General features: G+C 43.3%; 1 protein-coding gene and 1 pseudogene across 1 annotated transcript; both read left to right on the top strand.

Moving 5' to 3' along the window:
• Nucleotides 1-45,260: 45,260 nt before the first annotated feature.
• Nucleotides 45,261-139,103, top strand: PARM1 (prostate androgen-regulated mucin-like protein 1). The gene is made up of 4 exons (XM_087827037.1): nucleotides 45,261-45,398; nucleotides 106,621-107,436; nucleotides 128,150-128,228; nucleotides 138,914-139,103. Exons 1-4 carry the CDS (start codon nucleotides 45,356-45,358, stop codon nucleotides 138,996-138,998), a joined length of 1,023 nt encoding a protein of 340 aa, XP_087683163.1. The 5' UTR covers nucleotides 45,261-45,355; the 3' UTR covers nucleotides 138,999-139,103.
• LOC107534482 (histone chaperone ASF1 pseudogene) lies at nucleotides 111,720-121,567 on the top strand (annotated as a pseudogene).
• Nucleotides 139,104-144,179: the final 5,076 nt, after the last annotated feature.

Genomic DNA, 144,179 nt, shown 5'->3' with positions numbered 1-144,179 from the left:
TATAGGGAGAAGTTACGACAGCTTCAAGGAAATTAGTGTTCACATAATTGCTTTGCCTTACAAAATCATATAGGTTTTTATTCCAGTGACTTTTTAACTATATTTCTCCAATTTTGGATTCAATTCCCTCCTCCGTAAAAAGAAAGCAATACCTACCTCAGATGCATTTTATGAGGATTCAGTGAGATCATGTTTGTCAGCAACTTATAAATGTAAGGCTTTGTTATTATCATTGTTATTGTTGCCCGTTTGTTCAGAGCACATACTCACTTTATGCTTCAAAACCAAGTAATCACGGGGCCCTTTCCACAGCCCATGAAGCAATGTGCTTGGGAGCCACTGAGCAGACAGGTTAAGTCAGACATCTCCGTGCCCCTTCTGACTCCTTGAGCCCCCCGCCACGGGCCAAATGGGAACAGTGTATGTGAATGTTCCATTCATAAGGTTCTACAAGGATTTTTAAATGAAAGAGACCGTGTGATGATAGAAGGACATTTCATCTACTTTACTTATTTTATTTTACTAATCCTTGGAATCCCTGGGAGGCATAAAATCTGAATTGATTGCACATGCCACCCCCATTTCCATGGTGTGTTACTCAGAAGTACAGTAACAAAAATTAGCTATGTATATAGTTCATTGTATATAAATCAAGGCCATTATGGATAATTCAGAAAACAAAGTCATGAGCCCTTTGGGGTTGGGATTCTATGACAGATTTGTATGGACTTTTTGTTTGTCTGTTTGGTTTTTACCTTATTTTGTTTTTTTTTAAAGAATTCTTGAAGGGTTTCCCTGCTTTTGCCTTCAAGGTAGAGTTGTCAGATTTGAGAAATAAAAATACAGGGCACGTAGATAAATTTGAATTTCAGATAAACAATAAAGGTTTTTGAAGAGTTGATCACTGATTTTTTTAACCCAGAGCAAATAATTTTCTAAAGCTGTTTTTGGGGAAGAGGAATGACATAATTTAAGGCAGTAGCAAACCTAACCTTCTACATTGATTTTTTTTTTTTTCTTAATATATTCTATAACTAAAAGAAACTGAATGTTTTTAGATTAATCTTGGAGTCATATCTTTAGGATGAGAGTTCTAGCATATAATCCGTACAGCAGATAGGGGTCATCAAAACCAGTTAAGATCTTGTTGTCCAGGGAAGGAGAGAGGCTTGAAACTCAGAGACAGAAACACAAGTAAAAAAGAAGGAAACAGTATGTGAGAGACATTGGGTGGCAAGTCTACATACCCAGGCATAATTAAATGAGAAGGAAAAAAAACCTAAATGTCAACATATATTCTTCTAAATTGAGAAGAAGAAAATAAGTCTCACTTGAGGAAAAGGGAAATGAGGAGAAAAGGCTGATTTTTGAGGATAAGTGTTCTAAAATATCTTTAGGACTTACAGAATTATAAATGTTCTGTTAATTAAGCATACCAAAGGCAAAGTCATCTAAGTTTGTACAGGAAGTTAGAATGCATTAAAGTCACCTTCCAATAAAAGTAGAAAATAAATGCAGATGCAGATGCACACACACACACACACAAACACAGCTTCAAACATTAAAAAAAATCCAACTATATAATCTCCCTAGCATGACAAGTTCTGATTGTAATTTTACCCATTCAATTAATCTTCCTTCCAAGAAGAAAAAGGCAATTATTATTAATATTTTTTCATTTGCTTAGTCCGACCAATATTTACTAGCACTGACTCCAGGTCCTGCACTGTTCCACATGCTGGGGAGGAGATCAACAGCACTCCTGCCCTCACAGACAATAGCAGGTACACCAAAGAAACGAGTACTTGCATGAATATAGTACATCACTCAAGGGGGAGTTGAGTGCTAAGATGAAAAATAAAGCAGGCTAAGAATTAGAGAATGACTGGGTTTCTGGGACTCTTGGTGTGAGTTTTGTGTTTGACCCACTGGTATAGGAGTCGGTGTAATAAAATTACATATGTCCAGAAGTTTTTAATGTTCTTTTGTGTTTTGGCTTGGTCTCTAGTGTTCCTGCCTTCTGTCATCAAAAAAACAAACAAACATGCCCTGAGTGGTTGTCCCTCCAGAACGAGAGTTTCGCAGGGCACATCTGAACCTGAACCACAGTCTGAAGCAGAGCTGCCCCCATCCAACCCATAAAGCCATGAGTAAGAAAAATGTTTTCATTTTAAGCCACTGAGATTTGGGGAGGTGGAGATTACACAGCATTAATGCAGCAGAAACGTGACTGATACAACAGAAACGAGCTTGAACTCTTGTGGGATAAGAAAAGGCCAGCGTGGCTGGAGCAGAATGCGGGGCAGGAAGAGAACACTTAGACACCAGGTCAGAGAGCGAAGGCACAGGCCTCGGGGGCCACCCGAAGCAGTCAAGTTGCAAAGTCTTCCTAATGTGACTGGTAGAGTTTAAGGTTGTGTTTTTAAAAGATCCCTCTGGATGCTCTGTGAATAGAATTAAAGGAGACAAGAGCTGGAAAGGCTGCCATTAAGAGATATTTAGAGTTGTCTAGGCAAGAGGTGGTGAGTTGATCTAGGGTGTGTCTGTGGAGAGGGTGAGAAGTGATTCCATTTGACACATATTTGAAGGTTGAGCTGGCAGGTCTTGTTGATGTTTTGGAGGTGGAGTTGCAGGTCAATAAACATCGAGAGTGACTGCCTAGGGTTTGGACCTGAATAACTCCCTAGAATATTTCCAGCACTTGCTACTTGTTCTTCAGGAGACAAAAGAAACACAAGACATGCTTCCCATATACTGAAACCTTATAAATAACACATGAATTTTTAATTAAAAGGGCCAAATTTAAATCTTATAGTAAATATTAAAGATTTCAAGAAACATCTTACATAAGAAATAGCACTGTTCATATATATAGTACATGCACAGATCTGTTTACCAATTCTCTCGCGCGTGCACGCACACATACACACGCACACACGATTTCAACCGTGATTTATATCTACCGTAAAGAGTACAGACACCCTGAGTCTGTGTGAGCCCCTGGGGACTCTAATTTGCATTAGGATGTTAGTAGCAGGAACTAAAATAAGGGACAAGTGGGAAAGACTTTACATAGAATTAGCCGATGTCGTCAGGAGAATGAGAAGTTAAGCATGCCTTTAGGGTTTTGTAAGGCTAACTGGGGAAAGTTGCACTGTAAGGAGGAGAGAGAGAGGCCAGTTTGGGAAGGGAGGTAATGCTGGGTTTTAGAAGTGTGTGTTCAAGGTGACAGCATAGTATTCTGTGCAAATGAGCAGCAGTGCCTGGAGAGAAAAGACTGCAGCAACAACAACAACAACGATAATCACCAGCAAAGAGTTTCTGAGCACTTACTACTTGCTTGGCACTATGTAAGTAATTTGCATGTATTATCTTATTTGACCCACGTAAAACCCCTGAAAACCAGATCCCAGGGAGGAAACTGGCTGGGAGAGTCGTGGCAGAGCCAGGTTGGTGGAGCCGACTGTGTGATGGGGGCCGGAGGGAGGGGCAGGTGTGGAGCTTTATGAGTTAGATATGCCCTTGGCCTCTTCAGCCACACTGAGGCTGGTTTTCACTAGCACGCTGCAGGGTATCTGCTTCCCGTTTGCCTTTCCCCTCCATCCAGGCTTCAAACTCCTGGAGAGCCTCACATTCATGTTCCTCCCCCTCGGTACTAAGTGCAGTGTTGGACATATTCATTCATTCACACATCAAATTTTTCTTTTTTTATATATTTTTTCCATTGCTTTTCAGAGAGAGTGGAAGGGGGAGAGAGAGAAACATCGATGTGAGAGAGACACATGGATTGGTTGCCTTCTGCAAGAGCCCTGACCAGGGCCGGGGATCGAGCCTTCAGCTGAGGCATGTGCCCTTAGCTGGAATCGAACCCAGGACCCTTCAGTTCCCAGGTCGACACTCTAACCACTGAGCCAAACTGGCCAGGGCCAACATATCCAATTTTTATCAGGCACCACTAATGGACTAGGCACTGCTCCAGGAGAGGGCGCAGATCCAAAGGACATCCCAGGCTTTCCACCCTTGAGGAGACAGACGCCCTGGAGGAGAAAAGCGGGAGAGGAGAGCTTGTCGTCACAGTGCAGTGTGGTGACAGCTGTAATAACCGGTGAAGTGCCGTGACCTTCATTAGGTTCTCAGAAAAGCAAGAGATGCTTTTCTTCTCTTTGACCAGGTACTAGAAAAGTGTATTAATTTCTGACAACTATCCTCATACAGTCTGGGTGACTACAAACTGAATGGCTTAAAACAACAGAAATTTATTTTCTCACAGTGCAGGAGGCCAGAAGTCTGAAACCAAGGTGTCAGCCTGCCTCCAAAGGTGCTAATCGCAGGTCCTTCCTTCCTTCTTCCATCTTCTGGCGGCTTTGGGGTTTCTCAGCTTGTGGCAGCATAACCCGAATCTCTGCCTCCATCTTCACCTCTCTGCATCCTCTGAGGAGGGGGCATCTTACAAGGACAACTCTCATTGGATTTTGGGCCCATCCTAAAGCCAGGATGATTTCATCCAGAGGTCCTTCACTAATTACATCTGCAAAGACCCTATTTCCACATAAGGTCAGGGGTTCTGAGTTTCTAAGGTTCACATCCTGAGAAAAATGAATGGCCTTCCTAATAAAAAAAACAGCTCTGACTGCAAGTGTCAAGAACTCAACCTGAGCTAACCTGGACGAAAGGGGGAATTTGGAGCCCACATACTCAGAAAGGGAAGCAGTGGGATGAAGCAGAACCCCAGTACTGCCAGCTCATTTCTTCCTCTTGGTTTCTCATTCATTCTGGTCTGCCTTTATGTCAGCTTCATTTTCTACACCCATAGAATGGCCTCTCCAGAAGGCTGGACACAGGGCCACCAATAGCACCAGCACTCAGACCTTTATATCTTCATGGTCAGGAAAGGAAGAGGCATCTTGCCCCACTGCAGCACAGAAAATCCCAGGGAAGAACTGATTGTGCTGGCTTTTCCCAGGAAAAGTGAGCTGTGCTATATAAAGTATAAAAAAAAAATAAAAAAATGTTCTCCTCAGATGGCCAAAAAGGAATAGAAAAGGCTGAGGCCATTGCAATCTAAAAAGTCAAACAAAGTTTTGTCTTAGAATTGTTGATAACTATTTATAAAAATGACTGTCCAATAAAATGATAATTTAATGTTATTTAAAGCACTAATAAAAAAAAAACAAAGGGAACAATTAATTTAACTCATGGGAAAATATAAGCTGATCATCTCTCTTGAAGAGCAGGGTGGAGTAGAACCTCTGTTTGTTAACTAAAGATCATCACACGCATTTCTCTTTCAACTTCCTATGTAGGATGTGAATATTACAAGAGTTGCCAAACTTTTACTGTCATGGGCCAGTTAGTAAGTACAGGGTGAGCAAAAGGTTTACAGTTTTAAATCTACTTTTTCATGTGTTATATTTATTATTATATTATTTACTTGTTTTACAACTGTAAATCTACTTTTGCCCACCCTTATATTTTAGGTTTTGCAACCAAGAGGCAAAATTAAGAATATTATGTAGATACTTATATAACCATTTAGAATACAATCATTTAAAGTTGTGAAAAAATTCTTAGCTTCCAGATCACATTGATACAGGTAACAATTCAAATTTGCTCTTCAGGCAATAACTTGCCAACCCCTGGTGTAGGCCTTCAGGCAGTAGTCCTTCAAAGTCTACCATTTATACTTAATCTTCTTGTTGTTTTTTAAACTCATAATAAAATACCTTTAGAGACAGTTAGGATGATAGCAGCCCTCTAGTTTGATCTTTACATTTACCCAGAAGAAAATGGCCCAGAGCTATGAAGCAACATGCTCATGGACCTTCAGCAGAACCCAAACAAGAACCCTGTCCTTTTAACTCCTGACCTGCAACCTTTTCCTTTATGCCAGGTTCATCTTACAGATTAATTCTTCTCAAATAACCGAAACCAAACTACTCAAGTTTAAATGCACAAGCATACCTGCCAAAGTTGCGCCTGATCACACAGTTGGTCCCAATTCAAAGACCGATGGGAATGACATGGTAAACTTGAGCAAAGAGATGTGACAGCTGTGGGGAGGAGGCTCCTCCAATTTTGAAGAGCACTCTGTCAAGTCTCCATGGCACTGAGTGCTACCCCAGGCCACCCAACCTCCCCAACACCCCAGGAAGGCAACAATAATACTGGGAACAGTGACAACAATGAACACTTTTGAACATTTAATCTGAGTCAAGCACTCTTGTTAGATTTTGTAAGCTTTCATTCATTATTTTAAGATTCCAAAAAGGAAAGTAAAAACTTCTTCGTAGGTTTTTTGTTTTTTAATCGCACATCATCAGGAGACATATACAAGCTGAACATGTTAATGCACATTGCATGACCCAATTCATCTGTCATTATTGAGGCTGATTTCTAAAGGTTATAATTTACGGCTCTGACATGCCACTGTAAATTAAAACAGGGTGGGTGTCCAATATAGCTCACAGGAATGACGCTCCACTCATGCAGCACAAATTCCCAAAGGTGGAAAGCAGCCAGCACAACAAGTAAAACTTTATGTATGATAACTTCTTGTGTTCCTTGGCATGTGATACCTTTTTTTTTTCACAACACAGACACCTCTCCCACCCTCACCAGTGGGTAATTCACTCTCGTCTGTTCATCAAAATCCCACATCTGGCAACAGAGATGCTTACAGTGAGACCACCATGGAAACAGAAAGTGTTGCTAAACCAATTTTGAAAATTGGAACCAATTTATTGCCAGAAAGCAGAAGAACTGAAAAAGTGTATTTTAAACCATGAATAGAGGAAAGGCCAGTTTACAGTGTCTAAAGAAACAGACAGGAGCACTCTAATGACAACAAAAGAGGCATATGAAATGCCTCTCCGGCCTGCCCGCAGACGGCAGAAACACAGAGCAGGCGGGAAGGTCAGTGCAGGCAGGCAGGCTGGCGCAGAGGCTGCTCTGCAAAGCGCAGTTGGTGTGAGCCGGCCCTGTGCAGAAAGGGCTGCGAGGCTCCTAGTTATTTAGTTAGTTAGTTAATTTGAGCCCAGTTAGCCACCAGGAGCCCTTCTGAGCCCTCAAGTTTTGGAGAATCATTATTCCATGCCACTGGCTCTCACTCTAAGATCTGATGCCCAGGCCCAACCCTAGATCAATTAAATCAGAATATCTGGAGGTAGTACAAGGGCACTGCTCAGTTTAAAAATTCCACAGGTGATTCTATCAGTTTTGAGAACCGCTGGCATAAATTCTAAGTTCTACCCTATCCCCTAAGACCTCACCTTTCTTAAATCACCAGGCACAACATCAATAAATGCCGCTCTACGTTTTCTCTCTGAAGCCTATCTCGGATGAGTTTCAGAATTCAGAAATTCGAAGGGATATCCTGTGTGCGTATGTGTGTGTGTGTTAAAATATGTAACACCCCCAGAAGAGTCTGGAGAAACACCCCATAATTAAACACGCTGACATTCAGAAGTGAAACAAACACCCATACAAAGTTACATAGATAAATTATAAATAGCCTCATCTTAGTCAAAGTCAGAGTTTGTTCCCAAATGAGTTAAGAGACATTTTTCCATTTTCAGAGTTTTGAGATTTGGGAATGACAGAATTATAGGCCTGGGTTAGTCAAGCAGCTCCCTTTCCTGAAGTGCACACGCTAATCACAGAGGTGAAGGAGACTTGGACGCCCCTTGCCAAGCTCCGGGTCTCCTGGGCCATAAGGTAGGAGGCATGTGGCCAGCGCGCACAGCGGGCCGGCTCCCGGAGCGTGCTCAGCGGAGCGGCCCCCGGCCCGGCTGCACACAAAACCCGGCAACTTGCAGCAATGTTGTCACGGCCGCACTCCAGAAGTAATTAAATCAAAATTGGGAGCATATGCTTAGTTTAAGCATGAGTGGTAAGTTTAAACATAATTACGAAGAAGGAAATACCATCAGAAGAAAGCAACCTTACTGACTAAATATGAGTAAAAGTGGTTTTGAAATGTGTGCTCTTGAGGCAGCGTCTCGCATAGTTGGGAAAAGACCCAGAAATAGGAGGAGGCCATGAGAGATACGAAGCAATGATGAGACACGATTCAAAAGGAGAAATTTGGTTTTGCTTATGGGGGGTGGAAGTGGGCAAAGGAGGGATAAATGGGGACGAAAAGAGGCTTGATTTGGGAGGTGAGCACATGATGCAGTGAGCAGATGATGTTTTATTGAGTTGTACACTTGAAAAGTATATGGTTTTATTAACCAATATCACCTCGATAAATTCAATTAAAAATAAATAAAGTGAAAAAAGATTTGATGTACTTTTCTTTCGGCCAGTTATTCCCAGTTAGGTTGGGGAAATGGGCTGGTGGCTGAAGATTCTGAAAGAAGCTTCTCAACTATTCCCCTCTTTCGCCCCCATCCCAACTCCGGGGAAGACAACTCTCTAAATCTTCTACTGTAATGTGATAATTCATTACATGCTAATTTGTGACAATTTATCAATTTTTTGAGCTGTAACTTAAGTCTTTTGTTATGAATTAGATTATTACATATTTATGCCTACCTACCTAATTGCACTATAAACTAGAAAACAGAGATTATTTCTTATAATTCCTTATATTTTCCCACAGTTCCTACTACTATACCTTGCATAATTTAGATTTTCGGTAATTTGATTTTATTTTGCACCCAAACCATGCACCTCCACGGAGACAGACAAAACTGGAAACAATATAAATCAAAGAAAGTAAGAAACATGTGAATGACTGATTTTTCCTGGTCTAAAATTATGAATGCTCACCCATGACCTAAAAAGTAGAACAGGAAATGTAAAACCTGGGGTGAACAGGAGTACTATAAATCACTAAGCAAAAAGAGAAGGCTGACGGATGAGTTTTTCGAATGCTCGTTCTAAATCCACATGACCTGTGCTATTCAGTGATTATAAAGGAAACTGCATAAACAATTCTCAAATAGAGGAGGAAAAACTTTAAGTTACTAGCAGAAAACCTTAATTAGACTGTTAACAAAAAAGAGGAACAGCCACTGTTAGCTGAGCACACCAAACTGAGAAATGTAAGTACATCTTGATATCAATGAAATGGTGCTTCAAAAGAGAAAGCGCACAGTCTGAGCCTCCTTTCTCCCCCCTAAATCACATGAAAGTGCCTGGTACAGAGAGACATGGTGCTGTGTTCTGTGATATTTAGATGTGAGCACATAAAAAAAATCTAGATCAAAGCACATTAGTAACAATGGGTATCTCTGGAGAAAGGCTTAGAATAAATAGGTCAAGGAATCAGGGCTCAATCAGAGAAGCAGACCACTAGAAAAAGTTACGCACATTATAATTATATATATAATTATGTATATACACATTCCACCAAAAATGTGAATCAGCAGATAGCAACACTGAGAGTGAGCTCCAAAGTGCCCCTGCCCCTGCCCCGCCCCCCAGCCCCAGCACATCACAAGACCCCCTCTGTGGCCCACCCTAAGCAGAAGCATAAAGGAAAGCAAATTCTGGAAAACATACGTCAGCCAGTCAAGATGGCACATTACAAAGCCCCCAAAAGGTCTTCAGTTTACACTGTTTAAATTGGGGAGTGGGGCAAGAAGAATGGATTTTATTTAAAATTATTCTTTTTAATTTTTAAAAGCAACCAAACCTAAACCATTAAACTATGTCACAGGAACAATAAATCAATTATTTATTTTTAAGGCTGTCATGACACTGATAACATTCAAGCCAATGATTTAGATAAACAATCAAAAAAAAAGACGTGAAGTCTGGATAGTTGGAAACAGCTCGAGGATCGAGTAAATTCCCTCAGCCGAGGGGTTGGTGTAATAACGACACGCCCTGATAGCTTTCCAAGTTTTTACGTACTCGAAGGTGAGGTCCTGTGCACCTTCCACAGATGCAGAAGTCCTAAAGTTTAATGTCTGGCATAACATCTCATTTCCCTTAATTCACCACAAAGACTTTTGTCTCCAGCAAACTGCTCCTCCTATTTTCACGATCCCTTTCCAACGAATTCTGCCCTTTTAAGTCGGGAACTGCAGAAAACAAATGGAAGCAAAAAATGGCACTCACCCAAAAGGAGAGACCGTATGTCTTCACAAGTCATTTTTTAAATAAAAATCAGACGTTTTATGAAAGTTGAAACAAAATATTGGCATTTCTAAAGGGCTTCCCTAAGTTGTAACCTCGACAATATGGTGTTAGTATTGTTTTTGTGCAGCTCAAATGAATATGAAGACTGCATTAGGGTGGGGCAGTAGGAAATACAGGTCCAATGATGAGAGGTTATTGTATCCTTAGCAATCGTAAGTATTTTATATCTTATACATTTTCATAGCCCTGGCATATTAGCAAGAAGAACTTTGAAAATCCGGTTTTCCAAGCTGTAGATCAACATAAAAGTTGGCCTTTGCCAAAGTTCTAAATGTTGATCTAATCTTTTACTTTAAAGCGCATTCGCCCTATGGCAGACAGCCAATGAAATCAGGCCACAGGCCCTGCATTTATGAAGCCTTAACCCTGTAACAAGCCACAGAGTTTTAAAATATGCCATTTAACTTCATCTTCACAGCAAACCAATGAGGTAATTATTGTCTCTGTTTTACTAATGAAGAGAGGGGTCAGTAACTTGTCCAAGGCTTATCTGATTCCAAAGTACACGTGTTACCACTACAGTAACCTACCTTCATTGAGCTCTGTTCATGATCAGAGCCCAGGGCCTTCTTGCCTTAATAATAACAGCAATCTTTATAGAGCACTGATCTGTAACAGATGTTGGTCTAAATTAGCAATTTTCAACCTTTTATCATCTCATGGCACACAGAAACTACTAAAATTCTATGGCACACCGAAAGATATATTTTTTGCCAATCTGATAAAAAAAAAAGGTATAATTTTGATTAAATTACAAAAATAATAATAGTAATTGCCTACCATTTTTGCTCCAATGTGAAGTTTTTAAAAATCAAGTGCTTATACTTGTATATAAGGGTTTATAGTACCAAGAATTAACCAATCAGACACAACCTTATGCAACATGAACAATAAGATGCAACAATATTGTATGACCTATATATTTATGGTTCAAGACAGGGCATTTACACTGGAGGGCTATTGTTGTGTGGGCTGTTGTCATTTTTTTATTTGATAATCTAATGGAAAGAGGTCAGTGGCCCTGACTAAGTAGTCAGGTATTGCATGTTAAAAAGTTCTTGCTGCATACCAGTGTGACTCAGCACACCATTGAAAATCACTCGTCTAAATAGTTTATGGCATTATAATCACTTAATCCTTAAGAGTTGTCCCATAACATAAAGACTACTATTATCAACATTACATACAAAAAGAAAGCAAACCTCAAAGAGGTTCCTTTGTGAGAAAAGGAGAAGGAATTAAACCATGTAGTGATAAGAGGAGGAAGAACTGGAGTTGGTTCAATTCCCAATACTGCCACCTTCTACATTTTTAAGTTAAAATAAAACACTCCAAGTCCATACACTTACCCAGCTTTATTTTTAACCTTAGTCTCATTACACTGAATTGCCTCATTCTTTTGGCTCTCTCCACTTTAGGGGTTTGCTCTTACCTTTGACCTTATCAAATGCAGTTTTTCTTGCTTGGCCTATTGTGCACTACAAGAACTTTGACAGTCAGCCTCTAGCTGTAAAGACACTCCTGATGACCTTGGGCACCATATACCACTTCAGAACCCAAGGACCTGGATGTGGTCCCTGCTGCCTCTTAGTATGGGGCATGGGCCAGAATAAACTTCCCTCTGTATCCCTCCCACAGGTGCCCACATGCTGTCCCCTTAGCATTCCAGATCCCCACTGGGAAATGCCACCAAGACCTGCCCCCCCTAATCCGTACTTGCTAGTTAATTTTCTCTGGTTCTCAGTCCAAACAGACTTACCTTGGTTGGCAGAGCCTTGCTCCTTGATAAAAGAAAGCTAGCCAAAATACTAAGGTGGGTTGCTGAATTACTCGGCATTAAGTATCTAAATCAAATTTCCCTATTAAACATTTTAATACTCTTAATGCACTGACAAAACACCAAAAGGAGCTTGTAAGATATAAAAAGGGTGCACGCTAAGATTTAAAAAGGGTGGCAAAAATGTTCAAAGATATTCATTACTTGAATCCTCAAGAAATGAGCAAAATGAGTTCTTGTGCATTTCTTTGTACTTTATAACAGAACAAAAAATCAATTAAATATATTAAATTTTTAAAAATTAAACTTATATTTACATTAAACTTGTATTATTTATTTAACTTATATTAAATATGCTAAATATACTAGATGATATTGATTCTTTTAACAAAAAAGACTATATATATGTATGTCAAGTTGAAACATCATTAATTTTATATTTTTGTTATTTTTTAAATGCATAGAGTATTTTGTGTCAGTTATATATTGCTAAATATCAGAAATGCTGTTGTCATATCTGATCATGTATGAGACCTATTCCTCTATTTTATATTACAACATTCCATGAAAATCTTGTTTTGTATACTGCAGCAAAGAGAAGAACATAAAACAGGTTTCCCAGTGATCAGGTAGTCTTCATTTCACCTTGTAAAGCATACTTCTCAATGTTTAAGAAAACAGAGGCTACAATTGTTTACTTCTTCTTTGAAGAACTTGTTTATAAATCAGTTTAAATGTTCTGTATCTAAAGCTTCTCTCTTTTAGGCACAAATATATAAAATATGCATTTGTGTAGTATGAATGTTTGACAAAAATGAAATATGAAATATCTTTCACAAATGTGTTGTAAGTTTACCACATCAGACAACACAGACAAGTATGTGTAAATAAATAGTTTGTACATTACTCTGAAGATTCATTTGTAAGTCCTTAATGTGGGCCAACTTCAGGGTTCCTACATTTGGCTTCTCAGGAATTTTGACTTATTTTTTTCTTAAGTAGATTATCTCAAAATCATAAGCACAGCCGAGAAAATGTATTTTATTTATTCCTGACACATATATTGTGTGTACATTTTCGGAAAAAATATTTCCAGAATCTTCCCTTCTGCGCCCCACCTCACCCCTACCAGCAGAGCATTTCATAATATCTCAGAGAACACTAGAATTCTTAGGTGTTATAAACAGTCTGGGAAATTCTAGGTTAAAATATCATTTCTCAATAGTAACATATGTACATTCAACCTTCTGGAACAGTTGCCTTAACCCAAAGGCATGAAAGATTTCTGACCAGAATGCCAGCAACCAAAGCAGATCAGAGACTACTCAGCTTTTGGTGTTAATCCAACCAAAACAGTTTCCATCCTTGGGGCTTGGCTCTCAGGAATCTGAAGTGAATCTGTAAATGCAGTTACGGCCAATTGGTAAAGGGGAAGGATTCTGAGCTTGAGTCAGACAGCCCAGGGTTCAAATTCCTGTCCCCTTTGGCAAGATACGTTCCCTCTTTGCTACTGATCATCTGTAGAACACGCATAATAATAACAACCTTGTGTATTTTAATAAATAATTTGAGTACCTACTATGCACCAAGCTCTGATCTAGGTAATAAAGACATGGCTTAGGAAAAATAGACCAGGTCTCCTTATGGAGCTTACAACCTAGTACTGAGAAGATAGACAGTTAACAAGGAGATTAAAAAGATAATTGTTACAGTTCATGTTAAGTGCTATGAGGCTAATAAAGCCAGTTGATGGAATAAAGTCGTGCTATTAGCTATAGCAACCACTAGCCCCATGTGGCTAAGTTGAAGTTGAACGAAATTAAATAAAACTAAAATTTAGCTCCTCAGTTGCAGTAACCACATTTCAAGTCCACCATGGCCACATGTGACTAGTGGCTGCCATACTGGACAGCTCAGATATAGAGTTTCTCCTTCATACAGAGTTCTCTTAGATAGCACTGTCTACTAGAGTGACAAAGAGAAGCTGGCACTAAGGACTATTTTAGACATATTAATATACATGAACAACTGTGCATTGAGAAAATAACACTGTAGCAGGTACTCAATAAATTGGAACTATTATTATGGTAGAATATCTCTTATGAGTGTATATTATTTTCTTTTTTCTCACTTTATCCCTCAATTTACAGAGCCTGGGAATAGAGCCATTTAAATGCAGCTTGTTTTTTCCTTCTAAATCATGGACTACTAATACCTGAATTTTTTGGCTTCAACACATTTAAGTAAAAGATGATTTTTTTTCTACATAGTTTCCTTGATAAAAAAAAAAAAAAGAAAAATTTCTTCCTAAATTTTTGATAAATGATAAACTTCAGCAAGTAGCCAAGTGCCTTAGGCAGAAAGGAGAGTGGGAGCAATTTCTTAACAGTTCATTTGAAGTCAGAACACATGAGACTTAAGAAAGGTCTAACTGTGAAAAGCAAATTCTTCTGTTCTTGCTTTTTTGTAACTCTGGCCCTGGTATACTTCATCCACCGTGTCTTAGAGATCTTTATGATAACAGAACTTGACCTTGTGTTATATTCCCCAAAGGCAATGTGTAAAGCGAATCATATCTCTTAGTGAATGTTATTTTGAGAATGTTTTACTTAGATAAAGAAAATAGCACCTACACATAAAACAGCCATTTAATATTTATTGAATTCCTAAAACATGACCAGCATAAGAACTAGTCAATAACTGAAAATATTTAGTAGTCCTTTAACCACAGTCTGCTTTGCACATTCATTTTAAAAGTCTGGAAAGATAATAGTCAGACGAATGATTAAGTCAATTTATCGTTGCACATCTATTTGAGAAGCGCACACGGGTGAATGCACACCAGCCAGGTTTCCTTCTGTTTCTTCGGAAATGAACAGGCAGTAACACTGGCTATGCCCCAGCCAGGCCTCCGCGGAGTGAACGCAGTGAAAGGCCCGTAAGGAGCTATGGCCCCAGCTAGGGCTGGAGGATAAGTTGAATTACTATTTGTCAATCTCCCTGCAATGGTGTTAATACCTCTAAGAGTGAAAATTATAAAGTACTCCTGTAGCAACCATCAAAGTTTTGTTGACCAAAAGGCTAAATGAAAAAGAGGTTAACCATCTCATTAGGAGAACTGAGAAGTGTTAATTGACCCAGCAGGGAGCTCTAAAAAGGATTTTCTTCTCTTTGGATTTGCCATCTGGTGCCCGTAGGGTAGATAAAAGCACATGTTAACCATGTATGTGGAAATCATGCCTAAATGTATTAAGCAAACAAATATGAGATGTGAAGTCCCATGAGAACACCTAGGTAGGTTAGCTAGCCGCACAGCTGCTCCCAGGACCCAAGGTGGCTGCTCCGAACTCCATTTAAGAAACCCTGTGAGATCCCTTCAACCTTCTCTTTCTGGGGTAATCACCCAATGAAGCAAGCAAAGTAGTCTATTGATGCCTTTTCATTGTATAAAGAAAAATCTCAAAGTTAGACATCTCAAAAACTTGTTAAGAAATGCTCTGTGTGCAAATAGAGCTCTGGTTATTGCCGCACATGCTGCACAGTGACTTGAAGTTAATCTCCTTCCACATCTCACCAACAACTCTTGAAAACAAAATCTAAGCCCTAGAAGGAATTAATGAGTCTTTAGGGTCATGCAAGAAATAACAAGCTTTTTGTCTCAGCCACAAAACCCATTTGCAAACTTAAAGTGGCAGCTGCATGCTGGCCCCTCCTGGATTACTCCTGATCTCCACAGTGAAGCAGTTGCTCTAGGCCTTCTGCGCCCATGCTCTATAGAAGCACGTTTACTTGACAAAGGTTCAGGGGAGATACCTTAAAGAGCTTGTTACTTTGACAATAGTTGGTGCTGCTACTCTACCATGCTGATAACCACACATCTAGGATGTCCCCCAACATATACACACACACTTTGAATAATTATAAAATCAGTGTTTATTTAAATACATTTCATTTTCAAAATTGAGCTGTCAGCTGTTAAAGTGTGTTTACATTTTGGGGGATGCGCTGTATATAGTATTTGCAATGATTTTTTTCTTTCTGGTTCCAAAAATATTACATGTCCATGATTTTGAAAGGAGAAAACATACAGAAAAGCAAAACCAGAATCATGAGGTTTTAGTTGTTTTTTAAGAGGTTCTGTTCACTTTGCAATATATCATAAACAATTTCCCATGTCATTAAATGTTCCTCTAAAGTGCACAGTCAAATGGAACAGTCTAATTTTAACAATTCTTATTTTTGAACATTTGGGTTAGTTCCAAATTTGCTATTATAAATTACACTTTGAGGAACATATCTATACATAAATCTGTCTGTATGTGTTTCTTTGAGATACATTTTTTTAAATGGTAGTGCTGGGTCAAACTACTTTAAGTATTTTTAAAGACTTTGATAAGTGTGGTCAAAGTCAGACCACCATTCTGAGTTATGTACAACAGAAAATGAAAATAAACAGTTCTGTGGAGTATTTACTGGCAAGAGCTTAGCACAAACTGGCCACGCCTTTGCTCTGATAGAATTCTCCTCTGCAAGGGCAATTGGTTGGTCCTCTTGACCACCAGGTGTCAGTCTAAAGCAGAGCAAACTGAGTGAGACCTAGGCAGTGAAAGCCAAATCCACACTTAGCCTTGTGTACTTGGATACCCTGTGTTTTCTTCAGGTTGCTGGAGAGATTGGGCCTTATCAAACAAGCCAACAAACAAATTAATATTATTAATTAGATCAAGGACACTGGAGGATCAGATGTCTTTCAATAGATTCAGGTTTAGAGCCACCTAATCTATTTTGCTTTATATTTTTGTAAGATCTATACACACTAACCTCACAGCTGAATCTTTTTAATACCAAAGGCATTGGTTTCCTTGGAAGTAGCCAAACATTTTATGCCAATGAGTGTACTTGTTCAACTAGCTCATGATGAGACAAAGTCTCCTGGGATAAAATGAAATGCTTTAATTAGATGTTTCTGACTTTTTCTAGGTTTCAGCTAAACAGGGAGTGTCACTGAACAAGGAAGAGTGACCACCATGAGACGATCCTCCACACTGACTGGAGTCATCATTGTTCTGATGGGGATGCTTCCTCGCTTCCTTTGCTCCACACTCTAATGCATTTGGAATTACCAGAGATATGGCAGATGCTTCATACACCCAGAAACCTTTCCCATTGCTAAGTGATGCCACCGCTGGTGCCAGCCAAATGTAGTTGGAGATTCCAGTCAATGTACTAGTACAGCTACCTGAGCAAAAGGTGCAGAAAAAGGAAAGAAAACACACACACACACAAGAGAGCCTCACACTTGTGCCAATACTATAAAAATTAACTGAGGCTTTAACCTCAAATATGCTAAGGAAATCAAAAGGATGTGTTATCAGTATTGGTGCTTGTATCATAAAAACACCAAAAATATGCATAAAGAATGGGTGGCCTACTATTGGAGGAGAAAGATACTAATATCTCTTGAGTGATAAACCATTCATATAAGCAAAAGATGTGTTAAAAAATAGGGATAGAGGAAAAGTCCTGAATCTATATTCAACTAATTAAATTGTACAAAATGAGATCTGCATTAAGCTCATGTACTTTAGTTGATAATTGGGTAATGCACCTGGGAGGGAAAAAAGAAAATGCAGTGAGTGTCCTGTTAAAAACAATTCTCCCCCACTAACCAGAATACATGTACACTGTCTTGCTCAGTTCAGAGAGGAGATAACAAGCTCTTCCCCCCTCTTCCTCTTCTATGAGAAGCAAGGGAGTAAAAAAGAACTTAAAGCAGAATGTATTGGACCGGTGCTCACTGCTGGGAGGAGAAGCCGCCCTGGACCCGGCAGTGTATCACCCTGACATTTACCACCTGATGGGCACCAGCTGGCTGAATTTTGCAGAGGGCTAGACAGTGGGACAAACCTCTCTGGCTATTAGTCGGAGAGCTCATAAGCACAGGTATTCATTCGGTTGATTTCTCTCCAGTCCAGGGGTTTCTCCCTCCCTTACTCCCAGGTGGCATCTGGATTTAGGGAAGTTCATGGAACATCCCAGCAGCAGTTGGTGGGTAGGTGGGGTGCATTTGGTCTGTGTGCTCTCCTCTGTCTTGTTAAAGAAAAACTTATTCTGACACTTGTTAAATGTTAAGAAAGACTTTATTCAACACTATTGCGATAGGAGTTTGCAATAGGGAAGAGAGATTGGGCTCAACTCTGAACGGAGCAAGGATATGTGGGGACAGAGTGAAGGGGCCTGTGGATGGAAAATTACTAAGAGCAGACATCCAGAGTAGGGGGGTTCTTGTTGAATGGACCTAACAGGATTCTTACTAAAGGCAGGCCAAGACTTAGGCATCAAAGGTGGGAGATGAGGAACCCAGTCAGGTATCATGGGTAGGGGGATGACTTGGCAGGATTCTTTGCTAAGACTGTGCTGTGAAGGCCAAAAACAGTACAGGACCAAGGTCAAGGCCAAGTCAAAAAGAGGGCTCAGCTGAACATGACTCAAGTTTGGTCAAACAGAGTCTTTGTCAGGCCTCCAGAGGCCTAGGTCATCCTGACTGGTCGTGGGCCTCAGTCACCGTCCTCTTAGCACATGGTGTTGAGACCCGCAGCCCACTGGCCCCCCGCTTCTCAGTCCACTCATTCTCTTTCTTGCCAGTTCCACTGCGGAGATGGCGGCCTTTCCTTGCCAGCCACCTCTGCACCTCCTTGGGACTCAGGGACTCTAATCCACACTCCCACACCACAGTGCAGTGCCCAGGCCCCTGGGGGATGTTTCATATCATCCTCCCAGACATCTCCCACAGCTATTGTCACTTGAGCGTGCAAAAGTCTGGGGGCTTATCTTTAGGACTAGTGTTCTCTTTGACTACTTTTTGAAAAGCCAAAAGTTGTCCCTTTTATTTAACATCCCCCCCCCCCCATAATTTACCAAAGGCTTCCACTCATGTGGACTAATAATGAAGGAAGTAATTATTCCGAATCTGCCAAGTTTTACCCCAGATCTGAAGGGAACTACTGGGAAAGCCCATAATGTAATTGGAATAGAGAGAAGGAAGACAGGGGAAAGAGAACAAATATTTCCTTCTCTCGTGGAATTTTCTCAATCGACAAATTACTGTCTAGAACTGGCAGACATCCCACATGCATGGATCGTTCTGCATTAATTCTACGGACTTCTTTTTAATGTATCGAGTATATAATGGTACTTGATTCTCAACCAGGAAGTCATTTTCTGAACATTATATCTATATAATTTCAGTGTATCACGGGCTGGGAAAGACTGGCAGAAATCTGAAGTAGAAAGAGTATTTCTCAAGATGTCAGGAGGTCTGACATTTGTCTGAGTCCTGTCACTAAAGAGCCGGATGGTGTTGGCCAAATTATTTTACCTCTTTCAACCTTGGTTGCTACATCTGCCAAGTGATAGAGAGCTGAATATGTAAGCTTCTTTTTTGTTATGATACTTGATGACCCTGTTACTGGAAGCTGGGCTCCCAGCTTGAGGCCAAAGAATATGTGGGCACGTCTGGGCATGTTCAGCAGACTTCTGTGGCACAGCCTGCTGGCCTTGGCAGGGGGGCCCCAAGCTTCCCGGGAGAGCGTATCCCTGAAGAAGAAGGAGCCCAACTCCAGGAGCCCCATAGAAAGCATAGCCTCAGTTGAGAGAAAAGTAGTTATTTTGAATGGGTAACAGTGTTTATCATTCTTATTTGTCTCCTAACTCCTTGTCTCAGTTCAATGGAGAGCTAATGAATTGATTAATAAGTTATTAAACACTGAAAGACTGTATTCACTAAAAAAATTCTAAAAAAATATAGGGTCAAAACACAGTGTTATGTGACCCTTCTAACAAACTCTGTCACAAAAGGAGAGTGGGCATTTCTTTATTATGCCAGGGCCAGCACAGGATCCTGGCACTAACAGGCCTCAGTGTTTCTACACTGGTGCTCGGAGGAGGCACAGCTGCACACAGAGGGCAGGGTGCCCACAGAGCAACAGTTGTACCAGGATATCCTGACAATACTCAGTAAAGGGCCCCCAGCACTTGGCAGTTCCTGGCATGAGTGAGGTAGCCCATCAGCGGTTATATCTCCAAGGATTCCCATTAACCTCTGAAAGACTTTGACAGAGGTTGGGCGGCCTGAGTGAGCACAAGCATAGTGCACAAGTGTTGCTCTCAATTGCACAACATGCATTTGCCCTTCATCAAGTAAGAGAAGCCTAATGTTTCTTCAGAAAACCACCCCTGCTTGACTCTCAGTCTTTGTAGTTTGGAAGCAACTGAGCCATCTTCCAGCTCTGGGGGTGGGCATGAATGCCAGGAAGGTTAATTGATGTACTCCATCCTTTCGGCCACTGTGAGTGTGGTATGGACTGGCCCCTAGCCAGTCAGGCCATGAAATAAAAATATAGGACTTTGATGGAATATTTGGAAAAGTGACATTCTTTTTTACTAAGATTACAAACAATAATGAAAATGCAAGCCTAAGGCTGCCAGAAATTGGTAATGTCCAAAGCTTGCTTCAGAGAGAAATGAATATAGAGGGAAATAGAACCAAGAGTTGTGAAAAATTATGCAAATTTGGGAGTTAAGGCAAAGACTTAGTTACATATTCTGTCAGGGCTGAAGGCCTCCCAAGAATTATCAGGGAAATGACCTTAGGTGACTCACCCTTCACCATTGATTAAAGATCCAGAGGTAGTGAAGCCCCATGTTAGCTTGCAGACATTTGTCTGGTAGAGATGCAAATAACCCCTGTCCAATGGAACAGATCATCCCAAAGGTTCCAGTCCATTGCTCTCTTGGATAGTAACCGGCTTACGTATCCATTCAGCAATCTTATTTTAATATGCTTTTATTGAATTGCCTATAAATGCCTAGCTTCTCAAATGATTTTTGGACCAGTTTTAATATCTTTATGGTTCTCTCATAAAATCTTTGACATAGGTTCATTTAATATTTGCCTAAACGTCATGATTTTACTTCTAAAATTTTTTTACTTTAACATAAGATATTGGGGGGGAAGGGAAACAGAGAACACGGCCTGACTCCTTCACCTCAGAACCTGGGTCCTGCTACTCCTACTTGTGCACTGCACAGTCCTTTGACTTAATACGCCCCATATTGTGGCTAGCCAATGTGAGCTGGGTTTCTATCTTTCGTATCTAAGGTTCTAACACTCATTCCAATGTGTGGGGGTTTTTCCCTCATACCACCAAACAGTTCTCTGACATTAGCTGGGCGTCCTACAATTCAACTCAATTCTGATACGATGTACCCAGAGATAGTGTCAGGTTCCACGGGCTACCTGCTCAGTCCCACAGACTGCCCTCCTCTTCAGACGCCAACTGCAAGCCCGGGTTGTTACATGGGCCTCTGACCAGCAGGCTATAAATCAGAGATTCCAACAACCCACTCCTTGGGTTTGATTAATTTGCTAGGTCAGCTCACAGAAAGCAGAGAAACATATTACTTACTAGATTACCAGTTTTTCATAAAAGGGTATATCTCAGGAATAGCTGGGTGGAAAAGATGTGCAGGGCAAGGCATGGGGAAAGGGCTCAGAGCTTTATGCCCTCTCCAAGCTCACCCAAAACTCTGTGTTCACCAACCCCCAGGCTCTGCAAGCCCCATTCTTTTGGGGTTTTGTAGAGGTTTCATTACATAAGTATGATTGATAGAACTAATTGGCCACTGGCAATCATTTCAACTCCTTCTTGGGGGTGAGACTGAAAGTTACAGACCTTTAATCATACGGCTGGTTCTCCTGGCAACCATCCTCCATCCTTAGGTGAATTCTAAAAGTCCCCTCAGTAACAAAACAAAGATTCCCTTATAGCTCATTACTTAGGAACCAGGATGAAGACCAAAAATATGCTTCTTATTATAAATTACAATATCGCAGCATCCACAACAGGGGCGATAAATACTGGTGATCTCTATAACCAAGAATAGGTAGTTTGATACCAATTTGAATATACAGCCTGTGAGATCTGAGAAACATGGAATTACATGTTAACAGGATTATTTAGTCTTCATTTCAGCTGAGGTCTCCCAAACTATAAATATATGTACCACTACCACAGTGTACCAGCACTGAAGCTGAAAAGGCAATTCTGAAAACCAGTTTTATAACCTTTAGCTGACTATTAGCTCTAGCTTACAAAAAGAAGTTGAGAAAAGTATGGGATATTGGAAGGCTGTGCTAGGTGGGATATTGTTTTGTGAGTTCCCATCTCATGGGAGATGTGTAAAAACTCCCTTCTCCTGACCTCAAGTCAGGAACCACTCTGAGCGAGCTAAGTGGACAGCTCTCGGAATCACAGCTGACAACATCAGGGACCTGAGACCGTAGCTGTCACTGCTCTGATGGAGAGGTGAAGGTAGAGTGGCTGCATGGGGAACGGCCTGCGTTCCCAGGGTTCGTTAGGGTGAAAAAAGCAGCAACATTTTCTATAGATGAGATGTGGCTCATGCACAAGAAAGCTAATGTGAAATTTCTTAGATCTTGTCTACGAAAACTATCTGAAGGTCCAAGGGGACCTCAGCAGAAAGAATCTAGAAGGGTCCCACTGGCTCCATAGGGGAAGGGAAGGAGTCATAGCAATAAAAGGAAATAACTGCCTTCCCTTGTGCTAAATGGATTTAAGGCAAGAGATTCTAGTTAATGGGACCACCTAATTCCTCAGTCTCCTCTCTTGGTTTGGACATTCTAAGACCTGAACTTAGACTGCATTTTTGGGACAAAAGAGTAACCCGAAAATTCATGGGCCTTCATTTAAGTTTCATTTTTCATTAAGTGGATGGGAGTCATTCCTAAATTCTTTGAAGTAGGCTTGAATGCATTGGACAGGTCAATTCAGTTTTCTCGTCACATTCCGTGAGTCCTACCTGGCTAAAGAAATCACTACACACCTATGAAGTCTTTTGTATTATAGATTTTTTTATTGATTGATTTTAGAGAGAGGAAGAGAAAAATAGAGAGAGATTTGTTGTTCCATTATTTATGCATTTGTTGGCTGACTCCTGTATGTGCTGACCAAGGTATCAAACCCGCAACCTTGGCGCATCAGGACAACACTCCGACCAACTGAGCTACTGGCCAGGGCCCCTAGAAAGTCTTTATATTGCCTTAATTATTGAAAGAAATTTTTACTATCAGTTAAGTGCTTCTGAAATCAGGATATACCTTGTAATCAATATGTGCATTTAATGTTATGGAAACTGTAATTTTTTTCTATGTAAAAATACGTTATTAGCTTGATAGTAAGCTTTAGAATAAGAGAAAGATGGTAATACAAAAAAAACCCCTATAGTCCCTCAGTACCCTATTCCCCCTACCACGTCAGAAACTGCATAGATCATATTTCCATAATAAAATCTGACAGCCTGACCAAAGGACATTGGCCTTTTCAACTTATATTTGGGTAACAATCACTTTTCTAAAATCCCCAAAATTCCATTAGCAGGTACCAGTCATCAGATGAGGTGACAAACTTGTGATTGGTCAAGCTGCCCAGCAGAAAAGGCCAGAGAGCCTGGCAGGTTCCCTAAGCCCCACTGCTGATTTTGGCAGCATCGCTCTCAGGCAACCCAAATGTCAGTGCCAGCCTAGTGTCCCCAGGCTCGGGGCAGGGGGGGGGAGGGGGAGCAGGACAGGACAGGACAGGACAGCAGAGATTGCCTGGGCTACAAAGATTTCTTCATGCCAGAGAATGGAGTGATAGTGACAGATGGCCAGAAAGCTACTTAAACAGAACAATTCAGTTATATCAGGTGTTGGGGACAACAAATGATTAAATTTCATTTCACAGGTATTTAGACCCCTGCAGAAACTCTTTCTGGGTGAGGTAAACAGTGACAGCAAAGCAAGCTCTTTTATGTCCTCTTACCCTAGGCCTGTCTTCACCCCTGAGTTGAGCGCTATGTCTCTTCTCTCCTGTACTGAGCATCTGTGAGAAACTAATGAGCCATAGGCCAAGGTCGTGCAGTTAGTTCCCGGACCATCTCTGTCTCTCCCTGCTCCACCAGGTAAGATGCACAAATGTGCTCATTCTGCTCCAGGTGACCTGGCACCTTGAGACCTTCACTTGTTCCTGTCTGTCTGCCCCTTCCACATCTCTGCACCAATGCCAGCCATGCACTATGTCTGTCCGTTCAATTCAATTCATTTTAAAACTTGTGAGCACCTACTGTGCAGTAGACACAATGTAGACCACACTGGATACCTAAAGGTGGCTCAGACAGAATCTGCCCTCAAAGGACTTATGGCCTCAGAGGAGAGACAGTCATCAACATAAATACATAGTAAAATTAAAGAAATGTTATATGAGAGGTGCAGAACACCATAGAAGCACACAGCTCATGAATTATTAGTATTAGGAAAAACTAGAAAAAAATGAATTTGATGAGGCATGAGAACAGAGGTCTACATGTGGGGGCATCTTTGGGGGGAGGCAAAGAGAGTGGTCAAGAGTATTTGAAGGAAACGGTACATGGGAAGAGGCAATACTGCAGAGATGCAATGTGTGTTGAGCCTGGGAAATGAGCTGTGCTCTGATCATGGAATGTCCTGACTAACACTGAGAAAGTTGGATCTTATTACATTTTATAATGGGCAGTAAAGATGAATGCAGGCTCCTTCCTATGCCTTGGGAAGATAACTCCTTTGACATTGTGGATATTGGGTCACAAAGGCAAAACTTTAGAGCCAGAGACCAGTTCTGTGGCCACTGCAATGACAGAGCTGGAGAACGGTAAGGACTAAACTGGGCAGCAGGGACAGTAAATACAGGTACATTTGATCATCACTGAGTCAGGGAAAGCGAGAGGCCTTGGTGAGTCACTGTGCAACTGAAATGACCTGTTTCACCAGCTGCAAACACAAAATATTCTTACACCATTTATGTGCAGTTAAATACTTCAAACAATCATCTCACCCTTAAGGAACATATCTTTGTCTCCTTCCTTGGTAATCCCCAGAAATTTCTAGGGACTTTCTTATGTCCAAGAAGCCAATCTTGTTTGCCCCCATGTGGGAACCAAAACCAGAAATTAGAAATATCCCAAGACACAGTTATTTTAGAATGGAACCCTCAGCCTCCAAATTGGGGAACCAGCATTTGAGCAGATGGGAAGTCAGGAAATCAAGAAATCCTCTGCCTCCTGTCTCAGGCACAGTCACAAGGGCCGACCCATGTCACAGGGAAGCTTGCAGGTGTGAGGGAGGATGGTGTCACCCTTTTCCTACCATGATAAAATGGGCCTCAGACTCCCAGGCATTATTGCTTCCCTGAGCACCGGCAAGCCCAGAAGCCTGGGCTGGGACCTGTCCGGGCTCTTGCCTCTCAGTCCCAGTCCACATCTATCTTCAGCCACAGACCATGGTAAAGAACCAGCTTCTTTTTCTCCACTGGCACCACCTCTGTTCTGATTGCCTTTCTCTGCCACTAAGTCTTGGTCAGAAACATTACTTCTACCCTTACAAACATCAGTAACTTTGAATTTGGGCTGAAAGAATTGGCCTCAATCCTTTTACTGTTAGAATACCCCAGGATCCTTTTGTAAATGTGTCACTCCCCTGCCCAGAAAAGGTGCATATATTGACAAGGGTTCTTGCTTAACCTGAAATTTCTCCCAGGCCCACCTGTGTACCTCCTTAACAAGAATCCTGCTAAAGTCAGATTATCCAGGACCCTCCACCCTCCAGGCCTGATCAGGTTCTCATTCTCTACCGTCCCCAGGTGATGTGTGGCCTGTCTTCAGCAAGAATCCAATCAGCTTGGTTTAATCAGCACCAAACACCCCTGGCCTCGACTTCCCTACCCCTGATGTGTCTCTTAGTCATTTTCCATCCACTATAACTCCTTGGCTTTAAATTCCTATGCCATGCTATATTCAGAGTTGAACCCAATCTGTCTCTTCCATTGTAAAAACCCATTACAGGGGTCTCTATGCCTACTGTGGTGTCCGGAATAAAGTCTGCCTTACCGCCTTAAACAAGTGTCAATGAATATATTTTTCTTTAACAATATCAATAACTTTTGTGGTAGCAGGGATAATACTCTGCATATATTGAGCTGATAGGATTTTGTTTCCCCCCTAAAGCATGCTTTCGAGTAACCATTCGGCCATTACCCCTCTGCGGAAGGGTGGGGAGGGTGCATTCCGCTTCGAAATGAATGCACATAGGCCTAAGGATGGCAGGGAGGTAGGAGAAAGCCCGTTCAGCCCCCATCCAGGGACACGTGAGGAGAATGCATGGAGGCAAGCGGGCGGCCCTGCAAGACCCCAGGCAGAAAACCTAGTAAAGTATATAATTTAATAGGGAAGGTAAGAGCCGAAGGATTCTTATGCCATGTTCTGTTTGGAATTCTGGAGAAGACCAGCTTAGTGTGGCCCCACGATACCAGTAACATGATACCAAGAGAGCAGAGTAAAAATGATAACACAGAGGACTTAAAGAGACCAGAAAAGGCCTAGGCCAGGCACTAGTCTTTGGTGCTCATGTAGCAGAAGCAACTAAGACAAAACTGAGCAACCCAGTTGCATGATACAGCTTCAGAGACATCGTTGAATTGAGATATAGCTCATCCCCACCCTCAACCTCCTCTTGCAAAAAACCAACCATATTAGCCTGCTAAACTGGCTTCCCTCCATGCCTAATTGATCTGTGCACGGGCTACCGCTTGTAGACACAAGACTAATTCCTAACTGACCTCATCCCTCCAACGGGAGATAGGGCAGTCAGCCGTCCTGGACAGTGTTATCATGACGCTAATCTACTGTGTCTCTCTTTCTGTGCTTCATCAGTAAGGAGACTGAGGAAGGGAAGGTGTCAGAAAAAGACATGTAGACATCTGTGATTTTGTCAAAAGGAGCAAGTCAGCTTTTAAACTTAGAGACATACATCTAAGTGCTCGCTCTCATTCTTTCTTATTCAAAATAGAAAATAAACTCTATTTTCTTTGCACACCTGAATGGTGGAGCAAGAAAATTTGTGACTCTATTTTACGTTTGCCAGGGGGAGAAATCTCTTTTTTATTTGTTTGTTTTCCTTGGCAGAGAATGGTCATTAGGAAGGTCATGAACTGAGATGGGAAATATAAGAGAAAGAGCAGATATGGGACAGGGAAGGATCATTAGTTATGCTGAAGCTGAGGTTCATTCTTGTCATAGTTTTATGTCTGAAGTTCACGTAAGAGGTTAGAGCTAGCAAAGCAGATTAGTAAAACTGTCTGCATAGAAATGACTGCCAAAGCTATGAAAGTGAACGAGACTGGCCTCAAAGAGGGTAAAAAGGAAAGACAACCTTGTGGAAGACTTTCACTTAAGGGGCAAATGGCAAAAGATGAGTAAGAGAGAATCAAGACGCAATGAGGTGGAGACCATGAAGGGTCTAGAACCAATGGAGATGGCAGTTCCACGAGACAGACCCATTGAAACTGGTCTTACAGTTCATTTCCTGTCTTCTTAAGGACAGAGAAGATGAAAGAGGTTATTTGCTGAAACTGAGGAGTATAGTGTTGCTGTTGGCATCTAGGGACAAAAATTTAAAGAGAGTAATCGATGAATGAAAGGGTCGCCGAACAGGGGAGAGGATGCAGTTGAAATTACAGCGTGAAGCTACAGGGCATCGAATATGAACGATTCTTGTTGACTCCCCTAAAAGCCACAGGAAAATGTCTTTATCAAGCTAAGCCTCTTAGGCTTCAGTAAGAGAGAAGAACACCTTGATAGAGTCTTAATGGCATCTTGGGAAAGGAAAGCCAGAGGAGCATGTTTACGGGATGTGGGACCGCTGGGTTATTTTAGGCAGGGGGGATCACGCAGTTAGGACGCAGTGACTTTGGAATGACGTGCACAGCGGGGCAAAGGTCTTGAAGCAAATCTTGACCCACTTGTCAGTCTTATTTCTCAGGAGTGACTATTTCCTGAAACACGAAGTACAGTTATTTGTGCTTATCCTCAGGATTCTATAACAGGGACAGGAAAGTATGCCCCGTTATTGTTTAGCACAGAAACCAGACGTTGTTTTGGATTCGGTTCTCATTTTATAATTTGCTCCGGGGGTAACAAGAAAGGAGCGGCAGTAACAGGGAAAATGTGGGATTATCCAGAGTTGAGAATTGGCAAGCTTTGTAAAATCCTGATGGAGATGACAACCGTCAAGCCTGCTAAAGAGAACATAGCTGAAAGAGCAAAGAAGAGGCTGGGAGGGCAGGTCAAGGCGGGAAAAGGTACAAAGACTGGAAGAAGCAGAAAAGGAGCAGAGGTTGAGACAAAAAATATTAGATTGAATGAGAGTAAGAATTTGAAATGGTTAAATGATAAGAGGGCAAGCTGAGAAAGGATAATAACATAGTTTTAAATATGAGGAATAAAAAAATAATATATTACATTTTAATAAATAATAGTTTCCCCTAATTACACCAGTATTTATGTAGTAGCCTGGAATAAATAATTTTCTGGTACTTACCCCCAGTGTGCTGACTGGTAAATTCATTCTCATGCTTTAAAACCAGTCTAATCTCATCTTTGTGATGCTTTTTTGCTTTCCCTGGTATCTCCTCTGACCAATCAGATCACAAGGCAGGACACAAGGAAAGCTCAAGCCATCACAGTCATGAGAAAATTGGAGAGAGGTGACCATAAGAATGTAAGCCCACGGAATCTAGAGCAACAGCGACAAAATCTTACCAAGGGTGATGGGCTCTCTGGGATGTGTAATAAGTATCTGAATAATTTTTCTTAAGCGTCCAAGGAAAAGGGATCCCAGCTGCCATCTGGGATATATGCATGGATATATATATGTCCCACTTACTATATGTCTGTGTATGTATGGAAAAAATTATTTAGGTATATGAAATACAAGTTGCTCTAGAGTATTTTAAAATCATAATCTGCTACTGCTATAGTGATTCTTAATATTCTACAGTGTATGACATATAGTAAGTGGTCAATAAGTATTTGTTAAATGGATGGGTAAAAATACATGCATTAAAAACAGTTCTGTTTTATTAGACAAGAAGATCAGACGGTTTCTTGATAGTGTGAGAAAATTTTCAAAAAGCAGGAGATCAAATCTTAAATTTCATGTTCAAAGACCTATAATAGGAAAGGGACTCATATATTCACACATCATTTTCTACTCTTGAAAAATATAAATAATAAATCTAGGATGGCAATACTGCAGTTATTGAGAGAAGGCAAACACAAGGGGGAACGAAATCCTTATGAAAAAATATAGGTCTTTGCAAAGAATATAGGAAAGAAATAATGACCAGGTTGACAAGCTTAGTCTCAACAGTACAGTGTTACTTAGGTAATTAATTCTTATGTCATCTCTGAGAGGCAGACAGCAGCAACACCCACGGCAAGCATAAACCAGAGACCAAAAAAAAAATTTTTTTAATCGGATTTAACTGTCCAAAGCCTAGTTTCCTATTCAAATACTGGCAGCAAGGAAACCAAGACTTCAAAGGAAAGACCACTTTTAAAAATCAGAAAATTTTCTATTAACCTCCTTGGAATTATAAAGCCTTGTCGGTATTTTATTTCACTACCCACCTCTCTGCTAAAAACAATGACAAAACAAAAACACTAGGCATACACTTGCTGTTATTTTTAACAGTATGCCCTTTAAAGAAATTTTCAGATAACACTGGAGGCATTCTAGAAAATTAAGAATCATTATATTAGCAGTAAATTGCGATCTAAAAATAATATATAGCAACCTGCATTTCAAACAACTAAATCACATTTTCCATGGAGTCTAAAGCAATAAACCTTGCTTCCAAGAATTAGATTTACAGGCCACAGTTATAATATTAAAGCACTCTTCCAGACGAAAGCAGAAAAATGAAGATTAAGGCAAGGTTTTCTTTTTCTTTATAGAATCAAGGCAAGGAGAGTAAATTCAAGATGATAGAAAGTGTTGTCGACAAAGTAGATCTGAGGTATGAGAATTACTTCAAGCCACAAAATCACTCCGGATAAATATGTAACCTCAGCACCAGCCTGCTGAACATAGTAGGAAGAAACAGACTAAATTTAAAAGTCAAAAACTGTTTATTGGGGTTCTTTTCATTGTGTGTGCAGAGTTCACATAGCATACACAATACATAAAAGCCTGCCATGCAGACTAGTTTATGGAAAATATGGTGCTGAAATAATTATTAGAATATTAATAAGAAAGGACAAAAATCTGTATTCTACTCTCCTGAAAAAAAGCAACAGTGCTCCCAGTTCTCATTTTTGAAAAAGGAATTTCTAATACTTGACACTAGATGATTTTTGCAAAGTGCTTTTAGAACCTGGGTAAGAAGATTACTCTCAGATACAAAGCACTAACAGGTTTTTTTCTTTCTCTTCTTATTGTAAAAAATGAGGACTGCATCCAGCCCTTCATGTCATTTTATAAAGCCAAATGAATTGCTTTTTCTTCTCCTTCGTATTTTCCAGAAGATTTCTAAGCAAATTTTTAGAAACCATTTGTCTTTTGTTTTAACAAAAGAACCTTCACTATCCTCAGAGTGACCTTAGGTCTGAGACTGACTTTATCACTTTACTACTTGTGTGCCTATTATTACAGATATCCTAAAACAAAAGTAAGTCATTGATCAGTAACTACAAGTAGACTGCTGAAATCAGAACAAACAAGGCTATCTACGTATTCACTGTTAAGTAGAGCAAGGAAGCCAGACACCATCGCTTGAATTTCACAGAGACTGAAAGATGGGCAGAGGAGTGAGAAAGCTTGATAGTGAAATAAAAAAGCTTCAGTTATGACCTGATTGGAAGTTGTTGGCATTGGGATACTGAAGGAGGGAAAACTAAAATAAAAGCAAGGCATCAACTGTAAGTGGTTTAGAGAGCATATTTCACTTTCTCTTGTTGGCCCTGAGTTGGAAGCACATGCAAAAGAAAGAGGAAAACTCACGATGACTGATCATGTCCTGCCCATTGTTCGAAAATTGCCAGAGAGGTTGTGGCTTGGTGTCCCAGGCTGTTTGCTGAGGATTGTGAGTCATAGTTCTATTGTCACATATGATATGGTCTGGCCACTGTCTGTATATTCAGTCTCTCATCTCCATTTTTGGTCAGTACCTTACTTGAGAGAGGTTAACTGGGTCATGAAAGACAAGAGATCCAACCATTGTTCATTGCTCAAGGATTGTTCAGTCACCTTCATAACCAACTGCCTAAGAAGATTGTCTTGGCCTTTTCCTTATATCATCCTGGTGATCATTTGATGAGAGAATGGCCATTCTGGGCAGAATACAATGGACCAACATAGTGAATTATAACCAAAACAAGAACAATGAATAGTTTCTATGAAATGCATGAAACCAGGAATTCCAATCGCCCAACACAGGCCAAGAATAGATTCTATAGATCAGGAGGATCAACCTTAGAGAGACAAGTAGATTTTTTTCATTATGGTTATGTATAACATGTTCTGCTATGTTCTACCACTGATACAAGTAGAAGCCACCATGACTAGCCAACAAGAAATCTAGGGCGATGCGGTTGCCCATCACTGCTCATGCTGCGCTACTCATGCCAGCGAGTTGACACTGATCTGCACTTCATCAAAAGCACAGGTGGTATCATTAATAACTTCTGCCAAAGTTAGTGATAAGTTTTTACAGTCTTTTCCATTTTTATGACTCCCACAGATGGGAACACTGCTCTGATTATTTGCATAAACAATGAGTCAGTAATCCCCCAGGTAGAATACCTGAATAACCAAGGGTGGCATTGTGTCGGAGATGTGCCTGAATCAGAATTTCCAGCCTTAGTGATTTATAGAATTAGGCTCTGTGCACAGACAAGTCTCAGGGTACTTTTTCTAAAGTGTATAACGTGCTAGTCTGAGGCAAACAGGACCAGATATTCTGGACAAAAAGGAAGTGGTATCCAGTAGGGGTACATGGAGAGCCAGGGGGGAAAAGTGGTTCATGGCAGAAGGTCAGAGTCAAGATCTTACATTAGTTGTGTTACATATTTGAATCTCTGATAGTCGCTTACAGGTGACAAGTATCTGATCATCACCTTAAAAAGGTTGGTTTTTATCAACAGATTGTAATAACTGGTCCTTCTTCTAGAAAAGAGGAACACAGCAAAGTTATAGGTTGATTTGTTTAAGGTCACTTGCCCATGTTTAAGGTGTAAGTGGAAATGTCATTAGTTATAATTCCCTATGATCACTTTTGATGAAACCACAATTTACCAGCTGTTTTATCATGAGGATCCAGTGATGGATGACATGTCCAGCAGCAAGACTGACATTGGGGGATCACATGGCAAGTCAGTAAGATTGAAGGCAGTGACTACTTTTTGAGATAATCTGATAGTGGCATTAGAATGACTCTGTTTTGATGTAACAGTTATCATAAAGAGGAAAGAAAAGAGAAAAGGAGCTATTATAAGTGGATGAAAACCAAGGATCTATAGAAAGTGAGGATGATTAGAAGGAAACAGTGGAAAGCAAAACAGAAATTATTTAGGGATCTGGTCCAACTTCTTGGGTGAACCTATTCTCTGAGATCATTGGCTTATTCCAGAGATCTTGGGTCAGTGATCTACATCTGAAGATCAGTAGCTTCTAGACAATCTCTGAGAATCTTCGGTTTCAGGTTGCCTGTTGGAGTAGCCTTTTATTGTGTAGAATTATGATTATTTCTCTAGTTGTAAAATGTGGAACCCAAAGATTGGCTTGTTGAGGCTTCATTGTCATATTTGTTGTTAACAGTGCTTGATATGGTTCTGCACAAAAAGTTTCAAGAGCAGTTTTCCTCTCATGCCTCTTCCAATAGACAAAATCACCTGGCTGAAAATCATGAAGAGGGTCCTTGGGAAGACTTTGTGGGGAGTGGCCTTAACCTTTTGGTGATAGAAATGAGTATAGTATCTGAGTTCCTTATAATATTTTACCATGCCTGTTTACAGCAGAATGAAGTCTAGTATCAGAGATGAAATTCTTAATGTATGGGCCTTCTAGTTACCGATTCATAGTGGGATCACCAATGTGTCCCCAAGGGGGTGCAAGGCCATAGAGCTATTAGGAATACCTTTGGCCATGGGTGTTGAAGGATTTATGAAAACTCTGTTAATTTTAGTTTACAAATAGCATTGGTTCTTTCAACTGTTCTAGAAGATTGTGGGTGATAAAGGCAGTGTAGTTTCTCAGTAAGGGGTAACATCTTACTGAGTTATTTTATAATAATTCCCATGAAATGTGTATATTGGTCACTTGATATAAAAGCTGGTATACCCTAGGTTGAAAACACCAAATCTAGCATCTTTTTAGCAACTATAAGGACCGTAACTTTTTACCAGGAAATGCTTCAACCCTTCCTGAAAATAGACATATTAAAAACTATAACATATTCAAATCCTAGGGAAGATGGAAGCTGGAAAAAATCCATCTGAAGGTGTTCAAGGGCCCTTAAGACTCAATTCCTGGCTGTGTCACATCTTTTCAGTCTTCCCAAGGTTATATTTGTGATAGGTACGTCATGAACTTCAGCTACCTTTTTAAAATTTCCCATCATAGGGAGCAGGAGACCAGCTAAGACAGTATACTGGGGCTGTGAAGCGAGAATGAGAGTCTTGGTTTCCAAGTTATGAGGTGAAGCCAGGCCACCCAGCTCACAAGGGGGTAATCCAAAGCCAAATCAAGTGAACAACACCATGGGTTCAAGAGCCAAGGAGCTCAGGAGAAAGCTGAGAAACCTAAAGAAGCAACAGATCTCTTCCTGTCACTGACCCACAGCCTAGGCCAGATCAGGCCACATCAAGAGTGCTGTAGAAACAACCTACTTTGTTGTAGAAAAGAGATTTAACAGGACCTGAAACGTAATAGGAATATAATCACTGGTAGCTATTATACCCATTGTTTCTGTTCTACACAAAGGACCACACTGAAGTAGAGGACATCTCTCTACTGAGTAATTCTCTCTTAGGCTGATAGGTAATCAACCTGTTTCTCCCAATGAACTTAACCTAATCCAAGTCCAACAAAGTTCATCTTGACTCTCTTTTAAGACACATCTTTCAGTTGCTTTGTGCTTTCAGAAGTTTCAAAATTATAGTATTATTCAGCATATATTTATGCTGAATTGATTTGCTTTCCCTTTGGATTCTATGCCTGTTTTATAGATAAGGAAATCAATTGGGGGATCTCAAGAAGGGAGTATTTTTGATATAATAAATATCACTAGTACAGTCATCCAAAGCTCCTGGACACTATATACTGGGTGATTTAGGGGTTTTCATGGTTCATTATTAACTGGTTTTTTGTTTGTTTTTCATTAGCTCCTACAGATGTACAATGCAGTTAATTCAATATATTTTTTGCCTATAGTAATTTTATCCAAAAAATTTAACTTGTCTTTCAGAAGGGACAGGAGGAGGAAATGGAGGGAAAGGGGAAAATAAAAAATAATAAAGTGAGATCGACATGACCTGACCAATTTTGGTACTGGAGATGCATATACGTGAAAAAACAGTACCACAAAATATTTAAAACAGATACTGCTGGGGTAGCAGAGGTGCGTCGTTGCCACACCAGTAAAGGACAGCTGCTAAATGTCTGCTCATAATGGCTGGCTTGTTCCTAACCTGACACAGCAGCAGCAGAGTTCGCAAAAGAAAGGCGTAACTCATCAGGCCACGCTGGCTGCTCTCATAGCTTCTCATTTCCGACAGCATGCAGACCAGTGTTCAACTCGAAAGGGCCATCACATCTAACACCTTTGAAAATGGTGGTGCTTTAATTTGTTTGTCTGCTAAGGAATATAAAAAAAAAAACACAAAATAAATATTAGCCATCATCTTCTCTTGGTTGCTAAATGCCATATACTTTCCTTAGTCTCAGGCTTTCACACATGGTGTTGTCTTGCTTAGAATGTTTCTCTCTCCGCTCCCCGCGTCCACTCCCAGCCCTCCCTTCCCAGCCTTTGTCAGATTCATTCCTGTGCAAATTTCTGACTTCAGCTTAAGGCTCACGTTCACAGAAAGGTAGGTGCTCCTGACTCCCTAGATTGGATGAGAGTCCCTGCACATATGCTCTTATAGAGGCCTATACTTCTTTCACTCATCACACTTAAAATTGACTCTAAAAAAAAAAAAAGATGTTATTGATTTCAGAGAGGAAGGGAAAGAGAGAGAGAAAGAAACATCAATGATGAGACAGAGTCATTAATTGGCTGCTTACTGCAGGCCCCCCCACTGGGTATCCAGCCAGCAACCCAGGCATTCAGCCACTGAGCCACACTGACTGGGCACAACTGACTTTTTAAATACCTATCTTCTCCTGCTCCTTCCCTTATTCATGCCAATGAATCCACCCCTTACCCAATAAACAACACAGGTTCCTGCTTATGTTTTCATTTCTGTACTAGCATAGCGCCTGGCACATAACAGACACTCAATGAATATTGTTGAATGGATGGATAAAAAGACAAATGGATGAGTGACAAACAGGGCAGATTAAAGGAGAGGACCACACAGGATCCTGCTAAAGATACTGTATTAATCAGGGTAACACTAGCTTTGATAACAAAAACACCAGAATTATAGTGCTTTAATACAGTAGAAGTTGGTCGCTTGCTCATACAATAACAGAGTGGAGGTGTTCCTGCTTGGTGGGAGGGGATCGTCTCCATGGGGAATCAGAGCCCAGGCTCCCTCTGTCCTCGGAAGGGAGGAGAAGGGGGCAGTAGAAAAGCCTCATCAACTTCTTAAAAGTCCCAGCCTCAGAGGGACACAGATCGCTTCTGGTCACACTCATACCTCGGGAGGCACGTAGGACGGCCTTGTCTGGGCACCCTCCTCGCAGTGACAATGCCACATGTGGAAAAGAGCGTCCACATTTTTAGTGGGCAGTTAACATATGACTAGCATAAACATGTAATTAGTCAATTCAGATAATTCAAGTTAAAACAACCCTCCAAAAACATAGGAACCCAAAATCTCTGGTCGGCCCATTGCTAGTTAATTACACAACCTTCTGCTTCATTTTGCATGTAAAATCATGGCCTTCCTCATACTGTATTTTAAATTATTAAGAGTAAGCCCACAAAGCTCTTTTTAGCTTCCTTAAAGCTATTGGGGCTTTACTGTTCTATTGTAATAGCTTTACTTAATGGTGTGTCGAAATTTTACATATAGTAAAAATGACCTAAGTGTATTCAATGTTGCCTTGGCTGCCAAAGCTTTCTTCTAATCACCAAGTTTACCCTATTAATTATCAGTATTATAGCCTAAGTATTATGACTGCATACCCAGAAATAGCTTTGCAATAATATTTTAAAGAATAAATAATTTAAAATAGAATGATGCTGAGCTTTAAACTATATAGCTCAGTATATTTTTATTAGCGTAAAAGAGAAGAAATAATACAAGGATCTCTAATTGATTTTAGTGAACTCTTGTCACATCTAAAAACAAGAATTACTAGTTAATCTTTTTTGATGATTTATAAGAACAAAATATTATTTAAGTAAAAGCAAGTGTATATATACCCACTGTCAAGTGGACTGAACAGAAAAAATATTGAAATTAATAGTCAGAAAAAGTATTGAAGATCATAATCTGCTTGGATGGACAATAGGAAAATGGATTCTTATTTTAATGTGAATGCCAATAGAATCATATGTTCAAAATATATATTATTATGAGGACACATTGATATAATATGCTGAATGTTTGATGCTGACCATCAAAAGTAGGTAATGCTGCCCTGGCTGGTTAGGCTCAGTGGTTAGAGTGTCGGCCCTCAGACTGAAGGATCTCGGGTTCGATTCCAGCCAAGGGCATGTACCTCGGTTGCAGGCTCTACCCTAGACCCGGCTGGGGCCAGTGCAGCAAGCAAACAATAGATGTCTCTCTCGAATCGATCTCTCACATGGATGTCTCTCTCTCTCTCTCTCTCTCTCTCCCTCTCTCTCTCTCTTCCCCCTCCCCCCCTCCTTTCCACTCTCTCTGAAAAAGTAATGGAAAAAATATCCTTGCGTGAGGATTAAAAAAAACCACAGTAGATAACGCTGATTCTATAAGGTAGCTACTATGAGGACTGATTCTGCTCTCCTGAATAGTCACTATGCCCCATCCAGTGGTTGCCAGGACAGAGAAGATACAGCTATTCATGTCACCACCAGTGACCTGTCACATCCTCTCTACCTCAGGGGCTTAATTTATTATGCTCTTCAGCCAAAGGCAGTTAGGTTGACCCTTTATTTTCCTTCCAGACAAGTAACTTGTTATTAATTTAAGGATTAAGAGATATGGGAGAAATTGTTAAGTAGAAAAGCTACACTGCTACAAGTTTGCTTTCAAGCATGAGTTCTGTTTAGGATGGCAATAACATCAAAATTGGTTAAATATTGACATTAGATTTTATAATACCGCTGGTATTCCAGTGATTACTCAGAAGGGTCTATTTGTATTGGCTTAAAAGGAATCAGAGCTATCCACACAATCTCCATGCCCGAAAGACTGTAAGGCCTTCTTCGTCAGTCTTTTCAGTTTCACCTTTTTACTTCTCACACAGGCAGCACCTGTTTTCCTTGGGGGAAGCACTTGACACAAATCAGACTTGTCCATTTAAGATTTTTAATCTTGTGTTGATAATCTTAACAACCAAAAATGGGTGGAGATCATTTGTTTTGATCCCCCTGAGAGGGCTTAATAAAGAAACAGTTCTTTAGTTCCTGCCACTTAGGAGGACCCCTGGTGCTTGAGGCCTGGTGTTTAACTTCCCTTCCCCTTTGAACTACTCCTATCCTTCAAATAAACTCATTTTTTGCATAAATTAGCTAGAATCAATTTGTGTGGCTTGAAACACAAGGACCTGACAATAAAAAGGCTCCAAAATTTGTGATCAAATAGTCACCCAAAGACACGAGATTTCCAGGATTCAACTGAATGTCATTTTTACAGTTTTAAGAGTTGAGCAGTTCTACCAAATAGAAGCATATGAAGAAAGGCCTGTCACATTCAAAGGATTTACAACTATGTTAAGAGCCAAGGAAATGCCAAATGCAGTTGAGCCACCTACATGGTAATAAAGATTTTCATGAGCAGAGCAGGGAAGTAAGCTAACTACATGGACTAGGAGGTTAAACACTTTACATTATGAAGTTCTTCTAATAATTGGTGTTGCAAACAAGAACTCAGTCATCACCTTGGCTAATAACTTTAGCCATTACATATGTGAGAAGGTATCCCTAAAATGTCTTAGGATTTTATAAATATTGCTATAATGAGAAAACATATCTTGAACCTGGGAAGATTTAGAATTAATTTTAAAAATATTTTGAAGGATTATATCAATAAGTCATAATAACATAATTGTGGTTTGGGAATCTACATATTTTGAATTTTATGAAACTTCTACTATTTCAGAGAATTTGGTTTATTATATAGTCATTTTATAGTTCTACTTCAAAATACATAAATATGTCATTTAGATTGGTGATTTTAAGTAGAAATTTTCTTAGATTATATGTTACCAGAATATTTAAAAGAACTTGAGTGTCAGTATTTGCAAATTTAATTTATTAGATTTAAAAGAATTATTCAAGAATTTAGAGAGGTTTTGTTCACTAAGCCTCACAACAGAAACACCTAAAAGAGAATTAAAAATATTAAATCTATAATTATACTTTAAAATGCCTTCAGATGCTCAATTTGCTTTGTGTAGGAGGCTATTATCCAAAAACTTGAAAAATTACATATGAAATTTGACTAATAAATAGGATAAAATGCGTAAGTTGAATATACAAATTTTGGCATTTGTAACCTTAATAAATAGAATAATATTTTTATGCTCAAAACAATCCCCCTAAAAAGTCACATTGACAGAATCCAGAAGGCTATATGATAGCAGGCTAGATAGTTCAAACCTGTGCCCCTGAATACGTTAAACTATCAATCTTTTTAAAATTATAATTAATTACTCCTTCCTTCCCCTGGCCCCATGCAAACAAATACTCCATCCAGTTTTCATTGCCAGCTTGACAGAGAGGAGGCAGGGAGGGAAGGCCTGTGGCAGAGCAAAAATCATAAGTAGTTTAGTAATTTCCCAGGCCTTTGATTCCAAAGACCTAATCCCAAAGCTGAGAGACGATTGGGGTATCTAGGCCAGAATCATGAAAGGAAAATGATTTCCCTAAAGCAGAACTTCCCAGGATTGTAAGGAAGAGGTTGAATCGTGAGACCAGAGAGGTCTGAGGTCTAAAAACAGAGGGGACTTCCTAGGCAAAGCTGCAGGGGGAGTGGAGCGACTTCAGTAATGAAATGCCTGCCTTTGTGAAAATCTAGGCAGCCTTGCAAAAATTCCCACATCCCCACCCTGACAGAGACACTCTGGATTTGAAGAGTTATGTGGGGGACAATGACAGATTCTCAATAGTAACCTGGATTTCAAAATAGACGACTCAGCCAGCAGATGCTCTCATCCCCACTTCACACTGTAGCCTTGCATACGATTCTGGAACTATGGCAAGAAAAAAAATCCAGAAAGTTAGGGGTAAATCATAATAACTAGGGCTAAAGTAGTCTACCAACTTATGAGATGGGAGGCTTAAAATAGACATTGAGTCAGACAAAGTATAGGGAAGGAAAAAGAAAAGGGGTAGTGGGTGGGGAGGGGAAGGAGACTAAGAAAACACAAGGGTCTTTCACATCAGTAAAATATATAGATCTAGTTATTCTAAAATACCACTTCCTGGTGCAAAATATCTTCAAAATACTGCATAAACTCATATAAACTTTTTATAAATATATACCAGACTTACAAGAAAGCAAAAGGAAGTCCCCAGTTCCCCTTTCCCCAAAAAAGAGAGAACCGAGCTGGAATTAGGGTGGTAGCAGTTCTTAGAGTTGTAGACGCCCTTGGTTTAATGGCCAAATGGGGAATGAGCCATAAGGTCTTGGCTGCATACATTGGAGTAATGGGATTAGATTTCTTGCATAAAGTGAGAAACACCGAACAGTGATTACAACTTAAATAAAAAGGTAGGCTAGAAAAAAAATACATCTAAGAATGGTAAAGGGAGACACGGAAGATAACTTATCTGCCAGCTGAGCTCCATGTGAAAAAGGAAAAAAATAATAAGGAAAATCGTTTCCCTGAGACATCAGAACCACGGCCCTACGCTCATGGATTTGGGGCCTGAGTGGACATTCAGGGTCCAGGAAGCCCAGGCCAGTAGCCTGACGCTGCCGCAGGTTTGCACCGCCCCAGGAACCCAGCAGAATCAGGGCGGCCCCTCCGTGGGGCAGAGGGGGCGGCCCCTCACTTGCTTGCACGCGGCCTGTGACAGCTGCGACAGGCACTGTATGCGGCACCCTCCTGGCTCCTCACGGCAAACCGCTGTGATCAAGGCACGGGTCCGCGGCGTTGAGCGTCCCACATACCAACACGCCACGTTTTTACCTTATTGTTCTTTACTATTGGATGCCCCTCATGTCGAAACAAATAAGAAAGAAAACGAAGCGTAGGCCCTGAGTATCACCCTTTTAAGGCACAAGCGAACGTGGAGTATGTTGTCTAATTAAACCCCAACCCTTACGCTGTTGCTGTAAGAATACAGTGGAGGTCAGTATCACCAGGCTAAATAACTGTCACACAATTGCCAATGCACAGTATCCCCAAACCAGTCAGAAAAATTAGAAAATGTAAAACAAATATCTCATTAGAGCAGAATTTTTCCACGAAGTTCAAAATCAAAATGAAGCTGCAATCGAAGAAACTTTCTAAGTGGCTCATTTGTTAGCCAGGAAATGAAAACTGTTTACCAAATGTGAGTTAATTAAACTGTATTTAATTGTAGCTGCCAAGAAACTGTGTCCAGAGAAAATAAACTTGTTTGGATTATTAGACTTTCTGTTGCTCAAAGAGCTAAGGACATTAGGAGCATCCTCGATAACGAACTGAAAAACATCAATAATCAACGTAAAGTGATTTCTAACAGTTTTCCTTGGCTCTGGATGAGTCAACAGATGTTACCAATACTGTTCAGTTGTAGTTATTTGAGGATTCAATCCTGAGATTGAAATAACTGGGACATTAGCCTCTATGAATGGTCTGAGGAAAACTATAGTCAAGTGTATTTTCAAAAGAAATGAAAAAAATGTGAATTCAGCACAACTTGAAGTGAAATCTACTAAGATATGTTACAACTGATAGTGGCAAAAATAGGTGTACACAGAAAAAGGAAAAAAAAAAGCTTAGTTGAATAAATTTACAAATATTGTGAAGATGTGTTCAAAGCCAAGGGCATTTAATGTATTTTACATTATTTGTGGAAATTATTAGAATTTGTCAAGTATTATTAAGCCCTTGGTGTCAACGGTGAACTTCATTTGCTTTCATGGATTTAACCATTTTCAGAAATAGGACAGAGAAACCTGACTCTCAGAGAGAGGAAGAAATGGGAGAAAAGAGACCCTGTGGCATTCTAGTCTCTAGTCACATTTGCTGTGGGGGCAACCACACCCTTGCCCTTTTCACCACCCCCTGAACATTTTGATAATTTCCCCCTCTTGGACAAGCTAGTTAAATTGGTTTCTGTCACATGCCACACAAGGACATTGACTAATGCAGAGGGCAGAAAAGCAAGTTTCCAACAGTGTTCAATAATAGCCATTGAGGACAGGTCTCATTCAGGAAAAATTCACTCTCAGACCTGAGCTTTAAAAAAATCACAATAAAACCACACCACTGCTAAGTTACTATACTAACGTGTGGAACAGCAAGTCAGGATATTCAGCTTCTATTTCCTAAAAAACAAAAAACAAAACCCAAATCCCCACTGGGACTGAAAATGTTTAACTTAAATATGCAACTTGTATGCTCGTTCTCTGGACAACACAGGTGTGCAGAATCATTAGGTGGATTACCTCCAAGAAGCCTGTTTCTTCCCTCTGGAAATATTTTAAGGGCTTTCTCCTTAATTAAAATAAAAATTAGCGGCCTGCAGTTTAGTGTCCTCAAAGAGCTCACGCAGCTCCAAACAACTTTGTTTAAGCAAGGGAAACAATCCGTTTCATCATGCCCTGTTAAAACCGCCCTTGCTCAAGCAAATATTTCTTGGCAAAGTTCCACATCTGCCCTTTTGCACATATTGCGTAGCTGCTTTTAATCTTTTTTGCTATTAATATTTTTAAAAGAGGGAATCAGAGTTAAGAAGAGAAAAGCAAAGTGATGTGAGGAAGTGTAGCAGAATCCATGAGACACTTTTGCAGCGTGGCCTGGGAAGAGGAGTGAAACCAAGGCGAGTAAACCAGGGCCTGGAGGCCGCTGCACTCCTGCCCGCGGGGGAGAGGGCGAGGTGGGGAGGAGCTGTCAGAGGGGGTTCGAGCTCTCCCCTGCAGCTCAGTTTTAGCAGGAGTGAAACTGCTGAGGCCAGAGCCCAAGTCACAGAACTGTGTGCATGAAGTAGCTATAGCAGGCACTAATGTTTTCTCCTTATATTTTAAATCCAGATTATTTTTAATGTACCCCAAAGTTTCTCCTCTAATAATAGCTGACATTTATTGGCAGTTAGAACATGCCAAGTTTTTCACATGCGTAATCCATTTAATCGTCCCAGTAATGCCAGGAGAAAACTGAGGAATAGAGGTGTCAAGTAATTAGAGTCAGTAGAGAGCAGAAGGCAGATGAGGAGCCAGCCTTCAGGGGCCATGGGCTGGACTTCAGAACTCTGCCTCTAACCACTGCGATAGTGCCCGCCCAGCTCCCTCAACCGCAGGATTCAGGCCTCGGTGAATCCCAGAGTCCAAAGCTAACGCTTCTATATTATCTAACATATATTACATGACATTACCTATAAATTATAATAAATTCAGGATGTCAAAAACTAAGTCAACCAAGGGCAATTTTTTGTAAGGTGTTGAATGTCTACAACACTAGAATTCATTTTAACAGTAGTAAAAAAAGTGGAAGTCAGAACAAGGCAGATTTATTTTAGATTTTATCCCAGTGGAGCATTATAAAAGGACAAGGAGATTCTATGAAGACACTAGCTTTTGCTGTAAGGGGTGACTAAAGGGCTGCATGCAAATTCCTACCTGACCCCATTGAGGCGTACAAGTCACCTGCTATAATATCTCATGGCATCTCTTGGTTTCCTTTATACTTAAACTTTCTTTAAGTATCTGGTCAGGACATATGCCCAGGTTGCAGGCTCGATCCCCAGTAGGAGGTGTGCAGGAGGCAGCTGATCAATGATTCTCATCATTGATGTTTCTCTCTCTCTCTCCCTCTCCCTTCCTCTCTCTGAAATCAATAAAAACATATAAAAAATACCCTTTAAAAAACGTTTAATCATTAATAAAAAATAAATGATTTTGTTAAAGGAGTTATTTCAACTCTATTCTGCATAAAATAAAAGACCTTGGACATTTTAACTGATTAGTATGTGGGTATCACCATCCTTTGGGTTCCAAACAATCATCATAGATATCAAAGTCAGAATCACATATGCTTTGCATTTCAGAGGCACTTCATTAAAGCTTTGTTGAATTTCAATTAAATAGTTTTTTCTGTGAAGTGTTTTTGAAAAACCTTTATTTCTATCATAGAGTCACTTACATGGCCCTTTTTAAAGGCACCAGTGCCTTATAGAACGACCCTGCAAAAATCCATCTGTGTGCGGTCCCTGCCTCCATGACAACCACAACCCAGATGTAGAAATTCTTCATAATCACGTAGATTACACCAGAAGCCAGAAAGACCTCAGGTCAAAAGCACTCAGAGAATGTGTTTAACAAATTAAACTTGCAATTTCTCTGGGCAGGAAGTAGGGAAGAGAGGGCAGTGGTTGTAGTAATATATTTTACTTCTCTTTCCAAAAGGAATCAATACATCTACCAAAACAAAAGAAAAACTATGAGCCCAGTTTTTCTTTGCGGTTGTAGAAGCATGACAAGCTCTACAAGTGATCATGGTCGACAGACAGGCAGAGGAATTGACCCTGTCACAGATACAGTGATGAGGCCCAAAAAAGTGAAAAGATAAAACCTGAGGCTCTGGCATACAAGAAAGAAGTCCCAGAAAAACAAAGCTGCTCTCCAGCACTACTAATGGTCCTGAACAAATCAATTTTTTAGGAAGGCTCATTAATTCCTGCAGCTTCCTAGTTCTAGTGACTAGGGGACCACCAGGCTCATAGTCACTTAGATATTAGGCAATGATCTGACATCTGGTCTGATGGAGGTGCGAGAAACAAGCAAGTCTAAGCTAGTGGGAGATTAAGTGAAAGGTCAGCTTTGATCTGTGTGAACACATAGAGCTTTGGGGCTTTGAAGAGGGAGCAGAGATCAGGGATGACCCAGGGTGCCTTGGCCATTAGCCAAGTTGTGTGATCTCGGACAAGTACTTAAACCTCTCTGTGCTTCCATTTCCTCCCCTGAAAGTGAAGCTATAGCAGTGCCCACCTCAAAGGACTGTTGTGAGAACCTGACTTGGTCAAAATCTATGCAGCACAATTGTCCAGCAGGCAGCAATTACCTGGGAAATGTGAGTCTTTGCTATATGGGCAGGTTGCACACAAACTGTTCAATTATGGGTCCAGCCCTTACCAGCGATACGACACTGAGCACATTACTTCTCTGTGCCTTGGTTTTCCCTTATGTAAAACGCAATAATAATAATTATTACATCATAGGGTTGTTAGAAGGAGCCAAGATGCAACACTAGTCTGACACCTTGCTCAGTAATCCCATGATCAGTGTTACCTGCCATTAGAACTATTTCTTCTAGTAAGAAGCTAAATAAAACAGCAGACATCCTGGCTCAGGCACCAGGGAGTGCGGTGGGGCTGAATGTGTGTGAGGGTTTAATATACAGGCACGAATGTTTAAAGAAATGATGAAAAATGTTCTCGTACTTGGAAAGAAATGTGTGTGCTCTTGGGGTGCATTTGGCTCCTAACATGGCACACGGTCACCTGCTTAAAGGCTGTAAACTCTTGTGTAAAAAAAAAAAAAGGCTGAGATAACTCCCTGAGGGCCGAGATTCGCGCACACCCCCTTGCATCCCCGTCCCGCACAGGCTGCGCGCCCCGAGCGGCTGACCCCGTCCGAGCGCCTCGCGCCCGACTGTCCAGCAGGGGCCGCCCTGGGCCGGGCTCCGAGCCGAGCCGGAGCGCGCGGCGGGAGGCGGCTCCGCCGGCCTGGGTGGGAGGGGTTTGGCCGCGCCGGCTCGGGAGGGCCCGGCTCCAGCAGCTGGGATGGAGCAGAGCGCGCGGGGCGCCGCCGGACACGCCGCCGCCTGAGCCCCCGCCCGCAGCCGTCCCGCCTGCGGCCCCCGGCCCCCGCGCTGCTGCGCCCGTCAGTCCCGCGAACCCTCCCGCCCGCGCTGCTGCGCCCGTCAGTCCCGCGAACCCTCCCGCCCGCGCCTCCCCGGGCGCCAGGCACCGGGGGACCATGGTCTGCAGGACTCTCTTCGCGCTCTGCATCTTCGCGGCAGGTACTCTGGGGCGCCCCCGGGCCGGGCGGGAATGGGCGCCAGCGGCCGGCGCTGGGGCGGGGCGGGGCGGGTCCCCTGGGAAGTGGGTCCCGCGGGCGAGCTCCGAGGCTGCGGCGGGCGGGTGCGCGGGCCGGGCGGTGCTGCGGGAGCCTGACCCGTCCCGACAGAGGGGCGCAGGCCCCTTCCCGCCGCGCGTCCCGACAGAGGGGCGCAGGCCCCTTCCCGCCGCCCCGTCCCGACAGAGGGGCGCAGGCCCCTTCCCGCCGCGCGTCCCGACAGAGGGGCGCAGGCCCCTTCCCGCCGCGCGTCCCGGCCGCCGAACTCCGCGAGTGGGTGAACAGGTGGCAGCGCTTCGCCTTCGGGCCCGGCGGGCGGCGCGGCTGCTGCTGGGGCGCCTGGGGTCGCGGCGGGACCCCGAGGGGGATGGACGGCGGGGGGGGGGTGCTCCCGGAAGGCTTCGAGCGGGGGCTGCGCACCCCGCGGGCTGGTTGGCGCTCCCCGGACTTGGGGGTCTCCGGCGCCCGGCGCCCTTCCTGGGCGCGAGGAGGCGGCGTTCAAGTCCCACGGACGCTGCCTCGACCCGGCTCATGGTCGCGATCACCGCTGCGGTTGCAATTTTATCCGGCGGGCCGGGGCCCCAAAAATGCGTGTCACGGCAGAAGCCGTCAGCCTGGCTGCAACTGGCGCGCTTCGCTTCACGCGCCCTCCCCGACTTGCCCCCGCCTCCCATGGCCGCGCGGCGAGCGCCGGGGTCTCGGGAGCGCCGGCCGCGGGGGCTGCGGGGCGGGGCCGGGAGACCCCGAACGGCGCTTTGGGTCCGGAGCCGGGGTTCCCGGTGTTAGCAGGAAACGCCCCGACGGGACGGGACGGGACGGCTGCGCGCGGGCGCAGGTGGGAACCGCGGCCCGGGCGCGGCGCTGAGACGGGCGGGCGGTCACAGGCGCGGGTCTGCGCCCTGCCGCGGCCGGGCCGGCCCCTCCCGACTGCCCGGCGGCCCTAACTGGGCGCACGAGTCGCCACCGCGCCTCGCAGAGCAGCTGGGGTTGCCCGCCGCGCCCGAAGGGAACCCGGCTTGGAGGACGTCCCCCAGCTGCGGGCGCGCCGGGCCCAGCGCCCAGGGGGCTCCTCTCCCGCCCGCCCGCCGTGTGGAGACGCCGCGGGCTCGGGCGCTGGGCCGCGCACCCCGAGCGCCGGGTCCCGGGAGCGACCGCCGCGCCCGGACGCCCGAGGGCAGTGCCAGCGACCCTCCCCGCCGGAGGCGGCCCCGGAGCCCCGCGACCGGCTCTGCAGAAGCCCCCCCGTGGGCTCCGTGGAGGGTCAGGGGGCCCTGAGCGAGACCTTGGAGCGAGCGGGGTAGGCGGCGCGCGTGTGTGCGTGTGTGCGTGTGTGTGTGTGTGTACGTGTGTGTGCGCGTGTGTGTGTGTGTACGTGTGTGTGTGCGCGTGTGTGTGTGTGTACGTGTGTGTGCGCGTGTGTGTGTGTACGTGTGTGCGCGCGCGTGTGTGTGTGTACGTGTGTGCGCGTGTGTGTGTACGTGTGTGTGCGTGTGTGTGTGTGTGCGTGTGTGTGTGCGCGTGAGTATGTGTGCGTGTGTGTGCGCGTGTGTGTGTGTGTGCGTGTGTGCGCGTGTGTGTGTGTGCGTGTGTGTGCGCGTGTGTGTGTGTACGTGTGTGCGTGTGTGTGTGTGCGTGTGTGCGTGTGTATGTGTGTACGTGTGTGTACATGAGTGTGAGTGTGTGCGTGTGTACATGTGTGTACATGTGTGTGCGTGTGTACGTGTGTGCGTGTGTGTGCGTGTGTACGTGTGTGTGCGTGTGTGAGTGTGTGTGCGTTAATAGCGCCGGCAGTTGGCAAAGCCAGGATCAGCCCCCCTGGGCACTGTCCCCTGACGTCCCCCTGAGGAGCTCAAGCTGCTTTCCTCAGCCCCTGTCCCTTGGCCCTCTTCCCGGCAGGCACGGCGCTCTTGCTCAGCGGCCAGCGCGGCCTCACCTCCACCCTGCCCCTTGCTGGGGTCGGAGCCAGCAGGTGTCAGCCCCCGCCTGGGGCTCCCCTGACCCGGAGGACAGTCAGGCCTCTGTGTCCGTCTCCCGAGGCGGGATGCCCGGCCTTCTCTCCCGGGCTCCGCGCCTCTGAAGGAGTGGCTTTAGGGCCAGCGTGCTGTTAGAGCTACTGGACATAAACGCCCCGTGAGCTGTCCCCATCCCAGAGTACAGTGTTTACAGGGACTAACGAAGTGCTTTTGAAAGAATAAATAGATGTGTTGGTAAAGGAAAGAGGGTTCTTGAAAGGAAGGCGGCAGGCGCGGTTCAGTGGCCCCCTGAGCTCCCTGGGCAGAGCCTAATGTGTCTCACCAGCCCCTGGCTTCTCTCCTGTTCCCCCCACACACTCCGCCCTCTCCAGCTTCAGAGGCTTCAGGACAATTTCTGTAAAAGTCCTAAGGTGATACTATCTTGAGCCAGGAATGGGGTTTGGCAGAGGACTTTTTTATAGCTTAATAAATCAATATATACATAGCATTTCCTCCACCCTGCATAATGGACACTTGCAAATATGTGTGCCCTGTCGGCCCAGCCAAAGTAGATCTCTATATTTACCCACTTGTGCTTTCAAAGAAGGAGGAGAGAAACCATGGGTTGTCTTCAGTTCTCGCAAAGTTAATTGCGGTAGAAAACTAGCACCGCTGCTGCGCAAGCCGCTCCCAGCACCTCTAGTGCCCGCGCAGGAGCCCTGCCTCCAAAGTAAAATAAAGCCGGAGCCCGAGGCTGGGCAGCAGAGCCGGAGCAAGGAAGGCCGCTGGCCGCCGGCCGCCGCCTCCCTGCGCCTCCCTCCCCTCCGGAGGCTCTTCCTGCCTCACCACCGCCGGCACTGCCGCCCTCCCATGTTCTAGGACCCAATTTATTGTTTTTAAAACTCCCACTGAGACATCTGAGATACACTAGAACTTTTCAAAGGCCTTTTCCAAACACTCAAGAAGGACAAAGGGGAAAGAAGCGTAAGTCAGAGAGGCGCAAACCCCGGGGCCGACCTCTCGTGCCTCGGGTCTGCCCTGCCTGCCCCTTGTCTCCCCTGCAGGGCGACAAGCCCACGAAACAGGTGGTAAGACCAGGAGCTGGACATCCTGTTTGTGTTCTGGGCCTGTCCCGGCTCCTCTCCAAGTGACTAACATCTACAATGTCCATCCCCACTAAGGAAGACCCCACCCACACAGGCACGGCCCTGTTCTTACCACAGGTCCTGACATATGTCAGGTCCTTATAAACATATTAAAGCCTTACCATAAATCTTATCATAAGCATGTTAAAAGTAAATAAAAAATATACACACACGTTTACAGGAACAGCAAGGCTGCCTGTGGTTGGCTAGGAGCAGAGGGGAAGGCTTGCTTACTTTCCTTCAGCCTGGTCACCTTCTGTCCCCCTGGCCTGTGTCGCAGTTCAAGAAGTGACACCTCCTTCGCCTGAGAAGGCGGGCGCTCTTCCTCACTATCTGATACGTTTGCTGAGGCCGAGTTGCAAAGTGGTAAGCCCAGAGATCCCGCCGCTAGATTGCCTGGGCACAAAGCTAAGTTTTACTGCTTACTAATCGTGTAATTTAGGGCAAGTAACTTAACCCCTCTGAGTTTCCTTATCTACAAAATTGGGGGGTTAAGCTTCACAAGGTTGTTGAAAGTGTTAAATGACTGAAGATACCTGCAGCACCTGGGACATAGTAAGCGCTCAATAATGGGAGCTAGTTTTGTTGCCATTGTTCTTACTAATAAAGTTACTGTGTTTGGCACCGATTAGGTCATCCTCTCCAAAAGCAAAGTCTATGTGTTTGCTCTTGGACAATGGAAATCAAAGATCCCAACGAATATCCCAGCACAGTGCCAGCTGTGCTGGCAAACCCTAATGTGCAAATTAAGAAAAGATTCAGCTCAGCCTACTAAATGCCTAATTTGAAAAGGTTAATAGCATGCCAGCTCAGATTTAGCACAACAGTCCCAAAAATGCTCAGTAAGACGTAGAAGTAAAGTCTCACCAAGGTCTTTATTTTTCCACAAAGTCTTTTGCAAACTGGTATGTTTCAAAAGCCCAACTCAGCTAAATCTTAAGGTCAGGTTCCCAGAGACACAGATGTTGGATAATTCAAACCTAACAGCTTAGGAAAAGGCAGTTCATGGTATCCGAATGATCCAGAATGGCTCTCTTCAGCACCCAAAATCGTATTGGCCAGATCACTAATTAACTTGATCATTTGGACCTGATCTAATTATGCTTGTGTTTTAATAAGAAAAATACTGACCAAGTTTTTTTATGGTTTGAGCAGACTTTTTTTTTTAAACAGACTTTTAAGCAATACTTTTTCCAAGGTGGGGGGGTGGGTTATAGCATCCACTGGAGAGAGACGTTTAAAAAATATTGATTGGCTGTCTTAACACCCAAATGAAAGGAATCCTGCCATATCATTTACAACAACTTGCTTTCCTTTGGAAATATCCATTACTGAAATTGGATATGTTAGTTTAGGAACCAAATATTTGTTTTGCTAGTAAGAGACTGAATGAAACAGTTGCTTGGAAAAATTAGAAGACAGGGGCAGTTCTAAAAAGAGGGGGCTGAGAACATATTCCTTATGCAATGACTACTTTCTACTTGGAAATGCAGGGCTAATAGGTTATCATCCAGTTAATGTGCAAGCAGGATGACTATAAAATAAGACTGATTTGTGTATGCAGTTCATGGCATTACTTTTTTAGTCACAGCTTAAATTATTTAAATGACAAAGATTGACATAACATCAGATTTTCTGATCTGTGGGTCTTTAAATGTCCATCATAATCCTTTACAACAGCACTGCCTATTTCTTTCACCTGTTTTAATGTCATTTATAAACCTTGAGACCTTTGCCATTTTATAAGTAATAGAAATCATTAAAATAAAAGAGACAATTACATAATTCATTTCAATTATATAATGTTTTTCTTTGGTACAGGGTGGTATAATGTTGATGGAAAATAAGTTGTTTTAATTTTCCTTTGGCTAGAGTTGCCAGATTTAGCAAATAAAAACAGGTTTCCCAATACAATTTGAATTTTCAAATAAACAGTGAATTCTAAATATATCCCTCCCACATAATACTTGGGACATGTTTAAACTAAATAATTCTTCATTGTTTACCTTAAATTCAAATTTCACTGGGCATCTGTGATTCATCAAGAAACCCTACCTTTGGCCTTTCATCTGCAGTTCATCTATGCAGTGTGTTTGATATTAATATTAGCTTTATTTTGAACCCTACCTCTTAGTGCTTTAGTTGCCCTGCACCATTTCAAAAATTTGTTCATGGGAAGGCTTGGAGATTTCAGGGCAGCCCTCTCTCGAAGAGCAACTACAAGGATTAGGACTCAGAGGCAGCCTTCCAATAAAATATTTGGAATCTGACTGCATATCCAGTAATAGTGCAGTGTTTTGTGTTTCCAATCAGTTGGTGGGGTTTCTGTGCCCCCCCCCTCTGAGGCTACATTACTGGACCCCCTCGTAACTCTTCCCTTTTACAAAACAGTCTATTTTAAAGGGTGACAACGTTCTTGCATAGGAGCTGGAACTAGAAGCCTTCTAGAATCCAGCTGGCAGCTGATTACAAAAGGAAGTTATAGAAGAGCTTTGGATTTCAATGAGCTCTTCTGTGCCAGGATCTTAGTACATCTCACAGATATTAATTAGATAAGGTTTACATAATTACTGTAGGATAGGTCTACTGGTATCATTTGAAAGCTGTGGCTATATAGAGCCTAAAGCAGCAGATTAGACAGAATTTCAAGGCAGATAAAAAATCATTTAAACTATTGGGCTGTGGTGGAAATTTGTACCTTTCATATTCAAGGCAAAATCTGTGAGTAGGTAACTGTTAAGTGGGGGGAAATTGTGGGAAGGTACCAGGTGTGATATTTAGAAAACATGTTCATTCAGTGCCAAATAAGATGAATGGTACAATACAACTTTGATGATAACATCTTCTAGTCCAAATTCTGACACCTGATTTTCTTTTCCAATAAGGACATGGGAACTTTAGTGCAGGTGTTGAACATGAAAAGAATTAAAGGAGAGATGTTTTTACTTATTTATTTGTTTATTTTTTGGCCATGGTTGTAAACTTCCAGCTATCATTCCAACTTCCCATTGCTTAGAACGTATATTTTCTTATATGGGGTTATTAAAATGTATGTCATCTTTTAAATGATGATATTCTTGCCAGCTTTGTATAGTCCAGAAGCATAACCTCATCACTGACAGAGTTGATTCACCCATGACTGTACCCATGATGGACTGTGACTGGTGCTGTCTGCCCCTTAGGAAACCTTTTCAGTTTCTGTTGGAAAAGCTTTTGTGATCCCACAGTTAGGTGGCAGAATGATAGCACTGTACTGGCACTGAACTTTTAGCTGACTGTTAAACACTTCATACTATAGGATTCTTGCTTTGTACTGTGATTTGGGTCCTTTAGGAAGAACAACAATTATTCTGAGGATAAAAGGATACTCTTCTTAGTCACTACGCAAAGCTACAGTGCACTGTCTCTGTGTGTTTAGGGAAATGTCTAAGACTCCAGTCGTTCTACTGAGTTAATGTCACGTGTCATATTATGATAGGACTTCAGTACGTCTCACAATTACAACATGAGGGGGTCCCAATGCCCGTTTATTCAACAGAGGTTCCTAAAGAAACCTGGCGGACTGAACACCTCTCACCAGCCTTGGAAAAGAGGCCAGTTATTGGTGGATCCCCTCTCTGCCAGTCATGGCAATTCTTGCTGTTGATGGTTCTACTGAGTGAGAGGCAAGCTCAAGATGGCTATGGCCATGGCCCAACCAATGGGGAGTCCTAGATGCTTTGTCTTAACAATTACACTTGTTGATGGAGATGGCATTCAAAAGGAGAGATCTCGGGAATTCCCCTTTTAAAGAACTGTTCAGGCAGGTCTGAGCAGAAGAAGGGATTATCAATTTTTGAGGCTAAGTGATCATTCATCATTTACATTCTAGGATATGTTGGCTGGTGGGGAAGGAAGTACGATATCAAATTACATGTGAAAACTGGGTAAGAAATGGACAATAGAAAGGGACCTTGGCTGTTTCAGAAATTCTGCATAAGATACGTGGGAGAGGCTGGAGGCAATCTGTTGTGTGAGGCGGAGAGAATAGCAGTTGGGGGCGGGGGGTTGTTGGTCACTTGGGCCTACTAAACACCAAACCACTCCTTTGATGGTGATGCTGGGAGTGGAAAATTCAGTTTCCTTTTTCGGGGGCAACTAAACTGTATATAAGTATAAAACCTGTTCTAGTGCACATTTTTAGTTTTGTGAAAGGTTACAAATGGAGCCTTTTAGATTAAACAATGTGGTAGCCCTTAGTAGCGAGTAATTAAAGTACCCTGGGCATTGTGAAAGGGGGCAAAGAGTGAGAACGTGCCGTGAGATGTGAAGAGGAATTCTCCTGCATGGTGGATCCATTAAGGAGGGTGGACTGGCCTGGGGTTACACACTTCCAGGCAGCCTTCCTAGAATTGCACTTCAAAGAGAGTCCCATTTTAAACATGTTCTCCCTTAAATGTTTACAGGAAGAGAAACACAGCCCTGATATTTATCAGGTGGGGATGGGATTTGTGTGGTGTGGTAGAAGGGGCTTTGGAGGAAGACAGGCTGGCCTGGAATGCCAACTCTGGGATCTTAAGTTTCCTCCCATGCAGGGCTATGATATGCATGGAGTGCCATGTGAGTAAACAGTCAACAAATGTTGTCAAGCAGGTGTACCAACAGATAGGTTTGTTTTACTTTACTTCATTTGCTTGTCTGCCTCTCACTATTAGATTTTAAGGCATATGTGAGAGAATTTTAGCTATTTTGTCTTTGCATTGTCCTCAGCACGTAGAACAGAGCAAGACACATAATGAGTGCTTAGCAAATATTATTTTAATTAATTTTTCATTGAGAACCTACATATGCTGAACACTATTCAAGGCTCTGGAGACACAGCAATGAACAAAATAGACAAAGCTGGACCCTCGGGGAACTTACCTTCTTTGAGGATGACTAATTTTGACTTGGGCAGAAGAAAATCAGAAGTTGAACACCTGTTATCTCAAGCTCAACATGTCCAAATCTGAACTCTTGGATTTCCCTCCCCCAAGAGGCTCCACCAGAAGCCTTCCCCCATCTTGACGAATGGCAACTCCAACTTTCTAGTTGTTCTGGCTGAAAATCATGAGTCATCTTTGAGTCTCTTTCTCTAACACCCTTTATCCAATCCTTCAAGAAAATCTGTTTGTCCTTTTAAAATATGTACAAAATTCAAACACTTTGCCACCGCCCTTGCTCCTACTCTGGTGTGAGCCACCCTCACCTTCCCCCGGAGTAATACAGTGGCCTCCTCTCAGGTCCCCCAGCTTTTACTCATCTCCCCTAAGGTCTGTCCTCTGTATGCAACAGTTGAGCCAATGGAAATGTATCAGGTGATGCCATTGCTCTGTTCGGTTCTACAGTAGCTTCCCATTGCGCTCAGAGTAAAACCCCACGTCGTTCAAATGACTGTCAAGACCTGCCTCAGTGACTGCCCATCCATTCCGGGGCCTGGCCGTCCCCCTCTCCTTTGCTCACCCTGCACCAGCCACGCTGGCTTCCTTCGAGCACGCAGCGGCTTGTTCCTCTATCTGGAACACACTTTCTCCGATATTCACGTAGCTAATTTCCTCATCTCCCTCAAACCTTTGATAAGATGTCACCTTCTCAATGGGACTTACCCTCACCAACATTTAAAAATTGCATGTCACCTGTGAACGCCGTGTTCCCAATGCCCCTTACCTGCCTCTTGCCTCTACTTTTTCTTTAATCTGAATCTATCTCCATCCCTTCACCTCCTCCTGCCCCCCTGGGATGTTGTCCCTTGTTTACTGTGGTATCCCCAGTGCTAAATACTGTGTGGCACTTAAGGGGTACCCAAAAAAATTTGTTGAATTGAATGATAAAAATACATTTTTGTGAGCTGGCAAAATGAAAACTCAATCTGAAAATTTCCTTAGATCACCCAAAAATAAGACGTTGGCAAACTTGCTTACTATCAGGTGCTTATGTCTAGTGTTTCCAAATAGCTTTTTTGAAAAATGAGCCAGGCATTTAGTTTTCATTGAGGGTGACAAAAGCTAAACTTTCAAATCAGCTTTTTTGGGAGCCGTGTACATACAAAACTCTTCTTTTTCAAATGTACTCCCTTTTTGCCACAGATATCACTGCAAAATAGCTGAAACTTCTGAAATTCTCCGGCCAATTAAGAAAATGTCGCCTATGAGCTCAGCCAGAGAAGATAAAGAGACCTCCACTCTTTGAACATTTTTGAGCATTTTCTGAATAACTGAAAATAGCCTGGGGATGAAAGTGACTTGAGTCAGGGAAGCCCGTGGGGCGATGTCCCGGGCCTGTCTGGGGAGGCCAAGTGAAGTCCCAGGCTGGGTGCTGAGAGTGTCAGCCAGTCACTAAGAAGCTGGAGAATAGAGTGGGAGTTCTCTTGGCCCTGCTGACTCTGTGTTTTGCTCTCCCTGGTGATTCGGAAATAGAATTTGTGTTTTAGTCCAAGCAATAAATAGAAGTGAAGTCCCAACTAAAACCAAACCTGGATCCTCTGAGCACTGTTCTCACCCCTGCAGGGCTGACACTCCTTGGCGTGGCTGCTGTTAAAATCACCACAAATGCTCATAGTACTTTCTGGCTTAAATGGGAACATTTAATTATTTAGCAGCTGCCAAAAAGAACATGAGCTTAGAACAACATATTCGTCTTGAAGGCTTAGGAATAATGGTAAAATTTCAGATTATATCAACTTGAAAAGCAACCTATAAACGAACCAAAGAAGGGAAAAAATGGTGCTTTATATTAAAAGCATGGGCCTTACTTGCTTATTGAGGCCACTGGTCCATCCTTAAAGTGGGAAGGCACTCAGCCACCTTGAAGCGCAGCCAAGGAGAGTAACCCTGACCTGCGCCGGAGGCCACAGGGAACTGTGTCTGTGCCGTGGGTGTGACACTGGAGGATAGGTGGCCGTGACCGTTCCCCCCCTCTCCTCCAGGGGGGATATCAGGTTCCCTGATTAAAATGAAAAGCAGGGCCGAAGTTCTCACTAGGAGGAAAAGGAACAGGCACTGAAAAGAAGAGGCTTGGGATACCCCAAATCTCAAAGGCAAGTGTGGTTGCTGAAGGAAAAAAAAATTACTACATTACTGAGAATAGAGTTTTAGTTTGGGGGTGTTATCAGACAGAACAAGGAGAGATGTGGTTTTTGAGATTCAGAAGTTTACAGCCAGTCTTTTGTTAAAAACAAAATTAAATCTCCACTAGTGACAGTTGTCTCTTATTTTATAACTTTTTAAAAGCTGCACTCAAATACTGACTTTTTTAAATCACTATTGAAACTAAACATACACAGAAATTGGCAAAACTGTATCTATTATCTGTCCAAACCTGATTTAGAGTCTTATTTGTTTCTTTTGGTTAAAAACTTTTACAAATAGTAATACACTGGGAACAATGTAAATGTCTATATAGTCCTAGTCGGATAAACTGAAATACATTTAACTTTATTCAGCTGGGCAACGCTAAACAACTGCTTACAAGAATGGGGTGGTTCTTTTACTACTGACAGCTAAAAATGGTTACAATATATCGAACTAATTTTGTAACCTAAAATTTCACAATATATTGAAAAAGTAAAGTAAGGTATATTGTGATGAAATGTTTAAAACATTATGTTTCTGTGAGGAAATGGTTAAGAAAGATAAAGTGGTTTTCTTTGGGTTAGTTTCACTTTTTATGCTCCTTTGTTTTGCTCGAATTTTTTAATAGTTTGTATTACTTCATAATTTAAAAATAAAGATATTATCTATATTTTAAACGCTCTTTATCAACAGTTAATGTGGCTATGTAACTGGTAGATGGCTCCTTCTATCTTCAAAATCTTGATCCAGAAATCCTTTTGACGGAGCCCTCAAAAATAAGAGCTTAGAAAAGCAAATCATCTCTGAAAGGTTTACAGGATATCACTGACGTAACGGGCAAGGAAGGTTCTGGGAAGAAATTGACTTAAAGTAATATTATATTTTCTAAAACCAGAGTGCTGCATAAATCATTGATCAGGACAAGCCATCTTGGATAGTATTTTAAGAGGCTCTGAGCTAACTGATCAGTATTTAAGGTTCTTTGTTAGTTTTTAATATCTTCAACATTTGTCGCTTATTGGAGAAATTTTAAATGAAAACATTATTCTAAGCTTTTCTAAAATAAAATTTGTCAACTTAGATATCAAATAAGAAAAGTAGCTCTCAGAAGAATAGATGATTTGTTTTTCTTTTGGCAACATTGAATTTGTTATATCATCTTTTCAATAAAATAACCAATAAGATGTGGTTCAGGCAAATGCTGGAGGATCCATTATCAATACCCCATGGCATTATCAGAGGACAATGGGAGTGTGACTAGAGAGAGGGCTGGAACAGGTGGGATTGGACGAGGCTTTGTGATCTGGACCAACCCCTTTGTATTACAGATAAAACCAGACATGTTGGAGAGAGGGGGAGAGAATTAAACATTTTTAATTTTCAGTTGTACTACGTGTCACCCCTTCCATTACGTTCGTTTCGTCTGCAGCTCCATCTGATCCCCCCAGCATCGGCTAGGCCGCCCTGTCCCACTGGGAGTTCGGGTCACCGCGTGCCGGAGTTAAGTAATGAGACGCAGACCACACGGTGGTGCGACGGAGCGAGGCTCTGAGGCCAGGCCTGTTGTCTGTTACCCACCTCAGCCCCCACTTGAGCTGCCAGCTCAGCTGATAGGTTCCTTTGTGTAAAGTTAGTCTCTGGACGTTCTCCCAGCTCTGACTCTCCTCCCGCCCGCAGACACTGTCTGGGGAGAACCCGACCCCTTCCTGGGCTGCCACAGCATCTCTCGGCGGTCACCGGCCACCGCTGTCCTTCTCAGTCTCCTGCCGCTCTTTTGGGACTCATCAGGTGAGGCCAGATTGCCTGCTTCCCTCCAAAGAAAAAAGAATGAGGTTTCTAGTGGCCAGAAATGGAGCGGCTGGGGCATCAAGGAGGGTAACTGCAGTATTGGATCACACGGTTTAAACTCATGAGTTCATAATGAGCTTAGACACAAAACAATGACTCAAAACTGCATTGATCTCCCTGGGAAGATGCTAACAAACCAACACATTATTTTGAAAAATAATAAATAAATAGAAAGAATTAAGTATGATTGATTGATTGATCTTATTTTGCCTGTATGAATATACCACTGGGTGACCAAATATCGAGTGACGGCTGACTGACAGTCGCTACACAAGTATTCGAGTGAATAGACGAAGGTGGCACAGGGGAAACAGAACATCGCCACACTGCGTGACTAAGGAGGGGGAGACCCTGGCGCTGCCGGTCAGCGGCGGTCAGCATCATGAAATATGAAACAGCCAGATTCTATATTTATCTCCTGATGGAAGAACACACCATCCCTATAAAACAGTGTCGCCACGTTGAAAGGAAACGACGGCTGACCAAGCCTCCACATCCAACAGTCAAGTTAGAGGAAACCGAGGACCAAGGAGGATGCTAAATGACACCACAGGAGTAAATTCAGCAAACTCCAGACTACGGAAAACTCTACAGGACAAACAACCTGCTTTCTTGGACAAATAAACTGCAAGGAAAAAAAGAGCAAGAATGAGAAAAAGGTTGGGGTGCGGGGGACAGGACATATAGATGCAAAAGAGACTTAAGAGACATAGCAACTGTGGACCTTAATGGATCCAGAAGCAAACCTAAACTATAAACATAAATTAAGGCATTTGTGAGACAGTTGTGAGTTTAATCATTGACTAGATATTTGATGATATTAAGGTATTATTATTTTCAGCATGATACTGATGTAGCCCTTATGTTTTCAACCAAAGTCCTTATCTTTTAGAAAAACACACGATTATATTTAGATAAGAAATCCTATGATGCCTGGGATTTGCTTCAAAATAATGTGGGAGGGAGACAATAGGTGGGGTTATTACAGAGAAAAAATTATTGTGAGTTAATTCTTGAAACTGAGCAGAGGGAACATGGGGGCTCGTACTTTTTGCTCCCATTCTGTAGATGATTAAATTTTTCTATTATAAAAAATTTGTAAAAAGAATCTTCCAGATCACCCCATCTCTTACAAAAACAAGCCCAAGCTCCTTATCAAGTGGCTTACTATCTGAAAAAGATGCAGAGCAAAAGAAAGGAGTAGGTAACTATGGTGTGAGGGGGGAGAAGCCCGCGGGCCGTCCGTGCCTGGGGAGTCTCCCGGGACAGAAGCGCCCGCTGCACCCCCCAGGCCCTGGCCGGGCCAGGCCTCATCCTAGAGCACCTTGCTCCTCCCTTCTCTGCCCCCCAAACTCTCTTCGTCCTCAGGCTCAGGCTCCCCCTGAGGCTGTTAGCCCCAAGAGGCTTCCTGTCCTGCAGGGCGGGCTCCTGTCTGTTTCACATTCCTCTTTCCCATGTGTGGCCGCTCAGTACCTGCTGGAGGGACTCAGGCACCTGAGGCTCAGAGCTGTGGACCCCAAGGCCGCCAGCTCGTGAGTGGCCGAGCATGGGCTAAATGTCTCATGGAGAGAGGAATGTAAGCCCCCGGCTTCAAAATCTCCAAAACCCCTTCGGCAGTGTGCATCCCACTCCTCCCCTCGACAGTCGGGATTTAAGATCGGTGGTTCCCGGGAAAACAACACGTTAACTTAGAGAAGCTGGAAGTTGTTTCTCCCTCGCCATGCTCCGGCAGGTGGAGAGCACGGAGCCCCAGGGAAGTGGCCGAAGGACAAACATGTTTTCATAGTGAAAAGTGGCCTGGGAGCTGGGCCAGGGCCAGGAAAGGAGTCGCCGTGTGAGAGGCACCGGGAGCACCCCGGACGCCCCCAGGCCCCGGAGAAGCTCGGGAAGGAGAGGAGGCCCGAGTGGCCGCCTTCGCACTCACACCCCAGCACGAGAAGCCTGAAAAGGAGCTCTCCTTGCTTTCCAGGCCCTATTGCTATCTTTGGGCAACCGCCCTCACCTGCACATCTCTCTGAAATAGTGTTTCCCTCTAGACAAGGGAATCCAGTAAAGATTGTCTTTGAAAGGATCCTCAGGTAGAGAGCACTGGAAGGAAGGGCGCCCTCCTGGAGAGAAAGGAAAAGCCTTCTCCTGTCCTCTGCTACCCAGCAGCAGGGCTGCCAGAAAGGAAGTGTCCTGCCCCCAAACATGACTCCCCCAAACTGCTGTGAGCTGCTTGCCCCCTTGAGCTATGCCAACCTGCAAAGCTTGGGGTGAAAACAGACTAGCTATTGTCTTCATTTCCTAGGGTTGTCGTAAAAAGTTACTCCCACAAACTTGAATGGCTTAAAACAACAGAAATGTGTTCTCTCACTGCTCTGGAAGCTAGACATTTGAAATCAAGGTTTGAGCAGGGCCATGTTCCCTGGAAACCCAAAGCCTGGCGGGGAGGAGCTTTCCTAGCTTCTTCCAACCTCTGGTGACCGCGGGCATTCCTTGTCTTCTGCAAGTATTAACTCGAATGTCTGCCTCCGTCTTCAAGCGGCCTTCCTCCCCCACGTCTGTCTTTGTCCAGATTCCCTTCTTGCAAGGACACCGGTCATCCAGCCATGTGGGATTAATACCCACTGTATGTCAGTATGGCCTCATTTTAACTTGATTCCATCTGCCAAGACCAGATTTCTATATGAGGCCACGTTCACAGGCACTGGGGGTTAAGACTTCAACATATCTTCTTTGTAGGGACATAATTAACCCAAACCAGCTATATTTTTTTCACACCCAAGTCGTGCTCAGGAAAGACCCTCCTCCCCCACTGATACAAGAAGTGAAAGTGAATAATGTAATCAATTATAAGTTACTTTCATATTTAAGACAGCAGCTGCTATCACCTCAAGTATTTTTTTGTTTACTTGTTTACTTATTTATTATTAAAAGTCTTGATGGAAGAAAGCTGGTTGAGACTGTTTAAATCAGGTGTTTCTCAACCAGAGTGCTGTGGGCATTTGGAGGGGACAGCACATGGAGACGACATCCCTGGTCCCTGAACACTAAATAACAGTGTACTCTACCGGCATTGTGACAAGCAAGATAAAAGAAAAATAGAGAGAAAAAAAGAAGGAAGGGAGGAAAAGAGGGGGGAGAAAATACCTTCATGTATTTCTAGCCTTAGCAGACTCATTGAAAACCAACAGTCTAAATTAATGCGATTTTTCATGGCCCTCCTAGAGCCCCACACAGAACGGGTTGTGCTAGGCAACAGCAGTTCTGCGTCCTCAGCCAGCCGCTAACTGTGAGAGGCCCGGGCGTTTCTGGAACGTTCTGATTGGGACATGGCCAGTACATGTGTACTGCTTGGCAGGCATGCAGAAAACTTTAAGGGCACTGCTTCACTTCTTCTTTGCCATGTTTAATACCATATGTTTCCAACACTGTACATGAGGTAGAGTCAGAAAGCGAACCGAAAAGTTGCAGAAGGTAAAGAGCCTCTGCCCTTTTCCAGCGCAGCTCAGCTCTGTAGATGTGGGGCCTTCCCTCTGGGCACAGGGGACAGCGACCCACTCCTGGAAAAAGGGTATCTTCTTTTTAGCTTTTTAAATTAAACTTATTGGGGTAACATTGATTAATGACATTTATAGGCTTCAGGCATACAACTCTCACTGGCTATGGGACACAGGAAGTCATAGGAATCTTTCATGGAAAAATGTAGAAATCATGACATTCTAGAAGAGAAGAGTGGATTTCTGTTTGCCAGTGTGTGTGTGTGTGTGCATGTGTGCATGTGCATGTGTGTGTGTGTGTGTGCGTGCGTGTGTGTACGTGTGTGCATGTGCGCGCGCGTGTACGTGTGCGCGCGTGTGTGCGTGTGTGTGTGTGCATGTGTGTGCATGTGTGTGCGCGCGTGTGCGTGTGTGCGTGTGTGAGTGTGTGTGCGCGCACGCTGCATATATACAGGGCTTGGCAAAAGTAGGTTTACAGTTGTGAGTACACGAAACAGTTTATCCTTGTATCTTTATTAATTATTGTATTACTTATTTGTATTACAACTGTAAGCCTACTTTTGCTTACCCCTGTATGTATATTTGTGGGTGGGATGTGTGTTTCCCTTCTTTCTCACCTGCTTCCTTCCTTGCTAAAATAATCAGAAGAATTTAAAAAGGGGGAGACCAATGACACTTGAAAGAATGTGTTTTTTAGGGAAATTAATATTCAGTGGATTCATACATTTTCTGAAATGTCTAAAATTCATCTGTCCCGTCCCATCAAAAAGCAGGATATTATATGCATTTAATGGTTCTAATCCTATCATCCATGTCTTCTGATTAATAGCTAGCATGTTTTGTTAGGTAGAATGTGGGTATTTATTTGGTTCTGTAGCTACCTATTTAATTTTTTTTTTTTAATCATAGCTTTCCTTATAAGTTAGAGTGAAAAATCAATATTTGAAATTCTTCCCCTTGGAAGAAATATAATTTCACTTGTTAGGAGGCTGAATTGCTTAGATAGTTTTGCTTGTAAAAGCGAGAGAAATATCCAAAGAAAAGTGGTCTCTTGTCTAAAGCCTTTATTGATTTCAGTAATTCTTATAGGAATACAAAAATTTTAAGTTCTGACACTAAAACCAAAGCTGCTTGATAAGAACTGAATTCATGCTGAGATGAAAAGTTACAAAGCTAGAGAACAGCCTCATTATATGTTTTAAAATCCCAGGGAGAGCCATTGTTTTGCCAAAGCTATGTGGTAAGACAGCCTGGGACCCAACATCAGTGCCCAGGAGACTAGGAGTAAAAAGCTTTAGAAGCTTTGAATTTTTAAAACAACACACAATTAAGATTAAAGGAGTTAATCAGGAAATCTGAGGTTATATAAGGGCGAGTGGGTCAACCAGCTCATATATCTGGTTTTGGGCACATGCTTGCAGTGACCAAACTTTTCCATGGAAGATTGTACTTTATGATAATTCTTCCAGAATGAAAGAAGTGACAAGAAACATTAAAGTTTGAAAAGTGATCCTCACCACCACCAACATCTGAGAACATCCTGGCCTCTCCAGAGACATCTGACTGAGGAAAGCAGAAGAGCCAGCTGGGGCTCGAACCCCGGAGGGACAGGCAGGAAGAGGAAGGAAAGTGGGTCATGTTTGGTAAAGCAGCCTGTCTGTCTTGGCAAGTCAAGGTGGCCAGTTTGGAGGCTGCCACCTCTACCGTGGCAGGCCTGGCCACCTCAAGACCTCCTCTCCACAGGTGGCATGGCTACTGCTTGAGATTTTACATGGCACTGGGGGCAGAAACTAGGCATAGATCTGGAATATAGCCTCTGAAGCTCTGAGGTTCAATACCCACACTAAATTCTTCTCAAAATTAGTGGGAAGAGATCATTCACTACTTAAGCAAGAACCACCCAGGGGAAAAAAACAAAAGTCTTCTGAGATGGTGTATAAAGGGCCAGGAGTTCTAGGGAAGGGACCCAACTTCTTGACTTAACTGAGGTTGAGTTTCCAGGAAGGCGCATAAAACTTGAGAGAGACAAAGTTCACTGACATGTCCCAGCTGCTACCTCATTAAGTCTTTGCTAGTCAAAGTGACATAATTCACCTTCTTTCTTAAGCTATGCTTATTCTGGTCAAACTTTACTGACACTAGCAGCTTAGATTTGAAAAGGCACCTGTGTTCTTTGCAGAGCACTTACTGCAAGGTTTTGAACAACCCATATTTTCCGTGTTTGACTCATAATGCCCAACAACAGCAATAAAATGTTGCCTGGCTGGGTGTGGCTCAGAGGTTGAGCATTGACCTAGGATCCAGGAGATCTCCGTTCCATTCCCGGAGGTCAGGGCACATGCCCGGGTTGCGGGCTCGATCCCCAGTCGGGGGCGCGCAGGGGACAGACAATTAATGACTCTCTCATTGTTGATGTTTCTCTCTCTCTCTCTCTCCCTTTCCCTTTCTCTCTCTGAAATCAACAAAGGTGTATTAAAAAAAAAAAAAAAGTTGCTATTTTGACATTACACAGCAAGCATGGTGTAGCTCAGGCCTTGCTGCAAACTCAACAGTTCTCCCTGCTTGTTTTTTTTCCACTTGTTACGCCGATGGCCCGTTCTAGCATGGTGTTCAGAAAACATGAACAAACCCCACTACACCTGCAGGAAGCAATTTCCACTGGCTGTGGTGACAGTGAATAAGTGACAGGCACCAAGTCCCGATCTGCGATGGGAATGTGGGCCCTCATCACCTGGACTCCTAAATGGGACAATTATAGTGTATTCTTGATTTTATGTTTATAAAAACACAATTTTTTAAGCATCAGGCTAAGTGACACTTGATTTTTCCTTTTGATGAGGAATTTGGCAGAACATAAGCAATTAGCTAGGAGTGGTGTAAATTCAGGGAACCTGATTAACGGCTAGATCAAAATTCATCTAAGAATTTAGGCTTATGCCCTGGTGAATAAAGTACCCTTCTGAAAGCATTAGCAGTTTGGCTTTAAATGGGACATTGGATTAATTCAGTCTGTGCTTCCTTGCTACACAGCATCTTTTCAAAGTAGAAATTCAATTTATGGTATGGAAAATGGATATGATATGCATAAGCTTGTCTTGACTTAATAGAGATGATGAATTCAATGTTCTGGTAAATAAAATATTCCAAATAACTAGGCTTTCTCTATATAATGTAGGTTGTCACTTTTCAAAAATGGGAAAAAAAAAAAACTCAACATATTTAAAACTATATTTAACATTTACAGTAAGCTTCATGCTTGCATTTGTCATCTGTTAAATAAGAATATTAAATCAGATAAGCTTTAGTATTGGCTGTTTATGATCTAAAACAGATTATTAACCTGAGGTCAACCGAAATGTACATGACCCATAAATGAGCCCTAGGAAGTCCACAAAACACCTGAAATTATATCCAAATTTGCATGTAGTACTTATGTGCCTTTTTTTCCTTCAGAGAAGATCCATAGATTGTATTCAGTACTTCAACTCTGGGCCCCCAATAAGCTTAAGAACATCTAACATTCATTCTGCACTGAAGCTGACCCTTAAACGATTTACTCTTTCTTTGAAAATTCATAAGGCTCCTTGGGATGGACTGGTGTTTGAGGGTGTCCTTATACTAACAGCAGTACCTGCTCAAGTTTATTTGGGCCATGCCTTTCAAACCACAGGTTTCTCTTGCAAAGAGCAGAGGCAAAGCTTGTCCTTTCATGCTGTGGATAAAAACATGGGGTGAGGAGCAGAATGGTCAGGCTGTGCCACCGAGGTGGGCATTGGAGCCCTGGGGGTCAGTCTTGGGTGTTTTTACTTCCTGGTCTGGTGTTCTTTCCATTATAATCTGTTATGTAAAATGCTGTAGAAACTCCATTGTAATGCATACAGCTCAATATTTTGGAAGCCACCTTTGTTAGTGAAGGTTTTCAAACCCTAAGCCCCACAAAACATCCAAAATTAATTAGACTAATGGCAAATATGAATTTCAATTTAAAAATGCAAATACTACCCTGAGCATACATTATTTCAGGCTCCTGCTCCTTAAATTCTAATAAAAACATTTGAGTAGTACCTTGTGGTTTCCGCAGAGCTTTCAGGTACAAAACGACCCTCAATTCTCAGTCAGCTAGTAGCCCCATTGTGTAGATGAAGAAAGTCAAGAGTCCTAGAAGTGAAAGCATGTGTCAAAACCACAGAGGGGCAGAGCCAGAACTCAGTGCCCATCCCAGCTTTGCACCTGTGCATTTGACCCAGCTGACTCTACAAAGTTCCTAGGACACTGGGGGTGGAGAAAGGGTGCGCAGGCTGGGAAAGGTGTTGTCAGGTGAGACCGTCTCATAGCCTCAGGCACTGGAGAGGGAGCCGTGCACAAAAGAAATTCTATGGTAAGGTGACAGTGCATTTCCTGGCATCTGGATTTGAAGGACAAACATATCTCTGACCATCTCTGAGACTGGAATCTTCCCTGGATATATAAATCACAACTTTTCACCAATATATATATATATATATATAAGATTTGCATTTTTTTTCTTTCCAGAATACACAGCCTACTTCAAAGCTGAGGGACTATGAGAGAGATTTAGGACAAGAAAGGCTATTGTTGCTCCCTGTGTCTTACTGGCTTTTTGCAAATCCCATAGGATCTGAAATCCAATAATTATCCTGTTATCTTTTGCCCATGATAAACCTCTTTCCTAAGCAGTTCTGTGACATTAAGTGGCTGGCAGAGATGTTTATATGATCAGGCTGTGCTGAAGGCACGTGATAATGCACTGGAAGATGCATGATTTATGTATTTTGATTTTCATTTCTAAGGGATTTACAACAGGGCATAGGTACATAAACTAATAGAAAGTGTTTTACCAGTACAAAGGAAAAAAAACACTCCAGTGCAGCTTGTCCGATTTGGTCACCGCAGTGGTAGAGTAGCTCAGACAGGTTCTCATTCCTCAGCTGCAAGGAACTTGGGTTTGGGGCCTGTGACTCTGCTTTTGAATTCCAACGCTGCCATTCAGCAGACAAGGGAAAGGGTAACATCAAATCTAATAAAGTGCCAGCCACGTGTTAGGCAACTTCCAGACATTTTCTTATCCGACTCTGCAGCAGCCCTGGGAGGTGGTACCAGTGGTCCCTATTTCCAAATGAAGTGACGGAGGCTTAAAGACATCTAATAATTTTGTCTAAACCCACAGAGCTAGGGGCACCCAAATCTCTCTACCATTAAACCCATGCTCTTTCTATTATTTGGGGCTGCTTTTCTGGGTTTCAGTGTCTCCATCTGTAAAATGTGATCATTCAGCACACCTTTCAGGATTGTTGGATTACAGAAGATTAATCTACCCAGAACGGCCCTGATACACAGGAGGGCTTTGATAAATAGTATTTCTCTTTCTGCGCTTTGTTCCGGTAATGGTTCTGATTTTGTTTCTTTATTGATTTGTTTGCTAGGTTGATTGATTTGGGTTTTGTTATCTTTATTTAGATTTGGACCTATTCCAACCCTTCTTAAAATCAAAAACAAAAAGATGCCCCTAAATAGAGGGGCCTGCCTGACTTTAGAGGACAGGGAAGGCAGGGGTAACTTTGTTCTTTCCATCTGTGTCTGTGTGAAGAGCTGCAGGGCGGGGAGTGGGATGGTGGTGGTGTGCTCGCAGGGAGAGAGTGTGAAGTTTGCAGGTGTCTCTTTAACTGTGTACCTAGGCCTTGCGAATAACTAACATCCCTTCAGAAAGCAGCTGCAGTCCCGTTGCTGCACCTTGACAGGTGTACAGTATTTCCGAGTGGCCTCTGTCAAGGTAGACAGGTAGCCCAGAGCACTGCCCAGGCCTGGTGTATGGTGAAAAAGTTGGACAGAACTTCATCATAATTGGTAAGAACTAGCAGTATTTCCCTGCCTATAAAGCACAGCATGCTTGCAGAGTGGCTTGGGAAGAACTAGTCTCAGAAATAATAATTAATTATGTATGTATATATGTACATGTTAACTTTGCTCCCTCCCTGAAGGCCCTGGAGCCCTCTGCTTATAGATAATGAACTATCACATGATAATGAACCCTCTAAACTTCCATCTAAACTGCAAGTTCCAGGGAAAATGGAAGGCATCAAGATAAGTTGGAGTGGTTGAAAAAGGTGGTGACTCTTAATCTCAGAGAGACATTCTGATATTTTCATTCAACAAACAATGACTCTGCACCTGCTTTGAACTGAGGATATAGAAAAGTGATTGAGGCATAAGCTTCATCTTGAATGCATTCGAGGTCTGGTGGGAGATGAGACTTGAAACAGATACAGGGGGGCTCTGTGTTTGAGGTCTGAGTGGAGTGTAATGGGAACCCAGAGCAGTCAGGTAACTATTTTGCCTGATGGAGAAGTGATATTTGTTAGTTTTTAAAAGATAAATATAAAATTGCCAAGCAAAGAGAAAGTGGAGAGGGAAGGCATCCTAAGACAATCCATGTGCAAAGGCCCAGTGTCCACAGCAGGGAGATTGAGAGGAATCCGTGAGGTACGACCATAGACAATGAGACCAGAAACCAAGCTTGGGCCAGGGCTCTAGATTATGACAGTCAGTGGGCTCTTCCACTTCTAGAATGTGACTCTGAACAACTCAGTCACTATCTCCATGGGCTCTTGTGACTATTAAATCAAAATGGCCCTGAGTCCAATTCTAGCAATAGTCGTGTACAATAAATGTCAACTCTTAATAGTATTTGTGGTGGCAATAATCAGTTTTACAATAAAGTCAATAACTAAGAACATGAATAGTGCTCACATTAGACTTCTCAAGGGTCTTTTTTAAAGAGAAAGATCTAGAACAGGGCTGTCCAATAAAACTTGCTGTGCTGATAGAAACACCCTCCGTCTGCACCATCCAGTTCAGCAGCCGTTAGCCACATCTGGCTATGGAGTATTTGCAATGCGACTAGTTCAACTGAGAAACTGCTGTTTTAAATTTATTTAATTTAATTGACTACCTGTGCCACTGGCTACTGTTTTTTAGACCTGGGAGATCTAGAGTCATGGAATCATAAACCGCTTAAATTATACGAGAACATAGAGGCTGATATAAACTTTCCTCATTCCCCCCAACCACTGCCATTTTACAGATGTGGAAATGGAGGCTCAGAGAGGGACACTGACTTGCCCAGGGCCACACAATTAGTTAATGGCAGATGTAGCACTAGAAGCCAGCAGGTCTTCCGGCTCTGTGGGCAAGGCTCTCATTGTCCTGAGGTCTGGTTGGATTATCCTTTCCACCTTAGAAAATCCCATTGCCAAGTATCATGGGTCCCTTCCGGCCACCTCTCCTTTCCCCACCGTGCACATTTCTGCTCCTTTTGTTTCTAACATACGGGCTACATCTAGTAGGTCCCCAAGGACCCAAAACTCACTGACAGGTTCTTGAGTTCCTAGTTTTGACAAATGCTAATGGAAACATTATATATTGGCAGGAGCTCATTTAGTACAACCATTGTTTTCATAACTAGTACTTTTTTGCTGTTGTTATACTATTATTATTTTTTGTTACTTTGCCTGGGTGTTAAACCAACACATCAACAAAAATACGAACCTTTTGATGCTATTTAAAAAACATGAGCCCAAATTCTGTATCATTGGAATTTTGAAGTGATTGAACCACTTAAAAGAGTTATTGATTAGGGAGGGATGATCGGGCAGACACGAGCCTTTGCAACAACAGTGTCGTTAGTTATCCTTGAACCAGAGGCAGGTATCCTGAGGGCACTATTGTGGAACCCAGTCTACAAATGCAGCCCTTTCCTTCCTCTGCAGAGAGAAGCTTTTATCTGTAGCTGCAGCAGACCCCGGTTGGGAATGTCCTGTGGCGTCGGGCTGAGCTGCCCCATTCTCCTCCTTCCTGAGACGCGACCCCGGGGGTGGAAGCAGCGGGGTGAACGGCTAGGGCGGGGGCAGGGCAGTTTTCATTTATTCACACAGCGCCCTTCCTCGAAGTGCAGTGGGTCCTAACTCTTGTCCTCCCTGTCTCACCACAGCCTTGGACACGGCCTTAGCCTGGTCATACAGGTCTCTGCTCCACGCACACCGTCCTCTGCAGCTCCTAGAATAGTCCAGCAGGCCCTCCTTCCAGCCTGGGCTGCACTTTCCATAGTCAGTGTGTCTAACTTTCACTTATCCGTCAGATCTCCCACAAATGTTAGTCCCTCTGATAGCATTCCATAACCCTACTCTCAAAGAGTAAATCAGCTCCTATTAACACTCTACACAAAAAAAACCTGCAAATCACACACACACACGCATGCACACATACACACACAGTAGGTCTCACTGCATCTTCCCTTGATGTTTTCGCTATGATTCTTGTCATGCTTGAAATGACACCTTATTTTATCATTATGTGTTTAATATCTATCTCCTTAGATCAGTAATTTTCAACCAGTGTGCCACAAGAATTTTTAAAACATGCAATACCTGACTTAGTCAGGGGCACTGACCTCTTTTCCCGTAGATTATCAAATAAAAAAATGACAGCAGCCAACCCAACAATAACCATCTGGTGTGAATGAATGAAAATTATACATTTTTGTCAGATCTGCAAAAAATATATTCTTTGGTGTGCCACGGGATTTTAGTGATTCATTTATGTGTGCCATGAGATGAAAAGGGTTGAAAACCGCTGCCTTCGATGATAGATCCTGTGAGAGTAGAGATCATGTCTCTCATTTATCCTATTCCCTGGTTCTAGTCCAGTTCCAGACACTTAGTAGGAGCTTAGAAAATGTCTGTTGAATTCAAACACAAATAAAGAAAAGCCGTATCATAGGTAGGAACTAGCTTATTTAGCAAAAAAACACGAAGAATCATTTTTGTTGAGTGAGTGAGTGAATGAATGACCTGGCCTCCTGAGATCTCTGGTTAATTTTTACTTCTCTGGGAAGTTGAGAGGTAATGCAGCCTCCAGACCACTTAGGACACAGAGAGGGAGGAGTGAGTGGCAAACAAATAAAGCGGCGTGGTGGGTAAATGTGTGTTTGCCTTGTAAACACGATTTTGAAGAAAGCCAATGTTGAATCTTTAGGCAAAATAAGCTGCTGCTCACTTGTCCTGCTGCCCTGATCCTGGGCCGAGACAGTTTGCCTCAGCTCTGCATTTTGTCTTGCGGGGGTGGACGTCGTATTGAAGTCATTTCTCACCTGGTGGATTTTAATAAACCTTCTTTAATGTAAAAGAAAAAAATTATTTGTGATTGAAAAAATTATTTCCTACTTACTATCCGTAGGTGGCTTTTGTGTAGATAGGTCTTCAAAAGGGCCTTTGCTGAATCAGATGGGGGGTGCAGAGATGCTTAATAACTGGGTTGGGGGGACTTGGGGCACAGATGGATTGCAGTTGGTGGGTTCAGAGGCTTCCTGGGCGAGTGGAGACCACACGGACTAGCCTTCCTGTGGAAGAAGGCGGAACACTGACACTCATGGGGATCTTCACTAACTTGTGGAATTACATGCCATGTCGCTTTCTCCCCCTCCCCCTCTCTCACTTTCCACCATGAAATCTCAGGAAAACCCTTACTAATCCCTTGGAGAGTGGGTTTCCCTCTGGGTAGAATGTGAAGGGTCCTGCTCTAAGGTTAACAAGCAAAAGCTGCTGTATTTGCAACACTCAGAACAATCAGAATAATCCCCAAAATATAATCATGCGATTAAAAATGACACGATTTCTATGGCATTCTTTCCAAAACTCCATAAGCCCAGTCTAATGAGAAAAACATCAAACGGACTTAGATTGGGGGACATTCTCCTGGACACCTGACCCGTTTCGTCAAGACTATCAAGATAATGAAGACAGATGGAGGAACTGTCGCAGATCAGCGACAACCAGGGAGACGTGAAGATGGAATGCAACGTGGTACCTGGAACACAGAGGATATTAATGGAAAAGCTGATGAAATCCAAGTAGAGGCTAATTAGTAATAATTTTAATTGAATTTAAAAGTTTAATTAATAGTAGTGTAACAATGGCAATTTTTTAGTTTTGACAAAAGATATTAACAGTGAGGAGGGGACTGGATGAAGGGCTATATGGCAACTCTCTGTACCATCTCAGCAATTTTTCTGTAAATCTAAAATTATTCCAAAATAAATAGTTTTTTTAAAGGTAAAGTCTCATTACTAAAATAGTGAATGTTTTCTGTAAATCTAAAATTATTCCAAAATAAACAGTTTATTTAAAGATAAAACCTCAAAACTAAAATAGTCAGTGTTGGCTTTTTGTTAAACTAGTGGGGGGAGCAAGTAAAGAAATAACTCAAGTTTTCCTTTAAAAAGGTTTATTTAAACCAAGTAATCACAAAAAGGAAAATTTAAGCATCCTGCTGAGCAGACAGTGACATCAGTTGTTACCAAAATTCCTTGAGCTTTGGCTCCTATTGCAGCGCAGTCATCACTGTTCAAGGAAAGATCACGCTGGCACTTGTGACGAAGGTAAGGAAGGCCATTCAGGACTCTCGCAATGGGTGTCAGGACCATCGCCATCAAGGAGAGAGACGGGGCTCAACTCTGCACCCAGCGGGGATGTGTGGTGATTTATAGCCAAGGAGCAGAGTGAGGAGGACAGTGGATGGAAAATGACGGAGAGGGGACATCAAGGGTGGGGGATTCTTGCGGAAAGCAGGCCAAGGACATACACATCAAAGGTGGCGGCGAGGAACTGGGTCCCGTATTACAGATGACCAGGGGTCAAGGGTGGGGGGGGTGCTCGCTGAATTGACTTGGCAGAATTCTTGCTAACACTGGGCTGGGCAGGCCAAAGACAGAACGGGGAGGGGGAAAGGAGGCCTCGAGGTCATGGCCTAGCCTAGAGGAACCTGACCAAAGCCTGGTTAAGGAGAGTCTTTATCATCACCAATCATGCTAATACCCCCTGATTTCAACTGGAGTGGCGCCTGTGCTCCCCGCCTTTGCTTGACTCGCAGCCAGACGATTCGGGTGCATCTGTGATCTTGGCTTGCTGTCGCCTGAGAGCAGATTCCACCTCTGACTTCACATCCAGCATCTGGGTCTTGGCCACGGACACTGCCAGGTTAGTGTTTTATATGAGCCAATTTCTTCCTAAATTGATTGGCTGGTGGGTCTGGAGACAGCAAGCTCTGAGGGTTTGGCATGTATTTTGCAGATGGTTTGGTAAGTGCAGCCCACCAGGACGTTCCTTCCCACAGTAGGGGTCCTTTGTTCCAGTCAGAAGATCCTCAGGCAGGTGTAAGAACTTACGCAGAGCACAAGTACAAGTCCCATAAATCTGCCTGGCGAGGTGAAGAAGATGAACCACGCGGGGGCTATTTTTCCCGGTCCATCGCACTTGCTCACATTAATATATCCAGGTGTGCAGGGCTCTGCAAAGGTTGATAAGCTCTGCCTCCACGTTGCATTCCTCTTGGTGCAGAACGTCATGGTTGGTTGTCATCTGCATAGGTCCCCGAGTAACGTCTCTATGTAGAGCCAAGTGATAAAATGAGGACAGCCAGGCAATTTCAAGCAGAACCAGTTTTGATTTTTGGCTTGTATTCTGACCTAAAATTATGTTCACAATAGCCCTATTTCTCCAGCTGGCTTTGGCTGTGGGCACCTCCGAGCTCCGTCTGCGACGAGACAGACCGTATTACGGGGAGCATGTGAGGGGACAGCTTGTGGGGGACGGATGACGGAGGTTGACATTGGCACATGGGCTGAACTGGTGAAAACTTAAATTCAAAGTTGTACCTTTTTTTTTTGGTTTCGGTTCCAAAAACAATTTCACAAGCTAACACATTTTGACTCTCCCAACTCCTTATATAAATTCTGAAAGGACATGAAAAAAGGTCATAAAATCCAACCAAATTCATGTCTACCTATAAGGCCCTCCTGTTCTGCTGTTATTTAACTTGTGGTTTTTCCTTGGGGGTATCTTAATACATGGAGAAGGTGAAAGAGTTGCTAGAATATTGGGTAAAATGTAGCCATTATTAAGCGACACGCTGACAGATTGTCAGCTATTACCCCAGCACTTTGGTGGCTACCTAAGCATCCCACCAGCACCGTGGATAAAGCAGCAGACACAGGATTCTGATGTCTTGGAGGCTGGCAAGGAAATATAGGTGTTTCATTATTTTTGAAGTCTCTGCAGGGTTTTATTTCCCCCATCCTGTCATTTTCCTTCTTGCAAAACTCTTTAATTTTAAAGCCATCTCTTAGCCAGCTTTCAAAATAAAATAAAATGTATATCTATGACTTCATTTCCTTTCAGCTGTTTATAATATTTAAGGACAAGCCAACCATAATTTATTTATAGAATTTGATCCCATTTCTGTTTCTCTGTTTTGTCTCCTAGAAAGCACAGGAAAATAGCTCTAAATGTATCAGAAAAATTAGACATTGAACTTTACTTTCCCTCAAATGCTACAAATAAAATTAGAGCATTTGTCTCAAGAAAAACTAAGGGAAGAACACTGCATCATTTGGAAATCAGATTACTAAGACATCAGGTCTAGATAATTAAGTTTGTACAGGTCAGGAAATAAGAAAGTCGATTTATTCTGGTTTTACGCCTCGCCCAGCCTGTGGGCTCTGTATTCTATAAGGCGGCTTGTTGCTTCCTGAATTCCGCACTCTCTCGACCTCAAGTGAGGTTTGGAATTTTCACATGTCCTACCCTAATTATTTGTCAGTGCGCACAGGGGAAGGAAAAGAGGGAAAACTAATGCTGGCATTTAAATGAAGTGAAACTGTAATTAATTGTGAAACCAGCCTCCATCCCCTTGACGGTTCTGTAGACAGCAGAGAGAAAAGGCTGTCTTTTGCTAATTTTTCATCTATCTTTTCCAGAACAGAAGAAGGAATTTTTCCTTTTGGTCATTTACTTCTCTCTCCCCATTGCTCAAAGGTAGCAAAATACATGACATAGTTTCTTTGGACGGAATTAATCCAAGCTTAAGTTCAGGGAGGTGTCAAACTTGTATCCTAGAAACACAGACAGATCGGTATGATCTTTGGTTTCTGTTCATTCTGAGAGGAGAGTAGTGGTGTTTTCTGATATTTAAGAAATACTGTGATGCGTTGAGAACGCTTCCAGTTACGTGATGAACTGTGTCATTCCAAGGTCACTGTCCTGTGCCAGAGCATAGAAGAAGCCTGAAACGCTGGGGATAGAGCTTGGATGTTGCTTAATTTTATAACGTCACCAAGTGGTTCTAATGTACAACCCGGGAGTGAAAAACACCGTGGTGGAAATATTTTTTTGTAAAAGAAAAAAAAAAAAGAAATGCAGTGAAAGACAATAGTAGGTTATAAGCTGACTTGCCAAAGTTGTTCATGTTCAAAAACAGAATAACCTTCCAGACAGAGAACCAGACTAGACTGGAAACGGGCCTGCAGTAAACCGAGCTGGGCTGCAGCCTCTCCTTGCAGGTAGATATCGGCCAGGTGGCCACGGCTGTGGGCACAGGGCTTCTGGCGACGAGGGACAGGGTGAGGGTGAGGGTGAGGGTGAGCGTGAGGAGCAGCTGACGCCCCCCTGCTCTCTGTCTCTTTCAGGAGTGCCCGGGGGAGCCGAGCTCACAGGGCCCTTGTGGTTGCGTTGGGGCGTCCAGGGCCCCTTCTTGGCTGAGCTAGGGACTGAAGGGCAGGGAGCATAACACAGCACCTAGAATGTCGCTGACATGCAAACACCAAATTGAATGCAGACGCCACCCTCATTTTACCCAGGGCCAGCACATGTGCCTCGCCCTCCAGACCCCACAGTGGCTCTCCACAGCCCGAGGGCAGACGGGCGGCCCCACACGTCATACAAGAGCTAAAGTGCCACCTTGCTTGTGAAAACACTGTCTCAAGAGCAATGAAGCGTTTTCTCAAGCAACTGGTCTGAAGGCACAGCTCTGAGGGTGTTTCCTTTCTTCATGAGGCAGGGAACAAACACATGCAGTAAAAAAAAACAAAGGTCAACACACCAGATGGTGGGGTGAGGGAACCCGATGCCTCGCGGGAAGGCCCTGCCATGTCCCTCTCCCAGGGCGGGCGCCTGGCGGCTCCTTCCCAGTGGGGTGCCCCTCGGCACCTTGCTATCAGGCCTTGGGCAACAAGAAAGTGGCCAGGGAGCAGCGGGTTGTTTCCCACGGTGCCTGAGATCATAGTGTGCCACACTGTCATCTGAAGACTGGTAGGCTGAGCTCCGTAGCTGCTAACAGCGCCAAGTGAGTGTGGACGCAACCTTACTTTATTGTCCAAGTCATCATAAAGCAAGGCAACCCGCAGCGAGGGGCCCCGTGTCCACTCACCTGCTACCCAGGTGTGGGAGTGCTCTGAGATCAGGGAAGATTATCCCCACGCAAGAGATCAGAAGCCATGCCTCCCTAAGCTACACTTAGAAGTGACAGTATGTGGACAGGAGGTTCACAGTACCTGGGGTTCCTGGGGCACCAGACAGATGAGACATTGCAGAGCATCCTCTGCCAAGCACAGGTGGTGCCCTGATGCCAGCCTGGCCGCAGCAGGCACTGCAGAGGAGGCTGTCTTCTTGTGTGGCCTTGTCCATCTTCTCAAGACTGAGGGGTTTCTGGGCCACCTGGGGCTGGAGAGTTCATAGGACAGCCACCAGAGCATTTGGTGACAGGCCTAGCAAGCTTCCCATTTACGTGGTGGCACAGGAGCTGTGGAGGAGTCCTACCACGCTAGCTTTGGGGCGAAGGGAAGGGCTAGGACTACGTGGACTAAAATTGTTCTTACCCCTCTCTCACTTTCCAGTAAGTCTAGATCTAGCAAAACATCAAATCTACCCGCCATCAGCAGCTCTTTGGTTGCCAGGCATGTGGATTACCTACTTTATAGATTTTCCTGAGCACATTTTAAATCCGGAGGCACCGCCTTCCCCACTGGCAAACGTCTGCTCCCAACCTGTCTGCATATGTTTAAGGCAGCAATTCAGTTTTTATATTATCACAAGCAAAACCTAATCAGGAGCAAATGTTCTGCAGACGAATTTAGTTCTGTTTCCCAGAGCTAGAGATCAATACCTTAAAGTAAGAGGCCACACAGAGCCATGGGAGCCACCTTGTGGGAGTCACAGTCTTCTCTCCTGCCTCAGCTCCTTAGAAGCTCAGGGCCTCTGAGTAAGTCCCCACCCTCTGGACTCTAGGTTTCTCATCTGTGAAGTGAAGCTACAGAGTACAGTGGAGAACAGAGGCCTCAGGACTGGGCTCTGAGCATCTGGGGCAGGCTGCTTACCACATCGCATCAATGCTCAGACACTCTTCGATTTCCCTACGGTTAGCACCTCTGGGTGGGTCTCACAATCAATGGCCCGTTGTAGTGTATTGGAAGTATTTGCCTCTCTCTTAATTATACACGAAATAATGGTACGTCTCATCCCTACTTTTCAGGTCATATTTCTGAGCTGGGCTTGCTTATCTGAAGATGAAGCGAGGGGAGCGCTAGGCTCTGGGTTCTGCTTTGCTGAGTTGCCCACCCCATGGCTTTCACCCGCTGGCCAGGCTAATGAGGAGCTAGCTTGGCCTTTTAATGCCCTTCCTCCTGATCTGACTTTTCTCCCAGGCTGGTCTAGACTCCTCTTTCCAGGAGAAAGTCCTCAATGTGAGGTTTGGGGACACGTTCTTCCTGTAGGACCAGTTAGCCGGATGGTGCCCATCCCCGCCAGAACCAGAGCAGGGCCACAGCATCATCACTTAGTGTGACAGGTGCTTCTTACTCACACAGAGCTCCTCGAGGCCACCGGTCGTGGGGGCCTGGCCAGGGCTGTGCCAGGATGAACGGGTTTGGACAGCATGAGCGCCCCTGTCGGCGAGCAGGGCGGAGGTGAAAATGCTGATTTTTCCGAGTCCTGCTCAGTGGGGCAAGGCTGCCGGCACCAGCTGCACGAGGCGCTGCGGAGACTGGGGGGGGGGGTCACTTTTTCAGGTTTGGCCCTGGGGAGTTTGCCTTTTAAACTAGAACCAGGGCCTGGAAATGTGTGGGCACTGAATTATACTTCACCCTGGCTCCCCTTTGCCCCCTAACCCTTGACCTTGGAGTTCAGCGACCCTCCAAAACCTATCTTGTCTTTATTCTTTACGTCACTGATGTCCTCCTGACTGCTTTTGTTCCTCTTTGTCCTCAGAGTCTGTCTGGGCGATTAAGAGCTGGCCGGTCAGTATGGCATCACTGCCTCATCCTGCTGGAGAAGCCCTTCCCAGTCCCCGGGGATCAGTGGAGAGCCCTGCAACCCCCTCTGAGTTCGTGCCTCCCACCTCTAGTTGAAAACAGTGGTCTGAAAATGTAAAACCTCCTTAGACTATATACCAAAGCTGTACTTTATGAAACAAGAACTCAGTGACTTGAGGCAGGACTTAACGTTTGTCACACCTTGGCAACAGGTAGGAAATGGTAATTTTTGCGTAGCACACTGCAGTTGGCAAGCAGAGCGTCCAGCGCCAGCTGCCCCGCTGCCCCACGGCTGAAGGGCTTCATGCCCACACACACCGGTAACCTGTTCTGGGCACCGCACTAAGTCTGATATAAAGAATCGTCCTGTCACCAAACAAGCAGAGCTCACTTGCAGGAGCAGAAAGAAGTAGTTGCTGTGTATTATATGTGTACCAGAAACTCCTCCGCTATTTGGGAGCATTATTTTGAGTCACAGGGTTTCTTAGGTTTCGAGACTAACAAAACAAGAATCATGAAGTGTGAGACTAACTAATGGCCTTGAATGTTCACTAATCTAAGACAGAGTGTTCTAAGTGCTTTACGCGGCTATCGGGGAAGAGTGGGGTCCTGCCTAGCCCTCAACTTATTTTTTGTTCATGTTGTGAATTAAAATGGTTTTTATGTTTTTCAAAGGTTCTTAAAGAAAAAAACACAAAGATGAATATGCCTAAAGCTTAAAATACTACCTGGTTCCCTACAGAAAAAGGTTGCCAACTCCTGTCGTAGAGGTTATAGGACTCCAAGAAACATCCAAAAGACATGAGTAAGCAGCAAGGCGACTGGCTTGCCAAAACCCCTAGCTGCTGAAAGTAGGCAGTGAGACGCAAGATGATTTTTATTTACAGCACAGCCGACAGCCAGAGCATCACATGGGAGGGCCGGCCCCTCTGCCACAAATCCCACGGGCACAATGGGACCAGGTGACGCCTGTGCAGGCACTTGTGCTGCAGCTGAGGAACCCAGGACCACAGGCTCAGCACCTTTTATGGCAAGTAGTGAGCAAGCCAGCCTCCCCCTGGGAGCTCGCAGTCAGATGGCAGACGCTCTGTGTCACTTTGACCTACTTATTCGGCTGCGCGACTAGCTACAGAAATGGCTCAGTATCAGAGGATCGTGAGGCCTTGCAGTTTGGCACACTCAGCAAGGACGTGTACAGATGCATGGGCCTCTGACAGGCTACCTCTCCCAACAGTGGGTTATCCCTTTCTTCCTCACCACAATCTTGGGGAGTAGATATGACTACTATCCCATTTTACAGATGAAGAAACCGAGGCTCAGAGGAAGGAAAGTAACCAAGTGACTTGACCAAGGTCAAAAGTAGCTTGCCCAAGGTTGCACAGCAGGTAGGTGGTGAGCAGTGATTTAACCCTGAGCAGTCTAAATGCAGAGCCCAAACAACATACAATTGCCTCATTTCATTCAGCAAGAAGCCAAGAACCACAAGGACTAGACTTAAATTATATACTGATAGAATAGTTCATTGTTTTGCCTTCTTCCTTTAATAACAATAATGTTAAGAGATGACATATTTTTTTAATATGTCTTTATTGATTTCAAAGAGAGAAGGGAGAGGGAGAGAGAGAGATAGAAACATCAATGATGCTAGAGTCATTGATCAGCTGCCTCCTGCAGCCGGTGGGCTGCCCCCCACCGAGGATCAAGCCCGCATCCCAGGCATGTGCCCTGACCAGGAATCCATCCGAGGATCTCCTGGATCCTAGGTCAATGTCAACTGCTGAGCCATGCCGGCTGGGCAAGAGATAGCATTTTTAAATGCATAGGGTCTGCCATGCATAATCCATTTAAAGATTTACATGTGTCTAGATGCCAGCAGAAGTTTGCCAAAAACATTCCCAGTAAAAAAAAAAAAAAAAGGATTTGGCTAGGTTCTACCTTTCCCAGTAGTTTTGAAAGTTTCCCTTTGCAGTTAGAAAGGCAAAATACAGATTTAATTACCCTTCTCCAGCTAGTGTTCGAACGGCTTAATTACACTAAAAGCATTAATTGCAGATGTTATGAACAGCAACTCACAATAAAATGTTTCCTCATAATTTAACGCGGCCCATCAATTAAAGTCCCAGGCATCTTCTTCCGAACTCTTTGCATTTTTCCCTCTAAGTTTCCACAAACAAGTAACTGATTTGTATGTACTGAGTGAAGCAGGTGCAAAGACGTGCTGTGCGTGTGCTCATGTGTAGAAACAGCACAAACCGCAGAGCAGGTTGTGGAAATGGGAGCATGTGCACGTGAACTTGGATGATGAACCTAGTCTGGCACAAGGGGTGTAAAGGAAAGGGGCACAGCTGTTGAACATGACTTTTGGGCTGCAGGAAACTGAAACCCGTGAAATTTTTTAAGCAAAGGGGGAGAATGTAATGGGAGAAATTGGTCTTCCTTGTAATACCCAAAGGCAGAAAGTTCAGACAAGCCTCGGGCAAGATGAGGAAATCTCTTGATAAGGAAGCCAGTGCTCTGCTCGCTGAGTCCAAGGTCCCCCCACCCTGCTCTGCTGTGCCTGGGCAGAGTAATGTCACACCAACAAGCTGGGCTCTGGACTCGGGCTGCTGGATCCACGTCCCTGCTCTGCCTCTTCCATCAATCTCTCTTTGTCTCTTGGCTGTACGCACTTGAGTTTAATTGCGTTCTAAAAGAATTAAATGAGATCGTACCTGACACACACCGAATTCTCAGTAGTATTTGTGCTTCTCTTTCATGTTTACTTCATTCCCTTTCATCTGCAAATTGGCTTTCCCTTCTTTTTTACACACATGGGAAGATGTCCTCCCAATCTGAACATCAATTCTGACAGTCCCAAATACAATTTCCTGGAGGAAGGTATCTGATTGGGCCACTTTTGGGTCAATGGGTCAAGTGTCTACCACAGTCAGCTGTGGTTAGAAGGCAGGACCACAGTGTTTGGGTGTGACTACGAGGGCCCATTCCTTTGACGTGACACAGAATTTTCATAATTCTTTTGTTTTTGTTTCTACTATAAATAATCACAGTTATAAATGAGAGAGTGAATGTTCTAGTAGTCCTATTTCTAGGCAGTAATTATATTAAGGAAAGATGTGTGTAAACCAAATCCTATTTTAAGTAGTATATAAGAAGATCATGAAGTAAAATCACTTGTAGAGATTTTTAAATTTAAAATAATAGCTACACCAAATATTTACTTTGTACATTAAAAAATAAAATATTTGAGGTGTTATTTAAGCCAGGTTATGTCATGATCAGGAGATAAAATTGTGCAGTTTTAAAGTCTGCTGCTCAGTTGATTACCTTTCAGAGAAACTAAAGTTGACAGAGTTTGTGTTGTTTTTTGTGTTCTCTTGTGGTTGATCAATGAGAACAGACTTCTGGCCCTGGCCTGTTTGGCTCAGTGGCTAGAGCGTCGGTCTGTGGACTGAAAGGTCCCAGGTTTGATTCCAGCCAAGGGCACGCACCTCAGTTGCGGGCTTGTTTCCCGGGTGGGGCATGTGCAGGTGGCAGCCAATTGGTGTGTCTCTCTCATATTGATGTTTCTCTCTCTCTCTCCCTTCCACTCTCTCTGAAAGAGCAATGAAAAAAATATCCTCAGGTGAGGGTTAAAATGCATGTATATAAAACCGACTTCTGTTGTGTTTTGAAAGGGATTAAAGTCAGATACAAAGCAGCAAATGAGCACCTACTTCCTCCAGGGATATTAAAAGATCTCTGTCCTGCTTTCAACTGCTTAAGACAGAAACAGATCATCAGGATCCTGACTCTTGTCTGAACTGTGTTTATTTCACAAATTCAGAAAAGCATCCATTTCTATTCAATTCAGAATTTACTGTGTGTCATGAAGGGCCCTATGCTCGGCTTCATGAGGGAAGCCAGGAGGAGTAAGATGTGGTCTCTTTCCCTGGAAACCTCGCTGTGGGAGGAAACGGCCATGCCGACAGCGGGCACGTCCTCGCCGCTATGAGGAAAAGGCCATGCTACAGCGGGCACGTTCACGCCGCTGGGAGAGGACCACTATTCAGTTAACTCCACAGCATGGAACCTGTGCACACCACGGGTGCTCAGTCACTTCTCAGTGAATGAATTAACTAATTGGTGCACCAAGCAGGATGATAAAAGTGCTATTGAACAAGTACCAAATGTTATGAAAGTATAAAAGAGAAAGAGTCATTCATTCATCAAATAAATGCTTCTTGTCTGCCAGGCACTGTTCTAAGCATAAGAGCATGGCTATTACTTCTGGCTGGAAACTTTGAGAAAATGACATGCAGGAGTTGGCATGTGTGCTGGACCTTAAAGATCAGATTCATAGGTGTAAACAGGCGTAAATGGGCCTGAGAGAATTCCAGGAGAAGCTAGAAGTTCAGTTTGGCTGGAGATGACAGGTGTGGGGTGAGGTAAGATGGCTATGATGGCAAAGGCAGTGGAAGCCAAAAGCGCTGAAGAAAGGGCCTCAGTGTTGGAAGACTGGCTTGGGCCTAGTTTTGTAGACAGCGGGGAGCTACTGAAACTTTGGAAGAGGGAATTCACACAAGCAGGCCATCCTTGAGGGAGCTTTACCTGGAAACACCGTGTGGGATGGATTGGTGATGCCAGAGGCAAGGGAATCGGGGATGTGGCCTTCCAGCAGGCAGTGATAATGGAAAGGTAGAGGGGAAGAATGAATCAGGGAACCACTGGAGTGTCAGAATTCATTCACATTCAGGAAACATAAATGTAAAACTGTTGGGACTAGAAAACAGATCAGGTGAAAATAGTAAGAAACCAAGGTGTTGAAGATGACTCTTGAGCTTCCAATCTCATCTAACCAGGAGACTGAAGCCACCACTAATGGAAATAGGGACCACAGGGGAAGAATCAGATTGTCAGGGAAAATGAGAAGGTGAATATATGGGGCTTGAGGTGAGAGCAGAGTATCTGCATGGAACTTAATAGCACATCCATTGACAGGGTTTTTAATTCAAGCAAGCATGATCTGGGAGCCACAGCCGTTGGTCCTGAAGGGACTGCCTTTCACCTATGAGATAGTAATTTTATTGGTGTCTTCACCTATAAAACTGGTTTTTCCAGCTGAAAGGAGGAAGAATTTTGTAACAACAGCATAAATAGGGATTGGTGAGCTCCTCCAGAATACTCTTGGCCTCAGCCCTACACAGATCTAGCCAGAGAAGAAACTTAGATATATAGGAACAGTACCAGAAACAGCAAATGGACCTCAGGCTCTGTCTGCGATCCAAGAGACAAGGACTTAGGACCATCTAAGGAAAGTCTTGGAAAGTCACAAGTTGCTACCAGCTGAGTTGAGAAGACAGTGAAAATCACAGCAGAGAGTGGGAGCTTAGGATCAGAAGGTAGGGAGATAGCCAAAATAACGGGTGTCAATCAAGCATACTAATTAGGAATAATCAGACTAATTTTGCCAGACAGCAGTTTTTCACCTCTGTTCAGCTTTAAAAATATTTGTCACATAAATTCCAGATTGAGGTCCTCTGATGCTGTCAATTGGCCGCTAAATATTTGACAAAGATAACAGCTTGGGTGATACTATGAAGAGGAGCTCGTATATTTATTGAATGGGAAGAAGAACAAAATATGGAGAAGACAGAGATAAGGGAAGGACCAAAACGATGCACTATTATGGAAGCAAAAGGAAGACACTTCACTGCAAACCCTTCCAAGAGACCATATAAAGAGAAACAGCTTTTCAAGATGTGCACAACACTCTGCTAAGGGCAAAAGGAGTCAGATTATATGGGCTCTGCCCTCTGGGAACACTTCTTCATGGGCATAATGGATACATGAAAATTTGGGTGGGGGGAGAATAAATTGTTTAGGTTACTAAAGCATATGAAACAGATTTCCACTTCTGAATATGATAGAGTAACAGAGACCAGATTTAACTTTCTACCTTAAAAAAACAACAAAATGAAAAAGAAACAAAAAAAAACATACGAACCAATGGTTTTCTGATACTTGAAAACAGGCAATAATCTCTAGAAGGGAAACAAACAAGGTGAGCCCTACAACTTCCTCAGCTTGATATCCAGATGGAGGTTCCAAGCTGGGGTGCAGAAAAAAGGAACTTAGGCAGAGCCATGCATTCTTCCTGAGTTGAGAAGGCAGAGTTGAGAACTTTAGGGTAGAACAAAGCAGTAGAATACCCAAGACAAGATACCAGAACCAGAGAGAGAGAGAGAGAGAGACCCAGAACCTGAAAGCACTCCTTTCAAGCCCTAAGCTGAGAACTGATTTAGTACACATTTGTGTGGAAACTTCCTGAAGTTGAGGGGGAAAAATCACCAGAAAGGAACTGACAGAAAATTTGCTGACATTTATTCAAGTGTGGAAATAATTTATGTCCCCAGCAGCCATACATGGGGCATCAAGTTGAGTACTCAGAAGGATATTGCCTAAGTATAGGAAACAAATTAACCCTAGTCTAAAGGCTGCTAGGAGCTCCTCTTCACAATATCACCCAATCTGATGGCTTTAGCTATTATCTTTGTCAAATACTTGTGGCAAATTGACATCACCAGAGGGCCTCAAATTGGAATTTATGTGCCAAATATTTTAAAAGTGGTCCCACTTGACAAAAATTAAATGCAAGCTGTGAAAGGATCAAAATATTTCCAAGCAACTTAGCCATATCCCAAAACAAATTTTACCCCCCCAAAAAACAGTTAAAATAATAAAGAAAAAATAACACCCAACAACATAAAAAGTACAATGTCTATCACCTACTCAAAAATACCAGGCATGTAAAGAAGCAATAAAATGCAACTCATAATGTAGTAAAAAGTCATTAATAGGTCCAGTCCTAGAAATGATACAGATGACTGAATTAGTAGGAAAGAACATTAAAATAATTATAATAAATATACTCCATATGTTCAAGAAGATAGAAGAAAGAATGAGTGTTTTAAGGAGAGAAGTAGATTTTTCAAAGGGTCAAATCAAATCTATGGAGAAGAAAATTGCAAGGTCTAATATGAAAAATACACTGAATGGGACTAACAGAACTAGACATGGCATAAGAAAAAATAGTAAATTTTAAAACAAAGCAATAGAAACTTTCCAGAATGAGACAGTGAGAAAAAATGAACAAAGCATCAATCATTTGTGAGACAACTTCAACTGGCCTAATATACACACGTCCTCAAAGGAAAAAATATTTGAAGACCTAATGACTGAAATTTTCCCAAACTTGATGAAAACTATAACCTTAGAAATTTAACAAGTTCAAAAACACCAAACAAAAGAAACAGAAAGAAAATTACATCAAGCCACATTTTAATCAAATTATTTAAGACCAATGAAAAAGAGAAAGTCTTTAAAGCAGCCAGAAAAAAAAAAAAAAGACACAATTAACGAAGGACAACAATAAAAATTACAGCCGGCTTTTCACTCGAAACAATGCAAAGCAGAAGAAAGTGAAGCAACAGCATTAAAGTACTGAAATTCTAGACTGACAGTCTACAGAACTGTCAATCTAGAATTCTGTAACCAGCAAAACTAACTTTCAAAAGCAAAGGCAAAGTAAAGATTTCTTCAGGTACACAAAAGCTGAAAGAATACACTGTCAGCAGAGAAGCAATGTAAGAAACGTTAAAGGAAATCCTTCAGGCAGAAGGAAAATGATGCCAGATAGAAATCAGGATCTAAACAAAGGAATGAAGAGCTCAAGAATTGTCTCTTTAAAACAAAAATGATAACAGTGTGTTATGCACTTTATAATGCATGTACTCCACCCCCCAAAAAAACACATAGTACATAGTAGTAAGCTTCTAAAATGCTTCCCTGTGATTCTGATTTCCTGGTATAATCCACTCTCCTGTGTGTGAGATGGACCTAGCGACTTGTTCTAATGAATGGAATACAGCAAGTGCTGGGATGTCACTTCCAAGATCAGGTTATAAAAGACTGTGACTCCCATCTTGCTCGCACTTGCACTCTATTTCTCCTTGCTTGCTCATTCGGATGAAGCGATCTACCACGTTTTGTGCTTCGCTACAGAGGAACCCATGTGGCAAAGAGCTGAAGGTGGCCTCCAGCCAACAGCCATGAAGAAACTGAAATCTTCAGTGCAAAAGCTCTGGACCTGAATCCTGCCAACCACCATATAAATGAACTTAGAAGCAGACCCTGCCCTTTGAGCTACATGAAGCTCTGGATACCTTGTTTGCAGCTTTGTGAGATCTGGAGACAGAGGACCCAGCTAAGCTGCACTCTAGCTCCTGACTCACAAAAACTGTAAAATAATACATGTTGTTTTAAACTGTTTCGGCTCTGGGGTAATTTGTTATGCAGCAATATATAACTGATACACTAGAAGTGAAATGCAACATATATAGGGATAAACATATAATACTTTATCCCTTATCTTTTGCATATCTTTACAAGATAATTGAGTGTTTAAGGCAAAAATAATTTTATAACAAATGAAGAAGAGACATGTATGACATTTTTTAAAATTTTTTGGTGACTGAAAGCAGATCAGTGGTTGTCTGGGAACAGGGCTGGGTGTAAGGAAGGGTGGGATACCAGAGGGGTACAAGGAAACTTTGGGGGATGATGGAAATGTTCATTCTCTTGATTGTGGTGATGGTTTCATAGGAGTGTATGTATGTCAAATCGCATCAGTTTTGTACACTTTATATATGTGCTGTTTACCATACCTTATTTTATATTCAAAAAAAAAGATAAATAAAAGAGTAAGGAACAGGCAATTTAAATAAGAAATTTAAAGAGGGGAAATATCAATGTGAGTTGTAATTATAAAAGACTTCACGGAGGACAGAGGCCCTAGCAATAGAATCAGGCTTTGGTAAAATGGTAGGAGAGGGCAGCATCCCAGCAAGACCTAGAAGCAGGAACTGGTGCGGTGTAGGAGAGAAGAAGAAGCCGGTGCCCAGCACTGAGCACAACATGCCTCTGGAAGACAACAGTCTTCCTTAATCTTTCAAGAGTAATTTCTTCCTGAAAACCTCTATGAAAGCAAATGTCTATAAGTCTAAAACATAATTACTATTTTTTTTAAATATATCTTTATTGATTTCAGAGAGAGGAAGGGAGAGAGAGAGAGAAACATCAATGATGTGAGAGTCATTGATCAGCTGCCTCCTGCACACCCCCGACCCGAGCATGTGCCCTGACCGGGAAGCAAACCACGATCTCCTGGATCCTAGGTCAATGCTCAACTGCTGAGCGACGCCCGGCTGGGCTAAAACATAATTACTATTAATTTCAAGAGATGTTAATGCTCCTTGAGCCCTGAACTTAAGCCACTTATACCAAAACACCACCAAATCCCCTTTCCAATGGACACTATCATTTCAGTAAATGACATTAGTTGTCAAAATGTGGCCTCCAAGGTAATTTTTCTTCATTAATTACTCTGTGATAAAGCTAAATGCCCTTGTTCAGCTCATTTATGGCTATTGAATAACATACATTTAAACCTTTACTCTCCTTTCCTTTTTTAGCCCACAAAAGACAAAATAAATCAATAAAAGCAAAGCAAATGGTGCATAAGATTGTCACTATTATAGACTTGCAAACCAAAAATACTGGGAATACTTTACCACTGGGAAGATGACCTCATAGGGGCTCTTCCTGGCATTCAGCTACTTGGGAGGTACACACTATCCAAAACAGTTCTCATAAATGTGAATAAATGCATCAGCATAAACCAAAGCCAGTATTACATGAAACTCCTTGCAAATTTAAATTCTTATAAACCAAACGGGCATTCTCTGGGGTATGAGTATAATGGAAATAAGCTTAGGGAAGAGTAAATAAGACCAGGTTAAGGAAGGGTTTTAGTTGCTGGATTAAGGATTTAGGACTTAATTGGGGGGCATGTGAGATCTGGAAAAAGGGAGTGACATGATGAAAGATGTCTTGAAGGTTAGTCTAGAAGTCATATACGAAGTAGAATTAGGCAGGGAAATAACAAGGTGGGAAGGCTGTTTAAGATACCATCATGGGGTTGATGGAGTAAGGTGTGATGAGGCTGTGAATAAAGAAAATGGCAATGCATTGCCAAACACATTTAGTAATAATAATTAGTATTTACTGACTGCTTCTTATGTGCCTGGCACTAAGTGCTTACAAATCTTAGCTATGCATTTACTGTGTATTTACAGTAGGATGTATACTAATATTAATCCTATTTTACATTTGAGAAAACTAAGGCACCAAGAGATTAAATAACTTGCCCCTGGTCACAGAGCTAATGAGGAGCTGAGTCGGGGTTTGAACAGTGCAATCTGACTCCAGAATTCCATGTATGCTCTGCAAACCCTCAAGTATCCACTGTGTGCCAGACCCATGATAGGTACTGAGAAAGACATTAAAGGAGAGTTCCAAGAGAGATCCTGAATCCATTCACTTCTCTCATGTCCATCGCCACTATATTAATCCAGGACAGTGGCTTCTCTTCTCTGAAACAGCCTCAAGCAGCTTTCCGAGGCTCCAACTTGCCAGCCTCCGATCAGGTCTCTACCCTCACCAGAGTCATCTGCCAAAGGCCCAAAGCTGATCACATCACCCCTCTGTTTAAAACGATTGGGATAAAGTCCAAAGCTCATACATGTCTTCTACATAATCTGGTCCTGGGTCATTTGCATTCTAGGTTCCAGACATAAAACCATGCTCTTTCATTTCTGGGATTTTGCTCTTTCAGTTTAAAATGCTGTTCTGTTCCCCCTTCTTCCCACCCTCCCTGCTCTTCCCAGACTTACTTCTACTCATCCTCTACATCCAACTTGAGACATCACATCCCTCAGAAAGTCTACTGGACACCCTGACCCACAAGTGCTTTAGGCCCTTTCAATGTGCTTGAGGAGTACCTGGTGCCATCACTAATGATACAGCATCCTAACCTCATGCTTAGTCATTGGCTCACTCCACGAACTATTAAGCTCTGTGAAGACAGTGACTTTGTTTATTATTTTATACCAAGAATTAACAAGATACCTAGTACATAGTTGGCTGTAAAGAATTCTTTTTAATTGAAGGATAAACGAGGATTGAGTTTGACAAAGCATAGAAAACAAAAGTGAGAAAGAAATCAAACTTTCTTCTAATGCATTAAACCTAACTAGTGCCATTGGCAGCATTAAGGGAGCACTTGGGGGGAATCATTTTGGAATCACTCAGTTTAGGTTGGGGACCTAAGGAATGTGGTGATACAGTGTCTGAATCAGGGTGCATTTGGGAGGCTGGAGAGTCAGAATTGCTACTTTCTGGAGAGTTCACCACTTTTTTTAAAAGAGAATTTTCCTTTCCTCGTTTTTTCTTGGTAGTGTTTACCCAGACTGATTGTGGCTTTGTAACAGTAAAACAGAAATCAAAATTATTACCAAGTAATTAAATTAATTACCATTATTTTTATTACTAAAAATAATAATTATCACCAAAGTTATCATTATACATAGAAAGGGAAATTAATTTTCTCTGTGTGGTTCAGAAAGTTTTCTTGTATCTTTTGCTGTTGGTTGCTTAGGTCGCAAGTGAAAGGGTGGATTTCAGAGAGAGAAGCCAAAGCTGAAATGCTGTTGATTCAATTACACAGCAAATAGAAATGCTATTTCTGATCTTGCAAAGAATAATTTTGACTTTTCTATATATCATTATTTGATAAGGACTTAGTGAAAGGTGGATTTTCTGGATGAAGACTTGTGAATGCAATTATAGCCCTATAGCCATACCAAGCTGAGTGCTTCTGCTTCAGTCCGCAGAGACCTAACAATTGACAAGTGCTTTTAGGGTGAGATGTGAATCTGTCATCCTAAAAGCAGCCTTGAGCTAGAGAGAAGGTGTGCCAGTAGTCTGGCTGTCATATAGCTCCTGCCAAAGGACATGTGGGCGTCTGTCCTATGGCCTGAAGAATGACCCACCCATTTCCTTCTGGCTAGCTCTATGAGGAACTTCTATGTTTGACTGGGCATGGATCATTTAGAAGGGTGTGTGCGTGCATCTGTGAGTGCCTATGCCTTTGTGTGTTCATGTGTAGCTTAATATTTCACTGCAAACAAAGGGCTTCCCTTGATAGCCTCCATATCTACAGGAATAAGATCCTCCTTACAAAAAGACCCAAAGAATTCCTGGAAGAGTCAGACACACCTGGGCCCAAACCTTCTTTTCAGCTGTGTGACTCTGGATAACTTGGTAAAGAAATTGTGAGATATCTATCTATCTATCTATCTATCTATCTATCTATCTATCTATCTATCTATCTGTCTGTCTATCTATCTATAGATAGATAGATAGATAGATAGATAGATAGATAGATAGATAGATATCAACCTTAAAAAGAGAAAGAAATCCTGCCATTAGCAGGAACATGGATGAACCAAGAGAACATTGTGCTAAGTAAAATAAGCCGATTAACAGAAAGGAAAAAACTGCATGATCCTATTTATATGTGGGATTGAAAAAAGTAGAACACATAGAAGCAGAGAATAGAACAGTGGTTACCAAGGGGGTGGGGGTGGGCGGGAGAATGAGGAGATGTTGGTCAGAGGGTGAAAAAGCTGCAGTTATATCGAATGAATATGTTCTGGAGGTCTAATGTACGTCATGGTATGTATAGTTTATAATACTATATTGTATGCTGAAAGTTTGCTAAGAGTAGGAGCAGATTTCAGAAACTCTCATCACAAAAACATGGGAAGAGATGGTGTGTAATTATCTTGCCTGTAATAATCATATACACACACACACATATATAATCATCATGTCCTACACCTTAAATATATACAATTTTTATTTATTTTTATTATTATGTAAGTTTCAGGTGTACAACATTATAATTTGATGTCTGTATATACTACAAAGTGATCCCCCCAAAAGTCTAGTTACTATCCGTCACCATACAATCGACCCCCTTTCCCCATTTTGCCCACTCCCAGCTCCCTTCCCCTCTGGTAACCACCTATCTGTTCTCTGTATCTATGGTCTGTTTGTTTTTGTTTTGTTTTGTTTTGTTTTAGATCCCACATATGAGTGAAATCATACAGTATTTTTCTTTCTCTTTCTGACTTATTTCACTTAACATTATATCCTCTAGGTCCATCCATGTTTTTGCAAATGGCAAGATTTTATTTCTTTTTATAACTGAGTAGTATTCCATTGTATATAGCATATAGTACATCTTTATCCATTCATCCATTGATGGACACTTAAGTTGTTTTTATACCTTGGGTGTTGTAAATAATGCTGCAAGGAACATAGAAGTGCATATATCTTTTCAAATTCATGTTTTTGTAATCTTCAGATAAATACCCAGATGTGGAATAGCTGGATCATAAGGTAGCTCTATTTTTAACTTTTTAAGGAATCTTCATACTAGTTTCCATACTGATTGCATCAATTTTCAGTCCCCCAACAGTGTATGAGGGTCCCTTCTTTTCCACATCTTCTCTAACACTTATTGTTTCTTGTCTTTTTTATAATAGCCATTAAACCGGCGTGAGATGATATCTCATTGTAGTTTTGATTTGCATATCCCTTATAATTAGTGATGGTGAACATCTGTTCATGTATCTGTTGGCCATCTATATGTCTTCTTTGGAAAAATATCTATTCAGATCCTCTAAATTGGGTTATTTTTTGTTGTTGAATTGTATGAATTCTTTTTATATTTTGGATATAATCCCTTATTAGATGTATGATTTGCTATTATCTTCTCCCATTTGGTAGGTTGTCTTTTCATTTTAATGATGGTTTCCCTTGCATTTGGAGTCAGATCACAAAAACATTGCAAAGGCCAATGTCAAGGAGCTTAGTGCCTATGTTTTCTTTTAGAAATTCTATGGTTTCAGGTCTTATATTCAAATCTTTATTCCATTTTGAGTTAAACTGTGTGCATGGTGTAAGATAGTGGTCTAGTTTCATTCTTTTACATCAATTTTTATTTTTTAAAAATAAAATAAAAATAATTTGGATAAAGAGGAGGGTGATGACAGAAATAAGGAAAGCCCAGAGGAGCTGGCTTGATGGAGAAAGATAAACCAGTTGCTAGATATTGATTTTGAGCACAAAGCCCAAAAGGCATTTGGAGACGGAAGACTGGAACACAGGAGAGGACATAAGGCTGGATATTGAAACCTGGGAATCACATTTAAAATAAAGCCAGGAGGTAGACCTGCCTTTGCCTCGAATTAAGTGTGTGTACATTTAGGGTGTCACTGTACAATCCCAACATTGCCAGAGAGAACATGGAATATTTTAAAGAAGTGGTCCATGAGGAATAGAATGGGCAGAGTTACTTTTTGAATAATTTCTTTCTAAGTGGCAACACTTATAAAGCTATTCTAAATTATTCTTCAAGTTGAGCTACCAGCAGAGCCAATTTTTATACAGCTTCCGTAATTCACCCAAGTTAGCTTGTGTCGCCAGATTCTGTCCTTCCAGATTGATGTGTTTAATAGCATCTGCCAGCAGTGCCTGTGGAGCAGCATTTTAATGGATCCCAAAGATTTTCATCAGAATATGCTGTTCTCCAGTCACAGTGCCAGCGGCAAACTCCCCAGTTGGTGTTGCTGACACTTCCCTTAGCTGAGGTGGCTGTGCCGCAGGCATTTAAGAGATACTGAGAGTAGCAGCAGTTGGAGGTTGGTTAACAAATGAAACCCTGAAGACCAAGTAGTGATTTATGTTAGTTTAAACCAAGATGCAAACTCCTTGAGTAAGGAGAGCAAGCAGCTTCTTTTTGGAGTAGTGGATGAGTTAGGAAACAAGAGCATAAGAGAGCCTGGATTTTTAGGCAAACTTAAAATCAGAAAGCTTCTTACACAAGTGACAAATTAGGAGGTAATTAATCACATTAAATGAGGATTCACTATGGAATTTCTTCAAACAGCTAGTTCCCCTCATCACATAAAGTATTTGATTAAAATTCATTACCCACAACATATTTTACATAAAGCATGGTTCCTCATATTGATTTCAACTGGTTTCATTCATTATGAGGAACATTTCTGCAGAGGGGACTCACTCCTATGAAATTAATAGCTATCCTAATAACATGAAAACTGGAGATAAGATTTGTTCCTCCCCCCCCTTTGTTTATGTTCGTCAAAGCTTTGTGTGAGCAACGAGCTTGCACAAGAAAGTGGAGCCTCCCAATGACTGAGCTCCCGTTCTCTAGGCCCCCTCTCCTTACTCGGGGAAAGAATGGGTGCATGGTTCCCATTTTCCCTAGGATGCTCTGCCTATCTTTGACAACATGTCAGGACTTGGACCACATTCCACAAGAAAAGAGAACACAAAGTCCTCTCCTGGAGTCCCTGGTGATGAGTTGGGTCTTGCGGTACAGTATGGTTCCAGTCAGAGCTTCCACCCTCAACCCTGTCCTAGTTCTGCAAATGACTTCCCTCAACAGAGAGGCCAAGCACAGCACTGAAAGTCCCTTGAGGGAAAAAGGGTTAATAATCAGGGAACCTGGGTCTCAAAGAGGAGAAGCAGCTTGTCCAAGAAATTATGGCCTCAACAGCCACAAAACCAGGGAGAGACTTCAGGGTTCCACATTCTGCCTCAGCACTTCCTGCCTAGAACACTTGAGTAAATAACAAAACTCATTCTCATTTAGCTGTCTATAGAGGACAAAGGGAGCTAACGGGCAGAAATTGTAATTAATTAATACCTTACTTCAGTGTATTAGTTAATAGCCTACCAATCCCCTTCACCCACTCATTTACCTCCTTCTGTCTTAGTGAGTTTTGGCTGCTGTAACAAAATTCCACAGACTGGGTGGCTTATAAAGAACCGAAATTTATTTCTCACAGTTCTGGAGGCTGGGAAGCCCAAGACCAAGGCACCAGCATGGTCTCATTCTGTCGAAGGCCAGCACCACTCTGGGTGCCCTCACCTGGAGGAAGTTTGCTAGGGAGCTGGGTGGGGTCTCTTTTATAAGGGTCCCAATCCCATTCTCAAGAGCTCTACTTTCATGCCCTAATCACTTCACAAAGGCCCCATCTTCAAATACCATCACACTGGAGATTAGGTTTCAACATATGAATTTGAGGCGGAGGCGGGCACAGGCATTTGGACCGCACTTGACACAACGGATGATCTGTGTGGAGAAAAGGTGGTAGAGGGGGAAACCTGACTGTGCCAGTAGCAGAGGTCATTATTCAGAAAGGTCAAGGACGGGGGCATCACGCATCACCAAACATGAGGGGGAAAATAAAGCCGAACTGCAGCTGTCAATGACAAGGCTGGACGAGATATAAAACAAGCTCCTTTCTCTTCCAGCATGCCCTCCGCCACATCACTCAGATACCTGGGTGCCTTGGTCGTAGCTGGCACTCAATATGTATTGGTTGAATTGGACCCAAATAAACAAAAGTCTAACAGAATTTTTAAAATATAAACTGCTAAGTAATGCTTAAAATTTAAAATAAAAGGATGCCATTCTAGTGCGTATGTTCTTGCTTGTACCTCATAGCACTTGACAGGGGCAGGCAGCTTGCCTAATAAGGACAAGGTACAGGTTCCTGGTTCTTGCTGGGTGCTATTTCCTCTGCTCCCTCAGCCTACTGAAGCCACTCAATCAATAAATGTCACATCGAGACTCACGGTGAAAACTGTCCCAGAAGTTTCTGAAGCATTCTTTTAATAAAGTGGAAAAATACAAATCAAAATTTTCCTTTCTCATGCATTCTGTGGGTTTGTGAGGCAGTGCAGCTTTCATAAGCATCAGCCTGGAGAATACCTCCAGGTACACTGATAGTCCTGCCTATTGCTTTGTTGAAGGATGCTGGGAGCACTCTGTCCCTGAGGCTCACAGCTGGTACCATAGTCTCCCTCTGATGGTGCCTTAAAAAGTGCCTTTTGAAAACCATTAGCAGATTAAAGGAGCTTAGAGGTCAAAATAATAGACTAATATTTACTGAACTCTTCATTTGTGCCAGGCATTGTGTTAAGCTTTTTACACGGTCTGTCATCTATAATGTAAGAAAAACAAAACAAAACTGACCAACAGTGCCTTAATCCCCAAAGGCATTTACTGTTTACCTAACAGGCAGGCTGGAGACAGGCTTCTCAGGCCTCGCTTGGCAAAGTCAACAGTATCATCAAGGAGAAAGCTCTTTCTCTTTCTTACTTTCAAGATCCTTAGTGGATTGACTTTCACCCTTGGCTTCACAAAATGACTGCCACTGTGCCAGACATCACATCTACATTAAAGGCAGGAAGGAGGGGGAAAGAGTAGGCACCAAGGGAATTTCCCTTTCTTCTATATTCCTCTAATAGGGAAGCAAATTTTTTTCAGAAGTCCCTTAGCCTATAATCTCATCGATCTCAGCTGTATAGATATATATAACAAGATGACTAAGAAGGAACATCATTGAAATAGACTGCCTTCTTGAGTTTGAATCCAGGCTGTATTACTTTCTAGTTATATGTCTTGATAATTTAACCTCTTTCTGCCTCAGTTTGCTTACTTTTAAAATGAGGGTTATATATAATATACTTACCCTAGGTTGATTATGAAGATTGACTTAATACTCAGAGAGTACCCAGAATCTGGCATTAGAAAAGTATTAACTAAGATGCTATGAAGCAAGCAGCTTCATTTATCTGATTACATTTCATGGGCATTATCCTCTGATTAGTCAGACTGCCTACTAATTCTCCAATGAGAAGGCCAGGATGCATCAGCCTGAGGTGCCCCTAAGAACCGTCTCTTTAGAGGCAGATTGCCACGGAGCTGACCACCTAAAGATCTACAGCTCTTTGTAGAACAAGGAGTCGTGGGTGGGGCACTCAGCTGATCTGGAGACAGTGGGGAAAGAAGTGGGCAGATGCATTTAGGCTGAGAAGGCAGTGTTACAACTGCACCAGGGCTGCCTCAGTCATTTGAGCAATTCTAAGTCTAGAAAAAGATCCTCTGAAATAAGAAGTTCAGAATCCAAGCAGGGTGGTATTATGGGCTTTCTTAAGTTCTCATAGTTTCCAGGAGTTGCAGGTTATGAGAATGACTTGCTTGTGTGATTTGGGCCTGTAGGAGGTGAGTAGAAGGAAGGGTAGGCCTCCTCCCCTAGATCAAGAGACCACTGCATTTTACAAACACCCAAGCACAAAGCTTTTTGTGTGTGTTTTCAATCCCATGAGAAATTTTTTGAAATTTCAGTAACTGATTGCACAAAAAGGAGAGGCCACTGGAGCTGAATTGGGCCCCAGGCCAGAGGGTGTAGCCAGTGAGTGAGTGTAGGAAGCAGAGAATCACAGCCTCAGCTCTGGGTCACCAGAGGAGTGGCTGCCTTTGTTTAAAATTGGTCACCACAAGTCACCCAAAGTGTTACCTGCACTCCCTCCTTGCTTAGGAATGCCTAAAAATCTTGCCAGAAAAGTGAGGCCTGGAGAAGGGGAGTCTGCCCACCAAAGCTGCCAGGGACGAGTGTCCAGGTCAGTCTCCATCCTGGGTTCAGGTGGGCCCAGGCCCAGCTTTGGCCTGGACTGTCCCAAAGGATCCCTGGTTCTGTTCGTCTTGAGGTCACTAGAGGGATCTCTGAGAGGGGGCTGCAGCGCCCTGGATGGAGCATAGGCTAATTCACAGACACATCTTAGTTTATAATAGTTCCATAGTTAGACATTCTCTGTGTGGGCCGGGTCTTTGCGTGACTTCTTGCCCTGCTCCCCACACATATTGGAACTGGGCCCATGGAAGGGAACCCGAGAACCTGACTTTGTTACTCAGAAACGCCCTGCTGCCTGAAGGAGGCGTGCGGTCTTATCCCATTCCACTGCCCAGTGCACTCGCCCATATATACCTTTAACCACAAAACAGTTGAAGGGAAGGTACTAGCCCTCCAAACATGGTCTCTCTTTCTCTCAAGTGCGCACCCTGAGAACCCCTCATATGGTGCCTTCAGAATTTCAGGTTTCTGCTGGCATCCTTGCTCAGCACAGCCTGCTCCTGAGGCCAAGTACCGCAGTCCCGCCAGGCTAACATAATGAGTTGTGGGGAGGGGCATTTCACTGACAAAGACAGATGTTGCTCCTAGGGAAAAGAAAGAAAATGGTATATTTTTCCCCAGGAAGTACAACATTCTTCACAAATGTTATTCTCTTAGTAACATTTGTAGCACCCCCAGGAGCCTGGTGATACCATTAGTCCTGGTTTTATGGATGGAGAAACTGAGTCATACACCAGGTCTTCAGGTTCTGATTTGGCAGCTGGATCACAGAGCACTTTTCCTCTTTTTGGACTAGAATTGTATCTCATTTCCATAAACAAAGTACTCAGGAGAATATGGCTTTTCTACTTCAAACAAGTATCTCCTTAAACACAGTTCGATGGCTTTGGGGCATACACATTCTGTCTAGACATATGATAGCTTTCAAGTACCATATGGTCGGACCAGACTGATTAGTAATGGTTTTGCAGATGTTAGGTGAACCTTCTGGTGTTGTGGGCCCTAAGCAGCCCCAACCCAACCTGAGGCAACATGGGGAATTTTTGTAAGTGTGGGGGTCCAAACAGTGTCTTCACTCAACCTAAAGAATACTAAGACCTAGCTTATAATAATTTCAAGATTATTTTTTACTCTATCTCTCTCTTTCTCTCTCATAAATGCTTGCTGAAATTTAGTCCATTCAATGCAGGGATGGTAAGTCCAGCCTATGTTTAAGCCAACTGATTGATAGTCAACATTTAAAGAGCCGGTGGCTCTGGTCTATATCACGCACACAGAGAGGAAAGCCCTGAGGACTCCAAAGTAGAAACAAGCAAGCAAACATAGCAAAAGTCTGTTTAGAGACCCATCCAAAATTTCACATTAGCTGGTGGTTTTTATGGAACTTACTGACAAAGAAAGGGAGGATGCTATCCTGGCCCAGCATAGAAGCCAGAGAACATTCCTGTTTCCCAAAGGGTAGACTCGATGAATATTTTTTTTGACTCAATGAATATTTATTGAACATCTTCTCTGTGCCAGGCATCAGGACACGCACAAAAAACCACACAACACACAGTTCCTATTATTAGGGCTCCCAGCCAGATGGGAGACAAGCATGGAGGGAAATTATGGGTCCGTATAATGTGTGCTACAGTTCAAGTTTGTATGATGTGCTGTGGCCACACAGAGAAGTTCCCCATCAAGTTGGAGAATATGCATAGAGGAGTTACGTTTCTAGAGTTCTCACAGGTGGGGTAACGACAGAGGAGTTAGGGTGGCGAGAACCGCAGGTGCAAAGGCAGGGAGGCAGACAGTCGGAATATTAGAATACAGACGGATAGGAGCACACGATGACTCAGCTCCCTAGAACTGCAGGGCTCACGGCGCGGGGGTGGGGGGGGGGTCATGAAAAGTGTTATGTGCTATGCCAGGGAGCTCAGGATTTATCCACAGGACAATGGGGAGCCTGTTACAGGATTAAAGGGGGGCAGAAGGATTCAGTATGGCCAGATAACTTTTTTAAAGATCACTCTAGCCTTGGCCGGTTTGGCTCAGTGGTTAGAGAGTCGGCCCTGAGACTGAAGGATTCTGGGATCAATTCCAGCCAAGGGCACATCCCTCGGTTGCAGGCTCGATCCCCACGTGCAATAGATGTTTTTCTCTCTCTCTTTGAAAGCAATGGAAAAAATATCCTCAGGTGAAGATGAAAAATAAATAAATAAATACATACATAAAAGATCACTCAGTGGCCCACACTAGAGAATTTATTAGGGGAGACTGAGAAAAACCGGTGGCTGCCTTAGAAGCATGGTGCCCAGACTTCAAAATCACCCTTGTATTTTCCAGTACAATACAGTGGAGTGGTTAAAAGGTTAGCCTGGAGCTAGACAGTTTCAGGTTCAAGCTTCCGCTATGCCATACAGTAGCTGTGTGAGCTTGGGGAAGTTACTTAACTTTTCCGAGCCTATTTCATAATCTGTGAAACCAAGATAATAATGGTTATTATGATTAAGTGAGATGATGCATGTAATGTGCTTAGCACAGTGCCCTGCGCAGAGCACTTAGTGCTCTCTCTCTCTTTCTCTCACTCACACACACACACACACATATTTTATTTATATATAAATATTCCTGTTCTACATGAATCCTAGAGTCTATGGGGGAGGCATGCACTGAACAAAGCTGCCCATAAGCAACTACAGTTACATGCCATTGTCAGTGCTGTGGAGTTGCACAGCGTGCTGTGAGCACATAAGAAGTCGAGGGCGAGAGGAAAGGATTTAGAGCGAACAAGCAAAGGCCCCTGAGCTAACACCGGAAGGGTAAACAGGAATGCCTCAGGCAGAGACAAGAGGAAGAGTTGTTTAGGCAGAAGGAACAAACCAAAGAGCCTGGTGTGTCTGAGAGCCTGGTGCGGAGCAAGGCTGGGGAGAAGACTGAAGTGGGATCACAGAGCCCTCTCTGCCTCCGAGAGGGTTGAAGTTCCATTCTCAATGCAGGAGAGGCCAGTGCAGCGCCCGCTCCTCCCCTCGCCCTCCCGGGGGTGGGGGTGGGGGGGGTACAGTCTAGTTGGCCTTTCAAGAAGCTCACTCATGGGGGTGGCCGTGTGGAGTGACCATTGGTAAACACTTAGCACGCAGACCTTCGGCAGCCGTGGGGCCTCTGCCAGACTGGCCTCACTGATCCACTGAGACCACAAGCAACACTTGGCTGATTTGGCAGCAACAGGAGAGGCCTTGACTGCGTTTTGATCGAGTTTCACTGAATTTGCCAAAGCTTTGTCACATGTTTTCTCAGGTACTTGACAAGCCAAGGACAGGAAAGGACATGTTGGGGGTGGGGGGTGGGGAGAGAGAGAACAGATGAGAGCAACACAGGTAATTGGGCTGCCTGGGACTCTGGCACTGGCCCAGGTTGCTGCTCATGAAATCCAGGAAAGGGTGACAGTCCACCGGCTGTCGTCGCAGACTCATATTCCTGACAACCAGTCGAGCCAGGAACACATGTGCAAATGCACACTCACTACCCTACAATGTCCTGTAACTCCTTTCAGCACTGGGAGAACTCATCTACCTGTCTCAGCCATCAGCCTCCAAATCCCTCCTCCTAGCAAGGCAAGAAACCAGGGATCAAGCCAGACACAGTTCTTTCATATATCAGACAGACATTGTAAGCTGTGATATTGGCCTCCCCGTAATGGATAATATGCACAGAAATGAGTAATTTCCTATGCAACTACAAATTTGCTTTCCCTCTAATCAGCAAACAATCTATCAGCTACTCTTGCAACATAAAAGCTGACAAAACTTCAGGAAAGACGGTCATTGTAAACTTACAGGGAGGAATTTCAGATTTAGTTGGCCTTCATACCCCTTGACCTCTCATTTGGGCCAAGTCTAAGAGATTTCCTTCCCGGAGTCGATGTTTCAGGCAGCACACACCATATCTGGCCGTGCCTCTCTGCTTTGGAATAATTCTCACTCACCTCCAATTTAGAGATTAATGGGTTTGATTTCCTCATTTTATTTCTTCTGCCACTTTCTCAAGGAAATATTAGAACTAATTATTTCCTTCAAAAGAAAGTGACTCTACTTTGGGTGAGAAGGTGTATGGGGTACTATGTTATTTTAACTTCTTCTTTGCAGGGCCAGGGCACAGTGTGGTGGTGAGAGGGTGTCAGAGGGTGGGAGTGCTAGTTCTGACTTTGTCCCTACACAGTCTTCTCCAGACAACACTGCCCAATTCTTCATCTTAGATGCATCAGTTCAATCACATCCCCTCCCCTCTCTGTGTCTGTTTCCTCATTTATCCAATGAGGGGCTGTATTCACTCATCACTTAGACCCTCTTTAGCTCTAATTTTTTTTTTAATCCTGAAGAAATAGATACATCCTTAGCTATTTGACTGGCTCATTTTGATATTCCTGTTGAAACACAAGTCCTACATATGTGAAGGCAGAAGTTATATTTCCTCAGTGATTCCGAATGTTGAAGCCCTAGCCCCCAGTGTGGTGGCATTTGCAGATGGGGCTTTGGGGAATTAGGCTTAGATGAGCTCATGAGGGTGGGTCCCTCATGATGAGATTAGTGTCCTTATAAGAAGAGATACCAGAAAGCTCAAACACTGTCTCTCTTTCCCTCCCTCTGTCCCTCCCCAACCACACACAAAGAAAGGCCACTCCAGAACACAGCTAGGAGGCAACCACCTTCCAGGCAGGAAGAGAGCCCTCACCAGAAACTGAACTGGCCCACACCTTGCTTGAACTTGCAGCTTCCAAACTATGAGAAGAAAATTTCTATTGTTAAAGCCACCCAGTTGATGGTATTTTGTTCTGGCAGCCAGAGTGAACAGCAAGCATTATCTAGGATAGTCAATGTGCCTGAGCTTTGGATATTTTCATGCTGAAAGAAGGCCACCCTCATGCAGTCAGAGCAATATGGATATACCATCAAATAAGGCAAAGCAGAGGCTTTTATGTTTTTAATTAACATTAAAGTTTAATGTTAATTGTTCAAGTAAAGATAACAAGTATTGTTACACAATCTCATGCATGGTTGTTTTATTAGGAGTAGGAATTGCCTGAACTAGACTGTAAAGTACTTTAGGTAAGTACTCAGTAGGTAGCCATGGGAAATGAATGACCACCTCCAGTCCTCTTTGGAGGGTAGCAGTTATAAAAGTGTATTAGTCAGGTCCTGGCCAGGTAGCTCAGTTGGTTAGAGCGTCATCCCGATATGCCAAGGTTGTGGTTTTGATCCCCCGTCAGGGCACATACAACAACCAACCAATGAGTGCATAAACAAGTGGAACAACAAATCAGTGTCTCTCTCTCTCTCTCTCCCTTCCTCTCTTTCTAAAGTCAATAAATAAAATTTTTAAAAACTATAGTAGTCAGAATTAAACAAAAAAATGAGTGTCTTCTGCAACAAAACTAATTTCCTGAAGCCTGTCATTTTTAGCACTATAATAATTTCCATGGTACAGCTTTTAGCTCCACTGGAAATGACAATGCAAATGTCACTCTGAGCATCATATATCTTAAGTGACATACTGTGTGTTCTCATTGTTTGAGAACCAACTCAAATGTTTTCTCTTCTGTGACTTTTCTAAATGTCATTTAAAAATGACATTTGTATATTTTTACATTCCATGGTCCCCATACAGAACGAATTCATCTTTCCTCAGGGCTTCCACTGCAACTTGCTTGGACTTCCATAAGGCATTTATCATATCATATTACAGGAAGATGGTGTCCTTTATGTCCTGCTAAATAGTGAGCTCTCTGCGAGTAAGGCCATGGACATAGAAGCTACTCAATAAAGCTCGAATGAATGAATGTTTCTTTGTATATGACTCATTTCTCGTTTACCCCAGATTTCCAAAGACTCTGACTCAGCTACCAGACTGAGGCTCTCTCTGCCTCCATCTGCTCATTTATTATATGATACTATGAACAATAGTAAACATTGTCATTTTTGTTTTTCTGACCTCAGAATCTTTAATGAGCCAAGGGAGTGACTAAGATGCAGAGCCAGTAAACCCTAAAGATCACATATAAAGATATATGTGACCTTATGATTTTAATAATATCTGTCCCAACTGTTGTTTTGTTCGTATTTCAAAGATCTCTTTATCTGTATTCATCCTGAGATTGCTGACACTTCACAGCTGCCAAAAGTCTACCATCACAACATGGACTATTTTGAGAGAACCACCCTTGTGTTTACTAAAGAGTGACTCTCTTGTAGTTTATGGTTTGTGACCAACTCTTTTTAAGTAAAATAAAACCAATTATTTGTATAACAGTTCAAATGTTAAATTTAGTTAAATAATGAACAAACCATGTTTTTGGGATAGACTCTGTAGCAGAACTTTCCATCAGCTACTGAATCCACTGTGTGGCAGAATGAAGAAAGAAGCAGTTTTATCTCAAGTGCCCAAATGTCTCTCATACATCTTTTCTCCCTTCCTCTGTCCTGGAATCTAGCCCATGTTTTATTCCTTATGAATCTGGATTATGGTTGGCCATGTCCTGTATGCTATTCGCAAGGAAATCTCCTTAGAGTGTTAAATAGTCAAAGACCTAGAAAGACAGCAGGCATAGGGATATGTCATGGTGGAACGACATAGAGTGAGGCTGACTTTTTAAGCAAGGTTCCTGACCTCATATAACCCTAGGTAGGTAGCCATCCCTGAGGCAGCTATGGTGGATGTGGTCATACTAAGTGGTATGTAGAAGAAACTAGAGAGATTCTGGAGTGTTTTTTAATGAAGTTCTTAAGTTAATTTATTTTCCATATATCCCTCCTTTCCTTCCTTCCTTCCTTCATTCTTTTTTTTTCTTCCACAAGTACTTAACTGAGTATTTAGTATGGCCTAGGCATTGTCCTAGGCTTGGGGGAAATAGCAGTGAATAAGACCAGGCCCCTGCACCCTATGGAGCTTACACTCTGGTAGAAGAGGTAATAAATAAGTAAATAAATAATTTGTAATTTCAAGAATAGACTATTTTATGAAAAACAAAAATGAGCAAAGAGTATGGCAATTCCTTAAAAAAATAAACATGGAATTACCTTATGATCTACCACTTCCTGTTCTGGGTATATATTCAAATGTATTGAAAGCAGCAAGGTCTCAAACAGATATTTGTACACTAAGATTCATAACAGCATTATTAATAATAATTCAAAGGTGGAAGCAACCCATCAAAGTCCACCAATGAATGAATGGGTAAGCAAAATGTGGTCTATCCATACAATGGATTATTATTCAACTTTTAAACAGAAGGCAATTCTGACACATGCTATAACATGGATGAACCTTGAAGACATTAAGCTATATGAAATAAGCCAGTCACAGAAGGAAAAATACTGTATGATTCTACTTGCATGGGGTTCTTAGAGCAAAGTTATAGATAGAGACACAAAGTAGAATAGTGGCTTCCAGGGGCTGTGGAGAAGGAAGAATGGAGAGTTTTAGTTTAAGGGGTATAGAGTTTGTTTGGGAAGATGAAGAGGTTCTGGAGATGGGTGGTGGTAATGTTTCAACAATAATGTGAATATACTTATGCCCCTGAACTGTACACTTAAAAAGGTTAAAATGGTAAATGCTATGCTATGTATATTTTAACTTGGGATGACATAGGGGATAACTTTGGGATTTTATTCTAACAGCAACAGAACCCCTTTGAAGGATTTTGAGCAGTTAAAGGACATGATCTTAGTTACCATTCTGAAAGATCATACTGGCTGCTGTGTGAAAAGTAGACTGAAAGGGAGGAAACCTGGAAGCCACAAGACCAATTAAAAGACTATGGCGAAGGAAAACAAGCTGGCGGCGTAGGTCACAGCTGCACCCGCCGCCTCCCGCAACCACATCAAAATCACAACTAAAATCCAGAACCACCATCACCCAGAGCCTCCTGAGAGCCGGCTGAATAGAATCCCCACAACCAGGGAGCTGAAGCAGCACCGAGACCGGGAGGAGGGGGAGACGCGGGCGGATCGGGGCTGAATCATGGAGACACGGCCGAGGGCCCACACCCGGTTCAGCAGTTGAAACCCAGGAGGGAATCTCGGCGGCGGACGTTTCCCGGAGGAGGGAGGGGTCCCAGCCCCACAGCAGCCCCCAGCCCAGGGCTCCAGGGCCGGGAAGAGACGTCCCCACAACTCCGGGCTGTGAACCCAGCGGGGACTGTCCCTGAGGGTCGCGGAGGCTGCGGGAGCCCCAGCAGCTCCTCTGAAGGGCCCGGCACGGACTCACTCGGACGCTCCCTCTGAGCCCAGCGCCGGGCAGCAGCCTGAAAGGACCCGGGACACTCGGGGAGGAACTAACCTGCCTGAGATCCCGGCGAGAGGCGGAGGGCGGCTTCCTCCAGGCAGAAGGGCCGGCGGAGGCCATGGCTCCTTGGCGAGTCCTCCCCGCACACAGCCGGCAGGCAGGCGCCATGTTTGAGTCGCCAGCACCTGACTCACACCGTTGGCCCCGCCCCGTGATTCCCGGAGGCCCCGCCCCCCCACCTGCAGCTCATCCAGGCCATTTCCAGGGGCTTTTCTGTGCAAGTGGCCTCTTGAGCCTCATGCTTAGGACTTTCCTCAGATCTCTCAAACAAGCAGCAGCTGCCCCATACGGCTTGATAAGCGGCCCCAGGCCTGGCACTAGCGGGGCTCATAGCTGGGCCTCTCCTGGGCACCTCCAAGGCCAGCACAAATAGCAGCCAACTACGGTTTGCTGTGTAGCTCATGCTGGGGGGCCCTGGGCAAGGCACTGGCACAGGCTGACTTGGCACCTGAAAGCAGCCAAAATGCAGAGGCAAAGAAACATGTCACAAAGGAAAGAACAGAAGAAATCTCTAGAAGAGGAACTAAATGAAATAGATCCAAGCAAGCTAGCAGATAGAGAGTTCAGAATTTTGGTTATAAGGATGTTTAAGCAGACTGTTAGGGAAATAACTGAGAAAATCAATAACATAATAAAGTACCAAGTTGAAATGAAGGCTACATGAACTGAAATGAAGAATAATTTACAGGGAATCAACAGCAGAGTAGAGGACGCTGAAAATCAAATCAGCAATTTGGAACATGAAGAAACAAAAAACACCCAACCAGAAGGGCAAAAAGAAAAAAGAATCCAGAAATATGAAAATAGTATAAGGAGTCTCTGGGTCAACTTCAACAGGCCCAACATTCGTATTATTGGGGTGCCAGAAAGGGAAGAAAGAGAGCAAGGAATTGAAAACCTATTTGAAAAAATAATTACAGAAAACTTCCCCTACCTGGGGAAAGAAATCGACTTACATTTCCAGGAAGCACAGAGGGTCCCAAACAAGAGGAACCCAAAGAGGCCCACACCAAGACACATCATAATTAAAATGCCAAAGGTTAAAGACAAAGAGAGAATCTTAAAAGCAGCAATAGAAAAGCAGTTAGTTACCTACAAGGGAGCCCCCATATGACTATCAGCTGATTTCTCAACAGAAACTTTACAGGCCAGAAGGGAGTGGCAAGAAATATTCAAAGTGATGAAAAACATGGAACTACAACCAAGATTGCTCTACCCAGCAAAGCTATCATTTAGAATTGAAGGTCAGATAAAGAGCTTCTCAGACAAGGAAAAGCTAAAGGAGTTCATCACCACCAGACCAGCACTACAGGAAAAGTTGAAGGATCTTCTTTAAGAAGAAGCTAATGAACAAAAGAATCTGATGAACTAAATAGATCCAGAGACAATGACGCATGCAACAGACAGTCATATTTCAGAGGAAAGAGGGAAGGGAAGTGGAGGGTGGGAAGAGATTAACCAAAGAAGTTATATGTATAACCCAAGGACACAGTTAATAACGGGGTGAAGGCCTGGGAAGGGGGTGGGAGGGAAGTGGAGGGGATCAATTGGGGGGGAAATGGTATACCTGTAATACTCTCAACAATAAAGATAAATTTTAAAAGTAAAAAAAAAAAGACTATGGCAGTTGTCTAGGCGAGTAACTGGTGGCTCAGATGATGTTGAGATAATGGGGCAGGTGATGAAAAGTGGTTGGATTAAGGTACATTCAAGGTAGAGTCATCATAACTTCCCAATGAATTTAATGTGGGGTGTGAGGGGTGATGTCTCAGTTTTTAACTGAGCAAAAGAGTTAAAGGGGGTGCCATCCACTGAGATGGAAATGACTTGAGAAAAGCTTGTTGGGGAACAGTCAGGGGCATGGGGAGGCAATTAAAAAATGTTTTATGTAAAAATGAAATCATAAACTCAGATTCTAGCGAAGTGCTAGCACATACAAGCCATTTGTTAAATACTTGAATGAATGTACTAATTAATTAATTTAATTGCATGGGTAAATGGAGAAAGGAAGAAAACTAATTCTAAATTTTACAAAATATGAAAAACATTTTGCAAATGATATGACCCTAAAGACCCCATGCTAAGATTCCGTAAGTGCTGAGTTCCAGTTTCAGAAAATATATCTAAAGCTCAGATCCTCCTCCCAGCTTTGTTCTGGAACCTCCTGCCTTTCCCTCCTCTGCAGGCAATGTGCTCACACCTTTATTCATCCCAGCCAGCAAGCCCAGGAGCCCGCACACCCCTGTGTGAAAACGCAGAGCTCGCAGCCCTGGAGCAGGGAACAGTCAAGCAGTGAGCTCCTCCAGCTTTCCACTCGCCAACCCTGTCTTCCCCAACCCAACGCACACCCTGGGCACCTCCACGGGCATGCGGAGCAGGGCCCTCAGCGGTCCAGACCAACCCCATACACTCGGTTCCCCAGACAGTCTCACTTTTTAAGGGCTCAGTGTGAAGCAAGCAGGAGGCCAGATTAGTTTGTTCCACGGACTGGCTGGACCTGCTTTGACTGACCCGCCAAGTGCTCTTACGGAGCCTCCAGGCTGGCTTCTACTGAGAGCCACAAAGGAAGGGGAGAGCAATTAGTGGGAATAAAATATTTAAAAGTCACCTTCACAGTTGAGCATGCACAGTGCAAAAGGAGGAAGGCCTGTGAAAATGCTGCAAAACAGCCTTCCCTCTAAGTTTTCACACCTAACCACTTTTGTACTGGCTCTCCCGCAGGACTGAGGGTACAGAGCGCGCCTACATCGGCCCCTGCTTCTTTTCTGGAAAAGATCACGTCTCCAACGCCAGCGGCCTCCTGGACGAGCTCCCCACAAAGCCCTGCAGCCCCCCATACGAGCGGCAAGCCCAGCAGCGCGGCGCTCCCGGTTACAGTGGCATTGGCGCAGACGGCTCTGCCCCCCAAGAATGTTTCCATAGAGCCCACAGGGCAGGAGGCCACTTTGACTTGGGAAGGCACAAACGCAGGCGCCTTGTCAACGAGCAGGGAGGGCCACTTAACACCCACGCCCGGGGAGCACAGCCCAGGCACGCCAGAGGCGAGTGTGCCAGCCGCAGGGCCCAAGTCCCCCGCCGAGCCTCCTGCACTCACCTCCCCGCAGGCTCCAGCCTCACCACCCCCAGGCCTGTCCACCTCACCACCCCCAGGCCTACCGACCTCACCACCCCCAGGCCTGTCAACCTCAGCACCCCCAGGCCTACCGACCTCACCACCCCCAGCCCCGTCGACCGCACCACCCCCAGCCCCGTCGACCGCACCACCAGAGGTTTCTTCTGTCTCTGACAACACCAACCACAACTCCACTGAGACCAGCACCAAGACCACAGGAGCCCCAGCCACACCAGAGTCCCCAGCACAGGAGCACAGCTCTGGCCGCACCCCCACTTCACATACCACGTGGGAGCTGGTGCCCATGGAGACAACGCCCCAAACAACCGTGCCAGCCAAAGCCACGTGTGTTCTGGTAGACAGGGAGACCACCACGGCCTCCCCCAGGGTCGTCATGCGGGAAGTGGAGCATGCTCTAAGCTCAGGTGAGTCTGTCCAGAACGCTGCGAGCACGCTTGGCTGCCCGGAGATGCTCGGAAAGCAGCTCGGTTAACCAAACGCAGTGGGTCAACTTGGAATTTCGGAGTGTACCATCTGAGCTGAAGTATAATTCCCAAGAATTTCCACAAGAGTGCCAACCTTATTTATGTCACTTAGTAACTGCCATGTGATAGCTCATTAATTGTGGCCGATTGCCAACTTTATGGTTTGTCTTTACGTACGTCACAGGGAATGTAAATAAGTGAGACTATGTAAGTAAAGGGATTAATAGCACAGCTCTCAGCCAAGCTGCCCAGGCTTCAATTCTGGCTCTAGACCTTGGGCAAGTTACTTCACATTCTGTGCCCTTACTCGCCCTCAACTGTAAAATGGGAATAAAAGAGGCGCTACAGCATATGGCTCTTGTGGAGATTAAATGAGATGATATATAAAGTGCTTAGAACAGTTCCTAACAGGGGGTACGTGCTCAGGAGATGTCAGTTATTATAACTTTGCTCAGTATAGTAACTGTTTATAGAAATCTGTCAAAAAAAAGTAGGGTGGAGTTGTGAAGAACTTGTTTATTCTTTATAGGCATTGATATATTTCATGGGAAACACAATAAATTTTAGAGGACGTCACATTTGTTTTTGTTTTCCCAGCAACCCTGTGAAGTTAGTATTATTTTTATCTTGATTTTGAAATCTTGGAAATTATGGTGAAGAGGGATTAGGGGGCTTTTCTGAGGTCACATGCATCTAGCATTGGCGTGGAGACTGTAAACTTTAGGGCGCTGGGCAGGAAAAGGGCTTTGTGGGAACATTTGGAATCTTGATTTAGAAACAGTGAGGTGAGAGCAGCCAGAAGGTGAAGGGGGAACACTGAGCTGCAGCCCTTCCCCTGGGTAGTCCTGCCCGGGGTGCACTGCTTCTTCATTTGTCTAACTGATCTCCTTTCGCCGCTCTCTACCCACTCCGGTATACTCCAGACATGGTGGGTCTACAGACTCTGAGCTTGCCATGCAAGAATCTCCATAATCTCATAGATTGTTACTACTTTCCACGGGTGCTCTAGTTTCATGGGCTAGAGTATCTGAAACAGTCCTGTTCCAATATTCTGGCTTGTGTTTTAGACCATGTGTCTTGATATCCCCAACTCTAAGCCAGCAGGGTCAACAGGCACAAAATTAGTGTCGGAGCTGGGTCATGACCCCTTATAGTTCTAGGGAATATTGCAGCCAGTAGGAACTCCAGAGTAAATGAAGGAAGGAAGGATTGAATGACTGGAGAAAAGATAAGCATGGCAGGTTAGAGGGAGATCACTGAGCACGGGCCAAACTCTATTTCACAGACCAAAGAGGATTTATCCCCTTTGATCTGTTAAATCAAAAAATATTTACTGTGCATCTCTCAGGATTGTGCTTGATGCAAAGAAGCATAAGAAATATAAGACCTGTCTTTTGAGATTTCATAGTTTAAGTAGAGAGAAAGGGCGCACCCAAGTCACTCTTAATATGAATGAGAATGAACCAAGGTGGGTGGAGGAATCTTTGAGCAGATGTGATACAATCTGTTCATTTCAAAGGTGAAGAAATTATGTCCCAGAAGTTTGGAATGCCTCATACAAGGTCACACCACTCAGTGGCAGAGCTGGGCCCAGAGCCCAGATCCTCAAAACCACAATCGAGTCTCCTTTCAGCACCCATCACTGCTGCACTGCCCCTCCCTCAGCCCCACGCGCCAAGCAGCACCCCCAGACTGCGTCACAGGTTACTATTTGCAGATGTTTTTGTTTAGAGATTTTTGTGCTGCCTTTATAATGGCACTAATAACATCACACTGTTATTTAGCATCTTGTCTTACTCTGTGTGGTTCCACATAGCGAATTTCTATTAATCCAAGAACTCATCCATTCATAGTCACCAATGAATAACTCTAACACAAGGTTAATGGTTTTGGAGTTAAATTTGACTGGAGCAATTAGGGAAGATTCCGTGATGGTGCTGAGTTGTGGGAGGTGAAAGAAATTTAGGCCTGAAGAGGCGATTGCGGCACTTGTGTGCAAAGGTGGCAGTTACCGCTGCACACACCTGGCTTCAGAATGCACTCAGCAGTTGTAAGCACCAAAATTGCTCCTGTCAAGGTATCCAGTGCCCTCCACTTTGCCAAGCCTGAGGTTAATTCTTAGGCCTGGCTTGACCTGACCAGTCAGCAGCGTTTGACACAGATGGTCACTGTCCTCATCTTTAAAACACAGTCTCCACTTAGCCCCCAGGACACATTCTTGTTTGGTTCTTCACCCACCTAGTTGACCGCTCCCTTAGTCTCTGTTGCCTTACTTCACCCTCATCTTCCTCCACTGGAGCCCCCAAGGCCAGCACTGCCCTCCTCTCCCCTGACCTCTCTACACTCACACTCTCTCCTCTCCACACTCACTCCTAAGATGACCTCATCCTGTCTCATGACTTCAAATGCCATCCGTATGCTGATTACCCTGACATGTAAAATCGTGTGCCTGTTTTGTTTCATTGAACTAAAGACATGTACACCCAGCTGTCAGCTAACTCGCGCTCCCCACGTGGGTGGCTCATAGGCATCGCACACTTAGCATGCATGAGATGAATTACTGGTTTCCTCAACCCTCAGTCTGCTCCTCCCTCAGCCTTTTCCTCTCTCCTTTCAATTCTTCAGGCCAAAACCTTGGGCTAATTCTAGACTCCTTTCTCTCTTAAATATTCCATATCCAGTCCATCAGAACCCAACCTCCTCTCACCCCTCTGTCATCTCTCACATGTGTGACTTTAGTATTCCTGCAGCTGATCTCACTACTCATCACACCCTTACCAGAAAGATCCTTTTAGAAACCCAGGACAGATCTGTCACTCCTTGGCTCTCACACTCCCATTGCTTTCCCTGAGTCCGAGCAGAGCCCAAGCCTGCATCATGCCTACAGTGCGCAGCATGATCTGAACCCACCGGGCCTCCCTGCCCTGCAAGCACACTGGCAGTCTTACTGTGTCTTGAACAGACCAAGGACACTCTTGCCTCAGGGGCTTTGTACGTATCATTTCCTTTGCCTCAAACAGTCTCCTGCCAGGTCTTTCAGGGCTCACTCCCTGTCAGAGATGACAGCTAACCAAAGTCTTGGCTCCTGCAAAGGGAGCCTTTACTCACACTCCTACCTAAAATAATAAACCCATCTCCGTTGACCCCTGCTTTATTTTCCTTCTGATCACTTACCACTTTCTGACTATCTCATTTATTTGGTGAGTAGGTGTCTGTTTTCTGCCACTAGACTGTCAGCTCCATGAAAGCAAGGACCTTGCTCACAAAGAGGAAGATGTACATTATATCCAACCCCTAGAACTGAGTCTCAATAACAGTTGTTGAATAATTGAATGAGAGCCACCAACCAGTTCCAGGGAAGCTATTTCATCTCTCCGAGCCGTGGCCTTCTTATCAGTAAGATGAGAAAAGGACAGTATCTATGTGATGGGGTTATTGTCAGGTTTAGTTGAGATAATAAATGTGTAGCATAGTAGCTCTTGAGCAATGAATGGCTCAGTCAATGCCCATGATTATTATTTAACTATGATTTCCTGTTTTATGAATTATCATCATTGTTACCATTTTGCCATTGTTCTTCTAGTTGTTATAGTTATCATAATAAGGAATGCCCACCATCCTCAACAAACTTTTATTGAGCTTTTACAGTGAGTCAGGCATCTGGCTAGGTACTGGGAATTTGGCAATGAGTGAAACAGCACTTCCTCGTGGAGTTTACAATTTAGCATGTACATAGCATGGCAAATAACCTAGCTTGGTGGATCCAAGACTGTGCAGAGGGGAACACTGCAGAGAAGCAGGAAGGAAGATTTCAGAACAAACCTTAGAGGACCCTGAATAGAGGTGTGAGATGACTTATTTTACTTACCAGGCCATTGATAGTCACCACAGGCTTTTGATCAGGGGAAGGAAATGCTGACAATTATATTTTAAGAGGATTCAAATGGCAGAAATATGTGTGGTAAGTCTCAGGGAGTTCAGGTCTAGAAACATGTAGACCAGTTTATTCTTGGTCTGTGTTTGCCACTGTCACTGATAGACCATTGTCACTTACCTATTCTGACTCTAAGAGCTCTTAGCCTTAAACTAGGTACAAGAGCAGCAATCTTTTGGGGTCCTTTTGGCTTACTATACCACGCAAATGGTTTATTTCAACTATCCTGTGCAGAAGAAACGAGATTCTTATTCACACGAGGTGTACCGAGTATATACATGTTCCAAGGATGGGGCTAGTGGCCGAGGTGAGCTTGCGGCTATCTGTTCTAGGTGAAGAAATAGGCCCAGAGAGAGTAAGTGACATATTCAAATTCTCACTTGAGTGACTGGGTCAGAACTCAAATTCAGGACTCCTGACTGATCTTGGGTCAAGTGTTCCTTTCACTAAAACCCATTTTACCTGAATTCACAGAAAAGAAAAGTCGAGGGAGGACCAACGGCCTCCAGAACTTCTGTGGAAATGGGTGACATGGGTGTTGTCACATGCCGAGTGCTGCCTTCTGGGCCCCAGGGGACGGGCTGTCCTGTGGGAGAAGCAGGTGGTAGTAGCAGTCACCCCAAAGTGGTTGTCCAGAAAAATGAGTTTTGAGTTTCATTTTTCAGTTTTCGTTTGGCTTTTAAAGGAAGAGGGAACTGTGATGTGTTCAATTTAGGTCATCTTGTGTTATTAAATCAGAGCTCTTCAAGGGTGCAGACTATGACTACGGAATGTTCCTGACTCCCTGAACAAAACTGAATGTGCTGTGCACAATGAGGTGCTCAGCAAATGCTTCGGGGTTAACTGATGTTGCACACCAAGTTATATTCAAAATATCATCAATTCTCGCATAGGAAAACTTTAAAATTAGACTCATTCCACTTGTTGCAAAGTGGATATTCTCTTTCATCTATAAAATCCAAGTGTCCGCTGGTCTTACGCTATCCTATACTTTCCATTACAAAAAGAAGGGCACATAATTGTGAAAATTGGTAAAGGCCTTTGAACTTTAAATTGCTAGTCTGAACCCCAGTATTTATTCAGCATGAACTGTTCTAATAAATACCCTTAAATAAAGGGGACTAAGCAGGCACAGACATCTAGACATCTATGCATCCACACCTATAAGGGACTTTCAGCTCCACATGACATCTCCTTATTCCAGATTAACTCTTAAAATGAACATAAATTTGAAAAAAGAATGAACTCCTAGAAAAGGTGAAAATAACTTTTAAAGTAGACATAGAAAAATTTCAGGAGTAAAAAATGTGTATTATAGTAAGTAATGAGCATTATATTTAGATGACACATTAAAATATGTTAAAGGTGAAAGTGATAATTTAATAAAAAATCATAAGTGAGAAGACCATGTAAAAGAATGTTAATAAACATGTACTGATCAGATTCTTTTGGAATCTGATTCCAGAATATATCAGGAAGCAATAATCCTAAAAAGTAGTATACCTATGTTAGCCTCAGTTTCACAAATATCATATCATTGTAGGTGCCCAGGCTCGGCATCTTGTAGTACCTTTTGCCTCTCTCTGCTCAGTTTTCTGGCCTTCACTCCTGGGTCCTCTCCATCACTGAGTACTGTTGATATTGAACTTTTAGCAGCTCTTATTTCATCTACTTCTCTTCACTTCTACCCTCATGTCAAAGCTCCCATAATCCCACCGTGATCGCTTCCTACCTGGCCCTTCATTTCCTCCCCTGTATCCATCTCACACCTCACTCTCCACACAGCAGCCAGAATGACAGTTAAACACAGGTCTGATTGGGCCACACGTAACCCCACTGCCACCAGCATCGTAGCCTATCCAGGGCATCCCCTGCTCTTGGTATGAAATCTGCAAGTCCAGAGGGGGGAGCCTCTGCCTGCCATCCCTGCCTCACCTCACCCCCGAACCCCCATGCCAGCTGTCTCTCAGTTCCATGGACCTGCTGAGCTCCCTCTTGACACAGGGCCTTTCCTCATTTGGATGCTTCTACTTAGAACCCACAACCCATCGCTTCACCTGGTTAATTCCAACTCATTCCTCAGGTCTCAGCTCAAACATTAGCTGTTCAGGAAGTCTCTGCTGGGGTCCCCAGGCCAGCTCTGGCTTCCCAGTTACAAACCATCACAAATCAGTAGTATCTCTTCTGCACAGTGCGTGATTACTCATCTGCTTGGTGGCACCTTTGTTCACTGCTTACACTGCCTTTCCAGGTACCTGAAGTGGGGCCTGGTTTGTTTGGACTTACAAATAAATTCCTAGAAACTAACAGTGTCTAACTCAGTGTAGATGCTAAGTGAATGTTTGATGAATTCATAAGTGAATGACTTTTAACAACTAAATATCAAGCTTTAGGCCATAAATTCACATATTTTCTTAGCTTCGTAAATCCTGATGTTTGAATTGAGAATGAAGAAAAATTAAACACCTTCACCTGTTGTTGTCATCTGTTCAAGCATTTATAACAAAAATACCATAGACTGGGTGACTTAAATAACAGAAATTTATTTCTCATAGTCCTGGAGGCTGGGGAGTGGGAGGTCAAGGCGCTTCAGATTCAGCATTTGGTGCCGGCTCGCTTCCTGGTTCATACAAGGCCATATCCTCTGTGTCCTCACGGAGTGAAAGGGGAAAGAGTCCTGGCATGTCTTCTATTAGGGCACTAATCCCATTCACAGGGGCTCCACCCTCGTGACATCACCTCCCAAAGCCCTCACCTCCTCATGCTATCACATTGGGGGTTAAAATTTCAACATCTGAATTTGAGGAGACATAAACATTTAGTCCGTAATAATACCTGCACATGCGAAGATACTCCTCTGATACCCCACCACCGTGACAGACGTCCAGAGGGCTCTCCGCTGCCACTCAGGGCTCTGCCCACCCCCATTCCCACCACTCCTCTCTTTTCCCACCATGCTGGCTCTAATCTTTGGTCTCCATGGACTTAAGGGCTGACAAGTTATAAATTGTTATAAACTCTCACTCACATTTTTTTTCTTTTGTGCTCAATTCTTTAAACTTGACTAAACCTCAGAGCTTGCTAATGCCAAGTAATCTCCCATAAGGAGCTCCAATGGTCAGATTTTATTTTAGATAAAAATTATTCTGAGTTCTGTTCTCCACTGCTTTTATTTCTCCTTTATTTACTTTTACTACTGAGATCTTAATCTGATTTTGAAAAGTTCCAAAATATCCCTTGAAAAATATATGTCAAGGTAATAAAATTAGCTAGTTACCATTTATGTTACCTGCTAGAATACAACTCCCAACAACATATTTACAACATAAATACAGCATAGTTTAATTGTTTCAATGTTACGTTTCATTACATTTGGAGAGTTTCTATTTCCACGGAACAATTTCTTTTTTTCTGCTTAAAATGCTTTCACCAGGGATGTATGACTAAAATGATTTTGGAAATGCTGTGCTGAGAAAGCAAGAGTTAGCTTATAAGCATAGCTGATATCATTAGTGAATCTATGACTTGTTGGCTCATTGAGAAAACTGATTGGAAAATGCCTGATCCCATATTCAGACTGAGTCCTTAATGTAATCTTCTGACTCAAGAGCATGGCTTTTCAGTTACAAAATAATAACAGGAAAGTGAGAATGGATCAGCGCCAGGCCATCGTCTTTACCAGAAAGGGACCTAAAAGTCCCACCCCAGCCAGGAGCACTGTATTCAGAGAACACATAATGGATGCTACATTGATATTTTCCTCAGCATGACTTGTTTCTCAGGTCCCAGAAAATAAAAATATTAGCCAATAAGAGACAAAATTTTATTTAACAGTATCTTGCTTTTATCATTAGACTCATGGCCTTCGGGGGTGGACCACAAGCTCAACACTGAAGGTAAACTTAGGTTAAAATTATATAAACTCAGTAAGTCCATGGAAGTGGGCCATCAAAAACACTTTGCCATATTTCTGTTTGGAGAAATGATGGGGTCATTTCAAAGCCAGGCTCTAGGAAGGCAAGAATGTTGCTAATAGTACCAACTTGGGCATCAGACTGTCTGGTTCAGATCACACTGATGCCATTTGCTAGATGGGACATGTGGGCCATTTTACTCATCACTGGGTGTCACATTTTCCTCATCTGTAAGAAGGTAACAACAGTGCTGAACCTGCCGTATAGGATTCTTATGAGGATTAAGTGAGACTAGTATATAAAGTGTCTCACATAGCACTAAGTAAACAGTAGTTGTTATTATTATTACAGTTGTATCCCTAATTCTCAGTGTGGACACCAATAACAGTTGACTCTTCTAGACTTTGATTTTTCTTAACGTGAAAATAGAATGTTTGTAAAACACTTTAAGACTCCCAAAAGGATTATTACTATAAGTATTTAGTAATAAATATCCATTTAAATACCCACCTAGGACACAAGATAGAAAAGGACAACCCAAAAAGTGTGAAAGAGAAGAATAAGTGTGTTCACATTTGAAATAGTAACGCTTTCACGAAACTCAAGACACCCAAAGCAAAGGGTTAAAGAGTGCAAACAACTAGATATTCCTAGCTGGGAGGAAAGAAGTCATGGGGGAGGGAGGACACATAGGCTGAGCTATAGGCCCCACTGGCCCCGAAGAGCGCCAGTTACGAGCTAGAGGTTGCCCTCTTCCCTTATCTGGCATCAAGTTTGGAAATTATTTTCTTTCCAGAGTTTTTAACTCTAAATCCATGGGGACCTGAGTCTCAAAGAAATTAAAACTTGGTAAAATACAGTATCCAAAAGCCAGTTCCTGCCTGACCTTGGTGATTAATTACATGGAGACAGAGCTAAAGGAACTAATGGTTCCCGGTGATCCCTGAGTCCTCAGACTGCAGTAATTACACTGATGTCACTGCCCTTGGCCCAAGGTGTTGGGACGGGTGATCTGAAACTGTGACTCTGCTCCACACACGTATCCCATAATTAAAATGATAAATTGCACAGTGCTTAGCAAACAGCATTAGGACTCTGTCTCAAGCTCTGAGAAGTACCCCCTTTCTTCCCACTTATGTCCTCTGAACCAAGAAAAAGCCAGTGTGGAAGGTCTTACTTGCTAAGACTGGTGAACCCCGAAGAAATCTGAGCCTTCACCTGCAAACTGGATGTGTCTCACAAAGAGCATATGCCAACTTTTCCCCTCTGTATTGTTTGATCCATGATCATGCCTCATTTTCATCTTTGAAATACTAAAGAAATAGAGGAGGAGCTAACAAAAACCAAAGCTTTTTTCAGTGTTCATTAAGCTGAATGGTAGCTCTTAAGCAAGATAGTGACATGCTTCCTGCAAAACATTATTAGCCCCTCAGTGTGTCAGTCACAAAGAGATGACTTCAGAGTTGAGATCCCCAATCTGACCCTTAATGCTGAAAACCAGAAGCTACAAAAGGCTGACTTCTCAGCCTACACACACCCACTCCTGCTCACTGCCAGGCAGCTAGTAGCTCCAAACTGAAAATACCCCAGGGAATTTTTTTATAATTTCAACACTAATTGCATCAAGGATACTCAGGTAGCAGAGAGATGTAGGGATCTTTTTCCCTCTTTCTGACTTGGCTCCTGAATAGAAATATCTATGTCCTCCAGTCAAAGAATTAAGATGACTTAACTTGACACAGCCAACCCACTTGAGCTATAGATAAGAATTTACAGAAGAGCAGGAGAGTTTTCCTCATCCAGGACAAAAAATAAAGGGGATTCTCTGTTCTTTTTTTCAACTATTCTCATGAAACCTCTCCAACCCCACCCATGAGGTCTGCAATGGGGCTGAGAGAGTTGAGATTCCCCCCCATGTCACACTGTGCTTTAATTAGACCAGAAGTTATAATTCAGCATGGGTTGAATATATTCATTATATAAAGTAATTGTAAAATAACTGCCAATCTCTCCTACAGGGGAGATATGAGAAGGGCAGAAACTGACATGGAACATGTTAAGGAACAGACTAACATCATGGACCTAGAAGTTTTTGTTCATGTCTGCACTGCTACTCCTGGGAATGGCTGAGTCAGGACAGTTGTCCCACCTGTGCCACATTTCCTCCACTTTGGGCCTCCACCAAGGAGCAGTGTTCATGAGCTGCCACATTCCCTGGAGCAGTGCCAGGTGTTTAAAGTGGTTCTGCTGGTCCAACTCCTGCCCTCCGTGAGCAGCTGATTTACCCCCAGCCCAGTTCTCACTGCCCCCCCAGCCCCTTTGTGAATCTGGTTTTCCTGGGACCAGTACTCTCAGAACTATGGTCTAAGTCCCTACAAGGGGAGTATGCAAGATGATGAACCTTGTTTGTTCTAATAAAAACCAATTTTGTTTTCATGTGAATTTGAGAAAAGACTAAAAAACACATTGAACCTTGATTGCATGGGTATTATTGCTTAGGGTGAGGCTACATGTAGCAAGTATCTAAAGAAAAACAATGACTTGACTTAAAGACAAGCATTAAGAAAATAATAGGATAGGTGTTGTGGACATGGCAGAAACCACGAGAGTGGTATGGAGATGTCGGAAACTTGGAAACACGGCCCCGAAGCTGAGACAGGCATCTTTCCTTGTGTACTGCCTCTCAGTGCTTTAAGGCTTTTACTTGGGATGAGACCATGGGATAGGGAATGTAAGAGGATGAAAACCAGGAATCAAAAGGTCTGAGTTCTAGTCCCAGCTCTGTCTCTAATGGGCTCTGATCTCAACAAAGTCTCTTAATTTCTATAGACTTCCAGTTTGTCATCTGTAAAATGAAGAGGTTGGATTCAATCAACCTTCTTAGAATTTTCTTTCAACAACAAAATTACATTATTCCATTGGTCATGATCTTGCTGAAAGCTAAACTTGAACTTGAGATCCACACTCATTTCTAATACCCAGGTTGGCTCAAACCTCTTCTGAATTCAAGGATCTTTCCTGGCTTCAGAGTTTTTATGGGTAAGAGGCTCCCCGAGCTTAATTGGGACCTTTGTATTTAATTATGCTAATTTGTAAAAGCACTCTAGGAAGAAGCGAGAGCTTCATTAATTCAGCACACAGTAAAAGCAGCTGCTTGGATGAGTGAGTGAATCCCCACGTGCAGGTAGAGACAGGGACCCGAACGAGGCCATGGAGGCTGGGAGGTATAGTGCGACTTGCCCAAGACTCTTCAGTTAATGCATTTATTAAGCCGTCTCCATGCCAGGTCTGCTCATCACAGAAAGCGGGAAAGCATAGGTTTGGAGAATCCAGGCTCCATGGTTGAATCTGTCTCTGCCTGCTAAGCAGGTGAGCAAATTTTTTTTAACTGCTTTATTTCCTAAACTGCAAAGTGGAGATACCTAACCAGCTCTGCCTAGCTCCACGCCTGGCGCAGGGTAGCTGCAATAACGATGGCTTCTATGACTTTTATGACCAGGGTTGTTTTCCTTAATGCTTCCATTACTGTTCTTGGCACAATACTACAGATGTCCCCTGAGAACTGTTGTTAAGCCAAGACCGAATTTGGAGCAGTCTTTGAGGAGACTCTGTTAATAGCGTTCAGATAGAGGGGTCACCCGTGTTTCAGAAGGAATTCTCATTCCCTGCAGGCCCCCTTTGGCCTGGGCAGTGCCTTTAGGACAACTGAATGAGAGGAATGCTCCCTGACGTTGACCTGGAGCTGCTGTGCAGGCATGGGCTTGTCCGAATGCTATGGAGAAAGGGATGAGGTGTCCCCGTTGCTATCCTTAGAAATCCAGTCTAGTTCACACATTACACGTGCAAAGGAGAGCTGAGACTGGATGACCTAAACAGGTAGTTATAATAAATTCCAGCGGAAAAGAAGCCTCATTTGTGCTGGGAAAGATTGTAAGTGAAGTGAAGAAACTTTAAAACCATGATAACCAGGGGCTGCTGGGTTGCGTGCCCCGGGTTGCATTAATTGCAAACCCGAGCTCCCTGTGTCCTTCAAGTACAGCCAATGCGCCCCATGAGAGAGAAATGCGGCAGTGGAAACATGCGCTTGCTTGGGCGAGTACAAATCTTTTATTATCTCCACAGAGTCATACTTCTGTATGTATTTTAACTGTATGCTACCTAAGTAGGTCAAATGCTCTTAGATCAGATAGAGCCAGGCCCCAAACCAGGTCTCCTGATCACAGGAAGTAGAAAAGTATAGATATTGGGGATCTTGCTTCAACATTTGAATCCCAAGTCTGCTCATTGACCAAGGCTGCCCACGAACTAGCTTTTAGGTAAGAGTATAAACAGGAGGTGAAAGATTCCAGCTGTAATAATGTAATAATATTGACTCATTTTGATAAAGTTTACCTCTGCCACTGTGTGTGAAGAAATGACTAAGCAGTACTTCAGTGACTTAAAGATCGGAGGGGATGGGTAGTGGGGAGAAAGACTAATTTACTGAGACAAACTTGGGCTGTCTTAATTAAAAACACTCGGTAGCATATTTGCATGCAAGCTGCATGCCTTATAAAGGAGTTTTATTTTTGCATCTTTACTAAAAAGGTTCAATTAAAAACAATAGCTATACTTTCAGCAGAAATCAGTTGTTTTATGGATTTCTTATTTTGTGCCTAGACATATAAAGGCATATACTTAGTATCCCTGGCTTTGAGGCCTTGACTTTCCGTCTAGAGGGCAGGTGGAACATGCTCACACAAGACCATTAGTTTCAAAATGTACTTATACATCTTTATCTTGTTTTATGTACACACATAACTAGTCACAGAAACGTGTGTATTATATACTAGAATAAGTTAACCAAATTCTGCCATACAAAGTAAAAGGACAAACATCTAGAAAAAGAGTTGCTCAAAGGAAGAAGCTGTGATTGGGTGATTCCCAAGGGAAAACTGGGCTTCAGAAGATCCCTGCCAATCGTCCCTCTGACAAAACACTTCCAGGGTTCCCGGTCCCCACAGCTGTTAAGCCCAAACGCCGTTTTCGGCTTTCAGAATTCTCCATGATTTGGTCCTGAGTACCCAACCATTTCATGGTCTCTGTTCATTTCCATTACACCTTCTTATGTGGCCTGTGGCCTTAGTTTTGTGCCCTCTGTAAACTGTGTGACCTTGGGCAAGTCACACAGCGAATCCCTCAGTATTACAGTCTCCTGATCCTCACAGTGAAAGGCCTGGGCTGTGCCAAGATCTCAACAGTCCCCCCATTTGTGCACATTTACAAAGCACTTCATCTCGCTGGACCCTCCCCACGACCCTGTGAAGCGAGACGACAGGGACTATCCCAGTTTTTAGATAAGGACACCAGCTGAAGGGCCCTGACTGCAAGCTCATTGCTAACCCTTCAGTCTTGGACATGATAGGTGTCTGTGCTCCATTTTTTGTCAACCCTGGAAACTTCCCGTCATCAATCCTCTGCCCCTGGCTCTCTCAGAGCAATAACTATGTTTTTAAAGTGCGGCAGGACTGTGGCAGGACCTCAGGGCAGAGTCTGCACTGGACGTGATTGTGCCCTAGCAGCCCTGTTCCCATCGTTTGTGTGTGTGTGTGTGGGGGGGGGTTTACAATACGGCAAAGGCTCAGGTGAACAGTGTAGTGGTGCTGGCCAACCCTTCTCCTTTCTACAACCCATTCCAGTTCGAGATCACTTTGAGTGCATCGAGGACCTGTCTGAACACACGGAGTGGAAAATTACCTGTGTGGGCTCCGCAGAAAGTGAAGAGCACGGTCACTTAAGTGTTAGGTTCTTTCAGTGGCCCTGTGCCTGCAGGAAGGCATATGTTTGTATTTCTGGCTGATGCACCTAATCCAGGACTCGTTCCAGGTGCAGATGCAGTAGGTGTGACAGTTGTGCTAATCACACCCACCTTTCAAAGGCAAGAATTTATTAGAGTTGGCTATTATGTAAATAATGAATAGACTGAGACAGAATTAAGGGGAAATCCACCAGTAAAACCAGACATTTCTAAGCTTCAAAGGAAATTTTTGGCATCTAATCCCTGAGTCACAAGATCCCACATTAATTGGGAAGATAACACAGAAAAACTGGAAGATGTAGAAAGCAGTAATCCAAATCTTCAATCGCATCTTTCAGCGATGCATTACCTTCAGCATCAAAGGGATGCTCCAGGTCAGAACACTCACTAAATGTCACGTTTGAATCCCACGTGGACTGCAAGTGACCACCTGCCATCCCTTTAGTACAAATTTAGCTATAAAAACACACAGAATTATTTTCCTAAAATTCCATAAGTCATAGTCACTAAGACACATTGTGAAGAATTTGTTTTAAAAAATCCTGTAGAGCCTTGGCTGGTGTTGCGCAGTAGTTAGAGTGTTGGCCCTCACACCGAGGGTAGCAGGTTCGAGTCCCAGTCGCAGGCATGTACCTGGATTACAGGTTCGATCCCCAGCCCGAGTCGGGGTGTGTGAGGGAGGCAACTAATGGTGTGTCTCTCTCACATCGATGTTTCTCTCTCTCCCCTCCTCCCTCCCTCCCACTCTCTCTAAAAATCAATTGGAAAAATATCCTCAGGTGAAGATTAACAAGAACAACAAAACATCTTGTAGAAAGTTTATAAGAAAACCAGTATTTGAGCAAATTGTGGAATATAAATACAACTATTTTAAGTAACTTTTCTCTAATATGTTATTTTATTTGTTCTGAAACTAGTCTGATAAACCATGTATATTACTTTCTTCTCCTTTACATGTGAGTAAATCACTGGACAATAATCTTTGGGCCACTGTTTTATTAGCCTTCAAAAGAAAAAAGTTCACTTCAACTAAAATGTTTCTTCCTGTAATAAAAAATAGTTTGGTTTAATTTAAGGGGTGAATTTCCATTATTTTTTGGCATGTCCTCAAAGAAGGGATTTGAAGTCAACTATATGCTACCAAGAACTTTCAGATCTGATTTTCCAGGCCATCTTGAAGTCTCCTATGGCTACTAAGACAGTTCACATAATGTTAGCATTCAATTTGGTTTCTAAGATAATTACAAGTGTGGTTAATTGTTTATAAAGTCCTCTGGCTATGGTTTTTGTGTTTATAACAGTTTAGGGCATCAGAACACTCCCTGAATCACACATCATTATTACCCAGTGAATTCAACATGTCAAGAGCAGATGCAAATTCCCAGAGTTTAAAAATAGGAGAGTATAATGCCTTAGATTTGTTCATTAGATTTATAAAAATACTATAAACTTAACTCTTTAAAATTGTTTTCATAGAGCATCTGTTGGCAACATTTATATAAAAACAGTGGATTTGGGAAGATATATTTAGCTTTATCATAACAGATAAGTTACTGTTTTGGAAATATATATTTTTCACACATGTAGTCCTGTTCTCCATATCCCCTGACACTCATGCAGAATAAAATTAGGCATATTTGTAGTAGACATATTCTAGATAGCTTTTCCAGATAAGCCTTTAAAAGCAGTCTTGGAAAGGAATTCATTAACTAAATGAGCCAAAAAGTTCTTTTTCTTTGAGGAGAGCTAGGTCCTTCCTCAGAAAGTTTCTTATGCTCCATTAAATGAAGCGTAGAATATTCTCATTACTCTTGCTGCTAAAGCAAGGCATCAGCCATGTGATACAGAGTTGTGCAGCAACTTCAGATATAAAACTTTTATACTATACTGCACTTCTTAAAGCTTTTATTTTGAAGAAGGGAGCAGGACATTTGCCTGAATGTAGAATCTAACTTGTACACATTTCCTGTCATTCTAAAAGAGTGAATTTGTGAAGCAAAATTTTGGTAAATGTTAAACTTTGAAATTTAATATATGAGACTATTAAAATACTGTCCACTAACTAGTTCACAGATTTTAAAAATAAAATATATCCTACTGTCAAAAGTAAATAAATAATATCAGAGCTTTGAGAGGTTGTTCAGGTTCAGCCCATCACAGACGGATATTGTCATTTTGGATATGATTGCCACGTATCCTGCCAAAGAGGCCAAATACAACATTTCTTTCATGTTTAAAGTGAGGAAAAAACAAAACGCCTCAATGAGAAGGGTCCCTAGAGGAACCTTTGAAGAACTGGGAATATTGCTAAGCCCAGGAAGACAAGAGGGCAACTGTAGGTAGGGTGAGGGAGGGGCGGTTTGGACAGGAGAGCCCCTTCTGAGTGTGGAAGACTTCCTGTGTCCGTGAGGGGCTGAGAGGAGTGTGACAAAGAAATGGGGTGTGTCTGTGGTGGGAGAGGTGGATCTGGGGAGAAAGACCCTTAAAATGATGCTGCAGTTTACTCCAGGACCGCGCAGGCCCAGAACAGAGCCAGAGCAGGTCAAGTGATGACCTCCGGGCAGCTTCCTTCCTTGAGTGGTCTGCCCAGGCCTGCCCAGCAGTGTGGTCTTCTGACAGTTCGCTCTGACTCTTCAAGAATATCATCTGACTCCATTCAGGTCTTCCTAAAACAACTCCCCTCCAGCTCCATCGCCAGTGGGGACTTGAAAGCACATGCTGCTGTGGTGGGACCATGGCTTTAGCGTGGCAGGAATAGGTACTTAGGTAAGACCTGGAGGGGGGACCTGGTGATGGGGAGGCGGGGAGGCTGCTGCTTTGGGAGCTTTTTTAGCACAGTGACTGAGCTCAGAAACGACCAGTTATCTTTTTTTTGCCAGAATTACATTTATTTGTTCAACATTAAATGAATGAGTTAAGCACCCACTATGGGTTAGAGACTGCAGCGGAGGCTCAGGATGTGGTAAAAAGGGGGAGAGATGCCAGATGAATCTGGGTAGAATCTGCCTGGGAAGCTCAGCACAGAGTGTTTGAAAGAAGCAGACTCAGGGCGCTGACACACAGCAGCGCTGCAATTTGTTTGGGGTGTCGCAAGGCTCCTCAGAGGGGTTGATACTTAGTTGTCATGAAGGAGTAGGAGTTGGCCAAGCTGGGTAAAGAGCCAGGGAAGCAACCAGTATACCAGAGACTAAAAATGCAGACCCTGGACTGAAATAGTCCTGGATTCAAATGTTAGCTTGGCCCTAGCCAGCTTGGCTCAAGGGTTAGAGGGTTAGACCCTGGACTGAAAGGTCTCGGGTTCGATTCCAGTCGAGGGCACGTATCTCGGTTGCAGTCTCAATCCCCGGCCCCGGTTGGAGGCATGTGGGAGGCAACCAGTGTGTCTCTCTCGCGTCGATGTTTCTCTCTCCCTCTACCCCTCTTCCACTCTTTCCGAAAAGCAAAGGAAAAAAATATCCTCAGGTGAGGATTTAAAAAAAAGGTTAGCTTAATCATTTACCAGATTATAAAACCTGAATCAAGTCTTTAATCTCTCTGAGCCTTCACTTTCTCGTCCACAAAATGGGAACAACTGTACTCAGCTCACAAAGAGAATGAAATGAGATGATAGCCGTAAAGTTCTCAGCACAGTGTCGGCCCAAAGTAACCACCTGCAAGTGTAGAATAGGTTATTCTTCAGTCTCTTCTGGGTTTTTTGTTCTGGGTCGTTATGAAAGTGGTAAAATGACACCCTGCAAAACCCCAGCCTTCAGAAAGGCCCAAAATTCAAGAAGGCTCTTGCTCATGGATCTTCAACAGCCCCCTGGTCAGGCAGAGCATGTTGGCGTGGCGCAGTGTGCTAGCACAGTGGAACCTTCCTGTAGCTTGGCTTATGAAATCTACAGATAAGTTCACTCCAGTTCTCCCTTAATTCTCCTGGCTCCCTGGCTTTTCAGCATGAGTCACACCTTGTCCGTAACTTAGATCCCAACGAGGAAGAGCTGCAACTCCAGCCGCCGTCCCGCCCGTCCCGGCGCACCGCCCGCCGAGTGTCCACAGCTTCCTTCCCAGGGCGAAGCTGCCGCTGCCCAGCTACACCTTCCTCATGTTCTTTCCCTGCCCCACTTAGAAAAAAGAAAACGGAGGAGACGGGGAATTCCAGTTTAGTTTAAACAGCGAGGCAGGAAATGACATTTGTTTTCACAAGGAGGAAATTAAGCCTTTTCTGTTACCGGTTAAAGTGGTGCTAATGTTGGCTCAGCCACCCCCTCAGATGTTCACACTGTGTTGCCCTGCGGTGTGGAACTTCCCAGGGTGAGGCTCTCCGCCGCTTCTGAAAGCAGCAGCTGCTGGAGAGGTGACAGGGAGCTCAGGACACAAGACATCCTAGGGAGGGGCCTGATAAAGACCTAGTTCCAGGGACCCTTGCTACCAAGGCTGGCACCCTCTGAGGAGAGCTGGTGGGTGGCAGAATAGTTAATAAGATGGTCCAAAGTATAATCTATTTTACCTGGTATGTTTTGGCCTCAGGTTGGGCAGTACCAGCCCTTAGAAGTGTCCCTTTGCTCAGCTGCCCTCAGGACCCATCACGTGGAAAAGTGCCTGCTAATTCCAGCTCTGGTCACACGGGCTAACTATGAACGAGAAAAGGTGGCCTGAAAGAACCCTATTTGAAGGCTGGCGTTACATGGAGAGCTGGTCACTCTATCACTTGCTGCTTTTTTAAAACAAAGAACAGCACTTGAGTTGGGGAAGTGCCTGATTTATCTTTAGAAACAGGTGATATATAAATAAACTCAGTAAATCATAGAATTGGAGGAGATCCAACTGCTCAGAGTTAGGGAGGAAACTTTGAGAAAGGTCAAACCTACAATTTCCTATATGAAACTATCCCTGTGGCAAGAAAGAAGAGTTATAGAAAAATCAACTATATCCCTTTTTTAAAAAAAAAAAAAAAAAAAAGGAGGGAATTAAATTAAAAGGTCAGTTTTTAAGATTGCCCCTAATTGTAATCACTGTATCTTTTTGAAACCTGAAATACTCCCAGCACCTTACTTTGCAGTAATACCTCCTCTCACGAGCTCTTAAAAGAGCTGTCAACAGGCTTCCGTGAACTTGGAATTGTTCTAATTTCAGCACAGTTTGGAGGCCGAGAAGCTAAGTGCAGCCTTTCAAAGTAGGAGTGGGAGCTTTTCACAAGGGGATCAGACCTCGAACTTTCTCTGTTTGATCTGAATCTGCACATTTGAGCATTTGGTGTCATAATTCTATCTTCACAATAATAAAAAAGGGAAGAGAAACGTACTGATATTATGCTAATCATGCTGTAAAGGGTTCCGGGAGCAAGGAGATAGGCCTGTGAGCATCCAGAAGTGTGGAAGTTCTGAAATGGTGCAATACAGTCAATCTGGGCAGACACACCAAGCTCTGGCCTCAGTCTCTAGTTTAGCAATGAACCTCCAGCGGGGCGCATGGATGTCTGACGTAGCCTTCTTTCACCCAAAGCTTTTGGGGAGTTACTAAAGAGTTAATGAGTAGACTGATTTGCTTCTCAGCTCTACTCTAATTCCTTTGGGGGATGGGCTAATAAGAACAATATACAAAAGGTGAGGGAAATAAAAGGAGAAATGACAAAATAAATCTCCAAAAATGTGGGGCAGACCCATCACCTTTGGGGCCTAGTCCTTGAGAGATGGATGGACAGCAGTCCAGCCAGGTATATTTGGAGAGAACTTTAGCTGGGTGCACATGGCATCTCATTTAATCCTCTGAAAATTGTGGGCGAGAGCAGGGCAGCTCTTCTTTCTCTGTCACTGCAGGTGAGTGTTATACCAGTAGACAGGGTTAAATAGCCCATGGTCACATGGCGAATGATGCTGGAACCACACTTGAATTCCCATATTCAGACTCCAGATCTCTGATGCTCTTTCCAATGTGTCTCAGAGTCCTATTCATTTGTTGAAACAGTAAATAATTTCCCAGTGTCCTGAAAGAGTAAGTGGGGTCCCTAACACCAATGTTAGTGCCAAAAAGTCAATTTAACTATAGGGGACAAGAGTGCAATTGATTCTTGGCATTTCTAAGGTGAAATAAAACTGAAACATATACATTATTAGTCCAAAGCTCACACAAAAAGAGTGTTGTGCTTCAAAATAGTAATCTTTGGAAGCAGTATGGTTACTCTTCCAAGGCTACAGGCTCAAAGGGTTGGTGTGTGTTTTTTTAACTGTTCATTAATAGTTGCCTTTGGAAACAGATTTCAAACTACACAATAAAACATTCATGTTACTTTGTGATTGCACCGGGTTAATTCTACCAACAAAAAATACTGTTACCTACCAGACTTGACCTTGTTTTGATACCAAACTTGACTTTATTCTCCCCAAAATCAAATTCAGCTTTCAAGGATGAAAGCTGGATACACATCCCAAAGAGGAATTTTTTTTAAATGCTCTGATTTGATGGCATCATTCAGATAGTGCCTCTCCTACCAAGATGACCCTTTTGAAGTGGACACTACCTAATACAGCTCTGCGATTCTGGTTTATTTAGAAAACAACCCCATTACTTTGTAGTAACCCTTCAATAAAACATCCTAAGGCTCCCAATATTTTGCAAATGATAGAAAGAGGAGGCAGAGCTTATAAGAGGAGAAAACAGGATTCCAGGAGATTTTGAATCTCCTACCCCTGTAAACAGAGCAACAGCAGCAGCAACAGATTGCTGTCATTCTACGGGCAACTTTTTGTTGCAGGGACGACACCCAACCAACTGAGCCACACCAGCCAGGGCTATGGGTGTCATTCTTAAAATGAAAATCAAATATTCTGTGGACTGTACTCTGGTCTCCAGGTCAGCCAAAGGTCTCCATCAATACTGACCATTTACCAAAACCTTACCTAGCACGAAACGCGTTTTGGTAATAGGATGAAGACCCCAGCCCGGGTTTGTTCTAGCTCTGACTTCTCCGTGGGAGGATGTGAAGTGAACCCCCTCCTCACCGCCTTGCCTGTGCCTTCCTCCCCCCAGGCAGCATCGCCGCCATCACGGTGACCGTCATCGCCACGGTGCTGCTGGTGTTCGGAGTCGCAGCGTATCTGAAGATCAGGTGAGAGGGCTCCTCGCTGCTGGGCTGCGGGCCGGAGTTGTTGTGCCTGCTTCTAAGAAGCACCTTGGCTCTCAGGGGTACTGGCAGGGAAGTGAAATGGCCAGGGGGCTCCACAGTGGACAGGGAGATGGTAGTGTCTGGGCCCTGGCAGAGCCGAAGAAATTGGCTGAAACGCGCAGCGCGGTGCTGTAATGGACCGAGAATGAGCCTGGAGTCGGGAGGGGGCTTCGCCTCTCTGCCCTGAACTCACCCCGCGGCCCTGAGCGGGAGGAGCCGCGTGGCTCCTGACCCTCGAGTTGTCTCATCTGAAAATGGGACACGGGTGGGCTCAATGGTTCCTAAAGATGAAGTCTGCACACTGACGTGTGGATGTGTACCCGGTCTGTAAGGAAGTTTTCACTGGTCCTAAGGAAGGCAAAATGCTGAAAATATAAGAAAAGTGTAGCATTTTCTGTAAAATCGTTTTTCCCCCCTGAGATTATGTCCTTATGTTTTTGGTTTTAAAATGTCTTCTGTTATGAAATGAAGGTGATCACAGATGGTAGCTGAATCGTTACTCTTTTTAGCCAAATAGAAAGTTGCAAGACTCTGTCAGCCCCCACTTCTGTTGTCTGTTGCTCTGTGAAATCCCAAAGTCTCAAAACCACATCACTCACACTGACTGTCCTCCCAGCTGTAAAATGCCAAATGGCAAGTGCCGGTCTTATTTGCCAGTCTGCGCAGTGCCCATGAAAAGGGACAGAAAGACATGTGCTTCCATGGTGAACACAGCCATCTTTACAGAAGCTCCTCTGACCTGTCCCTTCCCCGCTAAAAGCCCCCAGGGGCTTCTCTGGGTACTTGGAATTGAATCCTAAGCCCTCAGGTTGGCCCCCGAGCTCATTCCTGGACCCAGCTTCCTATCTCTTCTCACTCCGTCTCTCCTTTTTGACCTCTGAGCTGCAGTCACTCTGGCTGTCTGTCCAAAGCTTACCACATGCCAGGTTCTTGTTCTTTCCAGGCCCCTGGCCCTTCTTGGTCTCTTCCCCTAAAACCCTCTTCTTCTAACTCTTCCTCCTGTGTGGCTTTCACGGCACATCCTCCGGGAGACTTCCCTTCCAGTTTGGTTCCTGTTATTAATTCTCTGATTTTTATTCTGGCTGTTATCACTGTCTGTAACTTCATTTGCTTTTTATATATTTCTTTGTTTGTCGTCTCTTTTCCTGACAAAAAATGGAAGCTCCTTGAGGACCCAGACTTTATCTGCGAGCAAGTGCTGGGCACAAAGAAGACGCTCGATAAACTCAATCGGTGAACCACTGAACAGGAGAGGGCAGTCACTCGGGCACTACAGGCCCACGGACTTCTCGTCTCAGCCCTGCTTCTTCCTCAAGGGCGTGTGCACGGCCTGTTTTTCCCTCCTGTGCTGGTTGCTCGTGTGGAGCTCAGCGTATTTAATTTATCGTCCCTATGCACACACCCTGCCCACACCAGTGCCCATGAGGGTGCTCCCCCTTCCTCCTTCCCTTTTATCTCCCTCCACCTTTTGTTCTAATGGGGACCAACTCAGTCTAGTGACTGTGTCAAGTATAAGAGTGCCCCGTAATATCACCTGCAGCTAAGGTACAAAGAACAGGAAAGCCAGGTTTGGAAGAGAAATTGGAATTAAAGGGCCAGAACTACCTGTGTTTAAAAGCCTTTTATAAAAGCATCCTTAAATCTCCTTCATATTTTTTAAGAGAAAATCTTTCTCTTCATTAAGTCTATATTTTCTTGAGCAGCAAACTTAATTTTATGAATTATATCTTACCGAATGGCACTCTTTTTCATCTGGTTTAATTGCCAGTTTATTACTGCAGATATGCTGTCTTTTAATTATCAGTTAAATTGGCTGTTATGAACTAGCCTAAGAACCTCATTCCCACTTTATAACAAAGTTTCTCTTTTTATCGGGGGCGCTCAACAAAAGGGACTTACGGATTAATTTAGAGTCATTCTGGAACCACCACTGGTGAGTGTGTGAAGGGCTATGTCCCCAAGAATACAACCTCCACTGGAGTGTGGCTTGAAATAGAAATTCTTCTTCTTGCCACACACTTGCCAAAAATAATGTTGAAATAACCTAAGGACTCTTCTTGACTTCAGGCAAGAATTCAAGTTAACCATCTCAAACCTCCCACCTACTAGACAGGCAGTCTAGAACAGTGATTAAGAACTCAGACTCCACAGCGCTAGACCTCGATTTGAATCCCAGCTCTACCATTTTGGAGCAGGTTCTAGTGTGACCCGAGCACATTACAGAACTTCACTCACTCTCACTTCTCTCCCTTGTAAAATAAGGGCCATAATTTTAACTCCTTGCTAGCACTGCTGGGAGGATTATTGGATACTGCTTCCCGAGTACATAACCCTGCCATCATCGTCACCATCATCATGAAAGTGGTCAGCTGGAAGAAACCCCAACAATAGCACAGTTGCTTGATGACAGTTCTGAGTATTAGCCATGTGCCAGGCACCCTTCTGAGCATGGGAGCAGGGTGATCACATCAGTGATGAGACACAGTCCTGCCATCTCAGAACTTACTGTGTTTGGAAAATTTTCTTAGCAGGCCATTAAATCGGCCCTAATGAGTGCTGATTAAAATTGTATAACATTTCATTTTAAAAATTTAAAGTATATTTTTCTCAAGGCATTCTCAACACTAGATAGATGTGGTGAGTGAGCTGAATTAGTCATGGTTTCTCTCCCCCTTATAGGTCCTCCCTCTAAAATGGAGGAAGGCCCCCAGTGGTAGAAGGTTGCCGTTCATCTTCGGCACTTCCAACTAAAGGACAGATAACGTGCTCAGAAATCTGTCTAGAAACCCCCTAAGGAAAACCCCATTCTGTTGCTGTGTTAATTATTTGGGCAAAATAACATAAGGAGGTTAATAACTATCATGAATCTTAAGACTGTGCTAAAACCCCTTCAAGTGTTGTTTTGCCAGATTCTTGGAAAGCCCTACTAATCATTCATCAAAAATACATTTGGCTCAGTTGACGTGTGTGTGTGTGTGTGTGTGTGTGTGTGTGTGTGTGTGTGTGTGTGTGTGTGTGTGTGTGTGTACCTAAGGCTGGGTTTTGCCTTGGCTGGAAATTTATTTTATTTCTATCGTCCCAGATTTCTGAGAACAATAACATGGCAAGAGATCTGCTGTCTGTGGTCATTTAGCTCACTTGGCTAGAGTAGCAAGTGACTGAAATCACAACCCATGAGGGAACCATTAGCTTCTGGCCTGAAACACGGGTTATGTCCCTACAAATGCAAAAGAAGAGTCCGCTTGAGAGAGCAGCCTCACAGCCAGAAAAGGGCTTGCCGTGCAAGCTCTGCTAGCAGTGTCTTAGTAGTTCCACCTTTCTCCCAAGTTCCGCTTCCCTCTGAGGCATCAATAAAGTCATTAGCCATCCGTTTTCACACCCCTATTCTTTGTGGACCGTGACCCCTAGTTTTGTGGCAGTGCTCCCTGCTGGAGAGCCACATATCTCTGATACCTAGGCCACTTTCGGATGCAGCTTCCAGAAATGAACTGCTCCGAACCTTTCAGGGCTCTTCTCTACTCTCTGTCGACCCCCGTTTTAGCCAGCAGCAGCGTGGTATGGAGGGAGGAACGTGGGCTTCGTGATCAGGTTCTGCTTACCATTGAGGCAAACTGCAATCTCCCTGATCTTTAATATTTCATCTGCAAAAATAGAGCGAAGAGTGCCTACCTTTCGAGCTTGCTTAGAAGAGGAAGTAGGAATGGAGAGCCCCCGGAGAGGCCAGGTAGCGTGGGGTTAGGAACGCGCACCGGAGGCAAGGCTACTGACCACTCTGCGCAGTTTCTTCCTTTTAAAATGGCACTGTACAAACCTAACTCAGGACTGGAGGATTAAATTATGATGCAGATAAACTGCGTGCTGGTTATGACATGAGGGCGCTGGAAGGACTAACTACTGTTGTTGTTAAAACAATGCTTACTCGGGCGCTTAGTAAAATGGTAACCGCCCCCAGTCCCATTCAGTAGGCATCAGGGGCCCAAAGGAGAGGGGGTGCCAGGAGGAGAAAGATGGCAGAGCAGCTCCGTTTTCTCATGTTCCATGTTGGAGTTTCAACTGTGCTTCTTCGAAATGCCTGTGAAGTTGCATCCGGGCCGTATGCTCCTAAATGAAACTATCTCTGAGCAGTCTTTATTCCAGGACTTGTCTGCAGCTCTAAAGGAGAGCAGAGGCCCTGCCTGCCTCTTGCAGAAGGGTGTCTTTAATTAGTGATGATTGAAGAATGAAGTAAGTCGGTTTTGTTTAGTTTAAATTGGCTCAAACCCGGTCAGCCAGGAGATAATCCCCTGCGAGGAGGCCGTGTCTGCTATCGCCAGCAACGTGGACGCTGCTATAATTAGGCGTGCTGGTAGCCCAGACAGGCAGGACGGCTGTTCCCTCACGGAAATAAATGTGATGTTGATTTATAGGCTCCACAGGGCCTGGCTCTGGAGGCATCTTGTTAGAAGGCCCCTGTTTTGCTTTCGGTCTTCGGTGGTTATATTTTATATAACTGGTCTCTTTCTGGTTGTTGTTAGGTTTGAAGAGTAGGCCCAGCCAATCATAAAGGCTAAGGTTTCCTACAGTTTGTGATCTACAGGTTGCCTTTTTCAGATCAGCTCCGCCATTCGGAAGGCCTAGGTGACTTGATTCTCTACTTCAACCTTCAATGTGCATAGGAATTAATGGGAGTTTATTTAAAAAAAAAAAAAACAGTTTCCTGGGTCTGAGCCCCACAGGGTCTACTTCAGGAGGTTGGGTGGGGCCCGTCACCGGCATCTCTCACCAGCTCACAGGTGGTGCCAGGCTGCTGGTCTGCCAACCACACTGTCAGCTGCTGTCCCCTCGTCTCGTCTCGTCTCCTAACACTCCAAACACACGCTTCGCTCTAGCGTTTCCCAGACAGGCCGCCCTGCTGCTCCATGCCGGTTACTTAGAGCATGCCGAGCCCTCTGCTGGAGGTATTATTTCACCCACCTCTTTGTATCTGGCTGACTTCAGGTTGTCTGGCTCAAAAGGGACCCACCCTCCCCACGGAGGGACCCTTGCGGCACCTGCCTCCTTTGCTGGAATCCCTTCTTCGCTCGTCTCCTCTACCAGAAGGATATCAAGCCCCTGGTAGCACCTGGCATATAATAGCTGCCTTATAAACATTGTGCCTGACTGAATGACTCTGGGTAGGAAAGTTTAGGGGAAGCGGTGTTTGTTTCCTTCAAATCGGGAGAAAGGAGGTTCAGAGCAGGGGAAGCCACGGGAACCGGTTAAGCCACACACTCGCACTAGCTGCCTCGTGACCCTGAGCTTGTTTACAGACAGACAGGTGTTCCAGTGTGCAGGCCTTTTGGTAATGAGTGTCTGCCAGCATGATACCTGGCAGATAATTTTTAAAATTAAAAAAACAAATTGTATCTGTCCCTTCAAAGTAAATGTGGTTATTTAAAGATTAGTTTAAAAGTAACTGCATTTTAAAAGAAACCCAGACTATGTAAAGAGCGCTATGAAAATGATATTTAGAAATGTTTCCATCGTTGGGATTTGGTAATGAGAAGACAAAAGTGATAGAATTCCTGAATTGTGATATTAACTGTGGGCAAGTAAAATCACTCCTAATGGTCACAGTTTTCTTGACTTCAAAATTGTAGCTCACAATTCTTAGCTTTGACAAATGTGCCATGGTAATGTAAGATGTTAACATCAAGGGAAGCTGGGTGAAGAGCATGTGGGAATTATCTTTGCAGTTTTTCTATAAATCTAAAACCATTCCAATATAAGAAGTTTCTTTTTTAATTATAGTTCAGTAGCTGGTTCACAGATGTGTTGTCTGCTCCTGCCCCAGAGCCTTTGCACTTGCTGTTCTCTCTGTCTGTAGGGTATGTTTTAGACATCCATGTGGCTCATCCGCATCTCTTCTATGTGTCTGCTCAAATGTCATCTTAGTGAGACTTTCCCTGATCACCATGTTCAAAATGAGAATCCCCACCTCTCATTTGGAATTCCTCACTTCCCTTCCCTGCTTTATTTTCCTCCATTGCATATATTACCATCTGCCATATTAGTTTTCATGTCTTATTTATTGTGTCTGCCCCTACTAAAAGTATCCTCCCTTAGGACAGGGATTTGGGTCTTTTAATTCACTGAAGTATCCCCCAGGCTCCAGTATAGAGCCAAATAGATAGTAGGTTTTCAATGAATAGGTCAATGAAAGGAGCCAGGCAGGGAAACGACCATAAGAGAAAGCAAAGCACCAGTGGAAACAAAAAATGGAGACAGTGTCAGCTGCGCCAATCTGGCTTTGCTAATAGATGATGAGAGTCTAAGGCTTAATTACTAATGACGGATGAGATGCAAGTTCAGCTGTGTTTTCACAGCACTGAGCCATGTCTCCTTCATTTTCATATCCCTCCTTCTCAGCACATAACAAGCACTAATGAGTGAATGGCAAGACTCCCTGACTAGAGAGGCAAGGACAGGTAATAAAGTTGGAGCCCTGATGGGGATCTGGGCTTGACCCTTATAAGGGGGAAGGTGTTTCTAAAATGTGTTTGTTTCAACACAAGGAAAGCGAAACCTCATTCATTTTCAAAGACAATGGAGGTCCATTAAGGACTGATGCTACAACTACCTTAAAATAGGTACCATTTTGTGGTTGTGGAGAAGGCCCCAAACCACAGGGTCACCACCACATGTACCAGTTTTCATAAACAAGGACTCGCCGACTGGGGGGGGGAGCCTGCTCCCTATTAGAGCAAGGCCACTTGAGAAGGAAGCAATGAGGCAAGGACTTAACATAAATCACTCCCTGTCTTGTCCCCTCGGTTCTGCTCTTAGCTGACTAATCCGCACAGTACAGTAGAATAACAGTGACAGCGAGCCCTGTGCCATCGGTTAGCAGGGACTGTGAGCCCTGCACCCAGTCTTCTAAAGCCGCGTCATCCGTGGGTGAAATTTAGCTGTAATTCTCTTTCCTCTTCCTATTTTTAAGGTCAAAATGGTGGCTTTGACTCTTGGTTGTTGTCTTTAAACTATATCTTTGTTAATTTCAGAGAGAGGAAGGGAGAGGGAGAGAGAGAGAGAACCATCAATGATGAGAGAGTCGTCATTGACCGGCTGCCCCCTGCACGCCCCTGACTGGGGGTCAGGCCTGCAACCCGGGCATGTGCCCTGACTGGGAATCGAACCACCATCTCCTGGGTCCTAGGTTGATGCTCAACCACTGAGCCATGCCTGGCTTGGCGACGCTTTGTTCTTTAATAAGATGTTTTCACTTTGCCACAGTTATATTGCACGATAAATTGCCACAGGCCATACTACTCCCTGTGGTCATTGACCAAGCAAACTCCATATATACTATTTATATGCTACTGAATGTACCCAGTTATCATCAAATATTTATAAAAGAACCATCAAGAGCAGCATATTGGATGTTCAGAAAATAAGAAGAAACACAAGACACAGTCTGCCCCCAAGAGGTCTATCATTTAAGGAGAGCCAAGGCACAGCCAGTAGAAACAGCTATGCTGGGTGAGTGCCAGTCTTCACTGAGAGATTGAGTAAACAAAACTCTTTGACCTGGCGATGATGTCATTTGTACAGATTGCTATTCAGATTGAAATTAGAGGAGGCAGTGTTGTGTTATAGAACAGGGAGACCTAGGTTTTAGTGCCAGCTCTACCATTAAATCACATGGACAAAGTCATTTAGTTACCCTGAGCCCCACCTTCCTAAATTTGGGAATGGAAGTATTTTCACCTCTAGACTTCACAAATGCCAGTCTGAAAACCTCCCCCATTTCCATCTAAAACAGGCCATGATTTAAGAAGTTTTGACCTAGATGGATCATTTAGAATGATCATCAATTATTCTTCACTTATCACATAAGTGGGCGCGCACACACACACACACACACACGTTTGTCTAATTCTATATATGGTAGGATTTAAACAAGCCTGGCTTGAATCCCAGCACAACCAATTCTTCTTTTTTAGGCTCATTAATATATTAAGCAAGCCTTCCGGGTTCAGCACATTCCCAAATATGGTTTATCTATAATCTCTTCCTTTGCTACCCTCATTTATCAGTATTTTGCTCAACACATTGTTCAATACAATGAGAAGGCTAAGAAAAATGAAAGACCCATCTGTTACTGTATTGTGTGTGTGGTAAATATCTCTTCCAATACAGCAGATTCAGGCACAGCTCTGATCAAGTAGTCTTACCTAAAATAACCATTATCAGTAAAACCTGATGACCAAAAGACTTTTAATCCTCTAACTTCACTCCAGCATGATAATAATTTTTAAAAATTCAAATAACAGTAATATAAGAAGCTGGTTTTATAACTGCCTGGGGCATAGTTTCAGGAGTTTCTGGTGGGAGGGAAGCTCACTTTTCACTCGATGTCTTTTATTACTTTTTACAGATTTGCCATGGGTTTGTGTAAGTTTCATTATAATAAAAATTAAAAAGCAATATTGGCCAACACTTTTTGTGTATTTGCTATGTGCCAGGCCTTTTATGTGCATCACCTCAGGTAATCGTCCCAACAACTCTAACACAATTGTTTTTAAGTTTCTCCTTTTTATAGATGAAGAAACAGGGGGTTAAAATCACATTCAAGAACATACCTCTTTTGGCCCTACTGACATCTAAAGGGAATAAAATTATATGATGCAAATAAAAATGGTGTGAGAAGTTAATTTACCATGCAAAGGTGAGACTGGAATGCTCTATCAATAAAGGAACATGTTTATTAGGTAGATGTTGGCCAGGCTTGCAACGCTAAGTCACGCTGAAATTTAGGCTCAGCTCCAGTCGTATAATCCCCAGGTTTTCACTTGTCCATTCTACAGCTCCCATTTCTCAACCATCCTGTTAAAAGATTTGAGTGGAACTGGAGGTTTGAAATGTGGGGGGAATGTTGGCGATGGATAGCTGGTGACCTCATCTACCAAAACTGGCCTCTCCATTTGGTCAATCAGAAGATAGGTGATGTGCTGTTTGTGATCTATTTCCTCCTTGCACCCCCAGAAATGAATGTGGACCTTTAGAGAAACCAGCACATCAAAGGTCTGGCTCTTTGCAACAGATCATGTCTTTTTCAAATACCTGACAGATGGAAATAGGCTTCAGAGAGTAACAGCAATTATTTTAGCAACAAATATAAATATAGCAAATGCTTTCTGTACCTCTCAGATTATATCTTTATTTTGTTTAATTTTTATATCTAGCTAAGACTGGGCATGTTTATCTGTTCTATATATAGCATAGCTGATTTCCAGTGGCAAGGTGTAATAATTCACATGCTAGCATGAACCTCAGAGGCACCACATGTTCATTTTGTGATGTTTTCCCACTCCTGTCACTAGTTTTAGTCTTAAAATGACCATAATCCTTTCTAGGAAGCTCCCAATTTGTGAACAGATTGGTCTGTCAGGATGTATTTTTTCCCCAATCACTGTTTCTTCCACCAGAATTTATTGAGGGCTTACTATGTGCCAGATATATATTCTTCTGGAGATAGAGCTAAAAACAAAGAAAACAGCCAAATAATCCATACTTATAGTCTCGTTAGGGGAAAGAGGCAATAACAAAATAGGTAAGTAAATTATATAGTATGTTAGAAGGTAATGAGAACTATGAGGAAAATAAAGCAGGGAGTGTTTGGGGGCTCTGCTGGGGTGGGGTGGGAGATACAAGTTTAATTGGAGTTGTTAATGAAGGCGTCACTGAGAAGGTGACTTTTGTACAAAGACTTGAAGAAGATGAAGGAATAAGCCATGTGGAGATCTGGAGGACAACTGTTCCAAGCTGAGGGAACTAGTAAGTGCAAAGGCCCTGAGGCAAGAGTATATCCAGGCATAAGGGAGAAGAAAGAATGAGGCCAGCATGTTGGAGCAGAGGGAGCAAGAACTGGAATAGTAGCTGATGTGCTCGGAAAAGTAACAAGGGCCAGATTCTGTTGGGCTTTGCAAACCTTTGTTATGACTTTGTCTGAGGTCTGTTTCTCATAGAAGTAATATGAATTGTGGGACAGGTTCCCAGAATGACCACCAAAACCCATTAAACCCATACTGCCACTGAACTAAGGTGTTAATCAGACTCTGGGAAGCCGAGCTCAGAGCACTGGACTTAGATCCAGGAGGCAGGGTGTTGACGCGTGGCTCAGTTGGGTGACTGGCATGTCAGTTAACATCTCTGAGCCCCATTTTCCTCATTGGAGAAATAAGGATAAGCAATATCTGCCCCATGGCTTATTCTGAAGATCAAGTGAAAGCAAAACATAGATGCATTTTGTAGACTGTAAAACGCTATATAAATGTCAGGAGGGGTGGGAACATACTTATTTCAGGGAAATTTAAGTTCAGGACCTAAGTCAGAATGCCAGGAATGCAACCTTCCCGTTTGCCCAGAACTTCTTTTTAAATAGCCATGGAAATGGGCCTCTTTCTCCAGCACTGCAGGTCAAGGAGAGAGCAGGACCCTGCTGACCTCGACAGGTTGGTAGGTCTGTTGCCAAGGGGATGTCCTAGTGAAGAATCACAGCTTCCCTCCCGTGGGCCTTGTGAGCCTCCCCACTCAGGCTGCAGGGCATTAGCTGTCGTCAGACGGGCAACTTCTCCAAATAACCACGACCGTCTTCTCCTTCCCACCAGGCACTCCTCCTACGGAAGGCTCCTGGATGATCACGACTACGGCTCCTGGGGAAACTACAACAACCCTCTGTATGACGACTCCTAACAGAGGAACGTGGCCTGGGAGGAGGGATAACTGCTCTTTATTTATAAGTGCTTATCCAGTAGAATTAATTACAAGTACCTGAAGCGCATTGAGCGACAATCTTAAGCCCTGTTTTATTGGTTTGGTTGTTTCATTTTCCTCTCTCTCCTTTGGCTGCTACAACTTCCCCTTTCTGGTACAAAAAGAACCATTATTTAAAGGTGTGTAGAGGCTGATTTGCAGCTGAAATGGGCCAACCTTGAGCGAGGGGCCAGACCACCAGGACCCAAGACAGAGGCTTCTGCACCCACCACGGGCCCCACTGCAAGGACTGAGGACGAGCAATCCAGCCAGTTGCTTTGTTAGGGGTTACTTTTCGGGGAACTTTTTGTTCACGGTGTTTCTTAAACTTTTATTTAGAAAATTGCATTCAATCTCAATCATTGGAAAGGAAATGAGTGCTGGGAGGATCTCACTCTGCAGGTAAGGAAGCAGGGATTTCTCAGATTCTTTTTTAATCTCTGCTTACCTGGCTGTGTCTGACAGGACCCCTGTTTGGCTCTGCAAGCTGCACCCCAGCTTCTTAGCGGCCTAATTCATGAAAGAGGAAACTGGAAAGTGCCCCAGAGGAGGTCCGCAGGCACAGTGGCAGAGTTGCAGGTTGCTGTCAGATCTCAGCATCCCTTCTACCTGTCCTCCCCTCCAGGCCACCTGTCTCCGCTAAGGGTGCCTGTCCTAGTGAACAGCAGCTGGGATCCCAGCCCACGAGCAAGCTGGCAGTGGAGCTGTGGTTCCACGGGCGAAGGCTATGAGATGAGCTTACTTAGGCAAGAGAAAGCAAGAGGCCTGCGGAGTGTACAGTGGGGAGAGCGGGGGACAGTGGGGGAAGGAGGGAGCTGACGTGCACTGAGAACCTCATTAGGTGAAGTGGGAATCAGCTCTCAGTAACTGTCAGAGGCATCCACTGCTTGGAGGAGCCCATAGATTCCTTGCTTTATACCCACAAAGCAACTGGTTCTCTGCCAACTGTCTGTTGGATAATGGCTATAAACTGTTTATTAAAAAAATATTTTAAGAGAATATCTGCAGTTGCTCAGTGAGGCATTTCCATAGAAAACAGACATGGTAATTAATCCATTTATTATCCCCATACACTTACCTTACTAATTCTGCCCTCTAATAAATCACAACCCCTGAGTAGATAGTCTTAAGATCCTGCATAACAAATCTGAGAAGAACTGATCATTTTTGCAGGTATTGATTTATTGCAGGGGTTCTCAACCAGCAGGTGGTTTTGCACCTCTCCCTGGGAGGTGGGGGAGACATATGAAGATATCTGGTGACATTTTTTTATTGTGCTACTAGTGAGTAGAGGCCATGGATGCCCTAAACATTCTGCAATGCACAGAAGAGCCCGCCACAACAAAGAATTATCTGGCCAAAAGTGTTGGTAGTGCTGAGTTTGAGAATCCCTAATTTATTGCAGTGCCCATTGTGACAGAAAAGGACACTCTCAGATTTTAAATGAAATAAAATGATTTGTTCAATTTTTATCTCAAAAGTGTTTAATTTGTTAGCTGATGGGTTGTTTGGGACACGCTGGTTGCCTTTTTATTTCTTTGTGTGTTCTAGATAGCTTTATTTCATGGCTGTAACTTTGTCCTTCTACAACATCTGATTTTAGCAACAGGCATCTGCTGTCCTGGTTTCATGGAGGAGAAAATATACTTTGGGTCCCATTCCAAAATGTGTATATTGTCTAACAGCGTCATTAAGAACTTGACACTGGTCAGTTTTTATTTCTAAACGTAGGCCTGCTGCCACGACTCTGTTAGTTTCCAGAAACTTGACCCTCATCTCCTCCTGTCACTTGCTGTGACCAGCAATGTGCTGGCATGTAAACCACCAGTGCCGGTCTGTCCTAAACCCCTCTGGTGTCAGACACCAGAATCCGGGCCATGTCCACAAACCTGCCATCCCACACTCTGAAGAGAATTTATTCCTAAGTTCCTTACGCCCCAAAAGAGAGTGAGCAACCTCTAGAGGAATTTTACAGAAGAGGTAGGTAATGAGGACTGGAATCCTGACATCTCTGATTATTTAAAACATCAAAAAAAATTGTTTAAAGTGGACATGCTCAGAAAAATGGCCAGGAATGGCCGATACCCCTCCAGCACCACTTGGCCTGAGTAACTGTCCCTCTTCCCTACCCTCACTCCCTGCAAAGGCTTTCAGTTGGGCAAAGGATGATTCAATAAAAACAGAACATTCCACATTTTTTATCCCTCAGTCAAAAGCATTCTGACAAAGTGTCCATGAAACACCTCACAGAGGTGCACTTCTGGACACCGCTTCTGTCATAAACACTGATCGGAGGAGCCAGCCTCTTGCCAAGGAGTCCTGACCGATACAAGCCATGGGCTCGGCAGCATCTTTCCTTACCGAAGGCTGCGATTGTGCGAGAGCAGCTGATGCATTTGTGGTTCTTATTAACTTCCACATCCTTATGGAAAACAGAAGAATCTGAACCTACAGCAGATCTCAGCCTGCAGGCAGTTTCATATCTCTCCCCAAGGGGACAGCTTCCTATAAAAACTCTCACACTCCTTGTTGTTAGTATAAAATACCAATGGGATGACCCTTACTTTGCCAATGCATTTTTTTTTCTATTTTTGAGTTGGCCAAAGGATTTTAGCAGCTGAATCCAACAAACTTGCTACACACACACACACACACACACACACACACAGACGACCTTTACCTCAGGGAGAGTGTGTCCAGCTCTGCCCAAGGGAAGTGGCTCCATCAGATCTAAACAACCACATACCACCCAGGGATGGGACTTGTCAAGGCATTGGAGGGATGTCGGAGCAGGAGGGAGGCCAGCAGCCTCTTCTAGGCTACAGCATGCACATGATGAAATAATGAGACTCAACTTTGTTTTCTTTACTTGTGGCCCCAATGAAGTCCCCAGCTCTCTTTGGATGTCTGCGTCGTCATTGCTTAAATGGGGGGTGACGCTTTCCTGCTGACCTCACCCCATGCTACCTCACAAATGTGTTGTGAGGACTAATGAAATCATGTCTACAGTGTTTTTAGTTTCTGCAGAAGAGTATTTATAGACACTTTCAGTATTTTACGTATTACATAGGTATATAAGTGATCTCAGTTTCTTGTTTGCTGTTATACTGGTGTGTTGTTTTACTTAAATCTATAAAGTGACAGCTGTGTTGCAGCCACGTCAGGCAGCTGTTACGGCTCCAGGCTGCCCCGTGCAGCGGACTGACTGAGGGCTAACCACGCCTGGAAACAAAGGTTAGTTTCCATCTGCAAATTTACCATCCTGGGGTCGTCTGGGTTCTTTGTGGGGTTGATGTTGGTTTGATATCATCTGTTTCCCCTTCATCTTGCTTGCAAGGGTGCATGGTTGAATCCCTTGCATCTGGGAAATGAATTTTGCAACTGGGCTAGATGCTAATTTGCACGTTGATTCACCTTCTTTGCCTTTAACCTCTTTTTGGCAAATGAATGTACCATTTCAACTTTGATTTTAAAGTACTAGTTGATATTGGTAATAGTGCTAACCAAGAGACCAATGCCAGATTGCTCTCTCGGAGTGAGCTAGCCAACATCATTTAAAGATGGAAAGACCTGCAACTTCTTTGATATTTAATGTAATTGTATCTACATTTGTTGTAAGACTTATTGTATACCAATGATATCAATTAAAGGTGTTAAAAAGTTGTGTCTGACAGTGGTGATTCACATTTTGATGTTTTATTACTCAAGCCATTCAGTTGATATGCCCAATACTGCTTATATTAAGTAGCTCTGGCTTGTTCTTACAGAAAACTTATCCCACATTAATCAGAAAGAATGTATGCACCCCTATGTTCATAGCAACATTATTCACAATAGCTAAGAGCTGGAAACAGCTCAAATGCCCGTCAGTAAATGAATGGATAAAAAAGCTGTGGGACATTTACAGCATGGAATACTATGCAGCTATATAAAAGAAGGATCTCTTACCCTTTGAGACAACATGGAGGGATTTGGAGAATATTATGTTAAGCTAAATAAGCCAGTCAGAGAAAGACAAATATCACATGATCTCACTTAAATGTGGAATCTAATGAACAAAATAAACTGACAAAATAGAACCAGAGACATGGAAACAGGCAACAGACTGAGGATTCTTAGAGGGAAAGGGGGTGGGGGCAGGAAGACATTAACCAAAGAATTTATATGTAAACCCACGGACACAGACAACAGTGAGATGAAGGCCTGGGGAGGGGGCAGGAGTGGGGAGGAGGGGGTCAGTGTTGGAGGGGGACACCTGTAAAACTTTCAACAATAAAGGTAAATTTAAAATATAAATAAATACTATTTCCTGCAGTGCAGGGAGGTCTCTCTGATCTTGAAAAAGAATTGAAGAATATCAGAGATGAAGAAACTTTCCAAGCAGTGATTTTACTCTTAACTATATACTGTGCCTTATAAAATAGATGTTTAAAAAAACCAAACATTTTGATTCAATAAACAGATTGTGATGCCTAATCCAGTCATATAAAAGCATATTGGCACTGACAGTACATTTGATAGTACTTGGTTCACTCTCTTTCCAAAAATTACACTCAGCATACCCATCTTTATCTGACAGTCAAATGGCAAGCAGTATCAATCAGCCAAAACATAATTTCAACCCCAAGAAGCTAACCAAAGATTATTCTGGTTCTGAAGAAAAGAGCAACACCAAATCCCATGCATTTTGTGACACAGGAGAAGAATGGAGCCGCCCGCAAACTAGAGCTCATTGGTTTCCCAACATGTAAACTTCAGGTCATATTCAATAAGTTTACGTACCTGGCTTCCAGGAGCACAGCCAGGAGGACTGCCTGGGAAGAGTCAAGGCGGGGAATGGGAAGAAAGCACAGAACAGGCCCTTTTCCACTGATTATTTGGTATTTCTTGAGGACCTATTATAGGCATGAAAACAAATAAAGGCTCCATTATTCCAAGCTTGCCTCAACAGAGTTTGTCAGAAAGCACTTTAAATGTGCATAGAAAAAAAAGGCTTAATAATAATATGTAGTGTTTATATAGTATGGGTTCTTGGGTTCAAATCAATATTTTCCCCAGCATTATATAGCTTTTTCAAGTCAGATCATAATCTGTTTTGATTATTTAGCACTGTATCTACAA

This window comes from Miniopterus natalensis, chromosome 1, assembly GCF_054644295.1.
Source record: "Miniopterus natalensis isolate mMinNat1 chromosome 1, mMinNat1.hap1, whole genome shotgun sequence".
In the NCBI taxonomy this organism is placed as follows: domain Eukaryota; kingdom Metazoa; phylum Chordata; class Mammalia; order Chiroptera; family Miniopteridae; genus Miniopterus; species Miniopterus natalensis.
Note: the sequence above shows the minus strand (reverse complement) of the source record. Positions and strands in the feature narration are given on the sequence as shown.

Excerpts from the sequence above, each read along its gene's own strand:
- PARM1 (XM_087827037.1), top strand. The coding sequence starts at position 45,356 with ATGGTCTGCAGGACTCTCTTCGCGCTCTGCATCTTCGCGGCAG. Across the intron at positions 107,437-128,149 it reads GGAGCATGCTCTAAGCTCAG|GCAGCATCGCCGCCATCACG; the intron begins GTGAGTCTGTCC and ends TCCTCCCCCCAG. Across the intron at positions 128,229-138,913 it reads GCAGCGTATCTGAAGATCAG|GCACTCCTCCTACGGAAGGC; the intron begins GTGAGAGGGCTC and ends CCTTCCCACCAG.